Source organism: Hordeum vulgare, chromosome 5H, assembly GCF_904849725.1.
Source record: "Hordeum vulgare subsp. vulgare chromosome 5H, MorexV3_pseudomolecules_assembly, whole genome shotgun sequence".
Classification (NCBI taxonomy): Eukaryota; Viridiplantae; Streptophyta; class Magnoliopsida; order Poales; family Poaceae; genus Hordeum; species Hordeum vulgare.
In genome coordinates this window covers 141,477,729-141,621,907 of record NC_058522.1, presented here as the reverse complement: position 1 = coordinate 141,621,907, position 144,179 = coordinate 141,477,729, and positions in this window count along the sequence as shown.

The following is a 144,179-nucleotide window of genomic DNA, read 5'->3' as shown; positions in this document are numbered from 1 at the left end:
TTGGTTCCCTTCACAAGAGTAGCAACTGGTTTGTCGTTTCATGAAGAATCCCTTCTTGCCATTGCCCTTCTTGAAACTAGTGGTTTTACTAACCATCAACAATTGATGCTCCCTTTTGATTTCTACTTTCACGGTGTCAAACTTTGCGAACAGCTCAAGGATCATCATATCTATCCCTGATATGTTATAGTTCATCATGAAGCTCTAGTATCTTGGTAGCAGTGACTTTGGAGAACCATCACTATCTCATCTGGAAGATCTACTCCCACTCTATACAAGCGATTGTAGCACTCAGACAATCTGAGCACATGCTTAACGATTGAGCTTTTCTCCCTTACTTTTTAGGCAAATAATATTGTCGGAATTCTTATACCTCTCAACAAGGGCATGAGCCCGAAATCCCAATTTCATCGCATGGAACATCTCGTATGTCCTGTGACGTTCGGAAGATCTTTAGTGCCTAAATTCTAAGCCGTCTAAGCATTATGCACTGAACTATCACCTAGTCATAAAAAACGTGTATGGAAGATGTTCGCAACATCTACAGAAGAGGCTCGGGGTTTAGCACATCGAACGGTGCATTAAGGACATAAGCCTTCTGTGCAGCAATGAGAACAATCCTTAGTTTACGGACCTAGCTCGCATAATTTGTACTATCATCTTTCAACTAAATTTTCTCGAGGAACATATTAAAGACATTAGAGCTACAACGAAAGCTACAACATAGTTTTCAAAGACCATTTGACTATGTTCATGATAACGAGTTCAATTAATCATATTACTTAAGAACTCCCACTCAAATTGACATCCCTCTAGTTATTCGAGTGGCGCATGATCCAAATCCACTAACTCAAGTCACATCATCACATGAGTTGAGTTTCGCTTCAGTGGTGAACATCTCCATGTTGATCATATCAACTATATGAATCATGCTCGACCTTTCAGTCCGTACATGCTAGGCTCGTCAAGGCAACCTAAGTGTTTTGCGTGTGTAAATCTGGCTTACACCCGTTGCATGCGAACTTTAGAATCTATCACACCCGATCATCATGTGGTGCTTCGAAACAACGATACTTCGCAATGGTGCACACTTAGGGGGAACACGTTTCTTGAAATTTTAGTGAGGGATCATCTTATTTACTACTGTCTTTCTAATAAAATAAGATGTGAAAACATGATAAAAATCACATGCAAATCATAAAGTGACATGATACGGCCAATATCATCTTTTGCCTTTGATCTCCATCTTTGGGCATGAACACCATCGTTACTGGCACGACACCATGATCTCCATCATCATGATCTCCATCATTGTATCATGAAGTTGTCTCGCCAACTATTACTTCTACTACTATGGCTAACGGTTGGCAATAAAGTAAAGTAATTATATGGCGTTTTTTATTGACACGCAGGTCATACAATAAATTAAGACAACTCCTATGGCTCCTGTCGGTTGTCATACTCATCGACATGCAAGTCGTGATTCCTATTACAAGAACATGATTAATCTCCTACATCACATATATTTCATCACATCCTTTTGGCCATATCACATCACATAGCATACCCTGCAAAAACAAGTTAGACGTCCTCTAATTGTTGTTGCAAGTTTTATGTGGCTGCTATGGGTTTCTAGCAAGAATGTTTCTCACCTACGTTATAGCCACAACGGTGATATGCCAATTGCAATTTACCCTTCATAAGGACCCTCTTCATCGAATCTGATCCTACTAAAGTGGGAGAGACAGACACCCGCTAGCCACCTTATGCAACAAGTGCATGTCAGGCGGTGGAACCAGTCTCACATAAGCGTACATGTAAAGTCGGTCCGGGACGCTTCATCCCACAATGCCGCCGAATCAAGATAGGACTAGTAACGGAAAGAAAATTGACCAAATCATCGCCCACAACTTACTTGTGTTCTACTCGTGAATAGAATCTACGCATAGACCTAGCTCATGATGCCACCGTTGGGGAACATAGTAATAATTCAAAATTTTCCTACGTGTCACCAAGATCAATGTAGGAGATGCTAGCAACGAGATAGGGAAAGCATCTTCATACCGTTGAAGATCGCTAAGAGGAAGCGTTACAATGAACAAGGTTGATGGAGTCGTACTCGCGGCGATTCAAATCGTGGACGATGCGATCCAAACACCGAACAAACGGCACCTCCGTGTTCTACACACGTACATCCTGAGGACGTATCCTCCTTCTTGATACAGCAAGGGGGAAGGAGAATTTGAGGAAGAGCTCCGACAACATAACGACGTGGTGGCGGTGGAGCTCGTGATTCTCTGGCAGAGCTTCGCTAAGCACTACGGGGGAGGAGGTGTAGGAGGGGGAAGGGTTGCGCCAGGGCAAGGGGTGAGGCTCCCTGCGCCTCCCCACTATATATAGTGGTGGAGGGGGCTGGTTTCTTGCCTTCCAAGTACATTGGGGCGTTGGCAATAGTGGGAGGAAAGAAAACCCATCCTTTCCCTTCCCCACCAATTGTTATCACCCCGTTTTAGGGATCTTGATATTATCCCTTCGGGATATGATCTTATTCCTTCTAAGGGGGGTCTTGGTGCACCTTGGCCAGGGATGTGCACCTTGCCCACACTACCCACGTTCATGTGGGTGCCCCATTGCACGCGGGCCCCACTCCGGAACCTTCTAGAACATTCCCGGTACAATACCAAAAAATTCCGAACATTTTTTGTTGGCCAAAATAGGATTTCCCATATATACATCTTTACCTACGGACTTTACGGAACTCCTCGTGACCTCCGGGACTCCGAACAACCTTAGGTAACCACATACAATTCCCCAATACAACTCTAGCATCACCGAACCTTAAGTGTGTAGACCCTACGGGTTCGGGAAACATGCAAACATGACCAACACACCTCCCCGACCAATATCCAATAGCAGGACCTGGATACCATTATTGGCTCCCAAATGTTCCATGATGATCTCATCGGATGAACCACGATGTCATGGATTCACTTAATCCCATATACAATTCCCTTTGTCCATCGGTATATTACTTTCCCGAGATTCGATCGTCGGTATCCCTATACCTTGTTCAATCTCGTTACCGACAAGTCTCTTTACTCATTCTGTAACACATGATACCGTGACTAACTCCTTACTCACACTGAGCTCATTATGATGATGTATTACCGAGTGGGCCCAGAGATACCTCTCCGTTACACGGAGTGACAAATCCCATTCTTGATTCGTACCAACCCAACACACACTTTCGGAGATACTTGTAGTGCACCTTTATAGTCACCCAGTTACATTGTGACGTTTGATACACCCAAAGCGTTCCTATGGTATCCGGGAGTTGCACAATCTCATGGTCGAAGGAAATGATACTTGACATTAGAAAAGCTCTAGCAAACGAACTACACGGTCTTGTGCTATGCTTAGGATTGGGTCTTGTCCATCACATCATTCTCATAATGATGTGATCCAGTTATCAATGACATCCAATGTCCATGGTCAGACAACCATGACCATCTTTTGATCAACGAGTTAGTCAACTAGAGGCTCACTAGGGACATGGTGTGGTCTATGTACTCACACATGTATTACGGTTTCCGGTTAATACAATTATAGCATGAACTATAGACAATTATGATGAACAAGTAAATATAATAATAACCAATTTATTATTGCCTCTAGGACATATTTCCAACACTACAGCTAGACCCTGCCAGCAGGTCTTCCCCTACCTCCCGCCCGAATCAGGGAAATGGTAGGGGGGCCGGCCGAGCACGACCCGACGCTCGTCCCGGCGGAACAAGCCATCTCCGGGGAGGCCCTGCCTACCCACGAGCTTGGTAGGATGCGCCCTTACTCCCTGGGTGGATCCAGATCTCGGGGGAGGCCTAGGTAGGGCGTAGGATCGGCCACGGCGGAGGGCTTTGGCAGTGACGGGGGCACGGTGTTGCGGCTAGCAGAGGGAACAAAACAGGGAGTGGGGTGAGTCACAGAGGTGGCTAGAAGGGACCATAGGGTGCCAGGAGCAAGGGAAAGCTCAGCTATGACCAAATTTTGAGCGGACGCCATCGGCTGGCTTCGGCCATTGGAGGAGGAAGAGAGCTCAGGGGCTTCCTTGGGCTGGTCTGGGAGGTTCATGGAAGAGAGGGGAGTAGGAAGGAGGCAACACGGGCTTGAGGGATGCCCTAAATGGAGGGGCGCAGAGGAGAAACTCGGGAGCGCCTCGAGTGCTCTGAGAATGGCGAGAGCACAAGTGCCAGAGGGGACTTGGCAGCTTCCAGGCATCGGGGATGGGCTTGGTCGGTGAAAGGAGGCACTACAACGCGCTGGGGCACGTGACCGTTGCTGGACCCGAGCTGCAGGGAAAAGTTAAGGTGTAGAGCACTAGTTTTGCATGCGAGTGGCATGGTCACCACCCTCTGGTCCAGGACCACCCTCTGGTCAAGCCACGCTGTCAAACATGCAAGACATGCTCTGTGGAGAGTGAAGGAGGATTTTGGTTGCATTTGGGGCAGAATAGGTGGGGCTTACTCTCTCATTAATTTTGCAGCAACAAACTTGGGGCTAGCAAAAGTGCTTTTTAGTAGGGGAATATTGGGATGAAACCATGTCTAGCAGTGCTTGATATGCAAGAACTACAGTACTGCGAACTTTCATCTCAGGGGGAGGTGTGTAGCTAGCACTTGCAGTTCAAAGCCATATTTCTTCCAAAAACAAGTTTCAGAAGGCCGCTCATATTTCCCACATAAGAATGCCATATTATGGTTTGGAATGATGCATTATCATGCTTGAGGGTCCCTGGAAAGACGTGGGGTCTTTACCTTGAGCAGAAGTATAGCAAGAGGGGTAAAAATAGTGTTGCCAAGGTAAAAAGGAGAGGTGGGGAGATGGAGTCACCCTCCAATAGTTGACCAGAGGGCATGGCAAGGTTACTCGATGTAAAAGGGGACTAGAGAGATCTGTGGTAAAATTTTAAGCTCAAGGAGATTAGTGGAAGGGGCCAAAGGAGCAATTTTGGTAATTGGGCACAAGGTGTTTGATGGATGTTACGTCTACGAGATGGATTCCAATTACTATGAAACATAACGGGATCACATGATAGGTCAAAATGATCTTGTGTACTAAATTGAGAATTTTTTGGAGAAATTTTCCAATGTAGACTTGAAAAACCCCTTAAATGGGAAGAAATGGATTTCTTCATATAAAACCATGAAAATCAATTCCCACTAATCCAGAATTTGGTGTGGTGGAATTATTTGAGCATTAGAGCATGCCCAAAAAGTTTGAGATCAATTGGAGAAACTCTATAATGTAAAGTTTCCCAAAGCTCGAAATTAACACAAAAGGTTTTGCGGGGTTTGGAACATGTTCGTCTATTCTCCTTGATGCACCACTTGATGTGAACAAATCAACTTGGATTGAGGTGAAACTTGGCGAGATCATCAGATATATCATGTGTGACATGCTACAATTTTCCTCGGAGTTATTTAGAATATTTCTTATAGAAATATTCCAAAAGCTTGAAATAAGAAGAAAGGGTTTTGAAGGGTTCTGCTTAATATTTTGAACATGACCATGTGTTGAAACTCTTATATATGGATTATATATATTCACTGAGTTTCCCTAAATTTTATAAAATATTTTGAAGGCAGGAAAAATAACCTTTTTTGTAAAAGACCATTTCTGGCCTCAGAAAAAGGTATTTAAATAAGGGAAATAAAATAGGAAAATAACTTTTAAAATAATAATTTTGTGGTTTTGGGAAGTCTTTTTGATAATAGGGTTTAAATAAAATATTTTGTGCAAATCAACTTCCCTAATTTGAGGACTTGTAGTGCAAATCCCAACTTATGGTTTTTTCAAGCTTAAATCAAATAAAAGCTTTTTGTTCAAAATAGTATTTGGTAAAAATAGTTTCTGGTCCTGTACACATGGCACGATCATTAGGCAAGGGTTTGGGTCAAGGAGGTGAGTCTAAGGAGTGAGGAGGAACATTGGGACTTAAACACAAGCAAACAAGCACGTAAGCTAGCAACAATCACATCAGGCATCACAATCAGTCCCAAAAAACATAATTGGCCCTAATTTTTGAGATAAGTTAATTTAGTCAGGAGAGTCAAAACAGAGGGTGTGACAGACCTTACCCCCTTAAGATAACCGCATCCTCGAGATTTCTAGGCTAGGCGTTGGAGAGATACAAAATCTCGGGTCAGAGGTAGTCTTCGCATCCCCATGTTGCTCTTTCTTTGATGTGGTCGCTCCTGTGGGTCTTGAAGTGCTTGATGATACAACTTTGAATGCTCTGCTCGTCCTTGACTAACTGTGAGAGGAGTTCTGGCAATAAGTTAGGCTTGACTGAGGGTCAAGGGCTTGATGAACTAAGTTCCTGCAAGGTTCTGGCTTGCACGTGTATTCCAAGGTTGGAATACATGTCAAGGTAGTGTGTCTAGGTGCTGGTCCTGGGGTTGCACACATTGGTTAGTGACACCTAGATGTCTCATGTTAGAATATAAGGGTCAAGGTCTTCGCGTAGCTCTCCACTGATGGGAAAGTCCTTAACTCCCTTAGAGCCGGTGATCTACCGTTGTAGGTGGTCTGCACCCTTCAGAGCATTGAAGTGTGTCGCCGCAGGCTTTTTCATCGAGATCTTCTACGTTAGTAATTTGCCCATGTATGTGCTTTGTTCGTCTCCAGCTGTTCATCGTTGTTGTTACGGTCGCTTGCTTCCAGCGTGTCTTCACATGTTTGGCCTTCTAGCTTCTTTTTAGCTTCTCGTAAAAGGGTCTGGGTTGGGTCTCGTCCATGAGCCTAGGCCCAGAGACTCAACGCTTAGAATGGGTGCTAACATCTAGGAAGCTTTGTGAGGGTTCCTGGATGAGCTGGATACCCAAGAGTATGGACCAGTCATCAGATCCCTAAGGTATGAGGCTTGGCGGGCTAGGTGAATTACCATGATCTAATTAGGACTCTCGTCCTTGATTTGGACCAAGAAGAGGCTCTCTGATTTCTCTCGCTGTTCAAAGACTTCAGCTTGAACATCGATGCTTCTTGACATAGTTGTTGTATCTGGTGCATGAGCGGTGGTTGACTTCTAATTCTTCTTCTTCTTCGTCATGGTCTCCAACCATGGTAGTTCTACACCTTGCTCGGGTTGGATTGACTTCTCCTGCTTGGAGATTGTGTCGGGGAGTCCATCCTCCCGAGAGAGCACCCTACTCTTGAGAGGCATGGCGATCGACGTTCCTAGGGCTTGTCTAAACAGGACTGAAGTGCTCCTCCTCTTATCGGGTAAATAAGCATGGCATCCATGAGGATAACAACATACTTCCCCAAGCACCACATAACTACGATGCTCATGAGACATGTCAGAGGAGCAGGGACTGGCTGGGGGCGGTCACTGGGCGAGGGGTTTGTGGTCCAACATAATCTTGTCTTTCATGTCTACGTTCCTCATAGACATGATTGGTGGTGGTCGGGGCGGAGTATTGGCCATAGTCTAACAACTTAGATCCGTTTCCTTTGGTCATAACCCGACCATCTTATGGCCCGTTGAAGCTTTGGAGTTTCAAGGAACTTGAGACGGGAGTGAACATTTATCATCTTATCCCTAAGCACATTCCTTAGATCCCAATAGTCTAACCTCTAAGTCCGGACAAAAATCATGCTATATCACCAGAAGTACCATCTCACATAAGTCAATTCCACACCACTCATGCTAGTTAACTCCAGGGTTGAGAGAATTACTAACCCAAAACACCATAAGTGCGCTATAGATAAGTTGCACATGTATTCCTATGCAAGAACCTCGGGAAAGCATACAAGCTGCTAAGCTTGAACTAAGATGCTACAAATCCAAGTGCTCATCTAGATTATCCAATGGCCAGAGTACTGCATTACTATGAGAAGGAAACATGTAGTATACGAACCCAAGGTATTGTTTCCTTTCTATGAATCCGATCAGTGGTCTATCAATCCGATCGATAATCACTGGACCAATCACTCCTACAAATCCAATATTGGTGCGGTTCTACATGATCACTTAGAGTCCTCATTATCCACATACTATTGCAAGGATTACGTCGTTGTATATCCACCATCTTTTTATATCATGGACAACTAATCTCCTAGGCCAAGCTTATACAGGGTCGTAAGTTAATTCTACAGCTATACTTGTTATCCACTGAGAAACATGGTATCAAGATCGAGATCATCGGACTAAACCCAATCTACCCGAACCATGTGGCCTTATCCATCATCGATACTTCATTAAGGTTACCTATATAAATCATAAACTCAAGTCAAATAGGAACTTCTTCTCGTTACTCCAAGTCATTACGGTAATATCATCAAACCATGACTACAACTTGACAAGGTCAGTTTATTATACCACCAAAAATTGTATCTCAGAATCATAATTGTCCTACTGAATCCAAACTTACTCTAGGGACATGTAGGTTATGCTACTTTATCAACTTGTTCCCCCAAGTTTACCTACCATCATAGGGTATTACGATCCACCAAGATAGTTTAGCTAAATCACCGAGGCACCTGTCGTGGGTATAAGTCTGACAGTAGATATGTAGGGTACGAAAGGATGGGCAGAGCCTTAGCTACGGCGAGGTTGTATGAGTTCAGGCCCCTCTGCGGTGGAGGTAATAGCCCTACGTCTCAATGCTCTGGGAGCTTGTTGTCGAGTGGAATACAGAATACAATGAGGTTCTAACCCCTGCACCAGTGGGGGAGGGTGTCTTATATAGAGTGTGCTGCCCTCCACAAAGGTTCGGTGCACAGGGGTGGAGTAGTGGCGAATAAATGCCTACGTTACAGGTAACGTACATCTTAAATGCTAATTAAGGCACATGGAAACGTATGACCGTTTCCCTCCAGGGGGTTACGATGCAGAGAGTGGAAACCAGTTGGTTAGTTTGATAAATTCCGAATGCTACTCTCCGACTGGATGGTCGAGGATCTGTTACCGACTGGATGAAGGGAACTCCTTAGTTCAGTCGGAACTGACTAAGGGCCTTGTCCCTTATGAGGGGTAGTCCTTGGGTAGGACTTACAGGGCAGGCCTATGACCCTACCCTAGGACTATGACCCCATCATTTGTCCCCGAATGGATTGGGTTGGAACGACGAAACGATGCTTGAAGTTTGGATCCGACTGGTACGGATGTGACTTTGGCGTTGCTTGCCCCCATCCATTTTATCTTTTCCGACCAAGGATCCGAGTGGATGTATCTGTGAAGCAAACTGTCGGAAACTGAGTGCTTCCGTGGTATCTTCTGACGTGACCAGTCAACTGACAGCGGCGGATTTTCCGGGATCCTCGAATTTCGGTTTCCGCGCGCTCAGCGGAGATGACGACATCGCGCTCGAGTAGTGCCTGACGCCTCGATCCCTGCGCCTTCATCTTCTCCACTGATATCACCGCGGCCGGTCGGGGGATAAGATTTCGGGGCCACCTGCCAGTGACGCGGTTGGAACCTTACTTAAACCTCAGCGGCGAGGGTTTTCTTGTTACGCTTGCCGGATCTTTTGCCTTTGCTTGCTCCGCTCCTCTCGCCTCCTCCTGCGCACCCAAGCTCCTTCCTTTTCCTTCTCCTCCGCGGACACGCAGCTTCCGCCATGACTAAGGGGCACACTAGCAAGCTGGAGGCGAAGAAGAAGAAGGGGAAGGCGGCGGCTCCTGCTCAGCGGCGGCAGCGAGCGTTACCGGCGGGGTGGATCCAGGGGGACTTCCTCCCCTCCACGGTGATGGAGGGGGATCTTCTAGAGCTGGTGGAGCACGGGATGATCGTGCACAAGTCGTGGAGGTTGCCGGCGGAGGGCGAGATCGTTCCGGCGCCTCGGGAGGGGGAGCGCGTCCTGCTGCTCAGCCACGTGTACCGAGGTTTCTCCCTGCCCCCACATCCTTTCTTGAAAGGCATAATGAACCACTTCAGGGCGCAGCTTCACCACTTTCCCCCGAATGCTATAGCTCATCTCTCTGCTTTCATAGTCTTGTGCGAATGCTTCATCGGCTGTCCCCCCCCATTGGGGGCTTTTGAAACATATTTTCTCTGCTAGATCCCAAACTATCAAATGACTTCACCAGTCGGATGATAAGACACACCTTCTCCAGCTCTGCGGAGGCTTAGGTTTCCAGAAGAAGAGTAGAAGTAGTTATCCTGCTCTTCAGCTGAGTGAGTCGGTTAGGAACTGGCACTGGACATGGTTCTACTGCCAGGACGTTGCTTGCCCGAATGCCACGACAGGGTTGCCTCCTTTTAGCTTAGATTGTCCCGCTCCGCCTAAGCAGCTTGCGCTCACGAAGGCGGAGAAGATCGATATCCAGCCTCTGGTCGACGCACTCGTAGATGTCGTCAGAAAGGGAGTCACCGGCATAGATTTGCTGGAGGTTTTCCTCGGTCGGCGCATCCAACCACTACAGGCTCGCGACCACGCCATGTGGCACTACACGGGGCTCGAAGACTCCACTCGGACCAACGTCTTGGGCGTGACCGAGGAGAAGGTGGCATCGTGGGTGCTCCAGATCACAGGCGCCTGCGAGAACCCCAGAGGGTCCCGGCGAGTGAGGGCTTTCTGCGCGGACAACCCTCCTCCGAACAAGGTGAGTACAACTTGTCGAGTGCACGTAACTGTCTTAGTTTCATCGCTTTCTTGAATCTCTGACTGACGCCTGATGTCGCCGACTGTATTTTATGCAGAAGTGTACCAACTGGTTCTCCCCTGTCTCGAACGGGAACCCGACCGAGGAAGAGGAGGAGGGCAGCCTGGAGGGCAGCGTGGAGAGCGTCGAGTACGTCTCCGACAGTGGGGAGATGGAGGAAGCGTCTAGTGAAGAGGAGGAGGAAGACGAAGAGCAGGACTCGCCACCCCCACCGCCAGAGCATCGAACCAAGCGCTGACATGAACCTGCAGCTCTCTCGGGCCTTCCAGCATCCTCGAGTGCTCCGCCAACTGCTCCTACGGTTCCGAGTGCCCCGTCAACTGTTCCCGAGGGTCTGAGTGCTCGAAGCACCAAGAGGACCAGGGACACTGCTACTGAACTTGCGGGTCAGCCTTCCAAGGTGGCCAAACCGAGCGGATCTAAACCTCAGAAGGCCTTGCCGCGGATGAGGGTCACCGTTCCCGTCACCTCAATGTAAGTGTATTGTTCTTCTAACTTCTTCTGATATTCGATTGGACTCCTGTTTATTGGTCGAATGAATTTCACTCGACAGAGTTGCTACCTCTACCACCTCTCCGGCACGCCAGGGGGATGACCCCATGGACATGGACAACGTCGTCTCATCCCAGCCAGGTGCGTCGTAGCGATTCCGAGAGTTCACAATATTGCATCATGAATTTTGTCTTCGGTCTTGCCTTTTTTCCCTGTGATCTCATGCCGTTCGGTCTGACTTCCCTCAGGGGTGATTTATGTGGATGAGGGTGACCAGGGGAGATCTGAGCCAGCTGCGGTGCCTGTCCTTGAGGCTGTTCCGCCAGTTACTGCTCTTGCCGTGGACGTGCCGCCGACTGAGGCGATGCCGTCGACTGAGACAGCGCTGGTTGCTGCGGAACCGACTGGAGCGGGTCTTGGGATGCCCAAGGAGCCCCCAACGATGCCAGGCCCGTCGAATGTCGAGTACAACGTCCAGCGCCTCCCGGAAGACCAGGTGGGAGCGGCCAAGGGGGCCATGGTGCATGCGGAGGTGATGGCGGGAGAATCCAAGAAGGCGTACGACTCCATCGCGTCCCTATACCAGCGAAGCTTGGAGCTGCGGGACAATATCCGAGTAAGTGGGATAGTAAGTATTTACTTTTCTCCTGTAACCCGCTGTGTGTGCTCGGATATCGTATGATGTTTGCAATGGGTTCACTCTTAGTGAACCCAGTGGGTATAGTCCCCGAGACTTCTGTCGAGTGCTTGTACCGGCAGTTGTCTTTCTACACATTGTATTTGACTTGATCAGATCCATAATTAATCTATTCGAATGCTAACAGTTGGGGCACACGGAGTGCACCTACTGTATGAGTCCCCGAGAGTAATTTTACTCAGGTCGGGTAGTAGTGGCCTCGTAGGAGTAGGTGTTGTCATGTAGCTCAATAGGGCGGACCTGCTTGAGCTTCATGCCAGTTGGATCACTCTCAGTGAACCCACCGGGTGTAGTCCCCGAGATCGCTGTCGACTGCTTGCGTCGGCAGGGGTCTGGAGTACATAGACTTTTTATTGTTGGATTTGTCTGATCGTCTCTTGGCATTGGCTGGCAGAAAACTTGCGAGATGGGGACAGCGTACGAGACTCTTAGGGCTGAAAAGGTTCAGTTTGCTGGTGAGCTGGATGCGGCAATGGCTGCAATGGCTGGTATCAAGGATGTGCTGGCGGAACGAGAGAAGTCATTGGAGCAGGCCCGTGAAGCAAACAAGGTATTGACTGCTGAAGTGGAGACGATGAAAACGCATAGGTCCGAGCTGATGGGACAAATGAAGGTGTTGAACAGGCGGTGTATAGCGCAGGAAAAATATGTCAGTGATTGGGCCCGGCAGATGATAACGCTTCTGGGTGGTAAGTACTGTTTTTCCGAGTGCTTGTGTTATTTGCATTTCACTCGGCGCTTATTGTTTGCTCGTCCTGTCTTTGTAGATTTTTGCATGGACGATGAGGCTGAAGCAGCTGACGTTGAGCGGTCGATTATTGAGAACATTCCACTCGGCGAGGACGCCAATCGAGATCTACTCCGAGCGCACATTCACCTGGCTAAAGTTGGGCCTTTCATCGGTCGACTGACAGAAGTCGTCGGCCAGATCGACAAGGAGCTTTGGCCCGAAGACGAGTCTCGGCATGAGATGGAAGGCTTGATGACTCGGCTGGAGGAGGTCCCAAACCGAGTGCAGTCATGGAAGAAGTTTGCGGCTCGCTGTGGTGCAGACGTTGCCCTGTCCCTGGTCCGAGTGCATTGCAAGGAGGTGCGCGAAGAGAAGCTGAAAGCGTTGAAGGTCGCCAACACGAAGAAACTTCGATTCGAAGACTTCATGGAAACCTTCGTTGAGAGTGCCACCCGCATCGCCGACGGGATCGACCTGGACACATTCGTCGAGCCCTCCAGCCCTGGCGCCAATCTGGACGACGCTTAAGAAAACTTTTACCTCGGTATGCCTAGTGTTGGTTGTAAGAAACCTTGGCCACTTCTGTTGGCCGTCCAATTCTTGGTTCGGTGCGGGTAAGCTTGATCTGCACCGAGTCAACTATCTTTAGGTGAACTTCGAATTTAAATCAAATCTTTTGCTCTTCTGTTGCCAAAGAGTTGTTGACACAATTTTGGCTCAAGTTTTTGTTTGGCTTTTCTTGTTGAAGCCAATGGAAAACATGCGGAGCATGTAATTGTCAGTTTCCTTGACATTTGTGTGAGCCTCTCTGAGGGTCTGCTAAGTCTCCGAGTGGATCTGTAGGATACACTCGAGGGTAATAGAGTACGTAGGCGATTCATGATCGCGGCTAAGTCTTCGAGTGCGACGGCCAGGCCGCACTCGAAGCGAGTTGGTACTCATGTAATTGTCAGTGGTCTTGACATCCACATGAGCCTCGACGAGGGTGTGCTCATTCTCCGAGTTGATCTGTAGGATACACTCGAAGGAAATAGAGTACTGAGGTGATTCATGATCGCGGCTAAGCCTTCGAGTGCGACGACCAGGCCGCACTCGGAGCGACTTATTACTCATGTAATTGTCAGTGGTCTTGAAATCCACATGAGTCTCAATGAGGGTCTGCTACTCATGTAATTGTCAGTGGTATTGACAGCCACATAAGCCTCGATGAGGGTCTGCTACTCATGTAATTGTCAGTGGTCTTGACATCTACATGTGCCTCAATGAGGGTCTGCTGAGTCCCCGAGTGTATCTGTAGGGTATAGTCGCAGGAAACTTTCTTATGTAAGCGATTCTTGATCGCAGTTAAGTCTTCGAGTGTGACGAGTAGTGCACGCTAGGAGAAAATTTGTACTTAGGCGATTCGTGATCGCAGCTAAGTCCTGGAGTGCGACGTGTCGTGCACACTCGGAGAAGGTTATTACTTAGGCGAGATCGCAGCTAAGTCCCCGAGTGTGATGTTTAGTGCACACTCGCAGAAAGTTATTACTTAGGCGATTCTTGATCGCAGCTAAGTCCCCGAGTGCGACGTTTAGTGCACACTCGGAGAAAGTTAGTCCTTAGGCGATTCTTGATCGCAGCTAAGTCCCCGAGTGCGACGTTTAGTGCACACTCGGAGAAAATTTGTACTTAGGCAATTCTTGATCGCAGCTAAGTCCCCGAGTGCGACGTTCAGTGCACACTCGGAGAAAGTCGGTACTTAGGCGATTCTTGGTCACAGCTAAGTCCCTGAGTGCGACGTTTAGTGCACACTCGGAGAAAATTTGTACTTAGGCGATTCTTGATCGCAGCTAAGTCCCCGAGTGCGACGTTTAGTGCACACTCGGAGAAATTTGTACTTAGGCGATTCCTGATCGCAGCTAAGTCCCCGAGTGCGACGTTTAGTGCACACTCGGAGAAAATTTGTACTTAGGCGATTCTTGATTGTAGCTAAGTCCCCGAGTGCGACGTTTAGTGCACACTCGGAGAAAATTTGTACTTAGGCGATTCTTGATCGCAGCTAAGTCCCCTAGTGGGACGTTTAGTGCACACTCGGAGAAAGTCAGTACTTAGGCGATTCTTGATCACAGCTAAGTTTTTTTTTTGAGACCGGAGTCTCCGACCGCGGAAGAATTTTGAATCTGCAAAAGCTCAATCTGCTTTATATTATTTCACCAATACTTGTTCTTTACATTGTTTCAATCGACGGTCACGTGTAGAAGCGCTTCAGGAGATCTGCGTTCCATGCTCGTGGTTCGTCTGTCTCCCTGTCTATGTTGTAGAGTCTGTATGCTCCGTTGTTCAGCACCTTGGAGATGATGAAGGGTTCTTCCCAGGCAGGAGCCAACTTGTCAGGTCTTTGCTGATCCACTCGGAGCACTAGGTCACCTGCTTGGAACATGCGACTCCTGACGTGTCGTGCGTGAAAACGCCGCAGATCTTGTTGATAAATAGTTGAGCGAGTCAATGCCATCTCGCGCTCCTCCTCTAGAAGGTCCACTCCGTCTTGCCTTGCTTGTTCTGCTTCAGCTTCGGAGAAGAGTTCGACTCGTGGAGCATTGTGAAGCAAGTCACTCGGAAGGACTGCTTCTGCTCCGTAAAGGAGGAAGAACGGTGATCTCCCTGTAGATCTGTTCGGGGTTGTGCGGAGACCCCAAAGCACTGAAGGCAGCTCGGTGACCCATGCGCCAGCGGCATGTCCCACCTCTCGCAGGAGTCGGGGCTTCAAACCTTGCAGAATAAGTCCATTTGCCCGCTCTGCTTGTCCGTTTGACTGAGGATGCTCCATGGATGCAAAATCCACTCGGATACCTTGGCTTTCACAGAAACCTTTGAATCTGTCCGAGTCAATGTTTGTTCCGTTGTCTGTGATTATGATGTGAGGTACCCCGAATCGGGAGATGATATCCCTGACAAACTTGATGATTGTTAGGGTGTCGAGCTTCTTGATGGGCTTGGCTTCAATCCATTTTGTGAACTTGTCGACTGCCACCAACAGATGTGTGTATCCTCCTTGGCCTGTCCTGAATGGACCGACTGTATCTAATCCCCATACTGCAAATGACCACACAAGAGGGATTGTCTTCAACGCTGATGTTGGCTTATGGGACTTGTTGGAGTAGAACTGACAGCCTTCACATCTGTCGACCATATCTTTAGCCATTTCGTTCGCTTGTAGCCAGAAGAAACCAACTCTGAATGCTTTGGCGACGATTGCTCTCGAAGAGGCGTGATGACCGCAGGTTCCCGAGTGAATTTCTTCCAGGATTAACTGTCCCTCCTCTGGGGAGATGCATCGTTGAAGAACGCCTGAAATGCTTACCTTGTACAACTGACCATCAATGACAGTGAACGACTTCGACCTGCGGACTATCTGTCTGGCTTGGACTTCGTCTTCTCGTAATTCCTGCCTCAGGATATATGCAATGATCGGCACAGTCCAATCGGGGGTGACAGCAAGAATCTCCATGATCAGATCAACCACAGCAGGTACGTCGACTTTAGTAGGATCTGTCGAGCTCTTTGGTTGTACTGGTTCCTCTGTGAAAGGATCTTCTTTGACTGAAGGAAGGTGGAGGTGCTCGAGGCAGACGTCACTCGGGACTGGTCTCCGAGTGGATCCGAGTTTTGCTAACTCATCAGCTGCTTGGTTCTTCAGTCGCGGAACATGGTGGAGTTCTAGACCTTCAAACTTCTTCTCGAGCTTCCTCACTGCATTGCAGTATGTGGTCATGGTGGGGTTCCTGACGTCCCACTCTTTCATCACTTGATTAACCACCAAATCCGAATCGCCATAGACAATCAGGCGACGGACGCCGAGTGCGATGGCCATGCGCAGTCCATAAAGGAGAGCTTCATACTTCGCCTCATTGTTGGAGGAATCAAAGTGTATGTGCAGCACATACTTGAGTTTGTCGCCCTTTGGTGATACGATCACAACGCCAGCGCCGGAGCCATTCAACATCTTGGACCCATCGAAGAACATTGGCCAATGAGCCCAGTAGATGTGGGTCGGTTGCTGTTCTTCAACCCATTCTGCTATGAAGTCAGCCAGAGCTTGAGACTTTATAGCTTTCTTCGCCTCGAACTTGATATCGTAGTACAACATCTCCATTGCCCACTTTGCCACTCGGCCTGATGTGTCCCGATTGTGGAGGATTTCCAACAACGGAGCATCAGAAACAACAGACACCGAGTGGTCTTGGAAATAATGGGCCACCTTCTTCGCAGTCATGTAAATCCCGTAGATAAGTTTTTGATAGTGAGGATACCTCTGCTTGGAAGGAGTCAGGACTTCGGAGACGTAATACACTGGACGCTGAACTTTGTATGCTTTGCCTTCTTCTTCTCGTTTGACTGTAAGAACAGTGCTGACGACTTGATTTGTAGCCACGATATACAGAAGCAGGGCTCTTTACTGAGCAGAGGAGTAAGAACCGACTGGGTGGAAAGTAGGTCTTTGAGGTTGTCGAATGCAACTTGGGCTTCATCTGTCCACTCGAAAGTATCTGATTTCTTCATGAGTCGGTACAGAGGAAGTGCTTTCTCGCCGAGTCGACTGATAAACCTGCTCAAAGCCGCTAGGCAACCTGTGAGCCGTTGAACATCGTGTATTCTGACCGGCCTCTCCATTCAGACGATGGTCCCGATCTTTTCGGGGTTGACATCGATCCCTCGTTCCGAAATGAAGAAACCGAGTAACTTTCCGCTGGGAACACCGAATGAACACTTGGCGGGATTGAGCTTGATATCGTACCTACGAAGGTTGGCGAATGTTTCTACCAAGTCGTTCACCACGTTTGAACCTTTGCGTGACTTGACTACGATATCATCCATATAGGCCTCCACATTCCGACCGATTTGGTCGAGGAGGCATTTTTGGATCATGCGCATAAAGGTAGCTCCTGCATTCTTCAAACCGAATGGCATAGTGATGTAGCAGAAGCACCCGAATGGGGTGATGAAGGCTGTTTTTAATTCATCGGGGCCATACAGACGGATCTAATGATAGCCTGAGTAGGCATCAAGAAATGACAGACGCTCGCAACCCGCAGTCGAATCGACAATTTGATCGATGTGGGGGAGCGGAAAATGGTCTTTCGGGCAGACCTTATTGAGATGCTTGAAGTCGATGCACATTCGGAGCGACTTGTCCTTCTTGGGCACCATGACAACATTGGCGAGCCACTCGGAGTGGTGAACCTCGCGAATGAAGTTGGCTGCCAACAACTTGGCACAACTTCCCCGATTGCCTTCCTCTTGTGCGCGGCGGACCGGCACAGGTTTTCTCGGACAGGCCGAGCGGTGGGATCCACATGCAGTCGGTGCTCAGCCAACTCCCTGGGTACACCTGGCATGTTAGAGGGTTTCCATGCGAAGATGTCCTAGTTCTCATGGAGGAATTGGGTGAGCTCGGCTTCCTATTTAGGATCGAGGGTGGTGGAGATGTTCGTCGGGGCAGCAGTGTCGTCCGTCGGGTGGATATTGACCTTCTTCGTCTCTCCCGCCGACTGAAATGCGGACTCCGAAGCTGGCTTCTTCGAATGCATCAAATCAGCGGGGTCGACTGTTTTCTTGTACTCGTCAAGCTCGAGGACGGCCATCTGCTGGTCGGCGATTCTGGATCCCAGCTGCAGACACTCTTCGGCTCGCTGTCGATTGCCAGTGATGGTGATCACACCTTTCGGGCCTGGCATCTTCAGCTTCAGGTATACGTAACATGGACGGGCCATGAAACGCGCATACGCCGGGCGGCCTAGAATTGCGTGGTAAGCGCTCTGGAAGTCTACCACCTCGAATGTCAGCTTTTCCTGGCGGAAGTTCTTGTCGGAGCTGAAAACGATGTCCAACGTGATCTGGCTGAGTGACTTGGCCTTTCGTCCAGGGACGACTCCATGGAACTGCATGCTACTCTCGCTGAGTTTGGACATCGGAATGCCCATCCCCTTGAGAGTGTCGGTGTACATGATGTTCAAGCCACTGCCGCCGTCAATGAGAACTTTGCGCAGTCGGACTCCCTCCACCACCGGGTCGACGACCAGAGCATGTCTCCCTAGGGTGGGTACGTCTGCTGGATGATCCGACTGGTCAAAGGTGATCGCAGTCTGAGACCATTTGAGGAACTTAGGGTTGGTAGGGGTGGCCATGTTCACCTCCCTGTTCATCAGCTTCAGTCGACTCTTGCTCTCAACGTCAGCAAAAATCATCAGTGTTGCATGGACTTGGGGGAACAGATCCTCCTTATCCTCCTCATCCTGTTCATTGCCCTTTTCACTCGGTTGCCCTTCGCCGAACCCCTGGATCAGGAGGCGACACTTTCGAGTGGTATGCTTCGGATATATGGGGTTGCCATCTTCATCCATCTTCGTATGAACCGGACATGGCTGGTCCAGGATGGGATTATTGAACTGCTTCTTCTTGGGGGTGAACTGAGCCTTCCCTTTGCCCTTGAACATGGCATTGGTTACGGCTGCAGCTTGTGCCTGCAGAGTGGACGGAGCTTTCTGCTTCTGCTTCCGAGTGTTACTCCCATCTCCATCGGCGACTGTTTTTTGCTTGCCGCTTCGGATGCGGTCCTCTTCTTCGCCATTTGCATAGCGTGCTGCTATCTCCATCATCTTGCTCATGGAGATGTCGCCTGTTCGGCCGAACTTCAGGTACAGATCCCTGTACCGCACGCCTGCCTTGAAGGTGCAGACTGCTTGATGCTCTGTGACGTTTTCCACCGTGTGGTAGAGGGTTGTCCAACGCTGAATGAAGTCATGCAGGGGCTCATTCTGCTTCTGGACGCAATGCTAGAGCTCCACGAGGCCAGCAGGGCGCTTGCACGTCCCTTCGAAGGTCCTGATGAACACTCGGGCCAGATCTGCCCAGCTGTAGATGCTTGAGGGGGCCAACTGGTTCAGCCACGCTCGCGCCGAGCCGTCGAGCATCAGAGGGAGGTGCTTCTTGGCGACATGGTCGTCCCCTCCTCCGATCTGGACTGCCACTCGGTAATCATCCAGCCACGTTTGTGGCTTGGACTCTCCTGTAAACTTGCTGATTCCCGTCGCCAATCGGAAGTTGGGAGGGATGTGAGCCGAACGGATGGCTCGGCTGAAACACTCGGGACCAGAAACGATGGTCTTGCTTCCACCTGGACGGTCAATATCGTAACCATCGCGGTGAGCTCGGCCCCTGTCGACCCTCCGCTGGGCGATATGCCCTCTCGCGTCGGGACTTGGGTCGTAAGTGTCGCCGACTGAACGCCGATCATCATGATGCCGGGGCCCGTAGGGCCCACCCCGCGGAGGGGTGCATGAACGGCGACGATCTTCGGGATTTTTGGAACGGTTGCCTCCCTTGTGTCGCTGATGAGAACCAGGGCTGTGAACTGACCGATGCGTATTCGCATGAACAGAACTATTGTGGATCCTCTTGTGCGACTGGGCTGAATTTTGCTGCTGCGCCATGTGCAACAGGGCACGGATTTTCTCGATCCCCCTGCCAGCCTCTGAATTAGTCGGCTGAAGGGAATCGGCTATCTTGGCAGCCGCAGCCAAGTTGAGGAGGGGTGTGCGGAACAACTCCACGTTGCTCCGCCGAGTGTGCCGACTGGCAGACGCGCGCCGGATGTTTCGCCGATCTCGTGCTCGTTCCGGCCAGCTTGACGGGGATCTTCATGGGAGTTGGCCATGTGTACTTCTGCTGTAGGCCCGCGACCCGCGTACTCGGAAGGAAACTCAGTCGGAACTGAGTCCGAGCGCTGGGACGGCGGGGCAACCACAACCGACTCTAGGACCGCCACTTGCGAAGACGCGTTCTGGCGCGCCTGGGCGTGTTGCACCCAACACTGGAGCCGCGGACGGCGGGACCGCTTGTTGCGGCACGCGACGGCGGTGTAGGTCAACATCGGAGCCGACTGCTGGAAAGAAGAATGCCGCGGGCGCCGGCACGGAAGTGCGTAGCCCCGCGGCGGTGAAGCGCCTCGACGTCGAGAGGAGCGTCCCGAAGCCATGCCGAATCGTCGACGATGAAGGAGAGAGCGCCGAAGAGGATCTCATGACCCATGCTCGAATATCCATTGGACGACATGACGAAACGATGTAGTCGCAAACTCGCCGGAAGTCGCTTAGACGCCTGCCCCAAGGTGGGCGCCAACTGTCGTGGGTATAAGTCTGACACTAGATATGTAGGGTACGACAGGATGGGCAGAGCCTTAGCTACGGCGAGGTTGTATGAGTTCAGGCCCCTCTGGGGTGGAGGTAATAGCCCTACGTCTCAGTGCTCTGGGAGCTTGTTGTCGAGTGGAATACGGAATACAATGAGTTGCTAACCCCTGCACCAGTGGGGGAGGGTGGCTTATCTAGGGTGCGCTGCCCGCCACAACGGTTTGGTGCACAGGGGTGGAGTAGTGGCGAATAAATGCCTACGTTACAGGTAACGTACGTCTTAAATGCTAATTAAGTTAGATGGAAACGTATGACCGTTACCCTCCAGGGGGGTTACGATGCAGAGAGTGGAATCCAGTCGGTTATTTTGATAAATTCCGAATGCTACTCTTCGACTGGATGGTCGAGGATCTGTTACCGACTGGATGAAGGGAACTCCTTAGTTCACTCGGAACTGACTAAGGGCCTTGTCCCTTATGAGGGGTAGTCCTTGGGTAGGACTTACATAGCAAGCCTATGACCCTACCCTAGGACTATGACCCCATTAGCACCTATCATCATCACAACAAACCATGGTCTACAAATCACATATCCGAGAATGGTCACTCCTATGGCATCCAAGTTCTGTTGCTAGCTTTAAGAATGATGAATACTTGTCCACTTTGATCACTTGTTCCATAAAGAACCCAGTGCTAGGCAGTGGTTACCGGTGCTCAACGGATGCTCTGGCAAATCCGTGCATTACAGACGTGACTAGGAATTTGTGCTAGGGAAGATTGTGAGGTTTAGGTTGGTCTAGGGAGGGTTCTCCAATATTGAGGGAAAGCATAACTTATATGGGTCGCGTTTGGTGAAGGATGTTATAGTCAGCGTCTTCAGTGTCAGTTGTCCGTCGAGGTGGATCCTTGGTGCATCTTGTCTTGTTGGTCTCTAGTTTTTGAGAAAGGTGGGAGAGAGAAAGTAGCATAGAGGCGAGTGCCTAAGGGGATGGTATAGTGCAAGTGCAATTAAACGAGTGCCTACTTATATCAAATCACAAACAAAAAGAAACACACAACATGGTTTTATCCGAACCATTTCACGAACTCGACTTCGTATAGGGGACTCACGATTCATCCTACTGTAGGGGCCCTCGGACTCGACAGTCATGCTTGCGTCGTGTTTCGATGAAGAGTCCGCTCAGTCATCTGGATCTTCTCATGGTGCTGGCATGTCTCTTGTTGTTGTTGTTCACCGAAATCACTCGGGTTGGCTGACAAGAGTCCTTGACGCCTTCTAAGCTAGTGAGTTGCCTACGAAGGTGGTTCCTCATGGCTGTCGTTGACAAGGTCTTCTCTTGTCTTCGTAATCTTGTCATTGCCTGCTTGCCTCCCAACGCCTTGAGAGTTCCAAGTGGACAACCTCCTTGTAATGACACTAACAAGGCTTGATAGAGTTTCGACCTGTCATTTATGTGGATGACAATATAGACACCTAGAGCGGGGGATGAAGAGAACCATTTTCCTGCTCACTAAGTTGAGGCGGACCAAATGGCGAAGTTCTCCTCCATCGGAGGTGGTCGAGACAACTTCGATAATGACAGGATCGCTCTATCAGCGACGCATATCATGGTCTCGCATATATTATGTCCTGATCATCATAGGTAAAAGTTGCGTCACTCCGGAATAGTGTCAAGGGTGTCACAATCTTCTGAGCCTCCATGTCCTCATTCCTTGTGGAGGTAGATTCTGTTGGTGGCGTCTTGTCGTAGTGTTGGCATCCTTGTCTTCCAAGTACGTGGGTGGTCGCTTGGAAAGGTTGCTTCCTTCCAAGTTACTCACGAGGATTTTAAGTAATCCGATGGTCAGAGGGCATAAGGGTGCTAGCAAACACTTGCAAGTTTTGAGAAAGAAAACGAGGTGTGTCAAGAGAATAAGGGTCGAAGTGCTAAGGTAAAACCTTCACTTTTTGAAGATTTAGGAGAGATGAGAATTATAGTGGTTTTGTAAGTACTTTTGAAGGGTGCGGAAAACAACTTTGTCCTAACTAACATCTGTGCTAACTAAGGGCTTCCTACAGTCAGGATGGCTCTGATACCAGCTCTGTGGGGACCCCAACTTATAAGTCGTGATCACCGAATGTATGTGCTCAGTGATCCCAGAGATCAGTGCTCACCGAACACACAAAAATAGAATAAAAAGAGTCTTACATCCATACATACCGTCTGATACAAATAATGAACTTTCTTGTCAAGTCTTACATAGATAGGGCCTTCAAGGTTAACACACCAAACTTGACCAATAGCGGAAAAATTGGTTTAAAGCGTGAATCAATGCCAACAGCCTTAACCTATAGGCATTCTAATTGGGGAGCGTCCTAGCTAGCAGGAACGTCACCAAGGTACTCTTAGCCATCCCCTGATCTCTCTTACCTGGTCAATAAAATAACCAGTGGCAAGTCAATCAATACGTTGAATGTGCTCGCAAGCAACCCATGATGTGGAACAAGCAGATAATGAAGCATGATATATCACAAGTATGCAGCCTTTGCAGAAAGCAAGATTTTCCCTAAATGGAGTAACATGATCTAATGCTTGTATGGATATGCATCATAAGGTAAGCGGTAGCCAAGTGAACAGGTTACATCTATCAATATCATCCGAGGACTGAACATCCCATGTTCACCCTCTATGCCAAGTCATCCAACTTGACCAAGTACCATCTTTACACACACACACTCACACTTGGTTTTGTGAAAACAATTGGACGTAGTTTCAGCAGCACCACCCAACTGTCCTTGACCGTGGACACGACTATTCGAATAGTTTACACTCTAAAGATGTTGCGCGTAGTACCCACGATATTTGGGAAACTTCCTTGTCATCCACGACTCACGGTATATAACATACCCGAGGTAAGTACCCGGTCATTGCCTTTCCCCTGACGACACTAGACAAAGAGTCCACTGGTTTGGTACCCAGCCCACATGATCTATGTCTTAAGAGCACCAACTCTAGATCGTATCATCCATGTGGGTACCAACGATGTGCCCGGAACGTGTAAAAACAACATTGTCGTCCTTCCTGGCACGATCCCGTCCCAAGAATCACCATGTCAACCCCGTCACTAGTAATGTGGGCTCTTGCCTAACACCGACCTGGGTAATCAACAAAGCCCCGTCCCAGAATGGTTATCATGGTCGCACATGTAAGGTTGGGACGGTCGACACATCTTGAATCTCTCCTTGTTTTCGAAACCACACACACACCATATCTTTCTTAGCACACCACTTCTTTCTCAAGTGGTCACCCAACCCAACACCATCACCCTCGGGCATTAGTGGCACCCGACGGGTTTTTTTAAAAGTCCTTGTAATCACCTCTCTGTTACCATCACCATGCATATGCTCATCCTATGCTTAGGTCTATTGTCAACCTATATATTTCATCTGCATGACCCTCATAGGTGGTAAGATCATTTTCAAATGCAAGTGCTCTCGAGGAGCCATTGGAAACGCCATACCGAGGGTTACCGATTTATTCATGCTCATATGCATCGGAATAAAGTAATCAACATGGCATGCATAAAATATTTTCTCAAACATGGTCAAAGGGCTGCTCGCCTTGCCCAAATAGGTCTACGGGATCTTCGAGGTCTTCTAGTCCATCTCCGACTACTCCGTCTATTTTGCCAACTATAGTTGGAAAAAACCATAATAAGCCACACAACAAGCAGGAACAAAAGTGCTCTATAATTAGGAGCTTTATTTTTCTTGGATACCTATGGTTATGAGAAGAATACCTAAAGCATGTTTTAGTAGATTTGGATTGCCCGAGATTTTGAATGGAGGAAGTGGAGGCATCGGTGGCCTCACAAGAAGTATACAGAAAATATATTATTAAAAATGGGTGGAAGCACTCATTTAATAGGGCATGAGTTTCTAAATATGCCGGAAGTTATTTCAATGGATTTGGGGTTGATATGAATTTCCTATGAATTTTCTAACATTGAATAAATAGCAAAAGGGGCTATTTATTTGATGCAACAGAAACATGACAGAGAAAAATGTTGACTAATGCTGCAAAAATAGTGCATGATGTTAGAAATCTGTGGAAATTGGATCACTCCATTTGGAGTTGATTTGAGCTCTGTAGGAATTTTGCGATTTAGGGTTAAATAAATTAGATTCTAACTTGCATTAAATATCTACAGAAAATGTTTTTGGGAAAATGTGCAAAGCACATATTTGGATAAGCAAGTATTTTAGAAGTCACCCGAAATTTGAATCATTAGATTTGGAGCCAAAATGAGTTAATTATGAGTTTTGCGATCTTTCTCATAAAAAAAGAGGAGAGGGGGCCTTACCAGAGTTGGGCTAACTCGCGCACTGGGCACAGAATAACTCTAGGACCACTGGGCCGGCCGAGCAGCTCGATTGCACGCATGCGCCGGCCACCTAGGAGGCGCACTCACGGGAGTGGCAGGGAGGCCGGCCGAGCTCGACCCGGTGCTTTTCCTAGCGGCACAAGCCATCTCCGGTGAGGCCCCGCCTACTCAGGATCTCGGTAGGACGTGTCCTTCCTCCCTGGGTGGATCCGAAGCTCGGGGGAGGCCTAGATGGGGCGCAGGGTCGGCCTGGACGGAGGGCTTTGGCGGTGACGGGGGCACGACACTGCATCCACAGGAGGGAAGAAAATGGGGAGTGGGGCGAGTCCCAGAGGTGGCTAGGAGGGACCATAGGGTGCCAGGAGCGAGGGAGAGCTCGGCTATGCCTGAATTTTGAGCGGACACCACCGGCGAGCTTCGGCCATTGGAGGAGGACGAGTGCTCAAAGGTTGCCTTGGGCTGGTATGGGCGGTTCATGGAAGAGAGGGGAGTAGGAAGGAGGGAGCAGGGGCTCGAGGGAGGCCCTAATTGGTGGGGGCGGAGAGGAGAAACTCGGGTGCGCCATGGGTGCTCTGGAGGGAGGCCCTAATTGGTGGGGGCGGAGAGGAGAAACTCGGGTGCGCCTTGGGTGCTCTGAGCACGGCAAGAGCACGCATGCTAGAGGGGACTTGGCAGCTTCCACGCGTCGGGGAAGGGCTTGGACGGTCAAAGTAGGCTCTGCGGCGCGCGGGGACACGTTGCCGTTGTTGGACCCAAGTTGAACGGAAAAGTTAATGTGCAGAGCACCAGTTTTTCATGCCAGTGGCATGGTCACCACGCTACTATGCATCCAGGACCACCCTCTGGTCAAGCCATGCCATCAAACATTCGAGGCATGCTCTGTGGAGACTGATGGAGGATTTTGGTTGTATTTGGGTAGGATAGGCAGGGCTTACTCTCTGATTAAGTTTGCAGCAATAACCTGGGGGCTAGAAAAAGTGGTTTTTAGTTGGGGAATCTTGGGATGAAACCATGTCCATCAGTGCTAGCTATGCAAGAACTACAATAGTGCTAATTTTGAGCTCACGGGGAGGAGTGTAGCTAGTACTTGCAATTCAAAGCCATATTTCTACCAAAAACAAGTTTCAGAAGGACTGCTCATGTTTCCCACATGAGCATGCCATATTTTGGTCCGGAATGATGCATTATCATGCTAGAGGATCCTTGGAAAGATGTGGGGTCTTTGTCTTGAGCAGATGTATAGCAAGTTGGGTAAAAATAGTACTGCCAAGGTAAAAAGGAGAGGAGGGGAGATCGAGTCACCCTCCTATAATTGACCAGAGGCAATGGCAAGGTTACTCGAGGTAAAAGGGGACTAGAGAGAGTTGTGGTAAAATTTTAAGCTCAAGGAGATTAATGGAAGGGGCCAAACTAGCAATTTTGGTAATTGGCCAGAAGGTGTTTGTTGGATGTTAGGGCTACCAGATGGATTCCAATTACTATGAAACTTAACATGATCACATGATAGGTAAAAAATAGCTTGTGTACCAAATTGAGAATTTGTTGGAGAAAGTTTCCAATGTTGACTTGAACAACCTATGTAATGGGTAGAAATGACTTTCTGCATATAATACAATGCAAATCTATTCCCACTAGAAAAAGTTTGGGATCAATTGGAGAAACTTCATAATATAAAGTTTCCCAAAGCTAGAAATCAATAGAGAAGGTTTTGAGGGATTTGGAACAAATTCATCTATTCTCCTTGATGCACCACTTGGTGTGGATACATTATTAGAGTATCAGAACATGTCCACAAAATTTGAGTACAATTGGATACACTTGGCAATGTAGAGGTGCTGAAATTTGGATCTCAACACATATGGTTCTGGAATAATTAGCTGAATCAAATCAACTTGGATTTAATGAGAATATTTCTTCTAGAAATGTTCCAAAAGCTTGAAATAAGCAGAAATGGTTTTGAAGGGTTTTGCCTAATATTTTGAACATGACCATGTGTTGAAACTCTTATATATAATATATATATTCAATGAGTTTCCCTAAATTTTATACCAAATTTTGAAAGCAGGAAAAATAATCTTTCTTTCTAAATGACTATTTATGGCCTCAAAAAAAGGTATTTTAATAAAATAGGAAAATAACTTTTAAACTTATAATTTTGTGGTTTTGGGAAGTCTTTTTGATAATAGGATTTAAATAAAATATTTTGTGCAAATCAACTTCCCTAATTTGAGGACTTGTAGTGCAAATCCCAACTTAGGGTTTTTTGAAAGCTTAAATTAAATAATTTTTTTTTGGTAAAAATAGTATTTCGTAAAAATAGTTTCTAGACCTATACACATGGCATGATCATTAGGCAAGGGTTTGGGTCAAGGAGGTGAGTCTAAGGAGTGAGCAGGAACATTGGGATTTAAACACGCAAACAAGCGGGCAAGCAAGCAACAATGACATCAAGAATCATAATCAGTCCCAAATTTTTTAATTGGCCCTAATTTTTTAGATAAGTTAATTTAGTTAGGAGAGTCAAAACAGAGGGTGTGACACTTTTCTACATGGATTAAGAAATATGCTTATGATCTGTCTCTCAGGATCACGTGTTACTACTATGCACACTTGTAGGGGAAATTGTTTCAGATTCAACTATAGTTTTCAAGTATCTTTGTGTGAAAAGTTAGTTGAACACGGAACCTTGAACTTGAAAGTTGAGTGGTTATGCTATCTAATCGCAGGATGCCTAAAAACTGTTCTGAGCATTTTCATCCATTATGCAGCCTGATTTTTGCCAAGAGGTCTAATGCATTTGCGTTATTCTCTATTTTAGACAACTGCTCGTCCCTCACGTCAGGTTGTTCGTCTGACCAGGTGCATTGATGTACCAAGTCACACAACCATGTTGGTCAGAGTGATGTCTGTGACTGGTTACCGCTGGTACGCTGAGTACACAGTGGAGGAGCAGTACCGAGATTTTAACCAGAGTGAGTACTTCTGTACTATTTCGGTATATCCATCATACACTGGAGTTGCGGAGCCGATTCATTGGTCTTCTGGATTGGGGGTTACGATCGATATGGTAGTCTAGGATGCCGCTTACTCAATGTTGACCATTATGAGAGCAAATCATGCATTGCAGCAGAACACTGGGTTTTGCTAATTTCTAGCCTCTCAGCTAGGAGAAGAAGGATATCTCAGTGGAGCCTACTATGTTTCTTCTCTCGAGGATCCGTTGCCACAGGTTGCTACTCGGATGTTAGAGAACAGGGACCATGATGTCCGTGCTCTTCGCTTGGAGCTTTATGCTACTCGCGCCCGTCCATGGACAACTTTCACGCAGCTAGCACCTGTCGTCCACACAGGTTATGCAGACATGGAGATGTTGAACCCATTAGGGACTCGGCTGCCAACTCACATAGACAGGCCCAATGTTCGTGGTATCACCCCTCTTCTTGGACCCCTATTGCCACTCGTCGGGGGACCTAGGACACATCTGTGCGCTTATGGTCCCACAGATCTCACGCTAGGGTGTTTCCAGACCCTCAGGTTCAGCTCCTAGATCACGGGGGAAACCTGTATGAGATGTTCTACGTGGATGCTTGAGTTCGTGATTGGTTGTAGTAGTATTGTAGTAGTTGTATTTTCCACAGTCCCACGTGTCGTGTGGAGTATGACTGAGGTGTGAGTTGAGTTCCTGAGGCACAGATAAATAATGTATATGAAGCTTGGAATGCCTCTGATGAGTTGTATCATCTTTTCAGTAGTTTGCTTTTTAGCTTGGGCTTCTAGTGAACTATATTATGGTGTGTACGAACCATGGTGTATATATGGAAGTTTGCTTGTTACCATGTTGTTCATATGTTTATTCCTGCATTCCATATTGTTCAGTGCATTCCTTAACTCCTTTGTTGGAGTTGATGTCTTCCTTGTCTAAGCTGTGAGTTTTGTTTGTTAGGATGGTGTTCACTAGGAACAACCCTACTCCTGCTCATGAGCAGGGTGAGGGCAGTCAAGCAGGACAGGAGAACCTGGCTCACCCACCATCTTTGGTGGAAGTACTGCTTGAGGCGGAAAGAAACAAAAGAGAAACCAACTGTCTGTTGGAGCGTATTCAGAAAAATACGTCCCGTCAATAGTGCAGTGATTCAATGTCCCTTAATGACTTTGTGAAGCTGTATCCACCCAAGTTCTACCACTCCGTCGACCCTCTCGATGTAGATGACTCGTTGTGTAGCATGGCACGCAAGATTTGTTCTGCTAATGTCCCTGTAGCTGATAATGTGACATTCGCTGCATACTTCCTTGAAGGCCCCGACAACATGTGGTGGGAGAATTATGAGTCCACGCATCCTCCTAGTCTAGCAGCCACCTCGGCTGACTTTATTGAAGCTTTCTCCACCCACCATATCCAAGAAGGTCTGATGGACCGTAAAAGAGTAGAATTATATGCTTTCACCAAAGGAAAGTTAACTGTGGCTGCTTACAGTCGCGAGTTTGCAAATCGTACCGCTATGCGCCAGAAGAGGTGTCAACTGACGCCAAGAAGCACACAAGGTTCCGCAACGCACTAAGCCGTGAGCTTCGTCATGACTTGTGCCTACATGACTGTGCTAGTTTCCATGCTTTGGTCAACAAGGCTATCAATGCTGAAACCGGACAGACCGATGATGAAGAAACCAAGAAGCACTCTAGTGACTCCGTGTTGATGCACTAAAGACCGGGATCCCTAGTGCCCCAGAGTTGTGCACGGGCGCAAAGAGCCCCTCACGGCAGGGCGTGGTAGGATCCAAACAAGATGCACCCCCAAGATTACCAAGGCCCCGGCAAGCCTGCCTTGCCGGGAAGATAACCAAGGCCATGCCCGTTTTGTGGGCGTGATGAACTCACCAGGCACGAGGCCTCGGCAAACCTCTCTTGCCGGGATGACAAACGAAGGCCCCAACGAGCTTCCTTGCCGGGACGAAGACCCGAGGCCCCGGCAAGCTCCCTTTCCGGGATGACGGGCTAGGAACTGAAGGGCAACCGCCCTTGACACAGTGCCACCGCCCCCCAAGTTCCAGTGCATTCCGCATGCGCCAATGCGGCGTCTAGGTGTCGAAACGCCTGGAGACATATTTTCGCCAGCACGTCGCTGACAAGGACAAGCCATGCATTTAATTCACCTGACAGTGGTAGATGGATAAGCATCACTCTAGGTTCACTGTAACTTCTAGTGAACCTAGCACCGAGCACTGTAGGTGACCCCTTTGCCTATAAAAGGAGGCCCTTAGCTCATTCAGAAGGGGTTAGACCTTTTGGAGATTGGCCAGAAGACAGTTATCATCAATCACTGTAACGGACAACAGAACGCTTAATATGATCAGACAAGCAGGACGTAGGGTTTTACACGTAAGCGCCCCGAACCTGGGTAAAAAAGCTTGCAGGGCGTTGATCGTTAGCTCTGCTCTCGACGTCATCTATCCCCGCCCTACCATCACAAGGTTTTCACGTTGATTCCCATAGGTGTCGACCAAGCATCGCCGACATCTTCGGCGCGGCAGGTAGGGGGCGGCGGAGTGACGCGTGAATTAGAGCTAACTCAGCACCAGCTCCATTGAAGTTTGGGCGCTATGCCGCGTTCCCCCGGAAACAGGGTACCGCGACAGGCGCCTTGTTCTGCTACGGTTTCCCAAGGCCTGCGCGAGCACGTTGCTACACGCGCATGCGCAGCAGGGAGGTGGAGGCTCCAAGAGCAGCGTCGTCAGGTCGATGCGTCGCTAGGGGGCCAACGTGCAGCTGTCGAGGGCGTGCATGGGACCTTCACAGAGGCCCCGACGCATACTCCGACGGATGCACCTCCGTGGAACGATGAATAGTCATTGAGGATGTGCCACACGGTCCCAAAGCCCCGGCGCGTGCTCCAGTCCGAGTATTGCGCCCCTGAGAGCGTCGCATCATCGCCCAAAGACACGCTCGGGGGCTCCGCAATCATAACCTAGCAAGAGAAAAGCGAACGGGTTACACCCTGGCCGGCTTTTCCTCCAAACGACGGTCAAGGATTGTCGGCAAGAAGACATTGCTGGAGGAAAAAGTTGCCGGGAGCGGTGATTCCCTGCTTGCCGAGGGCTCCGACGCCCTCGCAAAAGACTCAAACGCCATGAAACCACGGCGTGAGCAGATAAGTTTTTAAGTTTAAGATTCAGATCTGAAGTAGATAGATCCTTTGGTTTTTCCCTTCAAAAGCTTCCAGTCTTTGTGTGTGGAGTTTGCGCGTACCGGGACCTTCCCAAAGTTCGGTGCACCTTGTCTTTGTTTTGTACTCGTTCAAACGACCTGAATGGCCACATAGCGCCTTGAAACAGTGGTGAACCTGATCAATAGAGCAAGCGGCTACGTAGCACCCGATTTCGTCTCAAGTTGCGCTTGGCGATTTACATGGTTGCACTGAACTCGGCAAGGAGCCTTGCCGGTAATTGTCGGCAAGCTTCCAGATTATGCAAAAACGAATCATACAAAGAACGAAATTGGAAAAGGGAAATGGTCTTTTCATTCATTTGTTTCGGGTATTATCAACATGTCACATGGATGATATGATCTACTCTAACCTAGAACTTCTGTCCTTGGAGAGGAACTACGCTCGCCGGGCTGGAGTTCAGGAAGACATGGAGCGGCCCTCCGCAGGATCGAGGCTGGTTCCTCTGGGACCAACATTGCGCGGAGGAGAAGGGAGCCCGAAGAGATGGAGGAGCAGAAGTGAAAGGATCGATATGGTTGACTAGAGGGGGGGGGTGAATAGGCAACGACCACTTTTTAACTGTTCTTAACAAGTTAGGGTTAGCAACATAAAGGTTCTCTAAAATGAAAACTAGGTGTTCAACCTATATGATGCTACAAACTATAACCGCTAAGGCAAGTAACAAATAGTCTACAACAATACCATACAAAAAGTAAAGATTAGAGATAACCACAAGTGGAACCGATGAAGACGAGGATGTGTTACCGAAGTTCCTTCCCTTTGATAGGAAGTACGTCTCCGTTGGACCGGTGTGGAGGCACAATGCTCCCCAATAAGCCACTAGGGCTACCGTATTCTCCTCACGCCCTCACACAATGCAAGGTGCCGTGATTCCACTATGGGTGCTCTTGAAGGCGGCGACCGAACCTTTACGAACAAGGTTCGAGCTAACTCCACACAGAGCTTGGAGGCTCTCAGCAAGACCATGGAGGTTCACCACAATCGAATGTGGCTCCGAGGTGACCTCAACCATCTAGGGTGCTCAAACACGCAAGAGTAACAAGAGCCGCAAGGGATTCGTGGGGGGAATCAATTTACTCTTGGTGGAAGTGTAGATATGGGCCTTCTCAACCAATCCCTAGAAAATCAACAAGTTTGATTAGCTAGGGAGAAAGATCAGGAACTTATGAGCTTAGGGAGCAACAATGGAGCTTGGGAGAGTCAAAGGTAGGGTTCTTGAGAAAGAAGAACCCTTTATATAGTGAGGGAATGGATCCAACCGTTATCCTCACTCACAGCACGAGCCCAGCGGTACTACCGCTGGCCCTCCAATGATACTACCGCTGGAGCCAGAGCGGTACTACTGCCGTGCCCATGGTAGCGCAAAGATACTACCTGGCCAACCACCGCCCAGAAAGTCTTCGCAAAAAGTCCGACGTAGTACAACCGCAAGGATGGCGGTACTAAAGTCCTGGAGCGGTACTGATGACTGACAAGTATAGGGGATCTATCGTAGTCCTTTCGATAAGTAAGAGTGTCGAACCCAATGAGGAGCAGAAGGATCTGACAAGTGGTTTTCAGCAAGGTATTCTCTACAAGCACTGAAATTATCGGTAACAGATAGTTGTGTGATAAGATGATTCGTAGCAAATAGCAAGTAACAGTAGTAACAACGGTGCAACAAAGTGGCCGAATCCCTTTTGTAGCAAGGGACAAGCCTAGACAAACTCTTAGAGGAGGTAAAGCGCTCCCGAGGACACATGGGAATTTCTGTCAAGCTAGTTTTCATCATGTTCATATGATTCGCGTTCGCTACTTTGATAATTTGATAAGTGGGTGGACCGGCGCTTGGTTACTGCCCTTACTTGGACAAGCATCCCACTTATGATTAATCCCTCTCGCAAGCAACCGCAACTAAGAAAGAAGAATTAAGACAAAGTCTAACCATAGCATTAAACTAGTGGATCCAAATGATCCCCTTACGAAGCAACGCATAAACTAGGGTTTAAGCTTCTGTCACTCTAGCAACCCATCATCTATTCACTACTTCCCAATGCCTTCCTCTAGGCCCAAATAATGGTGAAGTGTTATGTAGTCGACGTTCACATAACACCACTAGAGGAAAAACAACATACAACACATCAAAATATCGAACAAATACCAAATTGACATGACTATTTATAGCAAGACATATCCCATGTCCTCAGGAACAAAAGTAACTACTAACAAAGCATAATCATATTCATGACCAGAGAGGTAACGAATAGCATCCAGGATCTGAACATATAATCTTCCACCAAGTAATCCAACTAGCATCAACTACAAAGAGTAATTAACACTACTAGCAACCTTACAGGTACCAATCGGAGTCGCGAGACGGAGATTGGTTACAAGAGATGAACTAGGGTTTGGAGATGAGATGGTGTTGATGAAGATGTTGATGGCGATGAATACCCTACGATGAGAGGAGTGTTGGTGATGACGATGGCGACGATTTCCCCCTCCGGGAGGGAAGTTTCCCATCAGGACGACCCTACCGGAGCTCTAGATTGGTTCTGCTCAAGTTCCGCCTCGTGGCGGCGGCGATTCCTCCCGAAAGCCTTCTCCTGATTTTTTCGGAATGAAACCCTCCTTATAGCAAAAGAGGGGGGCCAGAGGGCCACCAGGGTGCCCACAAGCCCCCTAGGCCCGGCCAGGGGGGCTGCACCTAGTAGGCCTGTGGCCTCCTGCTAGCTCCCCTCTGGTACTTCTTCGGCCCAGTATTTCTTATAAATTCCCAAATAAATCCTCATTTATTTTCACGTCTTCGGAGTTGCGAAGAATAGGTATCTCAAACTTGCTCCTTTTTTAGGCCAGAATTCCAGCTACCGGCATTCTCCCTCTTCATGTAAACCTTGCAAAATAAGAGAGAGAAGGCATAAGTATTGTACCGTGAAGTGTAATAACAGCCCATAAAGCGATAAATAACAACATGAAAGCATGATGCAAAATGGACGTATCAACTCCCCCAAGCTTAGACCTCGCTTGTCCTCAAGCGAAAACCAAGATCAATAAATATGCCCACATATTCAAAGAGAGAGGTGTCGACAAACAAGATACATACATGCATGCATCATGATCATAGTTAGAACAACAATACCATCATATGAACTCTTATGCTAAAGTGACAATTCCTTCACAAGGTAAAGTATGGATTAAGAGCCTTACCGAGAATTAACAACCGATAGCCTTTAGTCATTGAAGTATTTGCAATTTATCACAACATCGGAAAGAGTCAAATAAGAGCTTGTAAAGCAAATCCACATCCTCAATCATCCTCCCATCTTCTACAATTTTTACAACTCACATGGTACTCATGAGATCAAAGTTTCATTTAGACACACAGAAAGATAGGGGCTTATAGTTTTGCCTCCCAACTATTTACCTCAAGGGTAATGTCAACAATAATAATTCATGAATACTTACCTCCAAGTTTACATACGAATATAGATCTTTCCCTAGCATATAACGTTAGCCAAGATAAAGGCGGAATAAGGAATTGGTGTAGATCACCATGACTCTTTCAAGGACAAAAAGTAAAGGTATAAGAAAGGCCCTTCGCAGAGGGAAGCAAAGGTTGTTATTCACTTTTGAGGAACGTCACTTTATATTGCCTCCTGTGATGAAGAACTTTATTATGCAGTCTGTCGCTTTTATGTCTTCCTCATCACAGGTTCGGACAAAGCTGATTTTCCACACACTAATAGATCATACATATTTAGGGAGCAATTTTTCTTGCTTGCACCGATAACAACTTACTTGAGGGATCTTATTCAATCCATAGGTAGGTATGGTGGACTTTCAAGGCAAAACTGGGTTGAAGGTTTATGGATGCACAAGCAGTATCTCTACTTAGTGCGGAAGTTTTGGCTAATAAGAGGTGGAAGCAATCGTCACATGCTAAGGGATCTCTAGTCATATAATCATTGTTCGGAACCAGGAAAACACAATTCATTATGTTGTCTTCCTTGTCCAACATCTACTTCTAAGCATGTAATAGTTTAGTGAGTGCTCACAATCATAGATGGTGTTAAAGATGATATATTTATATGTGAACCTCTCCTTCCTTATCACTTCCTATTAATTGCAACAATGACCAAGGTCTACGTTTGTCCACCCTCAACAAGTTTCAATAAACATTCTTTTTATATGTGAAGCCATCACTTCACAAAAGATCATTACATGATCTTTCTTGCTTTTGTTATTTTCTCATTCTTTTGATCATGGCATGAAGCAAGGCCCTTCACTAAAACTCTCTTTATTATATGGCTCAGGAGCTCGAATACATCAGGGGTGACATAAAGCAAAAATCAAGCCTAAAACACTAAGAACTTTATTCTACTAGAGAAAGATAAAACCATGAAGAATCGAACTAAGAACAGGTAAAGGCAAAAGATGTGATGGTGATTCGATACCAGGGCAACTCCCCCAAGCTTGGCACAAGCCAAGGGGATCGCCCATTCCCATGATTAGTTGTCTTCCTTTGGAGGTGATGGTGGTGGAGCTGTTTTGTCTTTTGATTCCAAGAGGGCCATCAATCTTTGATTTATACCTTGGAGCTCTGTGATATGTTTCTCCAACAAAACAACTTCACGAGTGAGATAAGTATTACGAACACGAGTTATTTCACATAACCTCAAGAGCTCGATCGAGGATGGAGGTAAAAGGTGGATGTAAGGTTGAAGAAAATCCTCTTCCTCAGCTTCTTCCTTGTTGAGCACAGAATGCCCTTCGTTCAACGCCGGATTCTTCTCCTTACGTTTGCCCTTAGTTTCTTTAGGTAGCCTTTCCTTGGCCTCCATGACCTCCATTATTTTCAGATCAGCATTTACTTCTTCAAAGACTTGAGGGAGATCCTTCTCCCCTACAAATTCCTGAGACGACATCTTGCTCTAAATCTGCGGCAGAAAATAGGCTCGAAACGAAACAGAGGAAATTTGCGTTATACGAGGGTCAGACCTTTCGGGAGAATATATAATGATTTTTTCCAGACCACAAGGAGTACTCCACAAGAAAACGGAACACGGGAGGCACACGAGGTGGTCACAAGCCCCCCAGGCACGGCCAGGCAGGTGGCCCGCGCCTGGCAGGCTTGTCGCCTCCTCATGCACTTTCCGGACTACTTCAATTTTTTCTATTTTTTCAAAAATTCCAAAACGGAGAAATATTCCTAATGGAAATTTTTTGGAGTCTGATTACTTACCGAATCACATACCTCTTCGTTTTCGGAGTCTGAAACAAGCTGATAAATATCCCTTATGTACTTGTCCGGAGTTACGGTATTGATAATATTGCTTTCAACATTTATGGGAGTACGTGAGATATAATTCTTGATTCTTTGCCGATTTAACACTCTAGGAAAATTACCTTCCGTGTTGTTGATCTTGATGGAACCGGAATGATATACTTCCTCAATAATGTAAGGACCTTCCCACTTCGAGAGAAGCTTGTCTGCAAAAAATCTTAAATGAGAATTATATAGCAAGACATAATCACCTACATTGAACTCACGCTTTTGTACCCTTTTATCGTGCCACCTCTTAACCTTTTCTTACAACTTGGCATTTTCATATGCCCGAGCTCTCCATTCATCAGGTGAGCTAATATCAAATAACCTCTTCTCACCAGCAAGTTTAAAATCAAAGTTGAGCTCTTTGATTGCCCAATAAGCCTTGTGCTCCAGCTCAAGAGGTAAATGACATGCTTTACCGTAAACCATTTTGTATGGAGACATGCCCACGGGATTCTTATAGGAAGTTCTATAAGCCCACAGTGCATCATCAAGCTTCTTAGACCAATTCTTTCTAGAGCTATTGACAGTCTTTTGCAGAATTAGTTTAATCTCTCTATTGCTTAGCTCTACTTGACCACTCGACTGAGGGTGATAGGGAGATGCAATTCTATGGTTGACATCATACTTAGCAAGCGTTTTACGGAAAGCACCATGAATGAAATGTGAACCATCGTCGGTCATCAGATATCTAGGGACTCCAAATCTAGGGAAAATAACTTCTTTAAGCATCCTAATAGAGGTGTTGTGATCAGCACTACTAGTCGGGATAGCTTCTACTCACTTAGTAACGTAATCAACAGCAACTAGGATATGAGTATACCCGTTGGATTTTGGAAAAGGTCCCATATAATCAAAGCCCCAAACATCAAATGGTTCAGTGACAAGTCAATAATTCATAGGCATTTCCTGACGTTTACCGATATTACCTATTCTTTGACATTCATCACAACACAAGAAAATCTTACGGGCATCCTTGAAGAGAGTGGGCCAATAGAAACCTGATTGCAATACCTTGTGTGCAGTTCTATCTCCTGCGTGGTGTCCTCCATAGGCCTCGGAGTGACACTTCTGTAGGATTTGTCCGTGTTCATGTTCAGGTACACAACGTCTAATAACACCATCTACTCCTTCCTTATAAAGGTGAGGATCATCCCAAAAGTAATGTCTCAAATCAAAGAAGAAGTTCTTCTTTTGCTGGTATGTGAAACTAGGTGGTATATATTTGGCAACGATATAATTTGCATAATCAGCATACCATGGTGCACTACGTGAAGTATTGATGACATTCAGTTGCTCACCAGGAAAGCTATCATCAATAGGTTGTGGGTCATCAAGAAAGTTCTCCAACCTAGACAAGTTATCTGCTACTGGGTTCTCAGCACCCTTCCTATCGACAACATGCAAATCAAATTCTTGTAGCAAGAGAACCCATCTGATAAGTCTAGGTTTAGCTTCTTTCTATTCCATGAGTTACTTAATAGCAGGGTGATCAGTGTGAATAGTGACTTTGGAATCAACTATGTAAGATCTGAACTTTTCACATGCAAACACGACTGCTAAAAAATCCTTTTCAGTAGTAGCATAGTTTCTTTGGGCACTGTCCAGAGTTTTACTAGCATAGTGAATAACATTCAACTTCTTATCAACTCTTTGTCCTAGGACAACACCAACAACATAATCATTAGCATCACACATGATTTCAAAAGGTAAGTTCCAATCAGGTGGTTGAACAATAGGTGTAGTTATCAAAGCCTTCTTAAGTATTTAGAAGGCTTCCCCACAATCATCATAAAAAAAAGGAATATCCTTTTGCAAGAGATTGGTAAGAGGCCTAGAAATCTTAGAAAAGTCCTTAATGAACCTTCTATAGAAACCAGCAGGACCAAGGAAACTTCTTATACCTTTGATATCTGTGGGGCATGACATTTTCTCGATTGCATCAACCTTAGCCTTATCGACTTCAATACCTCTTTCAGAAATTTTATGTCCTATGACGATGCCTTCATTAACCATAAAGTGGCACTTCTCCCAATTCAAGACAAGGTTGGTGTCTTTACATCTCTGCAAGACTCGATCAAGGTTGCTGAGGCAATCATCAAAAGAAGACCCGTGAACGGAGAAGTCATCCATGAAAACCTCAACAATCTTTTCACATAAGTCAGATAATATGGCCATCATACATCTTTCAAAAGTGGCAGGTGCATTACATAAGCCAAAAGGCATACGTCTGTAAGCAAAGGTACCAAAAGGGCAGGTGAAAGTGGTTTTCTCGTGATCAAATTGTGCAACAGGTATTTGGGAGAAACCAGAATAACCATCTAGAAAGCAGAAGTGTGTGCGTTTAGACAGTATTTCTAGCATTTGGTCGATAAAAGGCGAAGGGTAATGATCTTTCCTAGTGGCTTATTCAATTTCCTAAAATCGATCACCATCCTATATCCAGTAATAATCCTCTGTGGGATCAATTCATCCTTAACATTAGGAACAACGGTAATACCTCCCTTCTTAGGGACGCAATGCACCGGACTCACCCAATCACTATGAGCAACAGGATAGATAATACCTGCTTCCAGGAGCTTTAGTATTCTTTTCTTACTACCTCTTTCATCTTAGGATTTAATCTCCGTTGATGATCAGCAACTGGTTAGGAATCAGGATCAGTTTTAATCTTGTGCTGGCACGGTGCTTCCTTAGAGTTTTTAGTAACTTCTTTTCTTCATGCTCTGAGAGGCTAGCACTAATTATAAGAGGATATATATATCTCTTTTTCATCAAGATAAGCATACTTAAGAATATCTGGAAACTTTTTAAGCTCGAACATAGGATCACCCTTTGGTGGGGGTGGATCTCCAGCAGTTCAACAGGCAAATTATTCTTAAGGATAGGATATTGTTCAAAGATAACTCTATCTATCTCATCCCTTTCACCCATATGCATATCATTTTCATGCTCAAGCAAGTATTGCTCTAAAGGATTAGTAGGAGGCATGGCAATAGAATCTAGGGAAATAGTTTCATCCTTAATAGGCAACTCTTTTTCATGAGGTTGTCTACCAAACTTGGAGAAACTGAACTCATGTGACACATCTTCAAAGCCGACAGTGATAGTTTGCTTCTCATAGTCAATATGAGCATTGACAGTATTGAGGAAAGGTCTGCCAAATATGATGGGACAAAAGCTATCTTGTGTGGTAGAAAGAACGAGGAAATCAGCACGATACTTCGTTTTACCACACAAGACTTCAACATCTCTAACAATTCCCACAGGGCAGATAGTATCTCTATTGGCAAGCTGAATAGTGACATCAATGGTTTCTATCTCGACAGGTGAAATCTTGTCTTTGCTTTCATCATATAAGTATCGAGGTATTGCTCTAACACTAGAACCCACATCACATAAACCATGATAACAATGATCTCCTATCTTGACAGAAACAACAGGCATGCCAACAACAGGCCTATGTTTGTCTCTAGCATGAGGTTTAGCAATTCTAGCAGCATCTTCACGGAAGTGAATATCATGGCCCTCGACATTGTCGGACAGAAGATCTTTGATAATTGCAATGCTAGGTTCAACTCTAATTTGCTCAGGTGGTGTAGGTGTTCTAATGTAGCCCCTACGTATCATAGTTGAAGCTTTAGAATGATCCTTAATCCTAACAGGGAAAGGTGGTTTCTCAATGTAAGCACTAGGGACAATAGGATCATTATAGGCAATAACTTTCTCTTCAACTGGATTGGGTTTAACTACATTGACTTCTAAGGGAGGATGATACTTAAACCACTTATCTTTAGGGAGATCAATATGAGCAGCAAGTGATTCACACAATGAAGCTACTATCTCAGAGTCAAGTCCATACTTAGCGCTAAAATCACAAAAAGTATTTGTTTCAACAAAGGATTTAATGCAATCAAACTTGAAATTCATACCTGACTCCTTACCTTCATCAAGCTCCCAATCATCAGAGTTGCATTTAATTCTTTCCTATAAATTCCATTTGAAGTCAATATCTCTCTTCATAAAAGAACGAGTAAAAGAAGTATCAAGCATGGTGCGCTCATCATGAGAAAGCCGAGCGTAGAAGTTCTGAATGATAATTTCGCTCGAGAGCTCATGGTTGGGGCATGAATATAACATTGATTGAAGCCTCCACCAAGCTTGAGTGATGCTTTCTCTGTCACGAGGCCAAAAATTATAAATATAATTCCGATCATGATGTACTAGATGCATAGGATAAAACATTTGAGGAAATTCCAATTTCAACCGGTTGTAGTTCCATGATCCACTATTATCACATAGCCTATACCATGTCAATGCTTTATCCCTCAAAGATAAGGGAAAGACCTTTTCTTGACCTCATCCTTGGGAAAACCTGCAAGCTTAAATAAACCACAAACTTCATCTACATAAATTAGATGCAAGTCTGGATGTGATGTTCCATCTCCTATAAAAGGATTAGCCAGCAGTTTCTCAAGCATACCCGAAGGAAATTCGTAGAAAATCTTTTCAGTAGGTGCAGCAGGTTGAGGAGCAACTGCTTGTGCTTCCGTTCGAGGTGAAGATACCCCGAACAAGCTCCTCAAAGGATTAGTTTCCATAGTGATAAGTGACAGTAAATTTCAGCACACTATATAAATGTTTCCTTACCAAATTCCACTTACCAAAGGCACTTCACTCCCCGGCAACGGCGCAAGAAAAGAGTCTTGATGACCCACAAGTATAGGGGATCTATCATAGTCCTTTTGATAAGTAAGAGTGTCGAACCCAACGAGGAGCAGAAGGATCTGACAAGTGGTTTTCAGCAAGGTATTCTTTGCAAGCACTGAAATTATCGGTAACTGATAGTTGTGTGATAAGATGATTCGTAGCAAGTAGCAAGTAACAACAGTAACAATGGTGCAACAAAGTGGCCCAATCCCTTTAGTAGCAAGGGAAAAGCCTGGACAAACTCTTAGAGGAGGTAAAGCGCTCCCGAGGACACATGGGAATTTCTGTCAAGCTAGTTTTCATCATGTTCATATGATTCGTGTTCGCTACTTTGATAGTTTGATATGTGGGTGGACGGGCGCTTGGGTACTGCCCTTACTTGGACAAGCATCCCACTTATGATAAACCCCTCTCGCAAGTATCCGCAACTACGAAAGAAGAATTAAGACAATGTCTAACCATAACATTAAACTAATGGATCCAAATCAGCCCCTTACGAAGCAATGCATAAACTAGGGTTTAAGCTTGTGTCACTCTAGCAACCCATCATCAATTTACTACTTCCCAATGCCTTCCTCTAGGCCCAAATAATGGTGAAGTTTTATGTAGTGGCCTTCACATAACACAACTAGAGGAAAAACAACATACAACACATCAAAATATCAAACGAATACCAAATTCACATGACTACTTATAGCAAGACTTATCCCAGGTCCTCAGGAACAAAAGTAATTACTCACAAAGCATAATCATATTCATGAGCAGAGAGGTAATGAATAGAATGAAGGATCTGGACATATAATCTTCCACCAAGTAATCCAACTAGCATCAACTACAAAGAGTAATTAACACTACTAGCAACCTTACACGTACCAATCGAAGTCGCGAGACGGAGATTGGTTACAAGAGATGAACTAGGGTTTGGAGATGAGATGGTGCTGATGAAGATGTTGATGGTGATGAGTCCCCTCTGATGAGAGGAGTGTTGGTGATGACAATGGCGACGATTTCCCCCTCTGAGAGGGAAGTTTCCCCGGCAGGACGACCCTACCGGAGCTCTAGATTGGTTCTGCTCAAGTTCCGCCTCGTGGCGGTGGCGATTCCTCCTGAAAGCCTCCTCCTAATTTTTTTTGGAACGAAACCCTCCTTATAACAAAAGTGGGGGGCCAGAGGGCCACCAGGGTGCCCACAAGTCCCCTAGGCGTGGCCAGGGGGGCCGCGCCTAGCAGGCTTGTGGCCTCCTGCTGGCTCCCCTATAGTACTTCTTCGGCCCAGTATTTTTTATAAATTCCAAAATAAATCCTCGTTGATTTTCACGGCTTTTGGAGTTGCGCAGAATAGGTATCTCAAACTTGCTTATTTTTCAGGCCAGAATTCCAGCTACCGGCATTACCCCTCTTCATGTAAACCTTGCAAAATAAGAGAGAAAAGGCATAAGTATTGTACCGTGAAGTGTAATAACAGCCCATAAAGCGATAAATAACAACATGAAAGCATGATGCAAAATGGACGTATCAGGTACTACCGCTGGTCGAGCGGTACTACCGCCATCTCCAGCGATACTACCGCAAGGTCCAGCGGTACTACCGCCAGAGGACATTTTCACAAGAAGAGAAAGGCCAGAGAGGGGAAAATCTCCATAGTTGCAGGGAAAAGGAGATGGAGAAAAAGTGTGTGCGTACAAGATTGATTCCATCCAAACCTTCCCAATACGGATCCCATCTTAATAGTACGGCGTTCCTACGACTCAAAACCACCAAAGAGAATCGTAGAAGACACCGTGCTTCTATTCCACGGAGGGTGCCGAATCATCTTGTGCCTTTGTCATGTATTATCTGAAATGCTCAATGCACACGATTAGTCCACTAAGGTACTGTCATCAATCACCAAAATTACTTAGGCATAAATATGACCTAACAATCTCCCCCTTTTTGGTGGATTGATGACAATACCGGATTTGCATAGTAGAAAGTATGTGAGCATAAAGATAATTTAATAGAGATAATCGCAGAGCATATGACTCACAACATATGACTAACATAGGTCTCACAATAAAAACTAGTCTCACATCACACCTAGTAAAGATAGCAAACACGATCAAACCAAGTTCAAAGCAAACACGATAAAGCAAGCAAATACCACTCCTAGACTTTCTCCACCTTTGGAACCAAAACAACCAAAAGGGGCACACCTAAGACACATGTGGTCACTCCTCATCATTAGACTCATCCGTGGCATCTGGATCCTGCTCGTCCCGCTCCACCTCAATGTCCTCGTCAGAAACCTCCTCCTCAGCATCACACCCATTCCACTGGTAACCTTGAGCCCTCATTGTCGGTGAATACTCACAACATAAGCCATGGGTAGGATAAAGAAGGTAGGAACCAAAGTGGCACCGGAGGGTGCTGGGGGCGAGGTTGATACAAGCATGGAACGCACGATGTACCCAGGTTCGGGGCTCTCCATAGAGATAATACCCCTAGTCCTACCAGAATGTATGATGTGTATGGATGGGATTACAAGTTGCTCGTGGAGCTGTATTGCGGAGGAGGAAGAAGGAGCAGTCGGCTCGTCTCTGCCTCTCCTCTATGGTTGGTGTGTGTGTGTGATCAGTTGACCGACCCTCTGCATGGAGGGGCCCGGGGGGTTTTATAGACGAACCCACCGGCCTACAATATGGATAAAGGGTACAAGAGTGGGACCCGGCTGGCCAGGGGGCCCACGAGGGTCTTGTCTTGTCGCTTGAGGGGCCCGCCGGCTGAGAGGTCCCGTCTGGCTGTGGAACCCGCCGGCTAGCCAATGGGGCTCTCACGTAAGGTTGACGCAGGACACATGTGGTACGTCCGGCGTCGTCCAGCGAGATTCGTCATGGGAAAAAAGTACTGCTGCCTCCACTGTTCCCACGCCGAGCGTAGTAATGGAGTGGGAGTTTGACGGGCCGACACTGTGCTGGGTGATGGATCAGAGCTGGGGGAGGTCAGCGGCGTGGCCGCCGACGCTGTTACCCGCCGTGCCCCCTGATCCAGTACCTTTGCTGACGCGTAGCCACCTTTAATCGTAGGGTCTCGTCATGACCTACGATCTGATGTGACTTGAGATCCCCGGTCGGCTAGCCTGATTGACTAGCCGGCCTGGGTGCGGCCACCTCGTCCCTATTCGGCTGGCTTGGACTAGGCGGCCAGGGAGAGGTAGCCGTCTTGCCTCTAGCCGACAGGTGCTGCCTGGTCGGCTAGAGAGTTGGCCGTTTTGCCCCCCAGCCGGTAGGTGTTGCCTATCCGGCCAGGGGACTTGGGCCTTGTAGAAGATAAAGGAGCAAACTCGTTGAGCCTACCCCAGGGTTATCCCCCCGAAAGTAGTCCCCGAAGCTAGAGAGACCCGCCGCTTGGTTGCGGGTGGCCTCACCGGCTTGAGTGTTTGTCGTTGTATTCCTTCTGCTGCTAGCGGCAGGGGACGCCGGCTTGAAAGTCGGATGGCTTCCAAGAGACGCCTCGCCTTCGTTGTAGGCTGCGCAAATCGCGCCACGTGCCAGGCCCGGCCTGACATGATGATGGTTTACGCAGGTAACGGGACCGAGCCTGGGCCCTGGGTCCCGCCACGACATCCCCTCGGCCGCCGTGCGGAGGATCCTCTGCGGATTTACTCCGCTACGGTTGGGTTTCGGGAAATGTTACCGCCCTTAATACACGGGATTAGTGGGGCTCCGCGCGCACCGGATCCCCTCCCCACGATCCTTCGTGGGGTTTAAATGGGGTGCGGGGGTACCGAGGAGGCCATTCGCCCCATTCTCGCCCCGCATCGAGGCCCTCTTCCTCCCTGAGCCCAGAGAGAAAGAGACTGTTTGCTTCCGTCTTCGTCCTCTACATGGCCCTCACGCCACCCGTCGCCACCAGTATTCCCTAGCATTCGTCGCCCGTAGCCATGGCGAGCGGCTCCTCTTCGAAGAAGACCTCGTCCCACGGAGATTGGCTCGGCAGCGAGATTTGCGACGACCACATCGAGGCGCTCCACCACCGCCGGATGGTGCCTGTGAAAGGAGAAATCGTCGTATTCGACGAGCACTTCTATAGGGGCTTCGGGCTCCCGGCTCGCACCTTCTTCTCCAACTGGCTCATCTTCTTTGGCTTGCAGCCGCACCACCTAGCGCCAAATGCCATTCTCCAGCTGTCTGCCTTCGTCGTCCTATGCGAGGGCTTTTTGGGGATCGAGCCTCGCCTCGACATCTGGCAGAGTTTATTGTTCCTCAAGCAGCAGTCCAGGAAGATGGACAAGGCCGAGCTGGAGAAGCTCGATGGGCCTCGCCCGATGACGCTGTGCGGAGCTGCACTGGTGCACCATCGCTCGAAGTCCGGCTTCCCCCAGATGCAACTGCAAGAATCCATCAAGCAGTGGCAGAAAGGGTTGTTCTATGTGAAGAACGCCAGCCCCGCACACAACGCCCTCAACATGCCCCCGTTCAACATCGATCCTCTGACGCAGAATTTGAACTGGGGAGCGAAGTACCCGAAGACGATTCCTGAGGTGGCGCAGATCGGTGCCTACCTTGATAGGTTGAAAGATCGTGGCCTCCTTGGCCGTGACCTGCTTACCACCATGGACTCCCATAGGATCTTGCCTCGGCAGAGGCAGACGCATCTGGTTTGCCAAATGAGCGGCCGGTATGATCCCTGCCGGACCTCCACCAAGAGCTTCACAACCAGCACGGTGGCGCAGGGGGTGAACCAGATTTCCACCGCCCACATGGATGATAGTGGAAACTGGGAGTGGGGGATGGCCCCTTACGACAGGTCCCGTTCGCCTCCGATGGTAAGCACTCTCATTGAGTCTGTTCTTGTTGTTTTTATTGTAGTCGATCATCTTTTTGAGCCTGTCGCCGACTCCATTATCCAGATGTTCGAGAAGCTGCAGGCACTCAATCCGCTCGCCCTCGACGTGGTGACGTCCGAGGCCTCGGAGATCGAGGACGAGGGCATGATTGAGCCTTGTTCTGCTGCCTTCGAAGGTTTGAAGGACGCGCTGGAGTCGGAGGGCACATAGATGTCTGGTGATCATCTGAAGCCCTCCATTGTTGACTGTATCGATGATGATGAGACACCGACCTCCTTATCTCATGCAGCCTTCAAGGACGACTACGACGGGGTGGAGGAGGTCACCAGCCCGTCTCTTACACGCGGATGGCGCCATAAGGCCGAGGCGGCCGGTCTTGGCGAGGTGGCCCGGAAGAAAGGCAAGGGTGCCACAGCTTCAAGGCCGGCTCCCAAGCGAGCCACGACGGGTCCTCCAGCTGGAGCACGAGCAGGCGGCGCTAAGAAGCGTCGTGCTGGTGTCGGCAGGAGGCAGGTGCCCATTGTCGCGGGGTAATGGTTCCCTTTCATGCTTTTAGCATTGTCTTGCGTGAAGACTTGTTCCTCAAAGTGCTACTTGACAGGGAGGTGGAGGATGTAGAGGAAGACACCGCCTCCGCCGCTGAGCGAGCCGGCTGGGCAGCGGTTGACGCTGCCAAAAAGGAACTTGAGGAACAATCCGCCCGCCGCTTGGATGTGGAGGAGCCAGCTAGCGAGGTGGCCCCGAGGCTCAACCGGAGGACCGAGGCGACCAAGCTGTCCGAGCTGGACGCCTCTGCGCCAGTGGATCTCGAGGAGATCCTTGAGTCACTGGAGGCCGAGGTGGCAGCCAACGCGCCAGAACTAAACCTCGATGCGCCGGATGTGGCCTTGACGTGCCGGACGTGGCCAATCCACCTCCTGCTCTGGAAACAGTGTCGGTGGGAAGTCGGCGGAGCCGACTACCACACTGACGCTTGGAGACGGCACCATCATCGTTTCCAATCGTGGCCCGGCTGCTCCAAGAGCCGGCCGTAGAGCCGGGAGCCGGCCCATTAAGGCTTGGCGAGTGGCCAATCTGGATCGCCACACGCTGCCTGCAGGCACCCTACTCCAAGGTGTCCCGGAGCTGGTATCGCTGTTTGCCAGCAGCCGATACAAGGTGGAGCAGGCGGCCCGCATGGCGGGCAGCGACCTGGAACGCCTGGAGGAGTGCACCAGGGTAAGTGCCTCGTCTTTGTCTTGGATTTCGATTTTTTCTTCTTCTTCTTGAGTCAGTGGGGGCGCGCTAGCACAACCACTGGGTGTAGCCCCCGAGAATCGGGCCGGATAAGCATTGGCCGGTCCGAATCTCTTCGAGCTCATCCCTTGCTTTGCTTTTTTAGTGGGGGCGTGCTAGCGCACCCACTGGGTGTAGCCCCCGAGAATCATGCTGGTTATGAATTATCCAAGCCGAATCTTACCTTTGCTTCTTCTCTGCTTGTAGGACCTTTATGATGCCCAGGTGCAAGCATACAACATGTTGCGGGCTTAGAGCCAGGCGGCTGATGGCCAGGTCGCCGAACTTCAGGCCCGGCTGGGCGAGGACGTCGTGGAGCGGGACGCCCTGCACGAGGCGGACAGACGGCTCCAGCAGCAGCTAGCTCTTCTCCAGGCGAAGAAGAAGGAGCTCGAGGCGGCCCGCTAGGCTGAGCAGGAGTAGCTGCGTGCCTCGCTGCAGTAGAAGGACAACTTCCATGCTACCGACATGGAGGGTCTTGAGACGGTTCATCTCGAGGAGATGAAGCTCAAGGATGGTGCCTTGAAGGAGAAGGAGGAAGCCCTGATCCAGAGGCAGGCGCAGCTGTCCAAGGCGCTGGACACAACCGCGACCCTCCAGGAAGAAGTCACCCGAATCACCCAAGCGAGTAAGGTACGAGAGCTCGAGGCCCTGGAGAGTGCTCACGAGACTGACGGCCACTTCGACCGTGAGTCCTCTTTGTTTTGTCTTGAATTTTCTTCTTTGCCGCCTCCTCTTCTTACTCTGCTTTGCGCCCCTTCCCCTATCTGAGGTCTCTTCCCTGAGACACGGGATGTAGCTTTGACGGCCGTCGAGGTGAGCCGCGAGGAGCGTCGCATGGCTGGGCAGGAGTTAGCCGTTGCCTCCGGCTGGAGCGTGGAGGAGATCTGGGTGGGCCTCAGAGCATGCCTGCGTGCCCTGGGCGAGTCCATGGCGCGGCTCCAGGTTGCAGGATCGTCGATGGTGAAGGCCCTATGGCCTGATGGCATGGAGCCGGCGTCGATGAGCCGGCTCTCCCGCTGGCTTGCGGTTGGCGATGATCGCCTTGACGCCTGGCGTGCTTCGGCCGCGCATGCTGGAGCCTACATGGCCCTGCGCTTGGCCAAGTCCTGGTACGGAAACCTGGACTTGGGCAAGCTCGTTGCTCAGCACGACGGCTCAGAGGGGGAGCTGTAGGCGGTGGAGTAGGAGCTACGCGTGAGGGCCAGCGACATCGCCTCGTACGCCGCTAGGATGAGCTCAACTTGGAGCGGGGTGAAGACGACAACGTGAACCGTGAGGATCTGCATGGCCTTCAGCCTTATGATGCCGATGGCAGCTCCGACGAGGCGGCCCGTGAGGTGGAAGACGCCGCCTCCAGCGGCGAGGCATATGCCGACTCCGCCGAGGACGGAGCCGAAAGCCCTCATGGAGGGGACGGTGCTACCGCCTCGGGAGCAGCCGGCGATGGTGAAACCACCACTCCAGGAGCAGCAGCCGGGGCAACAGACGAGGCTGCCACCCCTTAGCCGATCCTATTTTTCTTTTCGTTGTCTGCAATACTTTGTCAGTCCAACAGTTCCACCCACTGGGGGTGTGTAATGAACTTTGGCCATGGGACAATGCTTTTGAATGTATGAATTCCGCATTATATTCGTAATGCCATGCGTTCTATTTTATATCTTCATCTTTTGATTCCTGCTTGACTTCTTTTTCTGCAACCCCTCTACTCCCCTAGCTTCCACCCCACCAGCCCGACAGCTGGGAGACAGTCTATGACTAGGTCGAGGTTTCTGTCTTTGCGAATATAGGACTTAGATTTTTTGAAGCCATCAATACTTAAAGACTCAAACGTAAACCAGCAGAGGCCGGCTAGAATGGGATCGTAAAAAGATCAAACCAACCCAAGCAGGCAACCTTTTTGTAGTCAAACTTTTCATGTATCCAGCCTTACCTGGCGTCGCCTCGCTAGCCGGACAGTCGGGAGCCGGTCTGTAGCTGTTATGAGGCGACAGAGGATTGATCCGGCAAACACTATGTGGTTTTCTACAAGATAAGGAAGTCGTCCGGGCGGCTAGTGAGCCCGCGAGCTTATTAGAGCCGGTCAAGGGACTCACAGAGTGAGTGAAAACTCTAGATATGAATCTAAAAAGAACTATATGTGCATGCTCTTTTCATTGCATTCATTAGAAATCCTTGAAGAGGGAGAAAGATACGTATATGCATGCTCTTTCCATGTTTGATACTTGCATTCTAGCAATAGAATGGGCGAAGCAAAGCCGAATTCCATGGACGTTCCGTCTCCTGGCCGGAGTCGTCCCTCTTGCGCTTCCTTGGCTTCTGGGCATCGATCAAGTAGTATGCATTGTTGTGCAATGCCCTACTGATGATGAAGGGTCCCTCCCATGGGGATGAGAGCTTGTGCTGGCCGGCCGTGCGCTGGATTCTTCTGAGCACCAAGTCTCCCTCTCTGAAAGAGAGAGGCTTGATCTTCTTGCTGTGGTAGTACCTCAACTTCTGTTGATTGATTGCTATTCGGCTCAAGGCTAGGTCCCTTCCCTCCTCGAGGAGATCAACGCCATCTTCTCTTGCCTCCTTCGCCTCCGTTTCTGTGTACAGGGTGACCCGAGGCGAGTCGAACTCGATATACGTAGGGATGATAGCCTCGGATCCATATACCAGAAAGAACGGGGTGAAGCCGGTTGACCGGTTGGGCGTGGTGCGGAGACTCCACAGTACTGCCGGCAATTCTGCGATCCAGCAGCAGGCTGACGTGACCAGCGGAGCTACCAGTCTTGGCTTGATGCCGGCCAGGATTAGGCCGTTGGCCCTCTCCACTTGGCCATTGGATTGGGTATCTGCCACTAACGCAAAGTCGAGCCGGATGCCTACCTTGGAGCAGTAGAGCGCCAAAGCGCCCTTGGCGAAGTTAGTGCCATTGTCGGTGATGATGTTGTGGGGGACGCCGTATCAGAGAGAGATGTCGGTGATGAACATGACAGCCGTGGGGCCGTCAAGCTTCTTGATGGGCATAGCCTCGATCCACTTTGTAAATTTGTAGATGGCCATGAAGAGGTGAGTCATGCCACGACGAGCCTTCTTGAAAGGCCCCACCATGTCCAATCCCCAGACGGCGAAAGGCCATGACAAGGGGATGGTTTTGAGGGCCGAAGGAGGCATGTGGCTCTACGCGCCAAAGTGTTGGCAGCCCTCACATTTGCTGACCATGTCCACGGCCTCCTCGAGGGCCGTGGGCCAGTAGAATCTGTGGCGGAATGCCTTGGCCACCAGATTTCTAGAAGCGGCATGATGCCCGCACTCCCCCTGGTGAATGTCTCTGAGGATCTCCTGTCCCTTTTCTGATTCGACACAACACTAGAACACGCCCGTCACGCTATGCCGAACTAGCTCGCGATTGATGATGGCTTAGTCTGCAGATCTGCGCTGGATTTGCCTCGCCTCCACCTCCTCTTGAGGAAGTTCGCCGCGAAGGAGGAAGGTCAGGATGGGTTGAGCCCATGACGGAGGCGGCAAAAGGGTTGGCTCCGTCTCGACCTAATTGTCGGGGGCTTCTGCAGCCCCCGCGTTTGATGAAGCAGTCGCGGGCTCGAGACACTATGTCTCTGATGCCGTCGTGGCAGCTGGCTCGCCATCTACCTCCATGACGTCCACCCACTAGGTGTCGAGACGACAGGATTCAAGGCTTCTCGGAGCCGGATTTGTTGTTGTAGCTGGCGAAGTGGTTGTAGCCGGTGCCGTAATTGGAGTCGGCAGAGCCAGCGCAGCCGGCATAGGAGCTTTAGCCGGCACAGCTGGCGTAGCCGACGGTGCTTGCACCAAAGAATCAACCGACACGAAAATTGATGCTGACTCTGGAGACAGCCTGATAGATGGCTTGTGCAGCTGCTCGAGGGAGATGTCGGCTGGGATGGCATGTCTCATGGAGCCAATCTTAGCCAATGTATCGGCCGCCTCGTTGTCCGCCCTAGGAACGTGGTGGAACTCGCAACCCTCGAAAGGGCCGCTGAGCTGTTGGATGAGGAAGCGGTAGCTTGCCATGTTGGCATCCCTGATGTCCCATTCGCCAGAAACTTGCTGCACCACGAGGTTTTTGTCGCCAAAGAAGAGGAGCCACCGGATGCTAATATCCATGGCGAGGCGGAGGCCATGAGCGAGTGCTTCGTACTCGGCGACGTTGTTGGAGGCGGTGAAGTGAATCTGGAGAGCATACTTGAGCTGGTCTCCTTTCTGAGACGTCAAGACGATGCCGGCTCCCAGACCAGTTCGCATCTTCGAGCCGTCGATGTGCATCCGCCAATGAGTGGAGTCTCGAGGTGGCGGCTCAAACTGGGTTTCAGCCCAGTCAACCAGGAAGTTGGCCACCACCTGAGACTTGATGGCAGTGCGAGGCTCGTAGCAGAAGTCGTGATCCACCATGGCGATGGACCACTTGGCGATCCAGCCAGTCGCGTCACGGTTTCCCATGATTTCTGAAAGTGGAGCGGTGCTCACCACAGTGATGGCATGCTCTTGGAAGTATTGCTTCAACTTATTTTCAGCAAGGTAAACACCATAACACATTTTTTGCTAGTGTGGATAGTTTTTCTTGGAGGCAGACAAGACCTCGCTGAGGTAGTAGATAGGGTGTTGCACTAATAGTACCTTGCCCTTCTCCTTGTGTTCAACTACCAGCACTACACTAACCACGCGAGTGGTCGTTGCAATGTATATGAGTATGGGTTCCCTTTCAGCCGGCGCTGCCAAGATTGGCAGGCTGGAGATGACCCGCTTGAGGTCGCAGAAGGCTTCGTCCACCTGGTCGTTGCACTCGAACTTCATCGTCTTCTTCGTGAGCTGGTAGAGTGGAAGGGCCTTCTCGCCGAGCCAGCTGACGAACCAGCTAAGGGACGCCAGGCATCCGGCGAACTTCTGGACGTCTAGGATTCGAACTGGCTTCACCATCGGCTCGATGGTGCCGATCTTCTCGGGGTTCGCCTCGATGCCACGAGCGGACACGAAGAACCCCATGAGCTTGCCGTGTCGAACCCCCAAATATGCACTTCTCCGTGTTGAGCCGGATCTTGTACTCGTGCATGTTGGCGAACGTCTCCCGCAGGTCATCGAGGAGGCTGAAGTGCTGCTTGGTCTTGACGATGATGTCATCCACATAGACGTGGATGTTTCTCCCTATCTGTGGCAGTAAACACTACTGCATGCAGCATTGGAATGTCGCACCAGCGTTCTACAGACCGAACGTCATGGTGGTGTAGCAGTAGGACCCGAAGGGCGTGATGAATGAGGTTTTCAGACGATCAGCTGGATCAAGCATGATTTGACGATAGTCTGAATAAGCATCCAGAAATGACATCATTTCGCAGCCGGCAGTGGAGTCGATCACTTGATCTATCCGAGGCAACGCAAAGGGGTCTTTCGTGCATGCCTTATTCAGGCGTGTGTAGTCGATACACATTCACCAGGTGTTGTTATTCTTCAGCACCAGGACTGGATTGGCTAACTAGTCCGGGTGGAAAACCTCCATGATGAAGCCGGCTGCAAGGAGTCGGGTAATCTCTTCTCCGATTGTGCGTCGCTTCCCCTCGGCGAAGCGGCGCAAAGGTTGTTTTACCGGCTTTGCATCCGGTCGCACGTGAAGTTTGTGCCCGGCGTACTGCTACTTCTCAAGGAACAGCGCCAGAAATTGACACGTTGACGGAGACTAGGCTTGCGTTGGTTTTTCCCTCGAAGAGGAAAGGGTGATGCCGCACAGGAGCAGTAAGTATTTCCCTGAGTTTGAGAACCAAGGTATCGATCCAGAAGGAGGGTCTCGTCAAGTCCGAAGTACCTGCGCAAACACAAACAAGCTTGCACCCAACGCTTCAAAGGGGTTGTCAATCCCTTCAAGATTGTTTCCAAAGTGAGATCTGAAAGCGGAAAGTGCAACAAAGTACAAAGTGTAAGGCTGAAAATATGGTGTGGAGTAGACCGTGGGGCCATAGTGTTCACTAGAGGCTTCTCTCAAAATAGCAAATATCACGGTGGGTGAACAAATTACTGTCGAGCAATTGATAGAACCGCGCAAAGTCATGATGATATCTAAGGCAGTGATCATACATATAGGCATCACGTCCGAGACAAGTAGACCGGTACTTTCTGCATCTACTACTATTACTCCACACATCGACCGCTGTCCAGCATGCATCTAGTGTATTGAGTTCATGACGAAGAGAGTAACGCCTTAAGCAAGATGACATGAAGTAGAGGGATAATCTCAAACCAATAATGAAAACCCCATCTTTTTACCCTTGATGGCAACAACACGATGCGTGCCTCGCTACCCCTTCTGTCACTGGGTGAGGTCACCGCACGATATGAACCCAAAACCAAGCACTTCTCACATTGCAAGAATCATAGATCTAGTTGGCCAGACCAAACCCACAACTCGAAGAGAATTACAAGGATATGAAATCATGCATAAGAGAGATCAGAAGAAACTCAAGTAAGATTCATTGATAATCTGATCATAAATCCACAATTCATCGGATCTCGACAAACACACTGCAGAAGAAGATTACATCGGATAGATCTCCATGAAGATCATGGAGAACTTTGTATTGAAGATCCAAGAGAGAGAAGAAGCCATCTAGTTACTAGATATGGACCCGTAGGTCTATGGTGAACTACTCACGCATTATGGGAGAGGTCATGGTGTTCATGAAGAAGCCCTCCATATCCGAATGTCCCCTCCGGCAAGGCACCAGAACGTGCCCCAGATGGGATCTTGCGGAGACAGAAGCTTGCGGCGGCAAAAAAGTAATTTCAATGATCCCCTCATTTTTTGAGATTTTTAGGAAATTTATAGGCGCAACTCCTAGGGAAGAGGGCGCCCAGGGGGCCCACAAGCCTACGGGTCGCGGCCTCCCCCTGGCCGCGGGGTGGGGGCTTGTGGGGCCCGTCAGGCTCCCCTGCCTTGGCTCTCAAGCTTCCCGATGTTCTTCCGTTACGAAAAAAATCTTTTCGGGGATTTTCTTCCGTTTGGACTCTGTTACAAAATCTCCTGTGAAAGGGGTCAAAAACGTGGAAAAAAGAGGAACTGGCACTTGAGACTGAGTTAATAAGTTAGTCCCAAAAAATATATAAAAGGCATGCATAACATCCAAAGTTTGACAAGATAATAGCATGAAACCATAAAAAATTGTACATACGTTGGAGACGTATCAAGCATCCCCAAGCTTAACTCCTGCTCGTCCTCGAGTAGGGAAGTGATAAAGAATGAATTTTTGATGTGGAATACTACCTAGCATAGTTGTCCATTGCAACTTCTTTCACATGACATGAATGTTAAGATCCGTAAGATTCGAAACAATAGTTTGCTATTGACATGAAAACAATAATACTTCACGCAAACTAGCAAGGTAATCATGAACTTTCAAAATAACAAGGCCAAGAAAAGTTATTCCTACAAAATCATATAGTCTGGCTATGCTCCATCATCCTCACACACCTAATGTAAATCATGCACAACCCCGGTATTGGCCAAGTAATTGTTTTCGCAATCTTACTTTCTCAAAGTTTTTATAACTATCACACAATACATGAGCGCGAGCCATGGATATAGCACTATAGGTGGAATAGAGTGTGGTGGTGGTTGTGAGACAAAAAGGAGGAGATGGTCACATTGACTCGGCATATCAAAGGGTTATGGAGATGCCCATTAATAGATATCAATGTGAATGAGTAGGGATTTCCATACAAGAGATGCACTAGAGCTATAAGTATGTGAAAGCTCAAAAGGAGAACTAGTTGGTGTGCATCCAACTTGCTTGCTCACGAAGACCTAGGGCAATTTTGAGGAAGCCCATCATTGGAATATACAAGCCAAGTTATAAAATGAAGATTCCCACTAGCATATGGTAGTGACAAAGCAAGAAGCTCTCAATCATGTAGAACATGGTGCTATCATGAAGCACAAGTGTGGAAAAAGATAGTAGCATTGTCCCTTCTCTCTTTTTATCTCTTTTCTTTTTTTTCATTTGGACTCTTAGGCCTCTTTTTTTTTTGGGTTCTTTCGCCTCTTTTTTTTTTAATTTCCACATATGGGAAAATGCTCTAATAATGATGATCATCACACTTTTATTTACTCACAGCTCAAAAATCACAATGGTGACTCCATAGGAAATGCCTCCGAAAGTGTACCGGGATGTGCAACGATCTAGCATGGCGTATGACGTTGAAACATCTCGCTGGCTATCCTACGATCATGCAATGGCAATATGAGAGTGACGGCACAAGTCATGAGATAGAACGGTGGGAGTTGCATGGCAATATAACTCGGAATGGCTATGAAAATGCCATAGTAGGTAGGTATGTGGCTGTTTTGAGGAAGGAATTTGGTGGGTTTGTGCACCGGCGAGAATTGCACGGCACTAGAGAGGCTAGCACTGGTGGAAGGTGAAAGTGCATCTATACCATGGACTCACATTTGTCAGGAAGAACTCACATACTTGTTGCGAAAGTTTTTATTTGTAATCGAAACAAAGTGCTAAACGCATACTCCGAGGGGAAGGGTTGGTAGGTGTAAACCATCGCGCGATCCCGACCTCATCACAAAGGATGACAATCAATAGATCAATTATGCTCCAACTTCCTAACAAATCAGTTCACCATACGTGCATGCTACGAGAACCACTAACTTCAACACAAGTATTTCTAGATTCGCAACACCCTACTAACATAGCTCTTAATATTACCAAATCCACGTCTCAAAACTATGTGAGAGAAATCAAAACTTCTTATTATATTCAATGCAGATGAAGATGGAGGTTTTTGCATCCTCTTTGGGTATCTATCACCTTTGGGACTACATTCATACCATAAGCCAACTACCAAATCACGCACCGCCGTGCTCTAAAAGATATAAGTGAAGCACATACAGCAAAAGTATCTAGCTCAAAAGATATAAGTGAAGCACTATGAGCATTCTAGCAAAATCACGATGAGTGCATGTCTCTCTCTCTCTCTCAAAAAGGTGTGCAGAAAGGATGATTGTGACACAACAAAAAGAAAAGACTCCTAAGATACAAGAACCTCCAAGCAAAAAACATATCATGTGGTGAATAAAAATATAGGTCCAAGTAATGTTATCGATGGATTGAAGACGAAAGAGGGGATGCCTTCCCGGGGCATCCCCAAGCTGAGGCTTTTTGGTGTCCTTGAATTTGGCTTGGGATACCTTGGGCATCCCCAAGCTTGTGCTCTTTCCACTCCTTATCTCATAGTCCATGACAACATCACCCAAAACTTGAAAACTTCACAACACAAAAGTAAAACAGAAACTCGTGATAACATTAGCACAAGAAAACAAACTACCACTTCTTTTGGTAATGTAGCAAACTTGAATTCTATCTATATTTATGTTGGGCTACTGTATTCTCACTTTTCCATGGATAGTACCCCCCGATACTAACCATGGTTTCATCAAAACAAACAACCAACTCAATAAAAACATAATCTGTGAAAAACGGACCAGTGTGTAGCAATCTGTATACTTCGTATAATTCTGGTACCTCAAAAATTCTGAAAAATTACGACTGCGTGGGAAAAACACATATAACCAGAAGCAAGAAGAATTAACTCAAAAGCCCTTTCTGAATAAAAATGAAAAATCATCTCGTGATCGAAAAGTTTCTGTCTTTTTCCAGCAGGATTAAACAACCATCACCAAGACTAGTCATAAAGGTTTTGCTTGGCTCAAACACAACAAGAAACACAAAAACACAATCACAACAGAATTATGATGGTGTGGATGCAACAAAACAGAAGGAAAAAGATAAATTCATTGGGTTGCCTCCCAACAAGCGCTATTGTTTAACGCCCTTAGATAGGCATTGATAATTCAATGATGCTCACAAAAGAGATAGCAATCCGACACGAAGAGAGCATCATAAACATGTGAAAATCACATCTAAGTCTAACATACTTCCTATGCATAGACATTTTATAGGAAAACAAGTTGTCAAGACAACCAATGGTTACCATATGCAAGGAAGAAGAAAGAGACAATATCAATCTCAACATAACGAGAGGTGATTTGGGAACATGAAAGTTTCTACCACAATATTTTCCTCTCTAATAGCAATTACATGTGGGATCATAATCAGATTCAACAATATAGCTAACCCATAGGATATTCTTTTCATGATCCACATGCATGCAAAGTTGACGCTCTTCAAAAATAGTGGGATTATCATCAACTAAAGTCATGACTTCTCCAAACCCACTTTCAAAATTATTGCAAATATCATATTCATCATGAGGTTTAAACAAATTTTCAAGGTCATAAGAAAAATCATCACCCCATTCATGATCATTGCAACAAGTAGAGGACATAGCAAAACTAGCATCCCCAAGCTTAGGTTTTTGCATATTTTTAGCATGATTGTCACTAATAGAATTTATAGGGAAACCATTGCAATCATGCTTTTCATTCAAGGATCCCTCGTGAATCACTTCATAAATTTCTTCATCATGATTTTCAGATTCATGCATCTCAAGCAAAACACCAAAGAGAAAGTCAAGTGCACTCAACTCACTGGCAATTGGATCAACATAATTGGATCTCTTAAAGAGATTAGCAAGTGGATGAGGATCCATATCACTAGATTTTCAGCAAGCGAAGATGCAAGCATATTGAAGGCACATAGCACACAAGCAAAGGAAAGGCAAACGAAAAAGGCGAACGGAAGAAGAGGGAACGAAAAAGGCAAATTGGTGAAGTGGAGAGAGGAAAACGAGAGGCAACTAGCAAACAAAGTAAATGCAAGAGATGAGTTTGCGACACCTACTTGGACGAGTCCTTGACTTGATCTTCCTCTCCGGCAACGGCGCCAGAAATAATTCTATTACTTCTCAAACAACAGCACCAGAAATTGACACGTTGACGGAGACTGGGCTTGCGTTGGTTTTCCCCTTGAAGAGGAAAGGGTGATGCAGCACAGGAGCAGTAAGTATTTCCCTCAGTTTGAGAACCAAGGTATCGATCCAGAAGGAGTGTCTCGTCAAGTCCAAAGTACCTGCGCAAACACAAACAAGCTTGCACCCAACGCTTCAAAGGGGTTGTCTATCCCTTCAAGATTGTTTAAAAAGCGAGATCTGAAGGTGGAAAGTGCAACGAAGTAAAAAGTGTAAGGCTGAAAATATGGTGTGGAGTAGACCCTGGGGACATAGTGTTCACTAGAGGCTTCTCTCAAAATAGCAAATATCACGGTGGGTGAACAAATTACCGTCGAGCAATTGATAGAATCGCGCAAAGTCATGACGATATCTAAGGCAATGATCATACATATAGGCATCACGTCCGAGACAAGTAGACCGATACTTTCTGCCTCGACTACTATTACTCCGCACATCGACCGCTATCCAGCATGCATCTAGTGTATTGAGTTCATGACGAACAAAGTAACGCCTTAAGCAAGATGACATGAAGTAGAGGGATAATCTCAAACCAATGATGAAACCCCCATCTTTTTACCCTTGATGGCAACAACATGATGTGTGCCTCGCTACCCCTTCTGTCACTGGGTGAGGTCACGGCACGGTATGAACCCAAAACCAAGCACTTCTCCCATTGCAAGAATCATAGATCTAGTTGGCCAGACAAAACCCACAACTCGAAGAGAATTACAAGGATATGAAATCATGCATAAGAGAGATCAGAAGAAACTCAAATAAGATTCGTAGATAATCTGATCATAAATCCACAATTCATCGGATCTCGACAAACACACCGCAAAAGAAGATTACATCGGATAGATCTCCATGAAGATCATGGAGAACTTTGTATTGAAGATCTAAGAGAGAGAAGAAGCCATCTAGTTACTAGCTATGGACCCGTAGGTCTATGGTGAACTACTCACGCATCATCGGAGAGGTCATGGTGTTGATGAAGAAGCCCTCCTTATCCGAACCTCCCCTCCGGCCGGGCACAAGAACGTGCCCCAGATGGGATCTTGCGGAGATAGAAGGTTGCGGGGGTGGAAAAGTAATTTCGATGATCCCCTGATTTTTTTGGGATTTTTAGGGAATTTATAGGCGCAACCCCTAGGGCAGAGGGCACCCAGGAGGCCCACAAGCCTGTGGGCCGCGGCCTCCCCCCCTAGCTGCGGGGTGGGGGCTTGTGGGGCCCCTGAGGCTCCGCTGCCTTGGCTCTCAAGCTTCCCGATCTTCTTCCGTTACGAAAAAAATCTTTTCAGGGATTTTCTTCCGTTTGGACTCCGTTTCAACATCTCCTCTGAAAGGGGTCAAAAACTTGGAAAAAACAGGAGCTGGCCCTTGGCACTGAGTTAATAAGTTAGTCCCAAAAAATATATAAAAGGCATGCATAACATCCAAAGTTTGAGACGTATCACGTACTTCCCCGGAACACCCGGCATGTCTTTGGGGGACCATGCAAAGATGCCCCGATTCTCAAGGAGGAAGTCGACGAGCTCGCCTTCCTATTTGGGGCTGAGGCCAGCCCCGATGGTGATGCACTGCTTGGGGTTTGCAGGTTCGAGTGGCACCTACTTGGTTTCTTTAGCCGGCTTGAAGGAGCCTTCGCCGGCCGACTGGGACGGAGGAGAAGGGATCTCCGGCTGCTCGGTAGCCTGAGCCACGAGCCGGTCAATCTGTCTCCTCTCCTCAGCAATCACCATGGCGTCGGCCAGGCGGTTGTTGTCCTTTGCACACTCGAGCGTCTTCTTTTAGTCGCCAGCAATGGTGATGATGCCCTTTGGACCCGGCATCTTCATCTTCAGGTAGGTGTAGTGAGGGATAGCCATGAACTTGGCCAGAGCTGATCTGCCCAGCAGCGCGTGATACGGGCTGCTGAGGTCCACCACCTCGAACCATATGGACTCGCGGGGGAAGTGACCCTTGTCACCAAAGAGGACGTCCAGGACTGCCCCGACACGATGCCGTTGAAGACAGTGCTGGTCCGCAAGACGTACTTCTCCTTGAGCCCGAGCTTGAGGAGGGTCTCGAGGTAGAGGATGTTGATGCTGCTCCCGTCGTCGACCAACACCCGGGAGAACCGGCAGGTAAGCCTCTTGGAGGCAAAGGTAGGGTCGAGGACGAGCGCGTATGAGCCCGGGTTGGGCAACACCGCAGGATGGTCGACCTGGCTCCATGTGATGGGCTTTTCAGACCAGTGCATGTATTGAGGAACCGGGGGGACCATGGCATTCACCTCATGCCATCGCTGGCGGAGGCTATGCTTGTCGTCGCCTTCACTTCTGAAGACGACGAATGCTCTGTTCTGATGGGGGTAGTCGTCGCGGAGACGACCATCGTCGCGAGGCGGCGGCGGTGTGGCCGCAGCAGGACCGGGAGCCGGAGCTTGAGGCGCAGCCTGTGCACCTAGGGCAGCCGGCAAGCCCTCCCCTTGCGACAGCCGTCGTGCAATGCTGCACTGTCGAAGGGTGTGGGTGGAGGGTTGTGCCCCAGAATGTATTATGCAGGGTGCGTCAAGCATCTGCTCAATGGTCTGCATGGACAACCATTTACCCTTGTTGGGTCGCTTCCGTTGGGAGCGGGCCTGAGTAGCCGACGCCTCACCCTCCAAATTGGCTACCAACTTGTTGTTGGAGCGCGAATTTAGTTGATCCGCCTTGCGCTTGTTGTTGTTCTGGCCGCCTCGATTGTCTCTAGCCGGCTAAGGAGTAGCCGGCGTGGGGATAGCCTTGTCCGAGGCGGTCACCTTGACTCGCATCACGGAGTCGGCCGTGGCATAATTGTCCGCCTTGGCCTTGAGCACCGCCAGAGAGGTGGGATCGGAGCTCATGAGCTTGTGCTTCAGGAGAGTGTCGTCTCAGCAACCATCGACGAAGTACTGGATGGCCTGTACCTCATGCACTCCCTAGCAGGAGTTGCGAAGCTCCGTCCAACGCGTGACATAGTCGCGAAGGGGTTCGTTGGGCCTCTGGACGCACATGGCCAGCTCGCGAAGCCGGCCAGGACGCTTGTAAGTGCCAGTGAAGTTTCGGAAGAACGCCTCCTTGAAGTCCATCCATGAGTTGACGCTGCCGGTTGGAAGGCTGTTCAGCCATGCCCGAGTCGAGCCGGCCAATATGAGTATCATGTAGTGGACTGCTACGCGCTTGTTGCCCCTGGCAATGCGGACGGCGGTGGTGTAGTCGATCAATCAGTCCTCTAGCTTGGCGGTGCCGTTGTACTTGGGAGTATCCCGAGGCAAGGTGAAGCCTCTGGAAAACGGCTCCCCTCGGATCCGGGGGCCGAAGCAGGCCGGACCGATGGGACCGACCTCCTCCAGAAGTGTTGACTGTGCCAGGGCGTTGAGACGCATGCGGGCGTCGTGATCGCCCTGGGGAACGTGAGCGCTTATTTGAGCCGCAATTGGAAGGGCACCTTGCGAACCGGTGGCATGGGTCCTCCCTGGACGAGGAAACTCATACACCGAGTCGCTCTCGTCATCTCCACAACGTCGTCTCGAAGTATGCTCGCTCGGGCGCTGGGAGCGCCTGTCATGGTTTCCCTCGCCCTTCCAGCCGGAAGTGCGATGCGAGGAAGACCCCTCAGCGTGTTAATGGCCGCTGGGGTTGCGGCGTGCTCCGGGGTTGTGTCCCGGAGACTCTCATTGGGCTTGACCGGGGTCAAGCCGTGTCTGCTGCTTGTTGGAGGCGTGAAGGAGATCCTTGACCCGCCTCTCCTGGAAGGCGGGCTCCTCGCCCTCCAAAATCGGCATTTCTGCCATGGCTGCCTGGGTCGCCGGAAGTTGGCTGTGGGAGTCTCGTAGATGGGATGCCTGCCGCCTTGAATCTCGGCAATGACCCGGCCGTGGTCGCAGACCAAGCCAAGCCGGCTAGGGGCCTCAGAGACCAGAGTGAGGTCGTATACGGAGTTATACTCGCGCTGCGTGGCCTCCTTCCGGCGTTTCGCCGAAGCAATGGCGATGCCCTCCTCCAAGATCTGCCTGCAAGCCTCCTCCAACGAGGCTCGCGCATCGTTAGGGTTTGTGTAGGCGGCGATGGGCGTCTTCAGGCCGATAAGCGCAGCCTGAAGAGTGTCAGCGGCGGTAGCAGCAGGCTCACCAGCGTTTGCTGACGCTTTGCCCTGTGCCGTGCTGGTGACGGCGCCGATGACCATCACCTCCACGACGTTGGAGACGGTGGCAACATGGTATGGGGTGAAGAACCCCATAGACGGCGAAGGGCCGTCAAAAACGAGTACGTTGCTGGGGTACATGTCGTGTGTAGGCGCCTCAGTGATAGAGAGCCTACTGAAGCTGGCGCATAACACCTCGACATCGAAGTCCTCACCAGAGTAGAGAGGACCATTGTTGAGGCGCAGGTCGCTAAAGAGAACGCTGAGGTTATCCATAGCAGCGACGACAACGCTAGGAGGCGCCTCGTCATCGGACTCCTCGGCCGAATCCGCATGGCGGACAGGGACATCGATCATCATCGGTGTTGCCTCATCGAAGGCAGGCTCCACTGGCATGCAGATCGGTCCGAACGCGATGCATCCGATGGTGTAGGTGCGGGCCCCGGCCCAGCGCATAAAGCGAGCCGATGGCGCGATCGGCCCCATGGTGGGTGCCAAATGTCGGTGAATACTCACAACATAAGCCATGGGTAGGCTAAAGAAGGTAGGAACCGAAGTGGCACCGGAGGGCGCTGGGGGCGAGGTTGGTACAAGCATGGAACGCGTGATGTACCCAGGTTCGGGGCTCTCTGTAGAGATAATACCCCTAGTCCTGCCAGAATGTATGATGTGTATTGATGGGATTACAAGTTGCTCCTGGAGCTCTATTGCGGAGGAGGAAGAAGGAGCAGTCGGCTCGTCTCTGCCTCTCCTCTGTGGTTGGAGTGTGTATGTGTGATCAGTTGACCGACCCTCTGCATGGAGGGGGGCCGGGGGGGTTTATAGACGAACCCACCGGCCTACAATACCGATAAAGGGTACAAGAGTGGGACCCGACTGGCAACCTCGCCATCTGGCCAGGGGGCCCACGGGGGTCTTGTCTTGTCGCTTGAGGGGCCCGCCGGCTGCGAGGTCCCGTCTGGCTGTGGGACCCGCCGGCTAGCTAATGAGGCTCTCACGTAAGGTTGACGCAGGACATGTGTGGTACGTCCGACATCGTCCAACGAGATTCGTCATGGGCAAACAGTACGGCCGCCTCCACTGTTCTGACGCCGAGTGAATTAATGGAGTGGGAGTTTAACGGGCCGACACTGTGCTGGGTGATGGATCAGAGCCGGGGGAGGTCAGCGGCGTGGCCGCCGACGCTGGTACCTGTCATGCCCCCGATCCAGTACCTTTGCTGACGCATAACCACCTTAAATCGTAGGGTCTCGTCATGACCTACGATCTGATGTGACTTGAGATCCCCGGCCGGCTAGCCTGATTGAGTAGCCAGCCTAGGTGCGGCCGCCTCATCCCTATCCGGATGGCTTGGCCTAGCCGGCCAGGGAGAGGTAGCCGTCCTGCCTCTAGCCGGCAGGTGCTGCCTGGACGGCCAGAGTGTTGACCGTTTCGCCCCCTAGCCGGTAGGTGTCGCCTAGCCGGCCAGGGGACTTGGGCCTTGTAGAATTGTTTTTGGTCATTCCTTTTGGGCCGAAGATAAAGGAGCAGGCTCATTGAGCCTACCCCGGGGTTATCCCCGCGACACTCATCCAGTCAGTCTCTGGAGTGATGTCGTCCTCTGAGCCGCTCGAGATCGCCACATCAAGTGTCCTTAAGACACGCTTGTGCCTCTGACGGTTCTCCTTCTGGGCCCCATGAGATTGATATTGTCCCTTGGCCTGCATACAAAAGAGAGTCTTCGTCTAATTCTTCAGCTTCACAGCCCAAGATGGCATAGCAGTAGAGCGGGTATGCGAAGCAGGTCCTCCTCCAGCAGCAGTCTCTGTGTCAGTCTCCATGGGCTGAGAAGAAGTCGAGATGTTGGCCCATTGGCCCATTTGTCCTTTAGATGCAGCTTGATAGGATCATGCACAAAGTAGTCCTCGTCCGGATAGGTATCTTTCCACTTCTTCTGAATAAAAGCGAACAGGTAAGGCCCGTAGATGGGAACCTTACAGTTCATGATGCAATTCTAGAGCTCACAGAACATCACATCAGCTATGTCGAGAGGCGCAGTGTCCTTAGTCCTTGCCTCCTCACACAGCAGAAGCATCTTAGCCAGATATCCACGCACCTCGTCCTTGTTGCCAATAGGAGGGAATAGGGTGTTGCGGAAGATCTGATGCATGACATCGAGATGCGTGGGGATCACACCCTTTTTTATGTAATGATGTTGCAGCTTGTCCTTGGGGGTGTAAGTAGACTTAGTTGGAGCATGAGGACGTAGCCCAAGAACAGTTTCTTGCCCCTGGAAGTCGACCTTCAAGAGCTGCATGCACTCCATCTAGGTACCAGTCAACTTTCGACCACACGTCATCTAGGTCATGGTGCGCTCGTCATCAGGGTGAAAATGAATGGTGACATAAAACTGGGCCACAAGATCTGGATCGAAGACATTTCTGAATGTGATGACGTCCGTAATGCCAAGATTCTCAACCAAGGTGAGGGCCTCGCCAAAGTATTCATGATGCCGCTGAAGGTGAGCGAGCTCGATCCACTACACTGGGACATATATCTTCTTGAAGGCCATGATGATGTCACGAAAGATCATTGCATGTTCCCTTGACCAAACATGATCGCAGCCCTTGAGTTGAACCTTTTCAATAACATTGGGGTCACGGCTATGGAGTGCCAGAAAGTCCTTAGGAGGCATAGTGCGGATGTTGGGCCCTTTGGACTTTGTGGCAACCTTCTTGAAAGACTTATTTGTAGGGTTCAGACTGGAAGTTGCAGAACCTTCTAGAGCCTGTGGATTGCGGTACTGCTTTGACTGAGTGTTACGTGCAGGATTCGAGCGACCAGAACCACCCGTGACACACAAGACACACACACACAAAAAGAGCGACAAAAGGAGTCATGTCAATGTTCAAAAATCATAATAAGTAACAAACATTGCCAAGGGAAATCAATAATAAAATGCCGAGGGGCGGTAGTACCGCTCGCCCTGGCGGTAGTACCGCTGGGGGTCATAGCGGTAGTACTGCGGGGCTAGCGGTAGTACCGCTGCCCCTCAGCGGTAGTACCGCTACCTCCTTAGCAGTAGTACCGCCCAAGTGGAGCGGTAGTACCGCTAGGGGTTGACTTTCAGATCTAGACAGATTTCAAGCAACTAAAATTACTTGATTCGTTTCAAGAAATCCACGGCTAACAAATAAACTAATCACAAGAATCACCATAGCTCTAAAACATGTGGAACTCTAGACCATCTAGATGGAGACAAGCCTAGTCAATGGGATCCAAGTTTATATCAAATCCATGAGATGTGTCATAAGAGCTACTAGATCTAAAACATGGAGAACTAGAGCATGTCAAAATATTTGCAATGAAAAACACTAGACCTAAAATCCCCAAAGATTTCTCCCCTATTCCATCCAAAAACTAAGCACAAAGCATATCCATCGAAGTTCATTAGTGGAGTACATGGCATTTGTATCATCAGAGCTACTAGATCTAAAACATGAAGAACATTAGTCCTAAAATAAACAAGCTCCTAACGCTAGAAAAAACACACGAACCAAGAGAGGAAGGGGAGGAGCTTTACCGGAGTCCATGGCACTTGAAGGAGGAAGGGGGAGGGGAGCAAGCCCTCCAACTGGAAAGAGAGGGGAGGCTCCACGGAAGGAGATCCAAGCAGGGAGATTTCGGTTAGAGGGAGAGAGCACCACAAAGAAGATCAAACAGGGGCAAGAAAAACGGCCCCCTCTCCCTTTATATAGCCCTCAGGTCACGGGCGGAGCGGTACTACCGCTGGGTCATAGCGGTAGTACCGCTACCCTGGCGGTAGTACTCCTCCCCCTGGTGGTAGTATCGCTTGGTCAGAGCGGTAGTACCGCCACCCTGGCGGTAGTACCGCCACCCTGGCCGTAGTACCGCTCCCCCTTGAGACAGCCCTAAGAAGCCCTAGCCAAGCCACGAAAGGCTGGGATCCTGGCGGTAGTAACGCTCCCCCTAGCGGTAGTACCGCTGGGGTCCTGGCGGTAGTACCGCTCCCCCTAGCGGTAGTACTGCTCCCCTTGGACGTAGTACCGCTCCCAAAAGAGCTCAAAGAGACTTAGGACTTCGTGGAAATGATGTGGGCAATGACTAGTCAGTGTGGAGAAAAGGGTAACACCAGCAAGATATACTGACTAGTCATTTTGTATCCTTTCTACAACAAGAGAGAAAGCTGGGTGGTGGGCGGAGCCACCTATATTTGAGAAAAAGGTATGACACCATGAAGAATTATCCTTGGTTTCATGACCAACGCTCGTCTTTGAAGAACAAGTGCCATTTAATAATGGCCAAAGTGAAAGACTTGATCGATTTATGCATAATGGGGGGAGGGAAAGTTCATTGAGAGAACAACACTCCCCCTATGTCCATGCCTACACCTAGAACAAGATATAATGCAGAGTCAGGTGCAAAGTGCCTAGTTTCAATCCACATTACTTGAATCAATGTTATTTAGCTCATGCCTTAACTCCCGGAACCTTGCTTCATCTAGGGTCTTAGTGAAAATATCTACAATTTGCTCTTCAGTGTTGATGAAGTGAACCTCAATATCACCTTGCTTGATATGTTCACGAATGAAGTGATGGCGAATATCAATGTGCTTGGTCTTGCTATGTTGGACCAGATTGAGGGAAATCTTGATAGCACTTTGATTGTCACATAGAAGAGGCACTTTTCACAGGTGACGCCGTAATCCTTTAAAGTTTGCCTCATCCATAGCAACTGTGCACAACAACTCACAGCTGCCACATACTCAGCTTCGGTGGAAGATAGTGAGACACAATTTTGCTTCTTTGAAGACCACCTTACCAGTGAACAACCAAGGAATTGACATCCTCCAGAAGTTGACTCCCTCTCCACACAGTCTCCCACCCAATCTGAGTCAGAATAGCCCACTAGGTTGAAGTTTGCTCCTTTGGGATACCATAGGCCAAAGTTTGGGGTATGAGCCAAATATCGAAAGATTCGCTTAACAACCATATAATGGGTTTCTTTTGGTGCAGATTGAAACCATGCACAGGTACCTACACTCAACATGATATCCGGTCTAGATGCACAAAGGTAAAGAAGGGATCCAATCATGGAGCGATATACCTTCTGATCCATTGCTTTACCATTGGGATCACTGTCAAGCTTGCATCTTGTTGGCATGGGAAACTTGACCGGCTTGACATCCACTAGCTCAAACCTCTTGAGCATGTCTTGAGTGTACTTGGCTGGTTTGATGAAGGTCCCTTCTAAGCCTTGTTTAATCTCGAACCCGAGTAAGAACTTCAATTCACCCATCGTTGACATCTCAAATTTCTCGGTCATTAGTGCGGCAAATTCTTCGTTGAAAGATTCCTTAGGGGAACCAAAAATGATATCATCAACATATAGTTGGCATATGAACAAATCCCGTTTGACCTTCTTGGTAAAAAGAGTGGGATCTATCTTCCCAGTTTCAAACCCACGATCTTGTAACAACTCAGTAAGGTACTCATACCACGCACGTGGGGCTTGTTTAAGGCCATAGAGTGCCTTATTAAGTTTGTACATATGGTTGGGGAGCTTGGGATGTTTGAACCCCAGGGGTTGTTTGACATAGACCAACACATTTAAAGGACCATTAAGAAAAGCACTTTTTACATCCATTTGTTGTAATTTGAAATTTTGATGAGAAGCAAATGTAAGCAGCATGGGAATAGATTCTAGACGAGCAACAGGGGCAAAGGTTTCACCATAGTCGATACCCTCGACTTGGGAGTAGCCTTGAGCCATCAATCTTGCCTTGTTTCGAACCACAGTCCCATTGGCATCTTTCTTGTTTTTGAAGATCCATTTGGTCCCGATGACATTATGTCCCTCCTTTGGTCTTGGCACTAATTTTCAGACATGATTACGCTCAAAGTTGTTGAGTTCTTCATGCATGGCCATAAGCCAATCCTCATCATCGAGCGCTTCCTGTATCTGCTGAGGTTCAAAATACGAAACAAACGTGTGATGCTCACAATAATTCCAAATTTGTTGACGAGTGGATACTCCCCTTTTCAAACTACCAAGCACATTCTTCATAAGATGCGACTTGACTCTCAGCTTGTTTGCAATCTTGGATGCACGACGCTCTGAGAGTTCTGCATTTGATAACTGGGGAGCATCGACTTGATTACTTTGCTTGGCCTTGCGTTTTGATCCTCCCTTGGCACCAGTAGCCCTCTTAGGTGCTGCAGAAGGAAATTGAGAGACAACATCCTGATCAACTTGATATTCGACTTGAGCAGGCTCATTGGTTTGTCCTTGATCTTGTGGTTGCTCTTGATCTTGATCTTGTGCCTCTATTTGGTCTGGATCTTGTAGTTGCACTTGATCTTGATCTTGAGCAGATTCGGAACCTTGTGTAAGCACTTGGACATCATGGGGCACATCACCATCTTTGAGCAATTGGTCTTGTCCTTGAACTTGTTGAACTGGTTGAGGGTTTTCTCTTTGTTCATCGGAAGCGTGTGGGGCTTGTGAGGTTAATGCCTCCACTTGTGTAGAGCATTGTCCTTCTCCTTCGGCCACAAGGGGTTCCTTAATGGGGAGTATTTGACCAATCCCCATTCTTCTTATGGCTTGAGGATGAATTTCATCACCTACATCATAGATACCACTTTGCTCCAGTTGGGAACCATTATTTTCATCAAACTCCATGTTACACGTTTCCTCAATGAGCCCGGTGGACTTGTTGAGCACACGGTAAGCATGAGAGTTTGTAGCATGACCAACATAGATCCCCTCTTGAGCTCTAGAATAAAATTTAGCTAAACGTGCACCTTTCTTGAGAATGAAACACTGACACCCGAATACCCGGAAGTACTTGAGATTGGGTTTGTTTCCGGTGAGAATCTCATATGGGGTCGTGTTCAAGCCTTTGCGGATATAGAGCCGATTGGATGCATGACATGCTGTGTTGATGGCTTCGGCGCAAAAGTTATACGGATATTTGAATTCCGCCATCATTGTTCTTGCCGCGTCCATCAACGTCCAGTTCGTTCTTTTCGCCACACCATTTTGTTGACGGGTGTATGGTGCTGAATATTGATGTTTGATTCCCTCATCACCTAGAAACTCATCCAAGGTGTAGTTCTTGAACTTGTTGCCGTTGTCACTTCTAATCATCAAAATCTTTGCTTCATGTTTACGTTGAGCTTCATTGGCAAAGTTGATGACAGTTTGTTGTGTCTCACTTTTCCTCTTGAAGAAATATACCCAGGTGTATCTTAAGTAGTCATCAACAATCACCAAGCAGCACTTTCTGCCCCCAAGACTATCAAATGATGGAGGACTGAAGAGATCCATATGAAGGAGCTCCAACGGCCTCTTAGTGTAAATGAGAGTCGTTGGACGATGAGCAGTTTCATGAATCTTCCCTTCAATGGAGGCACTGCAAGCTCGATCTCCAGCAAAACTCACATTTGTTAGTCCACGAACATGGTCCCCTTTGAGGAGACTTTGCAAAGATCTCATATTGACATGAGGTAGTCGGCGAAGCCAAAGCGAGCCCACATCAACTTTAGCCATTAGACAAGTCGCAGTCTTAGTGGGTCGCTTTGAAAAGTTCACCACATAGAGACCATTTTTGACCTATCCAACATAGGCTACTTTAAGAGTCTTGCTCCACAAAAGGCGCATAGTATCAAGATTAAATAATGTGGAAAAGCCCATAATTGCAAGTTGATGAACCGAAAGTAAATTGTAAGCAAGGGACTCAACAAGCATGACCTTCTCAATACATAACTCTTGAGAGATGACCACCTTACCAAATCCCAATACCTTTGACATTGATGCATCGGTGAATTGGACATGGGTGGGCATAGATAGGGAAGGATGCACATCCACCACTAAGTCCTTGCTTTCGGTCATATGATTTGTTCCTCCACTATCGAGCAACCATGACACCCCACTGGAATCAAACTCCTGCAATAGATCAAGGCTTGGTTTTAGGTACCCATTTTTGAATGGGTCCTTTAATGTTAGAGACAAGGGTCTTAGGAATCCAAATAGCCCATTCAATGGACTCATGGTAAGAACCAACAAATATGGCATAAACATGCCCATCACCAGCACGACATAAAACATAGGATGAATTGAGTTTGCCTTCTATTTTGGTAGGAATGGTTTTGCCCTTCTTGATGCTACCATTCTCCACCTTGTTCTTGTTCTCCTTCTAAGTCCCTTCTCCCTCTTTGACAAAGATGTCCATGAGGGTAGTGGATCGTTTGTTCCTGTCCTTCCTTTTTCTTTTCGACTTGGATGTAAGTCCAAGTCCCTCCTTTCCTACAACACCCTTTTGATTACACAAGGCCCTTCTCAAGTTGATCCTTCAACTTGGCATTTTCCTCCACAAGATGTACATGCTCACAACAAGGGTTAGTTGTACAAGCATTATGAATTATAACGAAAGGAGGAGAAGTAGAGATCTCCTTGGTAAGCTTTGCTTGGAGTTGATCATAGGACTCTTTCAGGGAGAAATGAGTACCTTTCAAGACCTTGTGATCCTTGTCAATTGTGTCAAACTCCACTTTGAGTTTTGTCATGGCTAACCCCAAGTGTAGCCTTTTCAGACTTAAACACACGAGTAAGAACAATAGCATGATCTAGTTCCTTTTGCAATTTAGCACAATCAGCGTTGTATGACTCCTCAAGAGCCAAACGAAGAGTGCGCTCCTTTTCTAGTGCCATAGATAATTCAGCAATCTCATCGGCATAGTCACGACTATGTCCTTGCAGCTCGGAGATAGTCTCCTCATGAGACTCGATGAGGTCATTAGCCTCACCCAGTTCTTCCAAAAGATCAACAAAGTGCTTCTTGGGTTCTCCTTTGATCATACATAGAAATTTGTCAAAATCATGCTCATTAAGTTCCACAACATCACTATCATCAAGACAATTCAACAATGAAGGAGCAATAGTGATGGTGGTCTTAATGTTGGGTGTTACCTGATCGATACCTTTGGCCATGAGGCACTTGGCGATGTGGTTATCGTTGGGGGCATTGAAGAGAGGCATATTCTTGGGAGAAGGGGTGGCAATGGTGACAGTCGCAGTTGCCACCATATCGTCATCGTCATCATCATCGGAGGGGTACTCTTCAAGTGCCATCGTACCCTTTGGGTGGGGTTTCTTGACAAAGTTATTCTTGTTTGGGAATGACTTTGTTTTGTCTTTGCGAATGAGCTTGTCCCCGTTGTCTTCCCTCTTATCATAGGGACATTCTGCCACAAAGTGACTCACATTTCCGTAGTTATAGCATGTCCTCACACGTTGCTTCGACTTGAACCCACTTGAGATATTCTTGGAGAAGTTGGGCCTTGAGTTCCTCTTGTCACCCCAGAATTGCCTTGACGCAAGAGCGATGTGCTCATGATAAGCATACTTAGTGTCTTCAGGGCAGCTCTCCTCTTCCTCATCCTCTTCTTCTTCAGAAGCAGCCTTTTCCTTTAAAGCAAGGTTGGGTGAAGCTGTCTTTGACCAACGCGAGCAAGTGCATTATCAGCGGTCTTGTTCATGATTGACATTGCAATGAATTCATCCAACACCTCACTTGAAGACAAGGAGTGGAAATCTGGTCGTTGGCGAATGACGGATGACATGGCTTTGTTAAATGGCATGATGGCCTTGAGAAACTTGCGCTTGATCCATCTGTCATCCACATCCTTGCTCCCATGATCCTTGAGAGCAACAACAATAGCAGTCACCCTTCGATAGAGATCACGAGGGTCCTCATCTTCCTTCATCACAAACTCATTGGGTTCATCAAGCACCACTTCATAGTTGGACCGTTGAATGCTTGAGCTTCCCTTGTACAACACCATAATGTGCTCCCAACAGTCCGTAGCCAGAGTGATGGGCGCAAGTGAGGAAGATCTTCAAGAGGCACTGCGGACTGGAGAATAAATAATGCGGAGTGATTATATTGATTGTCCTCTTCTTCTCTTGGAGTGAGGTTGCTTGGGTCATCAGGATAGTAGCCTTGCTCGATGATCCTCCATAAATTTGTTGAGTTGTGATTCAAATGAGACTTAATGGAAAACACCCAGTTAGCAAAATCACCCTTAACAAGCTTAGGAGGAGGACCAACAGGATTAATACGCGGTGTAGGAACCGGTCCTTCATAGACCATGGGGGTGGAACTGAGGCAGAGGTTCCAGTCCCATTATTTTCGAGTGGGGAAGAAGGTCACATACCTTTAGCCGCTTCCCTAGAGGAATTGGCCTCCGAATCCGTGTTGGCGGGTTTAACCACCAACGCCGATTGGGGAGAACATTTAATTCCCTCAATTAACTCTTTAAGCATGGTCTTGACGTCGTTCGTCAAGGACGTCCTGAGGTTGGCCATAGTCGCATTCAAGTCGTCCCTTGTGACCGAAGTCAAGGCCATGGCCTTGGGTTGCCCATGGGATCCTCCCTCATCATCCTCCATACTCTTCGAGTAGTGAAACCCTTAATAAAGAGACGTGGCTCTGGTACCAATTGAAAGGATCGATATGGTTGACTAGAGGGGGGGGGGTGAATAGGCAACGACCACTTTTTAACTATTCTTAACAAGTTAGGGTTAGCAACATAAAGGTTCTCTAAAATGACAACTAGGTGTTCCACCTATATGATGCTACCAACTATAATCGCTAATGCAAGTAAGAAATAGTATACAACAATACCATACACAAAGTAAAGATTAGAGATAACCACAAGTGGAACCGATGAAGACGAGGATGTCATACCAAAGTTCCTTCCCTTTGACAGGAAGTACGTCTCCGTTGGAGTGGTGTGGAGGCACAATGCTCCCCAATAAGCCACTAGGGCCACCGTATTCTCCTCACGCCCTCACACAATGCAAGGTGCCGTGATTCCACTATGGGTTCTCTTGAAGGCGGCGACCGAACCTTTACAAACAAGTTTGGGGCTAACTCCACACAAATCTTGGAGGCTCCCAACAAGACCACGGAGCTTCACCGCAATGGAATGTGGCTCCGAGGTGACCTCAACCATCTAGGGTGCTCAAACACCCAAGAGTAACAAGATCCGTAAGGGATTAGTGGGGGGAATCAATTTTCTCTTGGTGGAAGTGTAGATCTTGGCCTTCTCAACCAATCCCTAGGAAATCAACAAGTTCGATTGGCTAGGGAGAGAGATCGGGCACGTATGAGCTTAGGGAGAAATAATCGAGCTTGGGAGGGTCAAAAGTAGGGTTCTTGAGAAAGAAGAACCCTTTATATAGTGAGGGAATGGATCCAACCGTTATCCTCACTCACAGCACGAGCCCAGCGGTACTACCGCTCGCAGCAACGGTACTACCGCTAGCTCCAACGGTACTACCGCTGGGGCTAGAGAGATACTACCGCCGTGCCCATGGTAGCGCAAAGATACTACCGGGCCAACCACCACCAAGAAACTCTTCACAAAAATTACGACGTAATATAGCCGCAAGTATGGCGGTACTAAAGTCCTGGAGCGGTACTACCGCTGACCAGGGGCGGTATTACCGCTGGGCCAGCGATACTACCGCCAGCTCCAGCGGTACTACCGCTAGGGCCAGCGTTACTACCGCCACCTCCAGCGGTACTACCGCCAGAGGACATTTTTGCAAGAAGAGAAAGACCAGAGAGGGGAAAAGCTCCATAGTTGTAGGGAAAAGGAGATGGAGAAAAAGTGTGTGCGTGCAAGATTGATTCCACCCAAACCATCCCAATACGGATCCCCTCTTAATAGAACGGTGTTCCTACAACTCAAAACAACCAAAGGGAATCGTAGAAGACACTATGCTTCAATTCTGTGGAGGGTGCCGAATCGTCTTGTGCCTTTGTCATGAATTATTTGAAATGCTCAATGCACACGATTAGTCCACTAATGTAGTGCCATCAATCACCAAAATTAATTAGGCATAAATATGCCCTAGCAAGAAGCCCGGGCGCTGACGGGACGATGAGGCCACTCCGGTCGGTCTGGCGCAGGAGAGAGCGAGCGACAGACTGACGGCGATTCTACGACCGGCGGTCAGCCCGAGGACAGGCCCCCATATACAGATAGTGTCTGCAGGGGGCCTGACCCACTTCCGCTGTCGTCATCATCCATCCCTTCCTTGCTACTCCCACACGAGGAAGGGGTTTTCAGTACTGCTCGTGCACTCTTCGCAGCAGCCGAGACGCGCACCCGTGCTCCCATATAGCTTGACGTACAACATGTTCTCCGCCACCTTCTTCAAGCGGATAACATGCCTATCCCAGAGGCTGTGGGTGAGGGCGAAGCTTTTCCACCCGCGGCTGAGGAACAGGGTCCAAGGCCTAGTGCGCTTCGCAGCCACCGGCACGGCACCATTGCCGAAGCCGTGCATGCGGAGCCATAGGGTCGGCCCCCCTCTCCTTCCATTGCCTCAGCAAAGACACCAGGAGTCAGAGGCGGGACCGGATGGGTCCTCACAGCTGGACAAGGAACTCCATCGGGTTCCTTCCGACATGGGCCGCCACAGGAGCAAGCCCCGGGGAAGGCAGAGGCGTTGGAGTAGCGCTCCGCCTCCCCCGGCCTCGACCTCCGCGACGACCTCCACCCCTCGCCCTTCCTCCACCACGAGCGTTCGGGATGTCTTCCGCCGTGGCACCCTCTGAAGCTGTGGCATGATCCGAATGGGATCCCCACGCCGCACTGGCGGCCGATGGTGGCCGACCTTGTCCCCTAACCATCGTTAGGGGCGAGCGCCACCTACAAATAGGAGAAGATTTTGAAGGCCAAGATCGAGGAATTGGTGGAATCAGAGGGAGTTGGGTGAGAAAAACCCCTCGCAAACCCTCCCACTTTATTGGACGGGGCGCGGGGGCCAGCCTCCCTTGCTCCAGAAGCCACCACCCCACGCGCCCAATCGCTCGAGCTCACGGGTGAACAGAGAACCACCCTGATGCGCAAATGCATGCACAGGCGGGCCCGCCGCTCCTGCGCCTTTCAAGGCCTTGTCTACCACCTGTCCATCCCTGACTACGCATGCCACGCGCGCGGTAGAGGCGTTTTAGGAGGCAGAGAGGCCACTCCGCACATGACCTCCCACTTCGCGCATCCAATGCATGATGTGGGGAAAGGCAACCACTAGAAGATCCAGCCACAATGGCCCGTGCACCCCTTTGGGCCTGGCCGAACAACGCTCCGCACGCGTGTGTGGCCCAGGCCGGGGGGCTCCAGCCGGTGCACTGAAGATTGGGGTCCCTAGTGTCCCAGACTTGTGCACGGGCGCAAAGAACCCCTGACGGCAGGGCATGGCAGGATCCAGACAAGATGCGCCCCCAAGATTACCAAGACCCCAGCAAGCCTGCCTTGCCGGGAAGATAACCAAGGCCACGCCCATTTACTGGGCGTGATGAACTCACCAGGCATGAGGCCTCGGCAAACCTCTCTTGCCGGGACGACAACCCAAGCCCCCGGCAAGCTTGCTTGCAGGGACGAAGACCCGAGGCCCCGGCAAGCTCCTTTCACGGAATGACAGGCTAGGCACTGGAATGCAACCGCCCTTGCCACAGTGCCACCGCCCCCCAAGTTCCAGCACAGTCCGCATGCGCCAGCGCGGCATCCAGGTGTCGAAACTGGTGGACACATGTCTTCGCCAGCGTGTCGCTGACAAGGACAAGACGTGCATTTAATGCATCTGAGAGCGGTAGATGGATAAGCACCGCTCTAGGTTCACTATAACTTCTCGTGAACCTACCACCGAGCATTGTAGGTGACCCCTTTGCCTATAAAAGGAGGCCCTTAGCTCATTCACAAGGGGTTAGACCTTTTGGAGATTGGCCAGAAGACTATAAGGAACAACAGAACGCTTAATACGATCAGACAAGCAGGACGTAAGGTTTTACACGTAAGCAGCCCGAACCTGGGTAAAAAGGCTTGCCGGGCGTTGATCGTTAGCTCTGCTTTGGACGACATCTATCCCTGCCCTACGATCACAAGGGTTTCACGTTGATTCCTATAGGTGTCGACCTAGCATCTCCGACACTCCGGTTCCTCATTCGGCTCTGGATCTCAAAAGCGTCGGGTGTGGGTCCCGAACACCTCTCTACTACCAAGGTACACCACGGGGCCATCCTATGAGGTGCCTCGTGCAAACCAGACCAACGCTCCATCCAATATTTATGGTTGTCCAACGGCCAATGCTGCACCACGCACCAACCAAGTGGTCTATTACAAATGTGGAGAGCGAGGTCACTACTCTTGTGAGTGCCCGCTGGACAATGCTTCAAACTAACATGGGAAGACTGTTGGTTGTGGCATGCCAGGCAAAGCATTTTAGGTGAAGCCAATCCCTGCACGTGGACGTGTGAATCACGTCTCAGCCGAAAAAGCTGCTGATGATCCTAACGTCATTCTGGGGACGTTCTTGTCAATTGTCATCCAGCATCTGTTCTTTTTGATACTAGGGCACCTCATTCTTTCATTTCTGAAAATTATGCACAGTTGCATAACATGTCATTTTGTGATATGTCCACTCCATTAGTATTTCAGACTCTTGGATCTAAATGGCAAAATTCTAGAGTGAGCCATGACAATGAAATTCTTGTGGACACTCTAGTCTTCATAGATTCTTTGATAGGCCTTAACTCTTCAGATATCAATATCATCTTTGGTATGGACTGGATGTCAGCTCATTATGCCAAGATTGATACGCACACTAGGAATGTTCAGCTTACACATCCATCGGGTGAGATAGTTAATGTCTCAACTCGAGTTGCCAATCGACAACTCTATTCTCTCAATGCTAGTCCTCTTCTAGAGCTAGAAGATATTCTGATAGTCTGTGACTTCTCGGGAGTATTTCGAGAAGAACTGTCCGACATTCCATCTGACAAAGATGTAGAGTTTGTGATAGATCTTGTCCCAGGAACTGTCTCAATTGTGAGAAGACCCTACAAAATGGAACCCTTAGAGCTAACCGAACTTAAGAAACAACTCGATGAGGCCTTGGATAAGGGTTTCATTCGTCCTAGCTCTTCTCCTTGGGCTTGTCCCTTCCTCTTCGTCAAGAAGAAGGATGGAACAGATCAGATGGTTGTAGATTATTGACCGGTCAACCTGGTTACCATAAAGAACAATTATACACTCCAAGGATCAACAACCTTTATGATCAACTCGTTGGATCCTCAATCTTTTCCAAAATGGATTTGCGTTTGGGCTACTATCAAATCAAAATCAAGAACGGGGACATTCCAAAAACGACCTTTGTTAGTCGTTGTGGCCAATACGAATACATCGTCATGTCCTTCGGTTTAAATAATGCACCAGCCACCTTATCTCGCTTGATGAATTCGATCTTCATGGAGTACTTGGATAAATTCGTCGTGGTTTACCTCGATGATATACTCAATTACTCAAAGAACAAACAAGAACAAGCCGAGCATCTAAGGCTGGTATTGATGAAACTTCACCTTTGTGCCAAGTTCTCTATATGTGAATTCTGGTTGTCAACCTTAGATGCTCTTGATTGGACTCAACGTGAATCAGTTAATCTGTGTTAAGGGTATTGCTATCTATCCCGAGAGAGTTAAAGATGTCCTTGATTGGACTCAACCTGAATCAGTTAAAGAAGTTAGGACTTTTCTTGGTCTAGAGAGCTATTGTCACTGCTTTGTCGAGAACTTCTCTAAGGTTGCAAAGCCTCTAACTGGACTCCTCAAGAAAGATAAAAAGTTTGAGTGGAGCCCACAATTCGAGCATAGTTTCCGGGAACTGAAAAGTGTAAGTGCATCTATTGCCCCTTAGTGATTTTGGTGGTTTGAAGACTTATAGGTTAAGTATCTAATGTGTTTATGAGTGTACACATGATCTATAAGTCATTGAGGAGTTTGAGATATTTGAAGAATATCGACCCCTAAAAATGTATGTCTTCAGTTGAAGAAATTGGTCTGAAGCTGAAGAAATGAATCGCGAGGAATCTGCGATGAAATTGATATTCCTCATGAAGATACTGCTATTGAGAAGTCCGGTGGTTCCTGAAGAAAATCATTCTGAAGAATTTGAAGCGTGAAGATTTACACTTTCTACTTTACTTTCTTCGCATTTGAGTAATAGGAACATCGTACTGTTAAAGGGGGTCGAAGTTACACTATGGAATGAATATCCTCATGATGCTCAACCCAAGCCTAATCCTACCAAAAGCCTCAAGTGAGGAATATGAGTGACATGAGGACTCTCACAGTTGAGGGTTCCGACCGTTTCGATAACCACGCCAAGTCACTGGTCTTATCCACTCCAACGGTCATATTATTTAAGGGCATTAGTGTCAAATCATGTCGGGATGCTCCCAGGCTATAAATAGCCACCCCCACAACCACTAGCTGGTTGGCTGCTCCGTTAGAAACTGACACTTGTCATAAGAGCAACCCAAATTCCTTAGAGTCTTCGAGAGTAATTCATCAGTGAGGAAATACACCATCCACAGAAACCACAAACCAAACCTAGTGATTGAGCATCACTGAAGAAGTTGTTCCTGCGTGGGAGTGAGGCCTTTTACCTTTGAGGACTGTGCAAACTCCAGACGGTTAGGCGTCATGGTCTAGAACGTGACTAAGGTTGATTGTGCATCGTCGAGTGACCAAGGTTTTGAGGGTTTGGAAGTCTGCCCTGAAGACTTACCACGAGTGTTGGGAGAGGACTGTGTGTCCTTAGCTCAAGGAGAATATGGTAGGGACTGTGTGTCCCGGGACTGGGTGTTTTTTGGTTTCAATACCAAGCCGCTCCAAACCAGATGTACAAATGTCACAGCTGTTGGAACTAGGTCATCAACGGCTGTCTTCACTGAGAAACGGGTTCTAATTCCTCAACTCTTTACTTTCCCTGTATTATGTGTTGATGACTTTCACTATGACTGTTTGAAGAATTTGCTGAAGACTTTCTCTCGATTTCCTCAACCCCAAATTCTTCACAATAGTTAATCATCATCTGTATTCTGCGTGCCTGCTTACTTTGCAATCTGTTTTCACATTCTTCACTCTGAAATACTGCTGGTGTGAACGTTTGCACGTCTGATCCTTTACTGTTTCCGCTATAAGTTAGTCATCAGTGAGGAATTTCCTCAAAAGGAATTTCCTCAGTGATGAAATTCTAAAAATCTCCTATTCACCCCCCTCTAGTCGATATAACGCACTTTCAATTGGAATCAGAGCAAGGTACTCCCTTGTTCTGTGTGATTTTGGTTTAACCACCTGGAGTTTCAGTTATGTCGACTGCAGGCATGTTTAAGGTGACTGCAGCATGTCCTACCTACGAAGGGAAGAACTTTCCCTTCTAGAAGAACAAAATGCAAATGCATCTACAAGCTATTGACAATGATCTCTGGTATATTGTGGAAAATGGCGTCCCCATCATTTCTACCAGTGTCACTGCAGCTGATGTGAAGAAATTCAAGCAACTCGATTCTCAAGCGAAGAACATCATCTGTGGCCATCTGAGCCCAGGCCAGTTTGGAAGAGTAAGTGCTTTGGGCTCTGCAACACTGATCTGGGAGAGACTGTGCAAGGTAAATGAAGGAGTATCAACCCAGCGTGACTCTCGTGTTGATATTCTTCGCAATCTCTTCAATCGCTTCAAGAGACATGACAATGAAAGCTGCCAAGACACCTTTGATCGCCTCACTGACATATCAAATGAACTGCACGCACTGGGAGCTCGAGACATCACTGATCACGAAGTTGTGAAGAAACTGCTGAGATCTTTGGATTCTTCATTTGACACTTTAGTTCTGATGATTCAAGAAAGACCAGACTACAAGATGCTGGATCCAGCTGATATACTTGAAAGGCTAAATACTCATGAATTCCTGCTAGAAGAAAAGAGAGATCTATATGGACAAAGCTATTCCAGACCACGTGCACTGAAGGCTAGAGCAATTTCCTCATCTGAAGAAGAAGACACAAATGACAGCATTTGTGACCCTGAAGAATTTGGACAGGAGCATGCAATGCTTGTGAGGAAATTCCAGAGATTTACACAACGTGGCCAGTTCGGAAAATCTTCAAGAAGAGACATGAGGAAATCAGAATCTACATCTGAGGACTACAACAAACGAACCTGTCACAAGTGCAAGAAATCAGGTCATTACATTGCTGATTGTACCCGTTGGGGAAAGGAATCAAAGAAGAAGAAATACAAGGATGACAGTTCTGATGACTCGAAGAAGAAGAAGAAATCTTCAAAAGCCTCATCTTCAAAGCCCTCATGACACAAGAAGACTAGTTTCAGAAAGGCTTGGGCACTTATTGGCAAGGAAATGGACTCCGAAGTAGAATCAGAGGAATGTGATGAAGAAGAGGGTTCTGGAGAAGACTCGGAATCTGGACAGGCTAGTCTTGCACTAGCAACCACTTTCGTCAGCAAGTCAATCTTCAATCTTGAAGAAAACGATTGCACCATCCATACTGATGACTATGCCTCATGACTTCGCTCCAACCTATTGCTTCATGGCAAAAGGTTCAAAGGTATCAAATAATGCCTCCTCCTCTGATTCAAGTGACTGTGAACCTAATGATTATAAGAAACCCAGTTACAGTAAACTAGCCATCATTGCCACTAAACAACAAACTGCTCTGGAAAAGCTTCAGAAACTGCTAGACAAAAGTGATGATCTGTTGAATGATGAAATGAACCTTACCCAAATCCTCACTGATGACATGAAAAGTCTTCAGTCTAGATTTGATAATCTTCAGGATCGTTATGATACACTCCTCACTGATCATGAGAAGCTTTCCTATGAATTTCTTCAAAGGAAGCTTGATCTTGGTAAGCTGAGGATGTCTCATGATGATCTTCGTATGGAAAATGATTCATTACTAGCTCAACAGATCAGCGCTAGTCAAGTTGAATTTATTCCTCCATGTCTTAAATGCATTGAACGCGAAACTGCTAATTCCTCACCAGAATCATCAAATGCTACCATTGCAACAAATTCTTCAACTGCACCTATTGTGTCTATTTCCTCACTTGAGGAAAACACAAATGTTACTGATGAAAATGCAGGGTTGAAGGAATTGTACGTGACACGCATGTACAAAATCCTCAAAGGACATCAAACCCTTTGTGATGTGCTTAAAAAGCAGATCTTGAACAGGAACCCAAGGAAGGAATGAATTGCCTTTGAGAGGAAATTAAATGCTGATGGATCTTATTGGAAACCTGAGCAGTATCCCAAAACCTCATGGGTTGCTCCTACTGGGCCTCCTTTTGATCCATCTGGGTCATCAACAGCTATCTTCACTGAGAAACGGGTTCTAATTCCTCAACTCTTTACTTTCCTTGTATTATGTGTTGATGACTTTCACTGTGACTGTTTGAAGAATTTGCTGAAGACTTTCTCTGAATTTCCTCAACCCCAAATTCTTCACAATAGTTAATCATCATCTGTATTCTGCATGCCTGCTTACTGTACAATCTATTTTCACATTCTTCACCCTGAAATACTGCTGGTGTGAACGTTTGCACGTCTGATCCTTTAATGTTTCCGCTGTAAGTTAGTCATCAGTGAGGAATTTCCTGAAAAGGAATTTCCTCAGTGATGAAATTCTAAAAATCTCCTATTCACCCCCCTCTAGTCGATATAACGCACTTTCAAAAAGGCACCTGACTTTTGCACCCGTATTGGTACCACTAGATTTTTCTAAGGAGTTTGTTATCTATTGCGACATCTCGCGACAAGGATTAGGTTGCATTATCATGCAAGATCGTCATGTGGTTGCATATGCGTCTTGATAGTTGCGTCCACACAGGATAATTATCCAACACATGACCTGAAGCTTGCAACTATACTGCATGCATTGAAAACCTGGCGACATTACCTTCTGGGTAATCGTTGCAAAATTTACACTCATCACGAAAGTCTGAAATATATCTTCACACAACCAAATTTTAATCTCAGGCAAAGACGGTGTGTTTAGTTAATTACAGATTACGACTTTGGGATAACTTAAACCCTGGGAAAATCCAATGTCATGGCTGAAGCACTAAGTCATAAGTCTTATTGTAACAATCCGATGTTACAACAAGGTCAACACTTCTCTATGAGAAATTTTGGAAGCTAAACCTTCACATTGTTCCTCAAGGATTCATTTCCACCATGGTGGTGAAACCTACTCTTAGGGACTAAGTAATAGCTCGCCCGAAGCGCAATAAGGGTATATCCCGGATCAAGGAGAGTATCGCTAGCGGAAATGCTAAAGATTTCTCCAAGGACGATCCATGTGTTGTGTTCTTTCAGACGTTTGGTGGTTCCTAAGAGCCAATATCTGTCACAACTGATCCTTCAGCAGGCTCATGAATCTTGTCTCGCCATTGATCCTGGTAGTACCAAGATGTATCAGGACCTAGGCTAGAGGTTCTGATGGACTAGGATGAAGAGAGAAATTTCTAAGTTCGTTGAAAACTGTGATGTTTGTCACCGCGTTAAAGAAAAACATCAAATGCCTGCTGGCACCCTTCAACTTTAGTTATTCCTGAGAGGAAATGGGATAAAGTCGGTATGGATTTCATCACCGGATTTCCTCGGACCAAGAAAGGGAATAATGCTATCTTTGTGGTCATTGACCCTTTTTCCAAAGAGGCTCATTTTCTTCGCGTTCGAGAGAGTATAACTGCTAGCCAGCTAGCATAGCTATATATTTCCTGAATAGTGTCTCTTCTTGGTAGTGATCTGGAGATTAACTCAGACCATGGTAGTATCTTTACTTCTCGTTTCTGGGAAAGCATCCAAAATGCTATAGGGACTCATCTCTCCTTTAGCACTACTTTCCATCCCAAGTCAAGTGGTCGAGTAGAACGAGTCAATAAAATCTTGTAAGATATGCTTAGAGCTTGTGTTATATCTTTCGGCATGAATTGGGAGAAATACCTTTCGTTTACCGAAATTGCTTATAAAAATATTTAGCAATCAAGCTTGGGCAAGGCTCCTTTTGAAGTTCTCTATGGACGAAGGTGTCGAGCACCTCTTCAATGGTCAAAAACCGGAGAGAGATAACTCTTTGGTGTGGATATGATTCAAGAGGTAGAAGAGTAAGTTTGCATTATTCGCGAAAAGATGAAAACAACCCAATCTCGTTAAAAGATCCAATATGACCGGTATCATAAATGTAAGAGTACAATTTATCCCAAGTAATTTTGGTGGTTGATGATGATACCCCTAGCGGACTAATCGTGTACATTATGCTTTCAGAGAATTATCAGGTGGCACGATACGGTTATTTTCCCCTCAGTGGGTGAAAGTGAAGACAGTGGTTAGCTATCGATTTAGGGTTGGTGGACACGAGTCATATACAATGCAGTACTATAAAGAGGGGATCCGCGTTTGGAAAGGTTGGGTGGAACGAACTCTCACACACTTTCACCGAGTCCATTTCCCGTGCAATGGAGCTTTCCTAAAAGTGCCCGAAAGTAGCTTAAGCGGAAGTACCGCTCTAGGGAGCAGTAGTACCGCTCCAGCGGTACTCCCGCCCACCAGTGCTGGCACCATTTCCGCTTATTCTTTTCTTATGGCTTCCGGGGGGCCTTTTCTTTTCCGAGAAGAAGTACCGCTCTCGTGGGAGTGGTAACACTGCTCCAGTGGTACTGCCGCCCTCCCATTCCGCTTACCTATTTTCTCTGGCTTCCTTATTCCCCCTCGATAGAACTAAGTGGAAGTAGCGCACTGGGGGACGATAGTACCACTCTTGCAGAATTACCGCCCCTCTGGTTGTATCCTATCGCATGTGTTGGCCGGTACTTTCGTGCAAGAAGAAGTACCGCCCACACAGACGGTACTATCGCTTAGTTGAGCAAGTGGGTTGAATAATGACTAGATTCCTCCCAACTATAAATAAGGGTCTTCTTCCTCGAGGAGACCCAAACTTTTTCTGTCCAAAGCTCCATTGCCACTCCAAAGCTCAAACTTGCCCAATATCCCTTCGTAGTCATCAATCCTTGTTGATTCCCTAGGGTTTGGATGAGAAGGCCTTGATCCAAACTTCCACCAAGAGAAAAGTTGTTCCCCTTTAATCCCTCGCGTATCTTGTTACTCTTGGGTGTTTGAGCACCCTAGACGGAAGAGGTCACCATGAAGCTATATTCTAGTATGGTGAATATTTGTGGTCTAGTTAGGAGCCTCCAAGTCAGTTGTGGAGATTTCCCCAACCTTGTTTGCAAAGGTTCGGTCACCGCCTTCAAGGGCACCAATAGTGGAATCACGACATCTCGAATTGTGTGAGGGCGTGAGGATAATACGGTGGCCTTAGTGGCATCTTAGGGAGCAGTGTGCCTCCACACCGCTCCAACAGAGACGTACTTCCCCTCAAAGAGAAGGAACTTCGGTAACACATCCTCGTCTCCAACGGTTTCACTTGTGGTTATCTCTGACCTTTACTTTGAGCAATGTTATTTGTTGTTATTATTGTTGCTAGCATCATGTAGGTTGCTCATCTAGTCAACCTGTTTGTTGCTAATCCTTAGCATTTTAAGAAAGCTTAAAATTTGGGGGTTGCCTATGCACCCCCCTCTAGTCAACCATATCGATCCATTCAATTGTTATGAGAGCCTCGTCTCTTTATTAATGGTTTCACCACTCCAAGAGTATGGCCGACGAAGAGGTTAGGGCGGCAGAGTTGCACGAGGCATTGATTGCGAACTTAGTCTCCCAAGAGGACCTAAATGAGGCCATGTCCACCTTTAATTCCTCGGGGGCTATCGAGGTCAAGAACATGCTCAAGGATTTCCTTGATAGTTTCAAACTGTCTACTGACGCATTACATGTGGTTATTCCCACAACCTCGGATATGGCGACCAATTCCAAAAAGTAAAATGCATGTAGTGATAGAGATAAATTGGCTCAAGGAATGAGTGAGGCAAATACCTTTGCCTCAATTCCTCCTCTTGTGGTCTACGGAGGACCGGTTCACCCACCGCATATTATTAACCTCCATCCTCTAACTAAGCTTGTTAAGAATGATTTTGCTAACTGGGTTTTTCGTATAAAGTCTCATTTGCATCGCATCTCAACACAACTTTGGACAATCATTGAGCGAGGGTATTACCCACATGATCCTAGAAACCTCACTCCAAGAGAAGAGGTTGACAATCAGCTCAATCACTCCGCCTTGTTCATCCTTCAAGCTATTGTTCCTATTGAAGATATTTCTTATTTGCGTCCTTTCACTCGTGCCAAAAATTGTTGGGAGCATATCGTTACCATGTACAAGGGAATTTCTAGTAGTCAACGTTCGGACTATGAAGTGATACTTGATGAGACCGATGAATTTGTTATGATTGAGGATAAGGATCCTCGTGAGCTCTATTGAAGAGTGACAACTCTTGTTGTTTGTCTTCATGATCATAGAAGCAAATATGTGGATGACAATTGGATCAAGCATAAGTTTCTCAAGGCCATTATGCCTTTCAATAAGTCCATGTCCCCCGTCATCCGTCAGACGCCAGACTTTCACATCATATCTTCAAGCGATGTGTTGGATTTGCTCATTGCCATGAACATATTGAACAAGACCACTGCCAATGCTCTAGAACATGTTCAAGGGTCAAGAAAAGACTCTCCCAACCTTGCTTTGAAGGCCAAGCATGTTTTGGAGGAAGAAGAAGAAGAGAAGAGGAATTATGCCCAAAGACACCAAGTACGCTTAGCACGAGCACATGCGTCTTGCGGCAAGATAGTTTTGGGGAACAAGAGAAACTTAAAGCCCAATTTCTCCAAGAACAACTCAAATGGGCCAAAGGCAAGCAACGTGTGAGGACTTGCTACAACTATGGCAACGTGAGTCACTTTGTGGCTGTCTGTCCTTATGAGAAGAGGGAAGGCAATGGTGGCAAACGTATTCGCAAAGACAAGGCCAAGCCCGTCCCCAACAAGAACAACTTATTCAAGAACAAGACCCAAAAGGTGTTGGTGTCTCAAGAAGACTATCTATTTGATGAGGATGATGACAATGATGGAAGTGGTGAAGTACTGGGAATGGCCACGGTGTCCATTGCATCTTGTTCCCCAAGCAAGGTGTCCCTCTTCAACGCCTCGAACAAGAACCGCATTGCCAAGTGCCTTATGCCCAAGGCATACAACAAGGTAACTTCCAACATCAAAACAATCATTTCCACTACCCCCTCTCCTATGGTTAGTGGAGATGAAAAAGAGGAGGTTAATGATGAAGGAAACTCCTTTGATTGCTTCATTAGAAAAATCAAGGGTAAAACCAAGAAACACTTTGTTACTCTCTTGGAACAACTCGGAGAGGCTAATGACCTCAGTGAAACTCATGAAGAAACTATCTCTACTTTACATGGACATAGTTGTGACTATGCCAATAAGATAGTTGATCTCTCCATTGCTCTTGAGAAACAACAAGGGCTTCGTTTGACTCTCGAGGAGTCACACAATGATGACCTTGCTAAATTACAAAAAGATCATAATCATGCTCTTGTTCTTAGTCGTGTGTTTGAATTTGAATAGGTTGCACTTGGGTTTGACCATTCTAGACTCAAGAAAGAGCTTGACATACTTGACAAGCCTCACAAGGCCTTGAAGAGTTCTCATGGTTCATTGAAAGAGTCTCTTGATCAACTCCAAGTAAAACTTACTAAGGAGATAGCCACGTGTTCTCCGTTTGTTTAAATTGATAATGCACATGCTAATAACCTATTTTGCAAGCATGTACATCTTGTGGATGATAATGCCGAATTAAAGGAGCATCTTGAGAAAGTCCTTGTGACATGTATTGAAGGCGAAAAGAATCTCAATGATCTCGTACGCAGTCAAAAGGAAATAGTTGCTAAGGAAGGAGTCGGGTTTGCTCCCAAGGCCAAGAAGAACAAGATCAAGACCAAGCAGCCTCCCATGCTTACATAGTCCTTTATCAAGGCTAGGGAGGTTACTCACGATAAGGACAAGAGTAAAGCTAAGGGTGGTAATGAAAGGAAGGGCAAAACCCTCCCTCCTAACAATGTCAGCGACTTTAACCCATCTTACTTTTTATGTCATGCTAGTGATGGATATGTATTTGCTAAATTTGTTGGTTCCCCTTATGAGTACATTAAATGGTCTATTTAGGTTCCTAAGACCCTTGTTACTAACCTGAAAGGAATCATTAAAGAATGGGTACCTAAATCCAAGCATTGATCTTTTGCATGAGTTTTCTTCCGGTGGTGTTAGCGTCAAAACCGGCACATCTCGAGTAGGCTGTCCTGAATAGTTGACCTGGGATCGATGGGTTGCGGGAGAGAAGGTGAGACGGTGTTTACCCAGGTTTGGGCCCTCTTGAGGAGGTAAAACCTCCTGCTTGATTATATTGATGGGGGAAATATGGTTACAGAGTTGATCTACCTCGAGATCGTATGATCTAAAACCCTAGATGAGATGACCTGCCTCTATGCAAAAGAACCTCTGGTTTATATAGACAACAGGGTTCCTAGGATTACTTGTTATCAACCTTAGTCGGGGATAGTCGGGCCAAACCGGTCCTCCTGGCTTGGAGTGCATGCCTAGTCTTCGGAGCTTTCCATCTTGATTACGAAGTTGTCAGATAATTCGGTCTTCAATGATGCAACCCATATGGTAGGCCCGTAAGGGATAAGCCAACTGCCCGAGGACCCCTAAATCCAGAACTACCTCAGTAGCCCCCAAACTGGCCTTCTACGCCGACGTGTACGGTCTTTGGTAGTCGGACACTTAGAATAATCGGCTTGCACGATGAGTTCCTCTTATGTTCGGCTCGTATCGGTTTAGACGCCCCAATGACATCGCGTCCTCAAAACGGGTGTCATTAAATCTAAAGGCTTTAAAGGCCCAGAGATGAACAGTCCCTTATCTGACAATTCTTCTAACAAAAATTTGTGACAACAAATAATGAGAAAAACACGAATCGCGGCTCGAGGCCACTTTCCCCGGGCCACGTTCTACCAACAAAAGAGATTGTGTCCCGCACTTAAGGGGATTCAAATTAATGACCTGGGCCAACCCAAGCACATTCAACGGCAGGGTTATTTCACAAAGTGGTGGATCTGGTGGTGAAGTAAGCAGAAACCCTTGGCTTCACGACCTCCCTTAAAAAGGGAAAAAGATCCAACACCCACCACAGGAATTCCAAACTCTACTCCCTCTCCTTCCAAGCTCGAGCGCCGAGATCCATTCCATATCCCACCCTTTCGAGCCGTCCTTCTCACCAAGGTCAGCAATGGCCGGCTTGGGCTCTCGGGCAAGTAGGAGATCTCATGTGTCTCGGAAGGGGAAATCCAGGAGCTAAAGCACTATGGCTATATTATGGCCAGCATCACCCAGTCAGCACTGGAAAAGATCTAGAGGGTACCTACACCAAGGCCCTGTGAGCGGGTGGTGCTCGTCCCCCACTTCATGCGTGGACTTGGTTTCCCGCTTCACCCCTTCGTCCGGGGTTTGATGTTTTATTATATGTTATATTTCCACTACCTCCCTCCAAATTCCATTATGCACGTCTCCACCTTCATCACCATTTGCGAGGCCTTCCTGCGGGTTCATCCACACATCGGCCTTTGGCTCAAAGTTTTCAATGTTAAGCCGAAGTCGGTCAGTAGTCAGCACGCCGACTATGGGGGGCTATGATAAGCTAGATTTGCCACGTGCCGTGGAGGGCTCCCTGATCAACACCATCAAGGGCTGGCAGAAGGAGTGGTTCTACATCACGGAGCCGCGGGAAGCAAACTGGGCAATTCCCGACGAATTCAGATCTGGACTACCTGTGAGGATAACCTCATGGGTTAAGAAGGTCCTGGACTCGGGCTCGGCTTCAGATGTGAAGCTGCTGCAAAAACGCATCGAGCACATGTTGGTGGCAAACAACCAGCTGATAGTCGTAGACCAGGTCATGTTCCACTGCCACGTCCTTCCCTGCCAGCACCGAAATAACCCGATGTGGTCTTACAAGCACAACGAACCCTAGGCGGTGAAGGAGTTCTACCGTACCACTCATGAGATCTAGTGGCGGATACTGCTCAAACCGCAGTAGGAGTGGACGGCCGAGAATGAAGACACCGCCTTGGATGCCGAGATTCCCCCTTTGGAGGTACGTCCGAGCTCTTATACTTACTCAGAGTTCTCGTTTTATTGATGGCCTTACTATCTCTCCTGCCTTGCATGATTGGTTGGCCCTAGCCGAGAAAATAGATGACCCAGCTCCCCTGCCCGAGGAACCCTGGTCTCCTCTGCTAAATCTGATGCTGGTGGAGGCGCCGTACATGGCGCCAAACAATAAGAAGGAGGAGATCCGCGGGGGTCTTCGTTCAAGGGGTCCGCCGGACACCAATTACGGGGACACCCATGCCTCCTCCATCCATGAGGGGGAGGATGTAGAAGATGAGGAGGAGAAGGATTCTCGTCAGGCGAGGAAGAGGGATGAGCCAAAGGGGGCCGAGGAGGGGCTACCTCCTTGAGATCCAAAGAGACCTTGCAAGAGCAAGGTTGCCCTTCTCGGCGTTGGCCCGGACTCAGATGACGAGATTGGAGCCTTCGAGGTGAGCCCTCGTCGCACCCCTAGGTTCAAGGCCCCAGGGGGAAGGTACGGAATCCGATTCTTAAATTAACGGAGTTACACCAGGTTTTATCATAATGACAAACAAGTTGTTTCCTGTCACAGCCCTGTCGAAGATCTTTTGACGGACTAGGTGTCACAGGAGGGCTCTCTACCCGCCGAACTGGCGTTGAGTGGGAACGTGTCCCACAATATCACTCCCCGGGCCTCAGCTGAGTCTGTCGAGGTGATGTCCCATGAGACCGCACCAACCACTACCGAGGTGGTGATGGACGAGGTGGGTGCATTGAACGCTGAGGACCGGGAGGTCCTGGATGAAGTTGATACACCAGTCTCCGAAGACCGGGAGGTCCCGATTGGTGTTGACACACCGGCGATAGGTGAAACAGAAGAGTCTGGCCGAGGTCCATACCTCAGTCATTGGAACCCAGGGGGTTGGTTCCTTCTCCTCGAGTGGAAAAGTGAACCAAATTCCCTTTGAGCTTTGGCCGGAGAAAGCTTCCGGTATCCCTAATGCTCCGTGTCTTCTGTGTCGCCTCCCGCGTTGCCCTAGAAGAACGGACTACGGCTGGGTGGGCGGCAATGATGGAGGGCGCCTGTATCGGCTCCTCCGTAGTCGAAGAACATTGCACCCTTATGGTGCAATTTTATAGAGTATTCAGTCCGTTAACAGCAGACTGAGCGAAGACTTCAATTGCTTGCTGGCGGGTTTTGAGGTAAGCCATGTAGTGTTTTCAGTTTTATTTATTAGATTGTATATGCCTTTATGGGTATAACAGCCCCCGAGCCATGGGTAAGTTTGACAAGCTTATCCATGGTTCAAAATTAACTCCTAGGAATAAAAAATAATCGTGAGATTCCAACGACTTGCTGGAGTAATTCCGACGAAAGTGTCTTTCATGCCAATAACTCGAAGTCCTTTAAAATTCATAATTATGTCATGCATGCTTCATCCTCCGCTGCTAATGTCAATGCTCTGGAGATAGCCGAGCTGAACTGGAAACTGAAGGTTACCGATGATGATCTCAGCCATGTGAATCTCCGGCTTGATGAAAAACAGGGTAAGTTTCAAGCATTACTGTAAAAATTATTACTGCCCTTTAGTAAAGAAGGATTGTCCTGAATTTTAATATCGGACCCTGTTATCGAATTGGTCAGCAGCCCAGGACAGAGAGTTCGAAAAACTCAAGGCTGAACTGGAGCAAGTCAAGAAGGAAGCCGCTGCTCACAAGGTGGCGGCCGAACAAGTAGCTGCCGAGCTAAGCTCCCTCAAGGTTGAAAGTAGCAAGCATGAGGCCAGGGTGGCAGAGGTTCAACAAGAGTTGCATGAAGCCAACTCTAAGTGTGAGGCCACAGAGCAGAAATCTCGGGAGCAGATGACTGAGATCTCCAAGCTATCAGCCGAGCTCAAATCAGAGCGCTGGACCAGAGGTTCTTTGAAGAAGAGGTGCGCCAGGCCAAGCAGATGGCAAATGGTAAGCCATACTTATTGCAATATGCCTTTGGTGGAAACATGTATGCATTTCTTATGCGGATGTGGTGTTCCTCAAGCGCCTTCACGGACCTCCCACAGAGTGTGGGGGAAGCAAGCAAGCACTACTCGGCCCATGACGGGGATGTTGAGCGGAGGCTTTTCTAGGCTCAGTTTTAGACTCCCGAGCCCAAGCGTAGTCAGAGCTATTAAATGGAACGACTCATGGAGCTTCATAGGATGGCGGAGCTGGCAATGAAGGATCTCTGTATCCAGCTTTGGCCTACTGAGCTTCTGCCGAGTACCTACTTTTGCTTAGTTCAGAAGTTGGTTGATGCCATGGCCCGGATCGAGGCCCTGCTGCGTTCCGTCTGCATAGAAGGTGCTCGGATGGCCTTTGCGAGGACCCTTGTGCATTATCCGGGGATGAATCCCCTAACGATGGCCACCGCACCTCCACCTACCGAGAAGGAGCACAGACGCCTCGAGCTGTATTTTCCCTCCGCGACAGAGAGCACTCGGGTTATAGAAGCCCAATGCTTGAACGGTGTACTCTTTGAGTGATTGTACTGTCATGTGCCTCCAAAAAAATTGTATTTACAATGCTTAGTTTTTGAACTAGTGTATTATTTTCACTCGTGCCGTTGGGTAGTTTTAATGTTAAAGTTAAGAGTCGTCGGCTTCAACACCCAGGTAGAGACTACTCGGGGTGTTTCATCGTCCGTACTATTACCATTGGCCAATGAGTCGGTGCCCAAAGGTGGTAGTGTGCAACGAAAACGAGGAAATCAGACATGCGGCTTTATCTCTTTCACTTACCCTTAGGAATTTAAATTCGGGGGCTGATCGGAAGCCCCCTCGCTTTTATTGGTAGTCGAATAAACTGCATTTTGAAATAGCTACCATAGGGTCCGCAAAGGTGTGCACCCTCCATGTAACACGGAATAACCTCCAACGGCTTTTGATTTTTAGCTCCGGTTGCAGACCAGTTCTCACTCATTATGACGGTTAGTTTTCGGCTTTCTCCACTGAGGTATTTTTAGCCAGACTAGCTGGCAATAAAATCGTTGTAGTTCTCCCTTTAACCCTTAGCCGAACTAGTGGAACATAAGGAGGTAAGCACACGCGTAGGGCAACCCGACTATAGACCCAAGACAAAATTTGGAACTAATGCTTATAACGCAAAACCCGAGAAACCAGAGACTTAAGAAGCAGTGACGACGTAGTGATCGGCGTGGTGTTGGCCTCCAAGCCCCCGGTCTATTGGACGATAGCCTTTTAGCATGTGTAAAAAGTAATTTTGACCTATCAACACCGATGAATATGAAATATGTGTATGCAAAAAATACTTGAAATGATGTGTGCGAGGAATTTTTATAACTCGTGACACCAAGGCAACTATTACAGGTAACTATCGATACATGTTTCTAAAGCAACTTTCTTCCCAGCGACCTTCCATGGGCGGCATGTGTCCGCCCCATTTTCAGTTGTGTTATATCTTTTACCCTTGCTAGGGGTGGGGGTACTATCCTTTGCAGGAAGTTGCTGTAAGCATCCAGACCTTGAGTAGAGAGTCTTGAGAAGTTTCTTATAAAACAAAGAAGTTGTATGCTTGGGGTTCTTCATGATACCGTGCCTTTGTCCGTAGAGGTGTTTTGGACCATGGCTCGGTTGAATCAATCACATGATTCCTGGCGGGTGGCTCCCACGGCTGCCCATGGAGTTTTAAGTATGAAATTATGTCTAGGAGGGACGTACCTTGAAGGTGTTCAGGCCATGCCGTGGGAGGCGTACCCCTATTTATTCTGAGCCGAAGAGGTCTCCAGCAGATCTAATGGAGCTCGAGTTCACTTGCCTTCCTTCTGCGCCTTGGTTGCCGGCTTGTGGCTTGATGTTTTGCTGTCATGTTGGCATTCAGTTGCTTGTGCGGTCGTGTGTTCCTTGGTCCAGAGAGATCACTTTATATTTCCGTTGATAGTTATGACTCCCTTGGGTCCAGGCATTTTGAGCTTCATGTAGGCATAGTTTCGCACAGTGTTGAAGCGGGCAAAAGTTGTGCGACCGAGAAACTCGCGGTATCCGATGTGGAAGGGGACGATGTCGAAGATCAAGTCTTCGCTGCGGAAGTTGTCGGGTGATCCGGACACAACCTCAAGTGTTATCGTACCAGAACGGCGGGCTTCCACTCCTATAACCTCGGTTTGATTCTTGATGGGTCTATGCTCATATTTTTCATCGTATGTGAACAGATCAGATTGAGGCTACTTCCTCTGTCCATGAGGATTGTGGTGAGGTGGTACCCATCTATAATGGGATCTAGGACCAGGGCGGCCTTCCCTCCATGACATATACTGGTTGGATGATCCCTGTGCTCGAAAGTGATTGTGCAGGCCCACCATGGATTGTATTTTGGTGCTACATGCTCTATGGCGTAGACTTCCCGAAGTGCACCTTGATAACCCACAAGTATAGGAGATCGCAACAGTTTTCAAGGGTGAAGTATTCAACCCAAATTTGTTGATTCGACACAAGGGGAAGAAAAAGAATATTCTCGAGTATTAGCACTTGAGCTGTTAATTCAACCACACCTGAAAGACTTAGTATGTGCAGCGAAGTTTCAGTAGCAAAGTAGTGTGATAGTAACGGTAGCTGCAGTAACAATAGCAATAGTGACAGCAGTAGAGGTAACAGTAGCAAGGACCAGTAGGAAAAACTCGTAGGCATTGGATCGGTGATGGATAATTATGTCGGATGACATTCATCATGTAACAGTTATAACATGGGGAGATATGTAACTAGCTCAAGTTCGTCAATGTAATGTAGGCATGCATTCTGTATATAGTCATATGTGCTTATGGAAAAGAATTTGCATGACATCTATTGTCCATCCCTCCCGTGGCAGCGGGGTCCTAATGGAAACTAAGGGATATTAAGGTCTCCTTTTAATAGAGAACCGGAACAAAGCATTAGCACTTAGTGAATACATGAACTCCTCATACTATGGTCATCTCCGGGAGTGGTACCGGCTATTGTCACTCCGGGGTTGCCGGGTCATAACACATAGTAGGTGACTACAGCTTGCAAGATAGGATCAAGAACACAAATATATTGATGAAAACATAATAGGTTTAGATCTGAAATCATGGCACTCTGGCTCCAGTGACAAGCATTAAGCATAGCAAAGTAGTAGCAACATCAATCTCAGAACATAGTGGATACTAGGGATCAATCCCCATCAGAACTAACTCGATTACATGATAGATCTCATCCAACCCATCACAGTCCAGCAAGCCTATGATGAGTTTACTAACGAACGATGAAGAACATCATGGAATTGGCGATGAAGGATGGTTGACGATGACGAAGGCGTCGATTCCCCCTCTCCGGAGCCCAGAACGGACTCCAGATCTGCCCTCCAGAGGAAGAACAGGTGGTGGCGGTGGCTCCGTATCGTAAAACGCGATGAACTCTTCTCCTTGATTTTTTTCCGGGAGAGAGAGAATATATAGAGCTGGGATTGAAGGCGGAGGAGCCACGAGGGGCTCACAAGCCTGCCAGGCGTGGTCAGGGGCGCCTCCTGGGCTTGTGGGCTCCTGGCTCCGTCCCTCCAGGTAATTCTTGCGCCAGTATTTTTTATATATTCCACAAAAAATCCTCGTAAATTTCCAGGTCATTCCGAGAACTTTTATTTCTGTGCAAAAGCAACACCATGGCAATTCTGCTGAAACCAACATCAGTCCGGGTTAGTTCCATTCAAATCATGCAAATTAGAGTCCAAAACAAGGGCAAAAGAGTTTGGAAAAGTAGATACGATGGAGACATATCAACTCCCCCAAGCTTAAATCCTTGCTTGTCCTCAAGCAATTCAGTTGACAAACTTGAAGAGACAAAAGAAAAACTTTTATGAACTCAGTTTGATCTTGTTGTTGTAATTATGTCTGACTCATATTCGGATTTTCAGCAAGATCTTAAGCTAACCACATAAGCAATGACATTTAGGTCTCAAGATGTACTCATATCAATGGCATAATAAACTAGCGAGCAATAATAATGAGTTTCAAACGTCAACACTTCAATCAAAACAAGCATAACACAATATGAACAGGTGGTATCTCGCTAGCTCTTTCTGAGACCGCAAAACATAAATGCAGAGCACCTTCAAAGACCAAGGGCTGACTGAACATTGAAATTCATGGGAAACAATTAATAGCAAAGCATAAAAATGATGGAGGTGCTCTCTAATTGGTGCTTTTCGAAAGAAGAGGATGAATCAAAAGAAATGTAAATAGATAGACTCTTCGCAGAGGGAAGCATTGATTTGCAGAGGTGCCAGAGCTCAAGGTTTGAAGACAGAGATAAATAATTTTGGGTGGCATGCTTTCATTGTCGACGCGATGACCAAGAGTTTTCACCATCTTCCATGCTACACATATTATAGGCGGTTCCCAAACAGAAAAGTAAAGTTTTGACCCCCCACCACCGATCAATCTCACTCCACGACTAGCCGAATCCTCGGGTGCCGTCCATACCAACAACAATCCAGGGGGAGTTTTGTTTGCAATTATCTTTCCGATTTGAGCATGGAACTAGGCATTCCAATTACCGGCCCCTTTCTCGTGAGTGATAGTGAAGAAACATGTATCGAGGATAACACGCCTAGCATGGAAGATACTAATCGCCCTTTGTCACCACATGAGTGGTTCGGGCATGCAAAACAGATTATTACTGGAAGGTTTAGAGAGTGGCACATGCAAATTTACCTGGAACGGCAAGTAAATACCGCATATAGGTAGGTATGGTGGACTCATATGGAACAACTTTTGGGTTTATGGAAGTGGATGCACAAGCATTATTCTCGCTTAGTACACGTGAAGGCTAGCAAAAGACCGGGAAGCGACCAACTAGAGAGCGAGAACAATCATCAATACGCATTGAAATTAACCAACATTGAGTGCAAGCATGAGTAGGACATAAATCACCATAAACATGAATATCATAGAGGCTATGTTGATTTTGTTTCAATTACATGCGTAAACATGTGCCAAGTCAAGCCACATGAATCATTCAAAGGAGGATACCATCCTATCATAGTACATCATAATCATCTTGAAATTCATGTTGGCATCCAAGACAAACCATTATAAGCCCCTAGCTAATTAAGCATGGCATCAGAAACTATGATCTCTAAGTTTTCATTGCAAACATGTTTCTCTCACAACAAAGCTGAATTAGGAACGCTGAGCTAGTCATATTTACAAAAACAAAATAGATCGATTTCATACCATCTTTTCCAGGCTGAGTCACTTCATCATATATCGTCATTATTGCCTTTCACTTGCACGACCGAATGATGTGAATCATAATGAGAGCATTCATGCATTGCACTAAGCTGGAATCTGCAAGCAAACTCAAAGGAGAAGACAAAGTAATATGGCTCTTTGCTGGATAAACAGATATGCACGTGAGAGCCACTAAACATTTTAATCATGGTCTTCTACCTTGACCCAAAGAAAAAGAAAACTATTTACACGGGAAAGCTCCCAACAAGAAAAAGAAGAACGGGAAATCTTTTTGGGTTTTCTCTCTAAACACCACTAAGAAAGTTGGAAAGCAAACTTACAACTTTTTTTTTGTTTTTCTCAATCTAAACAAACACACGAGAAGAAAGCGAGAAAAAGAAATAAACTAGCATGGATGATACAATGGCAAGGTGTGAACACCGACTATCAAAGTGAAAGTGTAAGCATGCATATAAAGTCGGTGAGAAACACGTACTCCCCCAAGCTTAGGCTTTTGGCCTAAGTTTGTCTACTCCCAAGGCTGGTCCGGGCGATATCTAAAATCATAATGGGGGTTGTACGGGAACGCGGAAGCTACCGCCTGAATAGTTGCCTCATAGAGGCGAGCAGCCTTTGCCTCGCACTCATACTCCTCTGCCTCTCCTCTGGTTATGTAATATCTCCGTTTTACATGAAAGTCAAAAGGCAGGAGCAGGAAGGGTAATATGGAAGACACGTTGTCGGTCAAATATTAACTGGTAAAGGAGGGATTCATTATCCCTCTCAAGGAACTGATAACGTGTCATAGCGGTGCGATCAAGGAAAGCTGTATGGAGCGGGGGATCTCCTTCGCGGATGGGTACTCCAAGAAAATTTGCTATGCGAGTGACATAGATCCCACCAAAGAAATCCCCTTCATTAGCATTATTATTTAGCCTCCTCGCGATTATAGCTCCCATGTTGAAACTTCTATCACCACTTACTTCGCTCATAAGAATACTAAGGTCAGGTGCGCAGAGGTGACAATGCTCAAGAACAAGGTCACCAAGGCAGCAAAAATACGCAACGAATAAGGCACTAGAGCAAAAACTGATTGGACCAATGGAGGAGTCACATACCAAGAAACAATTCCCCCAAAACAGTTTGGTGAATAGGGCTTTGCACAAAGAGATCGAAAAACGCAGCAGGAAGAACAAGAACACGGGTTTGAGCTGTGGAATGATTTTTTCTGGAGGTAGGAGAAGGAGATGGGAGCTGGAATAAGTGGAGGGGGGGCATGTGGGGCCCACAAGCCTGACAGGCGTGGCCAGGGGGGTGGTCGCGCCTCCTGGGCTTGTGGCCCACTGGTGCATCCCCGTGACTAGCTCTCTATCTCAGAATTTTTCAAAAATTCCAGAAAAAATCATACTTGAATTTCAGGGCATTTGAAGAACTTTTATTTTCGGGACACTTTTCTGATGGACGCAAAAAGCAGAAAAGAGGAAAATAAAGCTAAATCTATCATTTTTCTTCTAAACAACGAAAAGTAAAAGTTCGGAACACAGGGTTGTGACTCCTAGATTCATCCATCTCATGGTTATCAAAAGAAATGTGTCAATGAGGTTGATCAAGTCTCCTTGACAAACTTATTCAAATCGCATAAAACCGAAGAATTTTCGAATAATCACTAGGTTACCTCAACGGGGATGTGCATATCCCCAACAAGTAAATCATACTTCATCTTGACAGTAGGTATAGGGCATTCAAAGCTTCCAATAAGAATTGATGAAATTCTTTCAATAGCATTGATGCAATGTACTCGATATTGTTTCTTCGAAAAGTGCACCGTGTGCTCATTACCATTAACATGGAAAGTGACACTGGCTTTGTTGCAATCAATAACAGCCGCTGCAGTGTTTAAACAGGGTCTTACAAGGATGACTACCATGGCATCATCCTCGGGAATATCCAGAATAACAAAGTCCGTTAAGATAGTAACATTAGCAACCACAACAGGCACATCCTTGCAAATGCCGATAGGAAAAGCAGTTGATTTGTCGGCCATTTGCAAAGATATTTCAGTGGGTGTCAACTTATCCAATTCAAGTCTACGATAAAGAGAGAGAGGCATAACACTAACACTAGCTCCAAGATCGCGTAAAGCGGTTCTAACATAATTTCCTTTAATGGATCAAGGCATAGTGGGCACTCCGGGATCACCTAGTTTCTTAGTAGGTCCACCCTTGAAGGTGTAATTAGCAAGCATCGTGGAAATCTCAACCTCAGGTATCTTCCTTTTATTAGTCACAATACCTTTCATGTACTTAGCATAAGGAGACATTTTGATCATATCTGTCAAACACATTTCCAAAAAGACAGGTCTAATGATTTCAACAAAGCGCTCAAAATCATCATCATCCTTTTTCTTGGATGGTTTGGGAGGAAAGGGCATGGGTTTCTGAACCCATGGTTCTCTTTCTTTACCATGCTTCCTAGCAATAAAGTCGTTCTTGTCGTATCTCTTGTTCTTAGGTTGTGGGTTATCAAGATTAACACTAGGTTCAATCTCCACATCCTTATCACTACTAGGTTGAGCATCATCATGAACATCACTATTGATATTATCATTAGGCTCATGTTCATCACCAGATTGTGTTTCGGCATCGGAAACATAGATATCATTTGGATTCTCAGATGTAACAGCAGCAAGTTTGCTAGCATGCAAGTTCCTATCATCTTTCTTTTTCTTCCCATTACTAGGATGACTAGGTGCCTTAGTGCTAACTCCTTGAAAATATTGTTCAATTCTCTTAGGATGGCCCTCAGGATACAAAGGTTCCTGAGTCATTCTACCACCTCTAGTGATGACTCTAACATAATTGTCATTCAACTCATTGAGCAAGTCATTTTGAGCCTTAAGTACTTGTTCTACTTGAGTAGTGACCATAGAGGCATGTTTACTCAAAAGCTTAAGATCGTTGACATTTCTATCCACACAAGGACTGAAATGACTAAGCATACGAGCATTCTGTTCCAATTGTCTGCTAACATAATCATTGAAACTTTGTTGTTTGACAACAAAGTTATCAAATTCATCTAAGCACAAGCTAGCAGGTTTATCAAAAGGAATATCACTCTAATTGAATCTACGAAGAGAATTTACCTCTACTAGCTGTGTCGGGTTATCAAGACCATGGATCTCTTCGATAGGAGGTAGATTCTTAACATCTTCAGATTTAATGCCTTTCTGTTGCATAGATTTCTTGGCTTCTTGCATATCTTCAGGACTGAGGAATATAATACCTCTTTTCTTCGGAGTTGGCTTCGGAGGTGGTTCGGGAATAGTCCAAGCATTATCATTGCTCAAGATATTATTCAATAGAATTTCAGCTTGTTCCACAGTTCTTTCCGTGAAAGCACAACCCGCACAACTATAGGTGGTCCCTAGAAGCATCGGTTAGTCTATTATAAAAGATATCAAGTATTTCATTCTTCTCAAGAGGGTGATCAGGCAAAGCACTCAGTAACTGGACAAGCCTCCCCCAAGCTTGTGGGAGACTCTCTTCTTCATCTTGCACAAAGTTATATATATCCTGCAAGGAAGCTTGTTCCTTATGGGCAGGAAAATATTTCTCAGAGAAGTAGTAGATCATATCCTGGGGACTACACACACAACCAGGAGCAAGAGAAGTGAACCAAGTCGTAGCGTCATCCTTTAGCGAGAACGGAAACAACTTAAGGATATAGTAATGGCGAACCTTTTCCTCACTCGTGAATAGGGTGGCTATATCATTCACCTTGGTAAGATGTGCTACAACCGTTTCAGACTCATAACCATGAAAAGGATCAGATTCGACCAAAGTGATTAACTCAGGATCGACAGAGAATTCATAATCCTTATCAGTTACAAAGATGGGTGAAATAGCAAACTTAGGATTGTATTTCATTCTAGCATTCAAAGATTTTTCCTTCCACTTGCACAGTAAATTCTCAAGATCATAGCTATCCTTACAAACAAGAAAGTCCTCAGCTACCTCTCCCTCCATAACATAACCCTCAGGTATATCAGGCAATTCATATCTAGGAGAGCTAGTTCTAATAGGTGAAACAGCAGGTTCTACTTCAATAATTTCAGCAGTTTCAGAAGTATCATCACATTCAGTAGCAACTCTAGCAATTTGTGCATCAAGAAATGCACCCAGTGGCAAAGCAGTATCGAGCAAAGCATCAGCATAAGCATCATGGATAGCAGAAGTAGCATCATCAAGCATAGGCGACACATCAAAATTTCTAGTAGGCGGTGGTGTCTTAAACTTACTCATAACTGAAGGTGAATCAAGTGCAGAGCTAGATGGCAGTTCCTTACCTGTCCTCGTAGTTGAGGGCAAGACTTTAGTTTTTGGATCTCTTGGATTCCTCATGGTGATCAACAGACATAAATCCCAAGTGACTCATAAAATAGAGCTAGGCCTCCCCGGCAACGGCGCCAAAAAATAGTCTTGATAACCCACAAGTATAGGGGATCGCAATAGTTTTCGAGGGCAGAGTATTCAACCCAAATTTATTGATTCGACGGAAGGGGAAGCAAAAGAATATTCTCGAGTATTAGCAGTTGATTTGTCAATTCAACCACACTTGAAATACTTAGTATCTGCAGCAAAGTTTCAGTAGCAAATTGTGTGATAGTAACGGTAGCTGCGGTAACAGTAGCAATAGTGACAACAGTAGCGGTAACAATAGCAAGGACTAGTTGGAAAGACTCATAGGCATTGGATCGGTGATGGATAATTATGTCAGATGACATTCATCATGTAACAGTTATAACATGGGGAGATATGTAACTAGCTCCAGTTCGTCAATGTAATGTAGGCATGCATTCCGTATATAGTCATACGTGCTTATGGAAAACAAGTTACATGACATCTATTGTCCATCCCTCCCATGGGAGTGGGATCCTAATGGAACCTAAGGGATATAAAGGTCTCCTTTTAATAGAGAACCGGAACAAAGTATTAGCACTTAGTGAATACATGAACACCTCATACTATGGTCATCTCCGGGAGTAGTACCGGCTCTTGTCACTCCGGGGTTGCCGGGTCATAACACATAGTAGGTGACTACAACTTGCAAGATAGGATCAAGAACACACATATATTGATGAAAACATAATAGGTTCAGATTTGAAATCATGGCAATCGGGCCCTAGTGACAAGCATTAAGCATAGCAAAGTAGTAGCAACATCAATCTCAGAACATAGTGGATACTAGGGATCAATCCCCATCAAAACTAACTCGATTACATGATAGATCTCATCCAACCCATCACCGTCCAGCAAGCCTACGATGAGATTACTCATGAACGATGAAGAGCATCATGGAATTGGCGATGAAGTATGGTTGGTGATGACGAAGGCGTCGATTCCCCCTCTCCGGAGCCCAGAACGGACTCCAGATCTTCCCACCAGAGGAAGAACATGTGGTGGTGGCAGCTCCGTATCATAAAACGCGATGAACTCTTCTCCTTGATTTTTTTTTCTGGGCGACGGAGAATATATAGAACTAGGATTGGAGGCGGCGGAGCCACGAGGGGCTCACAAGCCTGCCAGGCGCAGCCAGGGGGGCGCCTTCTGGGCTTGTGGGCTCCTGGCTCCGTCCCTCCAGGTAATTCTTGGGCTAGTATTTTTTATATATTCCACAAAAAATCCACGTAAATTTCCAGGTCATTATGAGAACTTTTATTTCTACACAAAAACAACACCATGGCAATTCTGCTGAAAACAACGTCAGTCCGGGTTAGTTCCATTCAAATCATGCAAACTGGAGTCCAAAACAAGGGCAAAAGAGTTTGGAAAAGTAGATACGATGGAGACGTATCACACCTTTCCTCACCTTTTTGGGTAAATGGATTACATAGATCATGTTCACAGTTTTGACCTAAGGGCCCCTGTTTTGTTCGCCCGTGGCTAGCTTGCCTGCCTACTTGAACACCCAACAATTACGGTTGGTGTGGGTGGCGGGCTTGTCTTGCGTCTCGTGGATCTGGCATGACCGTTCCATGATTTTATCCTATGGAGTCGGTCCATCCTTGTTCCCTTTGAAGGGTTTCTTCTGTTGTCCAGGTTTTGCACTATGGAATCCAGCATTTATTGGTGTATCATCGGCATCACCATTATGGTGGCGGCGTTTGTTCTTGTTTTTTCTTGTCTTGTCGTTCCCGTCGTGAACTTCAGAGGTTCCAGGGTCGTTCGTATTGTGGCTGTGCCGAGCTAGCCAATTATCTTCGCCCATGCAAAAGTGGGTCATGAGGGAAGTAAGGGTGGCCATTGTTCTCGGCATGTCCTGGCTGAGTTGTCTGGCTAGCCATTCGTCTTAGATGTTGTGCTGAGAATAATCTATTGCTTCGGTATCCACATAGTCCACGACTTGATTCTTCTTGGTGAGGAACCGGTTCCAGAATTCTCTGGTTGATTCTCCCGCCTTTTGAACGACGTTTCTTAGGTCGTATGAATCCGGTGGCCAAACATATGTTCCATGAAAGTCATATAGGAAAGCCTCCTCGAGGTCTTCCCAGCGTCCAATGGAGTCTTCGGGTAGGCTGTTTCGCAAGTGTCATGTCGGTCCTTTGAGTTTTAGGGGCAAGTATTTGCATGGAGATCTTCTTTGTTTAGACATATGGATGTGGAGAAGGAAATCATATATCCACACGACAGGGTCTGTCATCCCGTTGTATTATTCAATGTTTACGGGTTTAAACCCTTCCGAGAACTGGTGCTGCCTAACCTCATCGGTGAAACACAATGGTGAACGGTGCCTCTGATCCGGGCTATGCTATACCAGAGATTGGCTCCGGGTTGAGCCATGTATGGTTCCCGACCTCTGCTTTTGTAAGTGACCCGAGGTGGTTCGTCGTCCCATCGAGTGAGGGAGTACCTCTTGGATTTGTAGATGGATCTGTTGCAGCCTAATCAGACGTATAGTGGGTCAGGTCTCTCCCCAGGGTGCACTTCCTCTTTGCCTTTTCTGCAGGGAGGCTCGGGTCTATACTCGTTCTTGCTGCGGCAACAAAAGTCCTCCCCTAGCGCTTAGGAATTCTTCTTGTTACTTCTCTGGTTTGCGTCGGTTTTTCCCTTGAAGAGGAAAGGGTGATGCAGCACAGGAGCAGTAAGTATTTCCCTCATTTTGAGAACCAAGGTATCGATCCAGAAGGTGGGCCTCGTCAAGTCCAAAGTACCTGCGCAAACACAAACAAGCTTGCACCCAACGCTTCAAAGGGGTTGTCAATCCCTTCAAGATTGTTTGCAAAGTGTGATCTATCGGTGAAAAGTGCAACGAAGTAAAAAGTGTAAGGCTGAAAATATGGTGTGGAGTAGGTCCTGGGGGCCATAGTGTTCACTAGAAGGTTCTCTCATAATAGCAAATATCACGGTGGGTGGAAAAATTACTGTCGAGCAATTGATAGAACCGCGCAAAGTCATGACGATATCTAAGGCAATGATCATACATATAGGCATCACGTCCGAGACAAGTAGACCGATACTTTCTGCATCTACTACTATTACTCCACATATCGACCGCTATCCAGCATGCATCTAGTGTATTGAGTTCATGACGAATAGAGTAACGCCTTAAGCAAGATGACATGATGTAGAGGGATAATCTCAAAGCAATGATGAAAACCCCATCTTTTTACCCTTGATGGCAACAACATGATGTGTGCCTCACTACCCCTTCTGTCACTGGGTGAGGTCACCGCACGGTATGAACTCAAAACCAAGCACTTCTCCCATTGCAAGAATCATAGATCTAGTTTGCCAGACAAAACCCACAACTCGAAGAGAATTACAAGGATATGAAATCATGCATAAGAGAGATCAGAAGAAACTCAAATAAGATTCATAGATAATCTGATCGTAAATCCACAATTCATCGGATCTGGACAAACACACCACAAAATAAGATGACATCGGATAGATCTCCATGAAGATCATGGAGAACTTTTTATTGAACATCCAAGAGAGAGAAGAAGCCATATAGCTACTAGCTATGGACCCATAGGTCTATGGTGAACTACTCGCGCATCATCGGAGAGGTCATGGTGTTGATGAAGAAGCTCTTCGTGTCCGAATCTCCCCTCCGGCAGGGCACCAGAGCATGCCCTAGATGGGATCTTGCAGAGACAGAAGCTTGTAGCGGCGGAAAAGTGATTGCGATGATCTCCTAATTTTTGGGATTTCTAGGGAATTTATAGGCGCAACCCCTAGGTCAGGGGATGCTCAGGAGGCCCACAAGCCTGGATGGCGCGGCCTCCCCCTGGCCGCGGGGTGGGGGCTTGTGGGTCCCTTGGGGCTCCCCTGCCTTGGCTCCCAAGCTCCCCGATCTTCTTCCGTTCCACAAAAAATCTTTTCGGGGATTTTCTTCCGTTTGGACTCCGTTTCAAAATCTCCTCTGAAAGGTGTCAAAACATGGAAAAAACAGGAACTGGCACTTGGCACTGAGTTAATAAGTTAGTTCCAAAAAATATATAAAAGGCATGCAAAACATCCAAAGTTTGACAAGATAATAGCATGAAACCATAAAAAATTATAGGTACGTTGGAGAAGTATCGGTTCTCTCCTGCCACTCTGTCGTGCCCTCTGGGCGGGCGATCAGGTTGATCATTGTCCTTGCTTCAAGGGGACACATGTTCTGGGCCTCGTCGTCGAACTGGGGGAGCAGTCGTTGGTGCGGGTAAGTTTTCTTTTGGTCGAGCCACTCCATGCAGTACCCTTCTTCGGTTGCCACAATTTTGGCCCACCTGCTGTTAATGGCGTCCTATTCATCGTGCAGCTTTTTTGCTTTGCTTTTAAGCTCTAAGCGGTAGCTATAAGCCGCTATCGGAATTGCTCTTCGCCTTCGGGGTGTTCGGGGATTACGAAGTCTTTGGGTTCAAGGCCGTCTTCGTCGTCGACTAGGGGGAGGGAGTCGTCGTCGTCCAAATTGTTGAGGTCGTCAGGATCGTTATTGTCCGGTTCCTCTGGTTGTTGCTCGGGAGTTTCTGGGTTGCCTGGTCTTCTGGGGTCGTGTTTTACCCTGTACCTTGTGTGTATATTCTTCCCTTATTTTCCTTGGCACGCTCTTGTGGCTTTCGGTGCTTTGAGGGATCCTCCACGGGCTTATCACCGTTTTGCTTGGGTGCGACGTCGCCTGTGTTCCGGGGCGTGTATACCATGTAAACATCGTAGGTATATGTTGCGGTCCATCTCCCAGTGTTTACGGGGGTGGGGTAGTAGGCCTCATCGTCCATGTCCTCAAGCTCTTCGGAGGCATAGTCCAGTGCGTCAATTAAGTCTTGGATGGTGGCGATCAAGTGGGTGGTGGGTGGGCTGTGAAAGTCCTCGTAATCCACCTCGAAGCCGATCCTCGAACTGGTCGGGCTTTGGTTAATTGAGATTTGGAGTGACTGGATCTGGTCGAGCGTCTCGTTTAACATTGAGAGGTTGTCCTGATATATTTTTTTGAGATTTTTGGAGTTCACCACCATGACTTCCACAAGGGATACCAATTCTGCAATGGTTGTTTCCTGTTGTTTGTACATAATGGTCGGTTCCGAGATCAAGGCCAACATTTCAACGACAAGGGGATTTAGGCCGTGGACGGACGAGGGACCCGTAGTCAAGGCTTCGTGATTTTGAGTTTTATCGACCGAAGTTGCGACTTCGGTGGGATAAGGTTGCCCCGCGAGTGGGTGGAAAATTCAAAGTCTACAAACCTTATTTGCTGATCAGGGACAAAACCTCTAGTATGGCTAGGAGGACCGGTTGAATCCACGCGCAGCGTAACGCTGCCGAGTGCGAGGACTTGTCTAGGGGCGAAGATGCCCCCGTCACAGATTCGATCGCTGATGATCAAGCGAGCCATCGATCCTTTGAGTGATTCAAAGGCGAAACTCTCAATAAAAGCACCAATGTTGGCGTCAAAATCGGCAGGTCTTGGGTAGGGGGTCCCGACAGTAGACCTAGGATCGTTGGGTTGCAGGAGAGAAAGGAAGACGGTGTTTACCCAGGTTGGGGCCTTCATGAGGAGGTCAAACCCTACATCCTGCTTGATGATATTGATGGGTAAAGATGGTTACAGAGTTGATCTACCTGAAGATAATATTTGTCAAAACCCTAGATGAGATGTCCTTCCTCTATGCATAAGAACCTCTGGTTTATATAGACACCAGGGTTCCTAGGGTTACATGTTACCGACCTTAGTTGGGGATAGTCGGGCCGAACTGATCCTCCTCGCTTGGAGTGCACGCCTTGTCTTGAGATCTTTCCATCTTGATTACGAAGTTGTCACATAATCCGGTCTTCAGTGATGCAGCCCATATGGTTGGCCCGTAAGGGATAATCCGACCGCCCGAGGAGCCTTAAATCCGGAACTCTCTCGGGTGGGGTGTCATGGTTGCTTGATAGTGGAGCAACAAATCATATGACTCGAAGCAAGTACTTTGTGGTGGACGTTCATCCCGACCCATCTATTGCCACCCAAGTCTCCTTTGGTGATGATGCGGTTACAAAGGTATTGGGTCTCGGCAAGGTGTTAATTTCTCCGGAACTTACCATTGAAAAGGTCATGCTTGTTGGGACCCTCGCATACAATTTACTCTCTGTTCATCAACTTGCACTTATGGTTTTTAGTACTTTCTTCTGCATTGATTCTGTGGCCCTTTTGTGGAGCAAGACTCTTAAAGTAGCTTTTGTCGGGCATGTCGATAATGGTCTCTATGCCATTAACTTTTCAGAGAGACACACTAAGCCGGTGACTTTCCTAATGGGTAAAGTTGATATTGGCTGGCTCTGGCATTGTCAGCTAGCCCATGTCAATATGAGATATTTGAAAGTCTCCTTAAAATGGACCACATTCTTGGACTAACAAATGTAAGTTTTCCTAAAGGTCGTGCTTGAAGTGCGTACATTGAAGGAAAGCTACATGAGACATCTCACCGCCCCACGACTACCATATACTCAAAGAGGCCCTTGGAGCTCCTTCACATGGATCACTTTGGTCCTCCATCTTTCGATAGTCTTGGGGGAAGAAAGTATTCCTTGTTGATAGTGGATGATTACTCTAGATATACTTGGGTATATTTCTTCAAGAGGAAGAGTGAGACTCAATAAGCCGTCATCGAATTTTCGAATGAAGCAAAGATGTTGATGATTAGAAGTGGTTCAAGAATTACACCATAAATGAATTTCTGAGTGATGAAGGAATCAAGCATCCATACTCTACACCTTATACTCCTCAAGAATATGGTGTTGCGGAAATGAAGAACCGGACGTTGATGGACGCAACAAGAACCATGATGGCAAAGTTTAAATCTTTGTATAACTTTTGGGTCGAAGCCATAAACAACACTTGTCATGCATCAAATCGGGTCTAGCACTACAAAGGCTTGAACAAGACTCTGTATGAAATTCTTAGCCGTAACAAGCCCAACCTCAAGTACTTCCGGGTGTTCAGTTTTAAGTATTTCGTTCTTAAGAAAGGTGCACGTTTGTCTAAATTTGAAACTAGATCTCAAGAGGGCATATTTGTTGGTTATGCTACAAACGCTCGTGCTTACTGTTTCCACAACAAGTCCACTGGACTCATTGAGGAGACGTGTAATGCGGAGTTTGATGAGAATAATGGCTCCAAAGTACAACAAAGTAGTTTTGTCATGTAGGTGATGAAATTCCTCCCCAAGCCATAAGAATAATGGGAGTGGGACACTTCCTGCCTGTTGAGGAACCCCCTCATGGAAGAAGGATAAGAACAATGTTTCACTCAATTGGAACCATCACCACCGCAAGAGCCACACACTTCTGTAGAACAATCCGAAGACCCTCAACCCTGTGATCAAGATCAAGGAGAAGACCAATCTCATGATGGTGCTGCACCAAGTGATGCCCTTGATCAAGCTCACCCTAAGATCACTCAAGATCAAGAAAAAGCTCCCGATCATGACCAAGATCATGATCAAGACCAAGCTCAAGCTCAAGATCAAGCTTACAAAGGTAGTAAAGGTCTCAAAAAGGCTCCTCCTCAGCTTACTCCGAAGGAGATTGGACAAAGACGTGCTGCCAAGAATGCCGAAAAGATCATAAAGAATTCTCATGTATGGAGTCTAGGGCAGCTTATTGAGAGGTGTAACCACTCGTCGTCAATTAACGAACTTTAGCGGCCATCATGCATTTGTTTCTTGCATTGAACCCCTAAAGGACAAGTGGCTCTCTAAGACATGGACTGGGTTGAAGCCATGCATGAAGATCTCAACAACTTCAGGCGCAACAAAGTGTGGTGATTGGTGCCAAGGCCAAAGGATAACCACAACGTTATTACAACAAATTGCATCTTTAAGAACAAGAAAGATTGAAACGACGTCGTCATTCGTAACAATGCAAGATTGGTAGCACAAGGCTAGTCCCAAGTTGAGGGTATCGAGTACGCTAAAACCTTTGCTCGTGTTGCTCATCTTGAATCAATTTGCATGTTTCTTGCATTTGCTTCGCATCACAACTTTAAATTATGTCTAATGGATGTGAAGAGTGCATTTCTTAACGGTCCCCTTAAAGAGTTGGTTTATGGTAAGCAGCCTCCAAGGTTCGATGATCCCAAACTCCAAAATCATGTATATGTTCTTGATAAGGCACTCTATGGCCTTAAACAAGCCCCACGTGTGTGGCATGAGCACCTTACCGAGATTTTACATTATCTTGGGTTTGAAGTTGGGAATATTGACCCCACTCTTTTTACTAAGAAGGTTAAAGGGATCTTGTTCATATGCCAACTATATCTTGATGATATTATATTCGGTTCTCCTAACCAATCTTTTAATGAAGAATTTGCCGCACTAATGACCAAAGAGTTTGAGATGTCTATGATGGGAGAATTGAAGTTTTTCTTTGGATTCGTAGTCAAGCAACGAATTCAAGGAACGTTCATCAATCAAGAGAAATATACTCAAGACATGCTCAAGCGGTTCAAGATGGGTGATGTCAAACTAGCCAAGGCAAACACTCCCATGATTCTCAACTGCCATCTTGACCTCGATCACAATGGTAAAGATGTGGATCAAAAGGTATATGGCTCCATGATTTGCTCCTTGATTAACCTTTGTGCATCTAGACCAAATATTATGTGCACAATTTCAATCCGCACCCAAAGAAAGTCACTATGTGGCTGTCAAGCGAATCTTTGCATATTTGGCTCATACCCCAAACTTTGGCTAATTGTATCCCAAAGGTGCTTCATTTTATCTCAAACGATAGTCGGGTTCAGACTGGGCTGGAGACTGTGTGGAGAGAAGTAAACTTCCGGAGGTTGACAATTTCTTGGTTACTTTTTGGTAAGTTGGTCATCCAAGAAACAAAACTATGTTTCTCTCTCGTCCACTAAGGCGGAGTATGTCGCTGCTGCAAGTTGTTGTGCTCAGTTGATTTCGGTGAGGCAAACTTTAAAGGATTACGGTGTCACATGTGACACATTGCCTCTTTATTGTGATAATGTAAGTTATATATCGGTTTCCAAAAACCCGGTTCAACAATGCAAGACGAAGCACATTAGTATTCGTCACCACTTCATCCAGGATCATATCAAGCGTGGGAAGATTAATCTCATTTACCTCAACACTAATGATCAACTTGCCGACGAAACCATTGAATGAAGCAAGATTTCGCGAGTTAAGGCATGAGCTAAATATCATTGATTTGAGCAATGTGGATTCAAACCATGCACATTTCACCACTCTCAACATACTATCTTGTTTAGATGTAGGCATGAATTTAGGGGGAGTGTTGTTCTCTCAGTGAACTCTCCCTCCCCCTATTACGCATAAATCGATCAAGTCTTTTGGATTAGCCATTGTTGATGAGACTTGTGCTTCAAAGACGAGTTTTGGTCATGTGACCAAGGTTAAAATCTTCATGGTGCCATACCATCTAACTCAAACATAGGTGGCTTCGGCCACTGCCCCCATATTGTTGTTGTTTATTTGCAAGGTCACTACATGATTCATTTCACTTCTTGTTTTGCATTATTCTGTGTTGTAGTACCTTCTTGTTCCCTTTAAACTGATTGTATGCCATTCTTCTCTTCACTTCATAGACAAATAAGTCTTGTTTTGCTGTTTCTGGTAGCTGTTCCTCTCGTTGTAGGCGGTACTACCGCCCTCAGGCCGGTACCACCGCTTCGGCGGTAGTACCATGTTAGTCGGTGGTACTACTGCCCTGAGGAGTCAGTGGGCGGTTCAAGTAATGGGCAGGGGGAGTTCTAACTCCCCCATCTTCCTCGTACCATGGACTCCGGTACTACCCTCGACCCCCTTTCTTTGTAATGATATTTTGTTGAATCTTGATCTAGGGTAATGCTTGAGGATATCTCGTCTATTTTATTTTTTCATGGCATGAATGTGATATGTGATAAACCTTGTTGAAGTAGATTAGGCAGTAGTATAGAAAAATTGGGGTCATGGGCTCCGGCTTTGTCGTCCCGATTTCCCCGGAGGTCTTGTGCCCTCTGGATGCTACTACCGCTCGTGCATGACCGATACTACCACTGCGGAGGAAGTACCGCCCCTGTACAAGCGGTACTATCTCCCTGGAACCAGCACCCAGCTCTTTCTTTACTCTTTCCTATTCTTCTCGGGTTGCTTATTTGTCTTATGCGGTCCTTTTTACACCAGTTTTTCTTGTCATTATTCTTGTGAGTTCTAGGTGATGGTAGCTCTCCTCCGGTTGCTTGTAGCATGAACCCTCATCATGGCTCCAAGCGTGCTCGCACTTCCGATGAGGCACTAGCTGGTTCTCATACTCATCCATAGCGACAGTTTGATAAGCAAGTAGTTCACAAGAAGAAGGGTCCAAAACAGCCTCAAGTTATGACCCAAGAGGAGTTTGTGACTTTTCGCCAGAAGGATCCCTATAGTGTTCCTCGGGCCGATGCTCTTGCTAGGCGTCCATTCTGGAATAAGGCTCACTCTCTTATTTATTCCAAGATTACCAAGACAAGGACCAATCTCTTCGTGGAGGCCAAAAGCATTGATACAGGGCACATGACTTCCCAGCCTCACACTAGCCTTCAATGCCGATGTGCAGGGTGTGTGGATGATCCCGCCCAGAGTGTTCGGTTTTCAAGGCAAGTTTCCCTATTTCCTTCGATCAGGAAATGATGATTTTGACCTCGACCGTCTCATGGTTACCGAAGCGTCATGGGGCCCACAACTTTTAACTCTACACAAAGATTAATAACAATTCTCGATTCTCGCGTGCCTTCATGGATGCAAGCACTTTCTGCAATCCCTAATGGAACCGTTACCCATAGCAAGAGGGGGTAATGCCCTTTATCAACATATCAAAATCTGTCATGGGGCTCCTTCGCCTCCCAGCCTCGCCAAGAAACCCTATAGCTCTTAACATTACTGAAGTCATGACAGGTTCCTCCCCATGCCCCCTTGGCCCCCTTCCGAGGGACTCGGCCAGTTGCTCCATTTCTCTCCTCCGCCTACATGAGCTTGAAACTCAGGGGTATCTTCCCCAATCGGACATCGCACCCACTCGTGCCGATCTGGTCTCCATCGACGGTAAAGCCTTCATGGAAAACTTCCCTTCCCCTCAAAGGAGAGAACGGGTTTGCTTCATTTCGTTCCTGATGTAAGGGGTGGGACTCCCCATTCACCAATTCCTAAGGGGGTTATTGGAGTTTTATGGGCTGCAGATCCACAATCTCACCCCCGGTTCCATCCTTCATATCTCAGGCTTCGTGCCCTTATGCGAGACATTCTTGGGTTGCGAGCCCCACTTTCATCTATGAAGAAAGTACATCTGCATCATTCCCCAAACTAGAGGAACGACAATTCGGGAAGTGGGTGGAGCCGAAGTATGGCACATAGCCGCCACAGGATACCCGATTGGGATGCTTGACAAATGGCCCTAGGAGTGGTTTTATATTGAGGATGTTTCGCTATTCGAACCAGTTCAGAGAGGCCTTCCTCACTACTCCACGACTCCTTTAAAGAAGCGATTCAGGTAGAGGCCGAAGAGCTCTTCCCAAGAGGAGAGCTCTGAAGTGAAGCGCCTAACCTGCAAGGTCAAGGTACTTACTCATAGGGGGCTAACTATCATCGATGTGTTGGCCGTGGTGATTACCCGGTGCGCCCAACGGCTCCAACAACGCACACATCCTTTGTGGCGCTATAGCAGGACGAGCAATTCTACCCGATGCAGAAGGCAGGGACTGGATGGCCAAAAGGCCTTGGCAGCAATTCTGGCTGATTTCTTCAATGGGGGAAAGAATATTTTGCCCGCCACACCCCAAAGACGGCTATTCGGCATACAACCCCATCGAGTCGGTAAGCGCGTTCATGTTCACAGTCCGGGCGATCATGCCCTTTATTGTTAATTTAAAACTCCTACCCTTTCATCACACCCCTGGTATCGCTGGATCGAGATGGTAAATTGTCCCGTACCCCAGCCGGAGGACTTTCCCCATGATGATGACCCCCGGTTTCATGAAGACCCGGAGCTTTCAATTATCTTTGAGAATAGGTTGTTTTATCAAGATTGCGTTGCTGAGCAGAAGGTGGCCCTTATAGCTGACAACCCCAGGTCCCTTCCATCTTCAAGGGTAAGAGAAAAAAGGTTTCCCGACGACGGGTCATTCCTAGGGATCATCAGAGCGCATGCTGGGCCACTCCTTGGACTAAACCGATCGGGGTTCCGTCAAGTCAGGACAAAATTCCGGAACAAGAGGTGGCAGAAGAAAACAGAACAGTTGCCCCATTGGCAAAAAGGTATAAAGATCGATTTTTATCCCTTACATTAGCAATTGTCACTCTAAATGTTTACGACCCTTGGCCGACCAATTCAGGAGACACGTGCAACCTTCCTCATCCAAGGACGCCGTCGAGGTATTGGGTAGTCAGCCAAACCCAAGAGCATCGACTTACACCGGAGTCCCGAACACGGGCCCACTCCCAGAGGGTTCGGACGGTTTATTGGTGACTAACTCTGAATATGAGAGCGCAGTGAATCATCGACAACAGAAGGAGTCACTACGTGATCCTGTATTTTCTGAGCAAGAGTTTACTGCTCTCAACTCGGCTGATGAATACCTCGGAGCCGCGCGAGCTGGCCTTCAAGAAGTGGCCAGGCAAATGTCTGCCCGTCTGTAGGTGAATCATCGGTATCCTTATATCCGAACAAAAGTTGAGACCTGGTAGTCTTCGAGCCTTAATTAGGGTGGGACGGCTGAACTGAGGGTCGACTTAATATCATGTCAATCTGCAGGCTTTAATGGAGAAAACGAGAGATTATCTAAAGATTTTGAACTGATCGAGGCCAATTTGCAAGCCAGTAGCACCGAGCTGGAAGATGTGAAGAAATTCACCAGAGAAGCCCATGGTAAGGGAATTTATTTATGATATGCTAAATTTCCATTTTTTTGTTAATAGCCAAGAAATCTGTTGTAGCAGGTGAATAAATAGGCCAAATGCAAAAGGATGTGGATGCATCTCGAGAGTCCCAATGGTATGCCGAATCTCAACTTGAAGCCGGTCATCTCATATTGAAGCGATGTCGCGAGGAAAACAACAATCTCAAAGAAGAGAATAGAAAACAAGCCGAGGAAGTTGAGAGTTTGAAAACCCAGTTGGCGCAAACTTGAGAAGCGAATCAAAAATTAAAAGGCAACCTATTCTGTCAGTAAAGCTCCGACCTGTAATTGATCAAGGTTTTATTGTGTTGATCATGAAAATGTGTGCTTATTTTTGATTAGGTCTCCTAACTGGTCGTCCTGAAGAGGAAGTCAATTCCTTTGGGGGGAGCGGACCTATTGAAGGAACTAATCATCGTGCATGAGCAGGCTCGAAAGGCTAAGCAGAGTATGGTTTGAGCTCTACGGTTGAACCGAAGCCCTCCGCATGGGATGGCCAAGCTTGCCGAGCAGTTTAAAGGGGCACGAAGCCGCTTTGAATTGTTGAACAATTTGGCATGTCGAGAAGGAGCTCGGGAGGCATGGGCTATGGTGAAGACACACTTTGCGTGTCTAGATCTCGAGCACATGGTTCGTGCTCGACCGGCGGGGCGAGATGGGAAGGAAATTCCTCTACATCTGGTATATGATCAAGTGATCCCCGCGGCACGCGTATCGCAGGAGGACTGCACATTAGATAATATAATAGATCAGTTGAACCAATCTCCAAGCATGTGATCATATGTAATGTAATATTTCTGTGTTAAGGAACTTCCCTCCATATTTTGAAAATTATGTTATTAACCGGCCATAGGCTGTTACCTCCCTAGTTATCAACTGGGAAGTGTTTTGTAGTTTGTATCCTATGAAATTAGGAACTAATTTCCAATAACCAAGCTATCTGGCCATGTGTTACTAACAAAGAGAGATTATATGGGGGGATTATGTTATATTACAATGAGACCTAAGAAACATCTTCTGGAAAAAATAGTTCCTTGATGGGTTCCTTTTTCCGGGTTGCTACATAGTTTATAGTCGGTGTGGCCGTTTCTCCGTGTAACACGGACATCCATTTATGATGTAAAATTGCCGAGTAGATGAGCATCATTCTAGCCGACCAAGTTGTATCTCAAGAAATTCTAGCTTTTGGCTTTACCCATTTGAGGTACGTATCCGGGAGAACCAGTCGTAACAATTGCCCAGTGCTCCCTTTACCATCTAGCCGAACATATCAGGAACATAGAGACTAATCAGAAGAGCGAGGCAACCCAGCATTTCTAAAATCTTAAGTCCAATTGATGAATAAAATGGAAGTAATCGATGTTTGAGTCGGAGTGTATATATAAACAAATAAGTATGTTGAGTACATTGAACGGCTTCTCGAGGAAGCACCCATGTGCTATTGCATCATTGCGCTTAACACATATGTTTTGATAAATGCTTGAGATAGTCCGGTTAAGCCGAACACGCCCTCGGACCGACTACCAATCCCTACAAATAAAATAAAGAATTTTGGGCAAAAAAATAAAAAAATACAATGATGGAATAAAGGTAATGTCTTCAGTTTAGCCGTAAGAACACCGAAGATGACCTGCATTGCATGGGTTCAGCTTGAGGCTGTTGTCCTCGAACTTGCGTAGACGATAAGCTCCTCATGTTAAGACTCCATCAATTATAAAGGGGCCCTCTCACTTTGGGTGAAGTTTATGCTTTTGCTTCTCGGGGAGGCGTAGGACGAGTTTTCCCACATTTTATGTCTTTGCCCAGACTTCCCTGCTCTGATAGCACCATGTTTGCTGTTGATAGAAAGCAGATTGGCCCAGAGCTTTGTCGCACTCACCTTCTAGTGCGTCTAAGTCGTCTTGCCAATCTAACTCAGCCACTTTCTCCTCGTACATACGCACCTGAGGTGCGTCGTGTATAATGTTGCATGGGTGGACTGCTTCGGCCCTGTACACCATAAAAACGATGTGTACCCTGTGGAACAATTCGGGGTGGTGCACAAGCCGCATAGTACGGAGTCGAACTCCTCCACCCATTGGCAATCGGATTCTTGTAGGGAGCGGACCAACCGAGGTTTAATACCGCTCGTAATGAGCCCATTGGCTATTTCGACTTGTCCGTTGGTCTACAGGTGGTATACGAAAGGCGTAGTCGAGCTTGATGCCCAAGTTTGCACATGAGTCTTTTACCTCCTGGGCGGTGAAACTGAATCCGTTGCGGGACACCATAACAGTGTATGACACCGGAGATGAATTCAATTACTCGCTTAGCTTTGGAGGAGCTGACCGGCTTTGCTTCAATCCATTTGGTGAATTTGTCAACCATGAGCAGGAGGTATTTTTTTTCTTAGTGTCCCCTTTAAGTGGGCCAGCCATATCCAGACCCCAGACTGCAAAGGGCCATGTGATTGGAATTGTCCGAAGAAGTGTTGGGGGCATGTGGCTTTGATTTGCGAAGAGTTGACATCCCGACAATGCTAAACGAGCGCGTGGGCGTCCTCTCGGGTTGTTGGCCAGAAGAAACCTGCTCGGAAAGCCTTGCTAACCAGGGCACTGTCTGCTGGGTGGTGACTGCCCATATCGACATGTACTTCGGCCAAAAGCTGCCTTCCCTCCTCCTCGGATATGCGCTGCTGGAGTACTCCTATGGTGCTCTTTTTATATAGCTCGGCCTTGTGGACCTTGTAAGCTTTTGATCGACGGATGATACGTCGTGCCCCGTCCTAGTCATGTGGGAGTTCCTTCGTAGTAGATAAGCAAGAAAGGGTTCGGTCCATGGCGCGATTATGGGCCTGACCTTGTGGGCCGAGGGCGTTTCTTTAAGTGAAGCTCCATCGATGACTTGATCCTCCTCCTCGGTCATTGAGGGTACCACGTGCTCTTCGCCATTGGCTCACGTGCCACCTATTTCGACTTGCCATACCACGGATGGCTTGAACAGCCGTTCTAGGAATATGTTGCTAGGTACGGGGTAGTGCTTTGCACCTAAGCGGGCGATAACATTCACTGCTTGGTTATTGTCTCTTGAGACGTGGTGGAACTCTAACCCCTCAAATCATGTTGATATTTTGAGGATGGCGTTTCTATAAGCCGCCATCTTTGGATCTTTTGAATCAAATTCGCCATTGACTTGGGAGATGGCGAGGTTAGAGTCTCTTCATACCTCCAGTCGGTGTATGCCCATTGAGGCTGTCATCCGAAGACCGTGTAATAGCACTTCGTATTCTGCTATGTTGTTTGAGTGGACAGACATGATCTGTAGCACGTACTGAACATTATCCCCGATAGGGGATGTGAGATTTACTCAAACCCCTAGACCAGCAAGAGTTTTGGACCCATCAAAATACATGGTCCAATGAGCATAAGTGCTATACTCTCTAGGAAGTTCGACCTCGGTCCATTCAGCCACGAAGTTGGGCAAGAGCTGAGATTTGATGGCTCATTGTGGCCCATTTGGCTATTCGGTCTGTGCCATCCTTCTTAATGATGATATCATTTAACGGAACTTCCGAAGCCACGGTGACAGCACATTCCTGGAAATAGTGTCTAAGCTTCCGTGATGCCATAAACATTGTGTAGGCGATTGTTTGGTAGTGCGGGTACCTGGTTTTGCATGGGTGAGCACTTCAAATAGATAATAGACTGGCCTTTGAATCTATAGTTGTTGGCCTTAAGCTTCTCGTTCTACGACGCGTACCGCGCTAACTACTTCATTGGTAGCTGAGATGTATAGCAACATCAGCTCCCGTGTGAAGGGTGCTGCTAGTATGGGGTTGCTGGCTAGTATCGCTTTGATATCCTCTAGAGCCGCTGTGGCCTCATTAGTCCACTTGAAGTCTTTGGTTTTCTTTAGGAACCTACAGAGCGGGAGGGCCTTCTTGCCTAGGCGAGATATAAATCGGCTTAAGGCCGCCACCCAGCGTGCCAAATTTTGGATGTGTTGTAGCTCTGTTGGTATCGCGAGCTGTGACAATGCTCGTAATTTGGCCGGATTGGCTTCGATTCTTCTTTGAGACACAATGAATCCGAGGAGTTTGCCGACTGGGACTCCGAAGACACATTTATCTGGATTACGCCAAATATCATATGCGTGTAAGTTGGCAAATGTCTCCCCAAGGTCATCCACCAGGTGGTTGACTGTCTGGTCTTAACGACCACATTGCCCACATGTTCCTCTGCCGTTTTGAAGATTTGTTTCCCCAAGCATGTGTGGATCATGCGCCAGTAAGTGGCGCCCGCATTTTTTTAACCTGAACGACATTGTGTTGAAGCAGAATGGCCCATAGGGTGTTATAAAAGCGGTTACTGCCTGATCGGATTCCTTCATCTTGATGTGATGGTATCCGGAATATGAATCGAGGAAACACAAGGAATCGTGTCCGGCTGTAGCATCAATAATTTGGTCTATTCGATGCAACGAAAAAGCATCCTTAGGATAGGCTTTGTTTAGGTCTCTAAACTCGACACATAGCCACCAAGATTTGTCCTTCTTTGGTACCATGACTAGGTTTGCCAACCAGTCAGGGTGTTTAATGTCCCGACTTCAAATATCTTGGCAAGCTCCTCACCCATGGCTTGACGCTTTGGTTTGGAGAATCGGTGCAAGGCCTCTTTGATAGGTTTGAAACCGGCGATTATGTGCCCTTGAGGGATTCCTCGCATGTCTTAGGGGTGCCAGGCAAATATGTCCAATTTTCACGCGGAAAGGCACGCAGTTCTTTGTCGATTTTGGGCTCCAGCTGTGCCCTGATAGATGTTGTTTTATTGGGGTCCATTGGGTGTGCCTGGAACTTGACGATCTTGTCTGCAGGTTTGAAGGATGTGGACTTGGGCTGCTTCCCGAGGATCACGTCATCTTTAGACACCATGACACGTAGTGCCATGATTTCCTCTTTGGCAAGGGTCTCAGCTAGCACCTCCAGGGCGAGGGTGCCATTTTGTTTTCGACTTGGAGGGCTCTTTTGGGGTCACGGATTACCATGATCACTCCGTTTGGCCTTGGCATTTTGAGTTTCATGTACCCGTAGTGAGGTATGAGCTGGAATCATGTGAAGGCTTCACGTCCCAATAGAGCGTGGTAACCGCTGTGGAACGGGACGATATGAACAAGGAGCTCTTTGGATCTGTAATTATCGGGTGTATTGAAAACTACAGAGAGCGCTACTCGTCCAGTGCAACGGGCCTCCCTCCCGGGGAAAATTCCCCAGAAGGTGGTTGTGCTCGGCTCGATTCGAACTGCATTTTTTCAAGTGTGTCCTCATAGATCAGGTTGAGGCTGCTGCCTCCATCCATTAGTACTTTTATTGAGTCTGAAGCCATCGACTATGGGGTTCAGGACTAAGGCGGCAGGTACTCGACCTGTGCTAGACATCGGCTCGTCGCCTTGGTCAAAGGTGATAGGTGTGTTCGACCATGGGTTTGCCGCTACTACATGGTGGATTTGATGGAGCTCCCGAAAGGCTCTCTTTCTTTTATTTTTTGAGGTGAACGTCTCATAGATTGTTAAGACTTATATGGAGTTATACGGCGGTGCTACTCACCGGCGCTCTGCAGGTGTTGCCTTGAGGATGCATTCCCTGCTTTTTGTGACCTGCCTGACTACCCAACATGCTCTAAGGCTACGGTTGAGCTTTATTCAGGCGGGGCAGAACGTATGGGGCATGGCTTGTCCAGTAGCTCATCAAGGACCGACCTAGCCATCGTTCGTGTTCTCTTTGTTGACTCTCCGGACTTGCCCGACCCCGTGAGTAGGGTTTCACCTCTTGTCCGGGTTTGTTTGGCAAGGCTAGGATTGTTGCACATTTGATGTATTTTCCAAGTGCTTTCCATGGCATAGTATTTGAGCACTAACCTTGACAAATTGATGATGGTTTGAATACGGCAACGGGATAGGGTATTGAGAAAACCCTCATCACAGCAATGATGCTTGAAAGCGCGAATAGCTCCTTCTTGTCACGGCCCTCGGTCCTATTGTTGAGGAGGAATCTGGCCCAAAAGTGGTGTACTGATTCCCTAGGCCGTTGCATGACTTCACGTGCGGCTAAAGAACCATACTCTTCCGTGTTATGCTCGAGTTGGGTGGTGGGTGGGAAAAGATTTTGAATTACCATGATTTGTGGGAAGAGAGCTTGCTGGTCGCATTCCCTGCTGGGTCGCGCACTGGACCTGCCGCTGGCCTTGAAACATTGTTGGGGTGAGATATGTTCTCTGGACTATCGGGTAAGTCTAGATGATCATTGATTGGGACGTAAACCGTCCTCCACCTTGGTGGCTGGTGCGGGGAGCCAGCAACCGGGCACTCGCCAATCTTGATTATGTGTTTGATGGGCGTGATGTAATTTTCCCTGTCGTCGGGTCTATGCCCGATCTGATCGTAGGACGTAGCTTGACCGTTCTTCATGCGCATGACTTGTATCTGGTCGATTAGTTCGTGTACCACCGAGGTTTCAGCGGAGTTCGCGCCGCCTATGAGTACGAGATTAACCAAAGTCACTGATGCCCTGGTGGCGCTCAAGGTTGCTTCCAGAGTGTTTTTGGCTGAGACGATCTCGGACATGTTTACCACGTCGGGCTATAGTGCCGGGGTAGGGACGCAGTTCGTCCCAGTGGCGAGATCCGCGGTTTCAGATGTTGAAGTATCGAGACCCACAGGTTCCTTGAGAGGATCTAAGAGTCTTTTTAATGCAAGATCTCCCCGGGGGTCAGTGGTGAACTCTAGGTTCCCGAACCTGACTTCCTCACCGGGGGTGAAGTTCTCGACCAGGCCGAGTTGGCCAGTCGGATTGGCATGCAGAATGACGCTTCCAAAAGTGAAAATTTGTCCATGGACGAAGACATCCCTATTCATGATATCCTCGCTAATGACTAGGCATGACGTCGATCCTTACGGTGATCCAATCAGTGGAACTCTCAATGAAAGAATCAATGTCGGTGTGAAAACAAGCAGATCTCGGGTAGGGGGTTCCGAACTATGGACCTAAGATCGATGGGTTGAAGGAAAGAAGGGGAGACACTGTTTACCCGGGTTCGGGCCCTCTAGAGGAGGTGAAACCCTACGTCCTCCTTGATTATATTGATGTGGATGATGATTACAGAGTCTATGTCGAGATCGTGTATACTAAACCCTAGGTGAATCAACCTGTCTACATGGATGAGGACCCCCGGTTTATATAGTCAACGGGGGATCTAGTGTTACATACAACCGACCTAGTCTACTATACTTGAACGTCATGCTCCTTGAGTACGAGATGACCGCACATCCCGACCTCCAATATGGGACGACCACTACATAGTAAGCCGTCTACCTGAGGAACCCTTAATCCCAGACTCCCTCACTGATCTCATTCCATTTCCGGATATCGTGCATATGATCTTCTCCAACAATCTATTCCCTCGAGTGGGCAACAAAGACCAGGTGCATCCTTATGTTGTGAACTTATTAATTCTTTGCTTCAAGGAGCGAGGCCGCCAGTCCACTCTGGATATTTCCCACATCATGTGGATGGAGTTGCGTTCCACTGTTCTTGACAAGAATAAGGTACCCATTATGGCCAATATCTCTACAAGCTGATTGAGGTTACTTGGCCAGCTACCTTTCCTACTTAGGCTTTGGTGACTGGCCGTATGGTACATCATGGTGTTCTCAACCTCCGGGTGAAGGAAGATTGGGGCATTCCTCCAGTTATTCCTGACATTGTTCCCACAGACTCATATGATGAGCCCGATCCTGATTACGAGTTTGTACCCAGATCCGAGACTGAACCTTCTTTGGCTTCCAAGCTCAAGAAGAAGACGAAGGATCTCCTTTGCTTCTAGGCTAAGGGTCACTATAAGGCACATGTTGATGCCAAGAAAGCGCGTAGTAGTGACAAGATAATCATGCAGAAGATTGGCCTTGATATCCACAACGGACCAGAGGACAAGATCACTGATGAGGAGGACTGGATAAAATCCAACTGCCAGTGGATGGAATTTGAGGAAGACGTGTCTGCTGCTTCAAATGAGTGTGAGGGCGATGATGAAGAACACTGAGCTTATCATCACTTCTGCCTTATCGTCATGTCTGCCCTTTCTGTTGTCTCGATGCCAAAGGGGGAGAGAGTAACTTATTTTGAGCTAGATTTCCGAGTCATGAGTGCTTTATTGTTTATGTGCTTTCCTCTCTCTTGAACTCATTTTATTTATTTGGTTGCTTTGGTTTGTGTTACCATGACTTGTGTGAACTAAAGGTGTCAGACATATGCTATCCTCCCTATTATATTATCTCTACTTTAGTGATTATATGAGTTCATGTTTCCTGCTCTTGCATCCATGTTAATCTCTCATTTCTTGTTCTTGCAAGCATGTGTCCATGTCTATAAAATATAGGGGGAGTGGTGATCCTAGTTTGTGCTCTTTGCATTCCAAAAGCACGGACCACATAGAGGACGCATCCATGCGAGCGTGTCTATATTTTTTACGTATTTGGAATACCTAAGATTTATTAGTTTATTCATATTTTGGCAAATCCCGTATTGTCATCAATGGACCAAAAGGGGGGATATTGTAAGAGCACAATTTATGCCAAATAATTTTCGTGGTTGATGATGATACCCCTTGCGGACTTATCATGTGCATTATGCTTTCACATAATTATCAGGTGGCATGAGATGGTTATTTTCCCCTCAGTGAGTGAAAGTGATGCGGTGCTTAGCTATCGATTTTGGGTTGGTGGACTCGAGTCATATATAATCTCGTACTATCAAGAGGTGATCCATTTTTGGAATGGTTGGGTGGAACAAACTCTCACACACTTGCACCCCATCCATTTCATGTGCAATGGAGCTTTCCTCAAAGTTCCTGGAAGTAGCTTAAGCGGAAGTACCGCTCCAGCGGTACTAGCGCCCACTAGTGTCGACCCCACTTCCACTTATTCTTTTCTTCTGGCATCCACGTTTTTTTGTTTTTCGAGAGTAAGTACCACTAAGAGGGGACTGGTAGTACCACTCCGGTGGTACTGCCGCCCTCCCCTTCCGCTCACACTTCCGCTTAAATATTTTTCCCTGGCTTCCTTATTCCCCTTTGATAGAACTAAGTGGAAGTACTGCTCTGGGGGGACGGTATTGCCGCTCTGGCGGAACTACCGCCCCTCTGGCTATATCCTATCACTTGTGTTGGCCGATACTTCCGTGCAAGCCGAAGTACTTCCTACATGGACAGTACTACCGCTTAGTTGAGCCACTGGGCTGAATAGTGGACAGATTGCTCCCCACTATAAATAGGGGTCTTCTTCCCCGAGGAGGACCAACCTTTCTCTGTCCAAAGATCCATTGCCACTCCCAAGCTCAAACTTGCCCAATCTCCCTTCCTAGCCATCAATCCTTGTTGCTCTAGGGTTTGGATGAGGAGGCCTTGATCCACACTTCCACCAAGACAAAAGTTGTTCCCCTATTAATCCCTCGTGGATCTTGTTACTCTTGGGTGTTTGAGCACCCTAGATGGAAGAGGTCACCATGAAGCCATATTCCATTGTGGTGAATCTTCGTGTTCTCGTTGGGAGCCTCCAATTTAGTTGTGGAGATTGACCCAACCTTGTTTCTAAAGGTTAGGTCACGACTTTCAAGGGCACCAATAGTGGAATCACGACATCTCACATTGTGTAAGGGCGTGAGGAGAAAATGGTGGACTTAGTGGCATCTTGATCCAACGGAGACGTACTTCCCCTCGAAGGGAAGGAACTTTGGTAGCACATCCTCGTCTCGAACGGTTCCACTTGTGGTTATCTCTAACTTTTACTTTGTGCAAAGTTATTTGTAGTTATTATTGTTCCTAGCATAATATAGGTTGCCCATCTAATTGCATATCTAGTCAACCTATTTGTTGCTAATCCTTAGCATATTAAGGAAAACTTAAAATTTGGGGGTTGCCTATTCACCCCCCCTCTAGTCAACCATATCGATCCTTTCAATAAGGCTATCACCTTTGAAGTTGACGAGAAGGCTTACCTTCGGGTTACACCTTTAAAGGGTACCCATCGATTCGGTATCAAGGAAAAATTGGCTCCTTCTTATATTGGTCCCTTTTGCATTCTTGCCAAACAAGGAGCGGTTTCTTACGAGTTGGAACTTCATGTGCATATTTCCAAGGTTCATGATGTTTTCCACGTCTCGCAACTCAGGCGTTGCTTCTCAGATCCTACCCGTGAAGTGGATCATGTAACGCTTGATCTCCATGATGACCTTTTATATTGAGAATACCCTGTTCGTATTCTTCATCAAGCTGAGCGTACCACTCTATGTCGGAACATCAAGTTTCTCAAAGTTCAGTGGTCAAATCATTCTGAAATAGAAGCAACCTGGGAAAGGGAGGACCGTCTCCGACTAGAGTACCCCGCGCTCTTCCCGACGACTTCTAAATTTCGGGTAGATATTCTATTAAGTGGGTTGAGTTGTCACATCCCTACTCTTTCCACTTGCTTTGTGCTAGCATGAGTGTTGCATCATCTTGAAAATTTTGCTAAACTTGAAATGGGGACTAATAAAACCCTAGCACCTCATTTGAATAACACAATTCAAATACTTGTGATTTTCAATGAATCCAAAATGGCTTTAAAAAAAGTTTACCATGTCCCATAAATGTTGGCAACAAAATATCATAGGTTAATTATATTTTCATAGCAGTTTTGATATTTTAAATAACTCAGCAAAGCTACTAAAAATGTCAAACAAAAGCACTATAATTATTTTAGTTATTTAAAAAATGCTCAAACTTTTTATGGGACTTAGTAATATTTAGTTAATATCCCTTAAATTTTTTGAGAGTTTTTGCACTAGGTATTTTTGTCCAAATAAATAAAACAAATTGCAGGAAATAGAAAACAGAAAAAGGTGGAAGTCCACGTGGGCCTTACCTGCTAAGTGGTGGCCTATCCTAGCACCGGCTTTCTCCCTCCGCGACACGTCGGCAAAAGGTTGGGTGCCTGTCTCCCGATCCAGCATGAGGATGCGGGGATAAGCTCCTTGAGTACCGTCCCGATCCATCCCGCTCTCATTCACCCCCTTCTCTCTATTCTCCCTCGTCCTTTATCTCCATGGCCGATAGCGTCCAAAACTGGGAGTTGTAGTGCCGCTTCCCCAGCCGCCCCCTCGCCCTCGTTTAGCCCAATAGCTGCACCTCGAACTTCTTCTTCTCCTCGCCAAGTCACGCGACGACACATGTCCCTAGTCTCCACCCCGAGGTCTTCTTCCACCTTTGGTCACCGACAATCCCCGTCATCGTTTGTCATCACGACACCATCCCCGAGCCCGCTTTCAACGGCTACAACCTCTCACTGAGCTTGCAGATTGATTCCCCCTATTTTCCCTACCAATTGTTAGTCATAGTGTCGGATTGCAGAGAGGCTCGAGGAGGTCCATCGTGTGACCTCGACGCTAGTGATGCTCCGGTGCCCCTCAGGTCCAGCCAGTGCCCCCGTTGGGTTCGAGTGCTTGCGTAGTGCACGTAGGTGCCCTCAGGTGGGTAATCCACCCCCTCTGGCATCGGCTCCAAGCTAACCCAAGATCCAGAGTCGCACGGGTCAATGTCGGCGAGTATTTTGACACCCCATGACCAACTGACCCCGTAGATGGATGCGGCCCAGTGCGATCATCGCTTTGCTAGCCCCGCGTGTCGAGGAGTTGCCTCCGGCGCGTTTCCGGTGAGAAACCGTCGTCGGTTTGGTCACCGCCGGAGACCCTCGGGCGACGGCTGACGTGGCTTGTCATTAGGGAGTAATCCCCCTAACTAATACACCTAACAAACGCTGACAAGTGAGGCCTAGCTAGAGTCAAACCCACGGGCAACTCCAGATTAACTCGTGAGTCTATGACATGGGGACCCCACATGTGAGTGACACTAACCATCCCTGGGTCACTGACTAGGGGACCCCACTGATTAGGTTTGACCTCGCAACAACCAATTGACCTGCTAAGGTCATGCTGATGCCATGCTAACGCATTTAATTTATTTTCCGAATTAAAATAATTCTGGAAATTCTAGAATATGTTTAAAACTTTGAAAATTCATAGAAATTAATCTGTAACTCAAGTTGAAATGAATTATATATGAAAAATTATCAGAAAAATCCAAGGAATCCATTGGTGCTATTATCATGCATGCTAGAACAATTTATACCTTCTGATCATGTCAGATCAATTAAAAGGCATTTGAAATACCATATGTGGAGTTTGAATTTGAACCTTAGGTTCAAACCAACTTCATTGAAATCTAATGCTTGTTGCATTACAGCACCCAACTCATATTGTAATGCCATGGTCATGCATCATATTGTTGCACTTCTTGTGTATTGATTGCTACTTTATTTGTATTGCGATAGGCTCAGCTCTGCACGATACTTAAGAGTATCCAAACGAAGAAGAGATTCCTACTGTTGATCAACAAGGCAAGCACCACTTTTGAACATTCCGATACAATCCCATGTTCTCACTCCTGCTCTTATTTATTGCATTAGGACACAATGTTTCAAATGTTACTTGCTTTGGTAGTTGAACCCATTCATCTGCATGACCTGTCATTGTCACGGTAAATAGCTAAACCAAGCAACCTAGCATACCTGGTAGATGCTTGAGCCCTGATGTGCCTTACTATTCTATGCTTGCTATGCTTAGAGTTGTGTTAGGTCGGATCCATCTGGGTGATGAGCCAGAGTGAAATGAATATGTTCTAGTGAGAAGAGTTAAATGCGGAACCTGATTTGGTAAAGGTGTCGATCAGAGGCTATGTAGGAGTACATGCCAGGTTGTCTCATTGGAACCGCTATTAGGAACTGAGTTCCATGTATGTGATCCAAGAGTATCTACTACCAAATGTTGGGCCCTAAAATATGACCCTGCTCGACTTATTTATCGCCTAGTACTCTGTCCACGAGTTGCAAGTAGTTTCTAGTGTTTGTAGCATATGTTGGGGGCCGTGCAATAGCGCTCACCTTAGGGGTGGGCTACGATGAGGTAGGCACGTGGCATGGTGTACCAAGTGGCACTTGAACGGTGGGCTTGGGAACCCTGCACACATCGTTTGAGGCTGTAGCGGAAACTTCGGCCGGACTTCCGTGCGGGTTCAATCTCAAATAGGAGATAAACATGGACTAGGTGATGGTGTGGTTAACCGTCATGGCCGACTCCCTCGCTGGGCTTCCGCTTGAAGGTTGCCGAGGTGCATGATGTGAACATGGCGATAAGTGGCATGAGCATGTGTGAATAAGTACAGACCTACAGGGTTATGATATGTTCGAATAGCAGCGTCCTCGTATATGGACTACTTGGAAACATATGTTGTCATAGATAACTTTAATGGTTACTCATAAAAATATCAAGACAAGCGTGAGTACTATGGATGGAATTTTCGTAGGAAGACGGGAAATAATCCATGGTAGTGTATTCTTGTGGTGATAGTTGACTCGTGTGTGCTTTCTCAAACTTGTTCAAAAGTACTCGTAGTCGTAGTACATGTTAGCTAAGAGTCAAAGCTGGCTTGCTGCATGAACGCCACAACTCCCCTTGTTGATACATGTGCATGAGTAGTTAGATCTGATTTAAAGTCTTGCTAAGTACTTTTGTACTCATGTTTGCTTAATTATGGTTGCAGACGACACCCACGATCCTTGAGGTGGTTTTTATCTAGACATTGAGGAAATAGAGTAGCTAGTATCCCAGCTGCGATCCTGAACCCTTGTGAAGGGCTATATATAGTCAGGCTATGCACCTCTTTATGCTTTCACTGTCTGTACTCAGACAGCCTTATGTTTCAGCTCAGTTTGTAAAACTTTCTTGTATGACATGTGTGATGGGTCATGAGACCCCTACCTGTATGAACATATTATGCAAGGCTCTTATGAGCCTTCTAAATAAATGTTGTGATGTTGTATGGTTAGATTGTGATGCCATTGTTGTATCTATGCATATCAGGCATGTTGTGCGTACGTGTGACGTGCAACGTTATGTATGGGATTCGACCACATAGTTGTGTGCCTTTAGTAGTACTCTTTATAGGGAAATGCCTCTTTGTGCTTCCATCGATCCTTGATAGCTTGCTATTGCTCAGGACACATTGATTGACCAGCATGTATCGTTGTTTGTTGTTGTGTCTGTCCCCTTGGGGAAATGTCACACGGTGTAATGGAGTCCATGTAGCTTGCTACGAATCGTCTACACGTAATTGCTGACCGACACCTGCATTGCTGGGTTATGTATGCATGTCCCTTTACGGATGTGCCACTTGGGTTTATAAGTAGTTATGTTGATCCGGGTTATTTGACATTTGAGTGCTAGCGACATATTCACATACGCGAGTCAAAAGATGCAAATGGTCCCGACCTAGGTAAGGTGGCAGCTGTGGGGATAACCGTGCGTGAGACTGCAAAGTGATGTGATGTGTTACACGCTAGATTCTTATGGCCTAGGATCGGGGTCCCAACAATAACGCCGCATATCTTCGGATCCCAACAAACGCACCGTACAAAAGAGTTACATCATATGGATCAAAGCGAAGATGTGATGATCATTGTATTGAAGATCAAAGAGAGAGATTTCCATCTAGGTACTGCTATGGAGCCGTAGGTCTGTGGTGAACTACTCACACATCATCCTGAGGGCACCAAGGTTGATGAAGAAGCCCTCTATGATCGACCCCCCCCTCCGTGAGAGTGTCGGAGCGGAGCTCTAGATGGCCTCCCATCGGAAAGAGACTTGAAGTGGTGTAAAAAGTGTTTTGGGACCTCCCCTGAAGGTTTTAGGGTTAATAAGAATTTATACGCTAGAGAACGGAGTTGGGAAAGCCATGAGGCGGCGATAAGCCATCAGGGTGTCCCCCAGGTTGTGCCATGTTGGCTTGTGGGGGCCTCGTGCACCCTCCAACCTTCTTCCGATGCTCCATGGTCTTGTTTTCTTCCAGTAAAAAATCACAAAAAGTTTCAAGTCAATTGGGCTTCGTTCGTTACTCGAACCTCAAAAGTGGGAAAACATGCAAAATAATAGCAACTAGCACTAGACACTAGGTCAGTAGGTTAGTTCTCAAAAATAATATAAATTGGTAGATAAGTGCATAAAAAGTGTTCAAAAATGATAACATAATAGTATGGAACAATAAAAATTATGGATACGTTGGAGACGTGTCAAGCAGAAATCCTTCCCGATTCTCATGATCTGTGTTGGGTTTTCCGTGAAGCGGAACGGTTCATCGCAGCAGAAAGTGGGTAAGTATTTCCATGAATTATGAAACTATGGTTTATCGAACCAATATGAACATCAACCACAACCGTCTTCAGCGCGTGCACACAAAAGAACAAAAGCTTGCACCCAACATGGGCAAGAGGGTTGTCAATCCCCTTGGTCTCGTTATTTGCAAGCGAATGAGGTGTGTAGACAATTGTAAAAATGCAAAATAAAATAGAAGCAAATAAATGGCTGCAAGGTATTGGAGGTTTAGCAATATGTTGTGAATAAATCTGGGGGCCATATATTTCCCTAATGGCATATCTCATATAAGTAGCACACGGTGGGTAAACAAATTACTGTTGGGCAATTGATAGAAGAGTGGATAGTTATGCAATTTTTGCGGCAATGGTCACATAAATATAGGAATCACGTCCATAAACAAATAGGACGACTCCTGCCTGCACCTATTACTATTACTTCACTTCAAGAGCGCTTCTATGCTTGCCTCTCTACGTATTAAGTTCATGACAAATGAAGTAATGCTTGGAGTAAGATGACATGATGTAGACAAATTAAACTCAACCAATATGAATAAACCCCATCGTTTAACCCTTCGTAGCAGCAACACAAAGATGCAACTTATCCCCTTCTGACAATGGGATATAGAAACTCACCAGGTTGAACCTACTACAATGCACCTCTCTCACCGAAGAAAATATCAATCAAGTTGGCCATACTATTTGAGTAGATCAGCGAGAATTATGAAGCTATCATAATCATGCACATAAGAATCATATTTTATATCAGAGGAGACTCAAACATTTATCATGAATAACTTGAACATAAACCCACAATTCATCAGATCCCAACAAATCCACCATACAATTTTTTTACATCATATGGATCAAAGCGAAGATGTGATGATCATTGTATTGAAGAACAAAGAGAGAGATTTCCATCTAGGTAATGCTATGGACCCGTAGGTCTGTGATGAACTACTCACACATCATCATGAGGGAAGCAAGGTTGATGAAGAAGCCCTCTGTGATCAACCCCCCTCCGACAGAGTGCCAAAACGGAGCTTTAGATGGCCTCCTGTCGGAACATAGACTTGCGGAAGCATAAAGAGTGTTTCAGGACCTCCCCTTAATGTTTTAGGGTAAATAAAAATTTATAGGACAGAGAAGGGAGTCGGGAGAGCCACGAGCCATCATGGTGCACACCCCGGGCCACGCCATGTTGTCATGTGTGGGCCTCGTGCAACCTCCAACCTTCTTCCAATGCTCCACGGTTTTGTTTTGGTCTAGAAACATTTCCCCAAAAAATTCAGGTCAATTGGGCTTCGTTAGGTACTGGAACCTAAAAACTAGAAAAACATGCAGATAACATCGACTGGCACTGGGTAGTGGATCAATAGGTCAGTGCATAAAAATAATATAAATTGGTAGATAAGTGCATAAGAAGTGTTCTAAAATGATAACAAAATAGCATGTAACAATAAAAAATTATAGATACATTGGAGATGTATAAAGCGTCCCCAAGCTTAATTCCTGCTCGTCCTCGAGTAGGTAAATGATAAAAACATAATTTTTGATGTGACACGCTATCCATGATGTATTCTTATGCATGTATGCTCACTGAGAAACGATGAATTAACAAATATTAACACATCAATGTTTATAAGTATAAGCAGCAAAACAAAGTCTAAGACCTTCAAAGATTATTTCAACCCTATCCATCTTTTTCAAAGTGTAAGATCTTCACCACATAACTACAAATGTCAAGTAGCATGGTGCCAAAGTCAGGAAATTGGATCATACCATTTCAATATGCATCAACTTTTTATCTTCACGCAATACATGAGCGTGAACCATTGGACATAGTATATAGGTGGAATAGAGTAAGTTGGTAGGTCTCAAAGTGGTTGAAAAGTGGAGAAGATAGTCTAGTATCAACTAGGCGTACCAACGGGCTATGGAGATGCCCATCGATAGATATTGACACAAGGAGTAGGGATTGCCATGCAAAAGATGCACTAGAGCTATAAGTGTATGAAAACTCCACTAAAGGTGGGTGGGTGTGCATCCAACTTGCTTGATCATGAAGACCTTCAGCATTTGAGGAAGCCCTTTATCGAAATGTACAAGCCAAGTATATACTTTTTTTAATTCCCACTAGCATATGAATGATATAACATGAGACTCTCTACATGATGAACATGGTGCCACTTTGAGGCACAAGTGTGGTAAAGGACAATAGCAAAGTCCCTTCCCTCTTTTATTCTCATTCATTTTTTATCATGGTGAGCTCATTTGGCCTCCACTGTCTTTATTTCCTCACTGGGAAAATGCTCTAATAATGATGATCATCACACTTGTACTTACTTACAACTCATGGATAATTCAATATGATGAATGAAGAAACATGACTCCAACATGAATGCCTCTAGTACTGTACTAGGATGCACAATGATCTAGCATGAAATGTATTGAGCATATCATGTTTGGTGGCTTTGCCACAAATGCTATTATGAACGATGGCTTTGCCACAAATACTATGTCAGCTCTATATGGTCATGCAAAGCAATATGATAATGAACAAACTAGTCATGTGAAGTGATGACGGAATTTTCATGGCAATATATCTCGGAATGGCTATGGAAATTCCATAATATGTAGGTATGGTGGCTGTTTTCAGGAGGAGATAATAAGGCTTATGTGCAAGAGAGAGTATCATGTCACGGGGCTTGGATGCACCGGTGAAAGTTGCACCAATCCTCGAGGTGAGAATGGGCTATGCGCGGTACTAGGGAGGCTAGAAAATATGAGGAGGTGAGATTGCATATGTCCATGGTGTCACAATAGTCATAAGGAACTCATATACTTATTACAAATTTCTATTAGTCTTATCACCATTTCTCTACATGTGATACATGATGGTTTTAAATATCACTTATTGAAAACTCATTATTTTTGATCTAGTATTAACCCATGCAAATTACCATCACTATTTACTAACTCTCAAAAAAATATAAGTGAGGAACGAGAGAATATTATTTCTATAAGTTCTACACGCCACCGTGCCCAAAAAATGTAAGTGAAGTACTACAACAACTCCTAAGATCAAAAGATATAAGTGAAGCACATAGAGTATTCTAGAAAATCTTGATGATGGCGTATCTCTATCAAATAACTGTGTCCAACAAACAATGATTGTGACAAACTTAAATTTAAAGTTAAAAAAAGAAAACACGCTCCAAGAAAAACTCATCATGTGACGAATAAAAATGTAGCTCCAAGTAACATACAAATGGATTGTGACGAAAGAGGGGATGCCTTCCCGGGCCATCGCCAAGCTTAGACGCTTGAGTATTCCTAGAATATTACGATGTCATGCCTTGGGCGTCCTCAAGCTTAGTATCTTGCCACTTCTCATTCCTTTGTCAACCAAGATAATACCCAAAACTTGAAAACTTCAATCACACAAAACCCAACAAAACTTCGTGAGATCTGTTAGTATAGGCAACACAATAAACACTTTAGGTACTGTTATAAATTCATTCTTCTTTTATTTTAGCATAAGGTAGTGTATTCTAACCTCTCCATGGCTTATACCCCCCCGATATAATCCATAGCATAATGAAAATGAGCAAACTATGCATGCAAAAACAGCATGTGTTTAAAACAGAATATTCTGTAGTAATATATATAATTGCCATACTTCTGTAACCCCAAAACTTATGAAAATTAGGATGACTTGAGGAATTTTTATATCATTATTGCGTAAAAATTCAGCCTAAAAATATGTTCTAGTAAAATCAAAGAAATTTTGCACTTGTCGTGAAAGTTTCTGTTTTTGCACAGTATCAATTATACTCATCATGCAAATCATCCCAAAGGATTTACTTGGCACAAACATTAACTAAAACATAAAAACACAATTATTATAGAGGCAATAATCATGTTATCACACACTAACAGAAAGCAAAAAAATGAAAAATAAAGATAACTATTGGGTTGCCTCCCAACAAGCGCTATCGTTTTACACCCCTAGCTAGGCAAATTGCATAGTTTCAAGTGTTTTCATCCTTGACCTCAGGCTCTTTAATAGGACAACTAGGGATAATGGGCAAATTGGAGACATTAAAATATGTTCTTTTATGAGGTTTATAAAGTTGGGGTGAAGATTAATCATTTTAAGATCTTTGTTTCATTTCGTAGGAGGCATAAAGGCTCTTAGGAATGTAAATAAATTTAGGTCTCATGCTTCGATGAGTGCTAGCATTAGTTTTGAATGGTCTAAAAGCGCAACCTAATTTATCAATAACCTCCTATATTTTATCAAGTCTACTCAAACCTTGTTCCACCCTCTTATCAATAATAATGTCCTTTTCCTACACGTGACCTAAGTTGAGTGATATGACTGTGCAATTTTATCTAATTCCTCAATTGGTTCGTGTGTAGCCATTTTCCTTTCAATAGCATCAACGATTTGCATAAAATGTTCCATGGTTAAATTGGTTTCATTTAAATAATGGGTGGTGTCACAACAAGATTTTCAATGGCATTATAGGTATCCGAAGTGTGACACATCAAAAAGTTTCCACCCGTGATAGTATCAAGGACAAACATATACCAAGTGGTTATACCAACATAAAACTTATGAAGCAAATTAGTGGTGGTTAGCTTATTAATTGATTTATTTCGAGTGTAGCAAATCCTATACCATGCATCTTTCATATTTTCTCCTCCCCTTTGTTTAAAATTTACAACATCATTACCGGGAGTAACGCGAACAAAGGGAGGGCTAGTCATGACTTCAAACAAGAAAACTAGTAACAAGCGAAGGTAAATATTTCTATATTTTTACTTTTTATAGCGCACAAATAAAATATACCAAAACATAAAAATAGGAACAAGTGAATGAAATTTCGTCTGGAGTTACTTGATAGTTGGTGATGATATTCCCCGGCAACAGCGCCGGAAAAGAGTCTTGATGACTCGCAAGTATAGGAGATCAATAGTATTCCTTTCAATAAGTAAGAGTGTCGAACCCAACGAGGAGCAGAAGAAAATGATAAGAAGTTTTCAGCAAGGTATTCTCTACAAGTTATGTAAGTAACAGTGACAAATAGTTTTGTAGCAAGGTAATTCATAACAAGTGACAAGTAACAATAGTAGCAAAGGTGCAACAAGGTAGCCCAATCATGTTTATATTAAAGCACGGGCTTGAAACTACCTTTATATAAAGCAAGCGCCCCCTAGGACACATGGGAATATATGTCTAGTCATGTTAATCGTATTGAATTGATTCGCGTTCGCTACTTTGATATTTTGATATGTGTGTGGACCGGTGCTAAGGTGTTGTTCTTACTTGAACTAACAACCTACTTATGATTAACCCCTCTCGCAAGCATCCACAACTACAAAATAAGAATTAAGATAAATCTAACCATAGCATGAAACATGTGTATCAAAATCAGCCCCTTATTAAGCAACACATAAACTGGAGTTTAAGCTTTTGTCACTCTCGCAACCCACCATCTAATTCTTACTCTACAATGACTTCCCTTAGGCCCATAATATGGTGAAGTGTCATGTAGTCGACTTTCACATGACACCACTAAAGGAAGTAAAAACATACATATCATCAAAATATCGAACGAATACCAACTTTATATGATTACTTATAACCAGACTTCTCCCATGTCGTCGGGAACAATACTAATGACTCACACCTCATCAACATGTTCAACATCAGAGGTGTAACAATAATGATTAAGCATCTGATCATTATGTCTTCCACCAAATAATCCAACTAGCATCAACTACAATATGTAATTAACACAACTAGAAACCCATGGGTACCAATCTGAGGTTTTGAGACAAAGATTGAATACACAAGATGTAGCGACCCGACTCAAGACGAGTCAAGCCTCTGGTGTTTCCGTACCATCCCAAGATCATGCTGGTACACACTCAGTACATTAATGTATATATTCAAGAGTTCAATCAGACAGCTTTATTAATCGAAATCTCATAACGAGTACTTTATTACAATAAAGGATTACAATAAAGTGGCTGAAGGCCATCTCATGAGATATCTAACGAAGACTAGCGGAAGCATCAGGTAGACGAGTCCATCCGACTCCAGGGCATGTCGCTGAGCGTAGATCATAGCCTCACTCCTGGTCGGAAAAGTACTCTACAACATGATACGTTGCAGCCGTGCAGGTCAGCATATGGAATATGCCGGCAAGTCATCAAAGAGAGGGGTAAAAATAGTAATTTACTATCTCTACATGCATATTTGGCAGGTGGGGCTATAAGTTTTGCATCAAGCCAATTTCCAAGTCTGAGCTGTCTGGATGCATAGGCTACAACTTTTCCTTCTTGCATGAGCACTCCTCCGAGTCCTTGACGAGAAGCGTCACAATAAACCTGGAAATACTTCCGAATGTTCGGCAATATCAGCACTGGGGCTGTAACCAGACGTTTCTTCAACTCTTGAAAACTGGTTTCACATTCCTCAGTCCAAACATACTTGGTTTCCTTCTTCAACAACTCTTTCATGGGCTTGGCGATCTTTGAGAAATTCTCAATGAACCTCCAGTAATATCCGACAAGTCCGAGGAAACTGCGGATCTCCTTGACTGAAGTGGGTGCTACCCATTCGGTGACTGTTGCGACCTTGGCAGGGTCCACTGCTATTCCTTCTCCTGAGATGACGTGTCCGAGGAATCCGACTTCCTTCAACCAAAACTCACATTTGCTAAACTTTGCATATAGCTTTTGCTCTCGAAGCTTCTCCATAACTAGACGCAGATGTTCCTTGTGTTCCTCTTCATTCTTGGAGAATATCAGTATGTCATCGATGAACACCACGACAAACTTGTCCAAGTATTCCATAAATACCTTGTTCATCAGATTCATAAAATATGCCAGAGCATTAGTCAGTCCAAATGACATGACCGTGTACTCATACAAGCCGTACCGAGTGGTGAAGGTTGTCTTGGGTATATCCTGTTCACGAATCTTCAACCGATGATACCCGGATCAAAGATCGATCTTGGAGAATTTTCGGGCTCCAACTAACTGATCAAACAAATCATTGATCATCGGCAAGGGGTACTTGTTCTTGATGGTCACCTCATTCAATGCACGATAATCGACAACCATCCTCAAGGACTTATCCTTCTTTTCAACCAAGAGCACTGGGGCTCCCCAAGGTGAAGAACTTGGGCGAATATACCCTTTGTCCAACAACTCCTTAATTTGCTTCTTGATTTCTACCAAGTCATTTGCGGGCATCCGATAGGGTCTCTTGGATATCGGGGCTGTTCCGGGTAATAGCTCAATCAAGAACTCAATCTCTCTATCAGGTGGCATGCCCGGAAATACATCTGGGTACTCCTGTACAATTGGTACTTCCTCCTGGACTACTCCCGTGAGAGAGTTTACTCGCATACTCTGTGTCGGGCGCTGAGACACGTACTTAATCCACTTCTCCTCGGGGGTGGTGAGCAAAATAGACTTAAGGGCACAATCAATATTCCCTTCATACTTGGCCAACCAATCCCTGCCTAGGATTACATCCAATCCCTGGGACTCTAATACGATGAGGTCGGTGGGAAAATTATGGTTCCCGATGTTGAGACTCAAAGCATGGCATCCTATCCCGGCTGTCATCATGCCTCCTGGGGAACTGACCTTAATAGGCTGGCTGAGGGTTCTAGTTGGCAAACTATACTTTTCCACAACTACCCTTGATATGAATGAATGCGTTGCACCAGAATCAAAAAGTACCAATACTGGATGTGAATTTAGCAAAAACTTACCAACCACAGTATCGGGGTAATGATAGACCTCTTCAACATCAATGTGATTCACCTGAGCTCGAGGAAAAGGATTGGGCTTCTTTGCTGCAGAGTTGCCGTTGCCGTTTCCATTTCCCTGCTTGTTCTGGGGACATTCAGTGGCATAGTGTCCCGTCTTCTGACACTTGAAGTAGGTGGTGTGATTCACATCCTTCTGAGCTGGAGCTGAATGCTGCTGAGTGTCAGTATCGCCATTCTTGAAGTTGCTGTTGTTGCGGTGGTTCCCATTTCCTCCATGGTTGTGGCCTCCATGGTTGTGCACTAGGTAGTTATGCTAGACATGTCCTCCAAACTTACCGGATCCAGTCCCAGTATTCCCTGAATAGGGGGTGTAGCGAGGCTTCTGCTGAGTGCCGGAGTTGAAATTTCCATTCCCATACTTCGGCTTGCGGTTCTCCATCTGCTGGTGTTTCCCCTCCAAGATGAGGGGCTTATCAACCAGATCCTGGTAGTTGTTGAAGGTGGCTATAGTCAGCTGAATGCTCAGCTCATCATTGAGTCCTCCCAAGAACTTTTCCTGCTTGACCGCATCATCGGCCACATCTCCAGGTGCATAACGGGCGAGCATGCTGAATTCATCGACATACTGGGCCACAGAGCGATTTCCATGGCGTAAGTTGCGAAACTCACGCTTCTTCAGAATCATTGCGCCAGCTGAGACATGTGCGGTGCGGAACGCTTGCTTGAATTGCTCCCAAGTGACTCCAGCAATGGGGTATGTGGTGGTGTAGTTCTCCCACCATGCAGCTGTAGGGACTTCAAGTTGATGCGCAGCAAAGCGCACCTTCTCAGCTTCAGTACAACCAGCCGTGATAAGTTCACGCTCCATCTTGCGGAGCCAATCATCTACCACAATGGGCTCAATGCTGCTGGAGAAAGTTGGAGGGTTTAACCTCAGGAAACGGGTGAGATTGTCGGCCTGGGGTGGATGACGGTTGTTGTTATTGTTCTGGTTCTGGATGATCAGTTGCATGAGGGTGTTCTGTTGCTGAATCAACCGGGTGAGTTCCGGCGGGAAGTTGCAAGTAGGGGCACGTCTCGGAGGCATCTGATGTTTGTGGAGGGGTGAGATTAGCATAGAACAATGGTCTAAGAGTAATTACACTACCCATATGAAATGCAACAAACAAGTATCACACCACACATTTTATTCAATACCATCACAAAGGTTCACACGGGGATACAAAATTCGAAAATCCTAAACATCGGCCTAAACATTTAACGATAAAATAAATTTGGTGGTCCAATCTAAGTGTCCTCCTCAGAAAAGCATGGTGATGGGTCCTTCTGTGGAGCTTTCTTCATAGTCCTCGTCATTGCTGATCAAGGGGGCTACGTCACCTACGGGATGAAGGTTCTCGCCCATGTCCAGTTCCTCCTCCAGGTATGCAACTCGAGTCTTCAGCTTCTCGATCCGCTCCAGAAAGTCCTTCACCTCCAGTTCATGCTCATAATGGGCTTCCCGGGCTGCTTCTTCGAGTTCGAGTTCGCGGAGCGACAGTTGCTTGATGTTCCTGGCGTCCTTGATCACACGATGCTCCAGAGTCCCGCTGTGCTTCTCCAAGGTCTGGGCATAGGACATAAGAGCGTCCTTGGTCTTGCTTGAGATGATTTCTCCGTCTTCGCTTCTCCGGGATACCGTGAATAGGTCTGGTGAAATAGGGTAGCCTTTGTACTCTTCCTTGATACGTCCGAGTGCACAATGGACCGCCATGTCCCTTCCGAGAATCCAGTTGGGTGCGATGAACTTGAAATCCACCGGCTCAGTGCGTGGCTCGAATGTCCTTCCGGGAACGTGCACCTCGATCCTGTAGCGTGAATCCTCCGGGTAAGACGAAGTCGGGTTCCCTGTGATAGTCGGCAGAGCCATCCTCAAGTCCTTGGTGATCTGTACCAGCTCCTTTCCGAAAGGCATAGTGGCGTCGGGCTAGCAAAACTCCGTGAACTTAACGGGGATGAAGGTGGCCATCTAAAACATTGGAAAATCAGAGAGAAGTCAGAAATGATCAGAAGAGGAAATAGAAGATTTATAGACATAAGAAAAATAGTTTTCTTCCTAAGACTTTTCCATTCCTACAGGTTACGTCCTACGGTCAGCGTGTGCTCTGAATACCATTTCTATAGCGACCCGACTCAAGATGAGTCAAGCCTCTGGTGTTTCCGTACCATCCCAAGATCATGCTGGTACACACTCAGTACATTAATGTATATATTCAAGAGTTCAATCACGCAGCTTTATTAATCAAAATCTCATAACGAGTACTTTATTACAAAAATGGATTACAATAAAGTGGTTGCAGGCCATCTCATGAGATATCTAACGAAGACTAGCGGAAGCATCAGGTAGACGAGTCCATCCGACTCCAGGGTATGTTGCTGAGCGTAGATCGTAGCCTCACTCCTGGTCGGGAAAGTACTCTGCAACATGATACGTTGCAGCCGTGTAGGTCAGCATATGAAATATGCCGGCAAGTCATCAAAGAGAGGGGTAAAAATAGTAATTTACTATCTCTACATGCATATTTGGCAGGTGGGGCTATAAGTTTTGCATAAAGCCAATTTTATCCTACCACAAGAGGGGGTGGAAGAAAAATATTACTACATTGTTTGTTGTTAACGAGATGGTTCCGCCAACCAATTCTCGTGCCCGAGTTGTTGTTAACACCCACATCATTATTAAGTTGTGTCGAGAGTTCAGGGGAATTCGAATCCCTTCGGCTCAAGTTGTCCATGACCGTGGACACGGCTAATCGATTAGGTTTGAGTACTCTGCAGAGTTTTGCACACGTTCCCCACAAGATTTGATCGCCTCCGTGTATGTCCTCGCACTTCAGGGTGTTTGAAGACCGGATGATCAAAACATGGTCTTTCAACGGGTCCCTCTGAATCCCTGTCGGTGCCCATCCATTCCTACCATTCTTCTACATCTTTAGCACCGCCTGTCCAGAGTCGCCGCGTTGTCCAACCAAGCCAGAGCCCATAATGACTTGTGGCTGTGCAGGTAAGCCTTGGGTCTTGAAGCCTCCGTCCGTCTCTTCGAGCCAGGGTGAAGCTTTCCGCAGGATGTCATGGCCTCTCCAGCATCCCGGGTCATCCACTGGGTTCTCCAGGGAGCCGATCAACCGTCGTTGACCCAGAGTTGCATGGCGTCCGAGGTCTTGAAAATCTTGTCTTAACCGGTCTTGATTATTTAATCAGCCTCACATCGCTCGTGTTATGCACTCAAGGAAAAACCCGTCTACTCAAGCATAGCAATAAGAAAGTTGTCGTCCCGGGGCCAAGTATCAGGGTTGTTGTGTGCCTACCACATGATGCTACAACCTATACTAAAATTTCCAAGTACCTAAGCAGCATGCAATTGGGCAAAGAAAGGTGAAACTACCATGCATCGAAAAACATAGGAAATAGTATGATATAAATGACTTGCCTTGATGATAGTTGTCTTGATCGAGCGCTTCTAAGTAACACGCGTCGCACTCCGGGTGATCTACCGATACAAACAAATACACACCATAAGCACTACAATCAAGCAACAAGTAAAAATAACATCACAAGTAAAAATTTGCTATGGCCTATGTGAAAGAATTTACTACACGTCACTAAGGCAGAAACTTGTTTCTCGTAAAAACCCAAGTAAAAATATTTGAAATTTTTTGAAACTGCTACCACAGTAAGATATAATCACTAGGAAGCAGTAGCAAAATGAATCAACTCAAAATCATTTTTTAAACTCATGGAATAAGCAAAACAAGGTTTAAACTAAATTTGATCTAACTCATATTTGAAAATTTCAAACATAGACAAATTATTTGTTTTTAAAAACTACAGAAACATTGGGATCTACTGGAAAAAGAATCAACCTCATTGGACCACGGGATCAAAACCTATGGCCAAAACAAAACTGAAACTTTTCTGTTTTTGGAACTAAACAGAGAAATAAATCAAATACTAATAGGCACGTGGCGCTCACTGATTGGCTAAGGGGTGAGTGTTGCGTAGCTAATCCAACGAACATTCGCAAAGTAAAGAAAAACATCTCGGCTAACTAATACAAATAGAAAACCGAACGGTTTTCTTAACAAAACTGAAGGGTTACCTACTTCTAATCTAGCACGTACGTGTAGGATCCAACGGTGGAGGAGGGATGGGGTGCTCACCGTGGGCTGCTCTACTCCGGCGAGGTTTTGACGGCGGCGGCGGCTCGGGTGAGGATGGGTACAGAGCTGCAGAGGGTCTCCGGCGGCGGCGAGGGCTCCAGAGGGTGCGGGCGAGGGCGGCGAGCGTGATGGTGGCGTCGGGGAGGGGTCTGGGCGGCCGGAAGCGGCCGAGCTTCGGGTGCTCCGGCGGCGGCTGCAGCAGGGCGGCTTGAGGGCGGCGGGAAGGCGTGGCGATGGGGAACGGGGTGCGGGCGGCCGAGGCAGTATATATAGCCGGAGTGGGGCGGCTGGGAGGGAAGGAGCAGGGGGATCCCGGATGGATCCTGGAGAACTGGGAAGGGGCTCGGGGTCGGGCCCTGTTTTGGAAAGGAGAGAGGAGGAAGGTGACCGGCAGGGGGCTCGGTCGGCCAGGGGGACCCACCTGGCAGGGAGAGGGGGCTGGGGCGGCTTGGGGCGGTCGGTCGATACTTAGGAATCTCGGATCCCGGATCTGGTGGGATTCGGCCCACAGCTTATAACGCGCCGGCTGCGGTTTCCTAAAAAAAACCTTTCCTATTTTAGTCTTTTTCCGAAACAGAAAATTAAAAAGGAATAAAGAGGAAAAAAATAAAATATTTAATATGGGGTATTATATACCAAAAAAATCAGAAAAATATCCTCTACTCGATTAACATTTTTCCAAAGCAAAAATAAAAACTTTTAAAAAATGTTTTTTTTCTTCAGAAAATCCCCTAAATGCTTTATTTCTTTTTGCAAAAATTCTCACGATAAAACTTTGGATTTGTTGGCTCCAAATATTTCAGAAATGCCCCCCACTTTGGAGGGTCATTTTCCTCCGCTCTCTCTCTTGCGTGCAAGAGAGTATTTTCCCGGCATTTCTCGTGTGAGGAAAAATGGAAATGCAAAATCAAAAGTCGAAAGAATTCAAATGCCAACTTTATTTCAATCAATATGCATAGATGCTTAGCTACAATGTAAAACATTCCCAATTAGGAAAATTGGGATGTTACACAAGATGAACTAGGGTTGGAGATGAGATGGTGATGGTGAAGATGTTGATGAATATTGGTCCTCCCACGAAGGAGGAAGTGTTGGTGATCACGATGGCTTCGATTTTCCCCCTCATTCCTTCGGTAGAATCACTCTATCGAAGAGCAAAATGGCCTCTGCGTAGGTTTCTGCCTCGACATGACGGCGCTTTGTCTCGAAAGTCATGTCTTGATTTTTCTAGGGTAAAGCACGCCATATAGGAGAAGAGAGGCGTCGGAGGGCCGGTAGGGGCCCCACAAGCCATAGGGCACGACGTGGGGGGAGGGGTGCCCTGTTGTCTTGTGCCCAATTGGCTTCCCCTCTCCAGTGTAATTTTGGCCCAATAATTATTATATATTATAGAAAAATCTCCGTGAAGTTTCACGTCATTTGGAGCAACTTGATTTTTTTCCCTTTTTCCCAGATTCTTGGTCCAGAATTCCAGTTTCCAGATACTTCCCTCTTCCCAATGTACATATTACTAGAGAAAATACATAAGAATTACATAATAAGATGGAATAATTGACAATGATAAGAAAAATATTAATAAAGATTCACGATGCAGAATGGACGTATCACGACCGAATACCGGCTTCAGATTATAACTTATAACAAGACTACTCCCAAGTCCTCAGGAACAATAGTAACTACTCACACATCATCAACATGTTCTAGATCATAGGTGTAATAATGGTGACCAAGGATCTGAGAATAATATCTTCCACCAAGTAAACCAACAACCATCAACGACACGATGTAATGAACACTACTAGTAACCCATAGGCACCAATCTAAGGTTTGAGACAAAGTTTGAATACAAGAGATTAACTAGGGTTTGATATGAGATGGTCATGATGAAGAGGTCGATGAAGATTGGTCCTCCCACGAAGGAGGAAGCATCGGTGATGACGATGGCTTCAATCTCCCCCACCTGGAAGGAAGTTTCCCTGACAGAATGTCTTTGCCGAAGAGCAAAGGGCCTCTGCAGAGGTTTCCACCCTGAGACGGCAGCGCTTCATCACGAAAGTACCCCTATGATTTTTTCTAGGGTAAAACACACCATATAGTAGAATAGGGAGTGTTGAGAGACCTTATGGGCCCCCACAAGCTAGTAGGGCGCACCCATGAGGGCTAGGCATGCCCTATTGTCTTGTGGCCAGCAGGTGGCCCCCCTCTGGTATATTTTTGGCCAAATAATTGTTATATCTTCCATAAAAACTCTCCATGAAGTTTCAGGTCATTACGTGTCCAGTGATTTTCGTCCTTTTTCTTGGTTTTCAAGTCCAGAATTCGAGTGATTTCCCTCTTTGTGATGTACCTTGCATATTCAGGGAGAAGAAGCACAAGAATTGTATCGTAATGAGGAATAATGTACGAGAATAACATAAATATCAATAACAGTTCATGATGCAAAATGGACCTATGACATAGCACCTTCTAAATTGAAGATACTTATATCATTATTAAACTTGCAAAGAGAGACACTATTTCACCACTTGGAATTGTTAGAGATGTTGAAGTATTGTGTGGAAAAATTAAGTGCCCTACTGATTTCTTATTACTTGGTTCCAAACAAGATAGATTTTGTCCCATTATATTTCATAGGCCTTTCTTTAATTTTGTTAATGATGAAATTAATTGTGTTTATGAGAAGGTTGAAGTAAAATTT